At 37.5% G+C, this 144,179-nt stretch overlaps 1 protein-coding gene across 4 annotated transcripts; it reads left to right on the top strand.

Annotated features, from left to right (window-relative positions):
- The first annotated feature begins 30,571 nt into the window (after positions 1-30,571).
- UBE2E3 (ubiquitin conjugating enzyme E2 E3) lies at positions 30,572-131,780 on the top strand. Of its 4 annotated transcripts, XM_060152527.1 has the most exons (7): positions 30,572-30,940; positions 31,981-32,199; positions 33,968-34,018; positions 112,530-112,662; positions 116,560-116,707; positions 130,633-130,668; positions 131,121-131,780. In XM_060152527.1, the coding sequence occupies exons 2-7, from the start codon at positions 32,006-32,008 to the stop codon at positions 131,219-131,221; spliced, it is 663 nt and encodes a 220-aa protein (XP_060008510.1). In that variant the 5' UTR covers positions 30,572-30,940; positions 31,981-32,005; the 3' UTR covers positions 131,222-131,780. The 4 variants fall into 4 exon arrangements, with proteins under 4 accessions (XP_060008510.1, XP_060008507.1, XP_060008509.1 ...); XM_060152524.1 differs by lacking the exons at positions 130,633-130,668; positions 131,121-131,780 and adding an exon at positions 118,349-118,983 and having other exon boundaries at positions 30,577-30,940; XM_060152526.1 differs by lacking the exons at positions 30,572-30,940; positions 130,633-130,668; positions 131,121-131,780 and adding exons at positions 31,152-31,441; positions 118,349-118,983.
- The last annotated feature ends 12,399 nt before the right edge of the window (positions 131,781-144,179 follow it).

The raw sequence follows: 144,179 nt of genomic DNA, 5'->3' as shown, positions 1-144,179 counted from the left end.
ACAATAACTCAATAATAGTGGGGGACTTTAACACCTCATTTACACCAATGGACTGATCAAGCAGACAGAAAATTAATAAGGAAACACAAGCTTTAAATGACAATAGACCAGATAGATTTAATTGATATTTATAGGACATTCCATCCAAAAAGAGCAGATTATACTTTATTCTCAAGTGCATACAGAACATTCTCCAGGATAGATCACATCTTGGGTCACAAATTAAGCCTTGGTAAATTTAAGAAAATTGAAAGCATATCAAGCATCTTTTCTGACCACAACACTATGAGATTAGAAATCAATTACAGGGGAAAAAAAGTAAAAAAAACAAACATATGGAGGCTAAACAATATGTTACTAAATAACCAAGAGATCACTGAAGAAATCAAAGAGGAAATCAAATAATACCTAGAGACAAATGACAATGAAAACACAGCGATCCAAAATATACGGGATGCAGCAGAAACAGTTCTAAGAGGGAAGTTTATAGCAATACGAGCCTACCTCAAGAAACAAGAAACATCTCAAATAAACAATCTACACTTACACCTAAAACAATTAGAGAAAGAAGAACAAAATAAGCCCAAAGTTAGTAGAGGGAAAGAAATCATAAAGATCAGATCAGAAATAAATGGAAAAGAAATGAAGGAAATGATAGCAAAGATCAATAAAACTAAAAGCTGATTCTTTGAGAAGATAAACAAAACTCATAAACCATTACCCAGACTCATCAAGAAAAAAAGGGAGATGATTCAAATCAATAGAATTAGAAATGAAAAAGGAGAAGTAACAACTGACACTGCAGAAATACAAAGGATCATGACAGATTATTACAAGCAACTATATGCCAATAAAATGGACAACCTGGAAGAAATGGACAAATTCTTAGAAATGCACAACCTTCCAAGACTGAACCAGGAAGAAATAGAAAATATGAACAGACCAATCACAAGCACTGAAATTGAAAATGTCATTAAAAATCTTCCAACAAACAAAAACCCAGGACCAGATGGCTTCACAGGCGAATTCTAGCAAACATTTAGAGAAGAGCTAACACCTATCCTTCTCACACTCTTCCAAAATATAGCAGAGGGAGGAACACTCCCAAACTCATTCTACAAGGCCACCATCACCCTGATACCAAAACCAGACAAAGATGTCACAAAGAAAGAAAACTACCGGCCAATATCACTGATGAACATAGATGCAAAAATCCGCAACAAACTACTAGCAAACAGAATCCAACAGCACATTAGAAGGATCATACACCATGATCAAGTGGGGTTTATTCCAGGAATGCAAGGATTCTTCAATATACACAAATCAATCAATGTGATACACCATATTAAAAAAATTGAAGGAGAAACACCATATGATCATCTCAATAGATGCAGAGAAAGCTTTCAACAAAATTCAACACCCATTTATGAAAAGAACCCTGCAGAAAGTAGGCATAGAGGGAACTTTCCTCAACATAACAAAGGCCATATATGACAAACCCACAGCCAATATCGTCCTTAATGGTGAAAAACTGAAATCATTTCCACTAAGATCAGGAACAAGACAAGGTTGCCCACTCTCACCACTATTATTCAGCATAGTTTTGGAAGTTTTAGCCACAGCAGTCAGAGAAGAAAAAGAAATAAAAGGAATCCAAGTCAGAAAAGAAGTAAAGCTGTCACTGTTTGCACATGACATGATACTATACATAGAGAATCCTAAAGATGCTACCAGAAAACTACTAGAGGTAATCAATGAATTAGGTAAAGTAGCAGGATACAAAATTAATGCACAGAAATCTCTAGTATTCCTATACACTAATGATGAATAATCTGAAAGAGAAATTAAGAAAACACTCCCACTTACCATTGCAACAAAAAGAATAAAATACCTAGGAATAAACCTACCTAGGGAGACAAACGACCTGTATGCAGAAAACTATAAGACACTGATGAAAGAAATTAAAGATGATACAAATAGATGGAGAGATATACCATGTTCTTGGATTGGAAGAATCTACATTGTGAAAATGACTGTACTACCCAAAGCAATCTACAGATTCAATGCAATCCCTATCACACTACCTCTGGCATATTTCACAGAACTAGAACAAAAAATTTCACAATTTGTATGGAAATGCAGAAGACCCCATATAGCCAAAGCAATCTTGAGAAAGAAAAACGGAGCTGGAGGAATCGGGCTCCCTGACTTCAGACTATACTACAAAGCTACAGTCATCAAAACAGTATGGTACTGGCACGAAAACAGAAATATAGATCAATGGAACAGGATAGAAAGCCCAGAGATAATCCCACACACATATGGTCATCTTATCTTTGATAAAGGAGTCAAGAATATACAGTGGAGAAAAGACAGTCTCTTCAATAAATGGTGCTGGGAAAACAGTACAGCTACATGTAAAAGTATGACATTAGAACACTCCCTGACACCATACACAAAAATAAACTCAAAATGGATTAAAGACCTAAATGTAAGGCCAGAGAGTATAAAACTCTTAGAGGAAAACATAGGCAGAATACTCTATGACATAAATCACAGCAAGATCCTTTTTGATCCACCTCCTAGAGAAATGGAAATAAAAACAAAAATAAACAAATGGGACCTAATGAAACTTGAAAGCTTTTGCACAGCAAAGGGAACCATAAACAAGACCAAAAGCCAACCCTCAGAATGGGAGAAAATATTTGCAAATGAAGCAACTGACAAAGGATTAATCTCCAAAATTTACAAGCAGCTCATGCAGCTCAATATCAAAGAAACAAACAACCCAATCCAAAAATGGGCAGAAGACCTAAATAGACATTTCTGCAAAGAAGACATACAGATGGGCTTCCCTGGTGGTGCAGTGGTTGGGAGTCCGCCTGCTGATGCAGGGGACGCGGGTTCGTGCCCCGGTCCGGGAGGATCCCACATGCCGGGGAGCGGCTGGGCCCGTGAGCCATGGTCACTGAGCCTGCGCGTCTGGAGCCTGTGCTCCACAACGGGAAAGGCCACAGCAGTGAGAGGCCTGTGTATCGCAAAAAAAAAAAAAAAAAAAAAAAAAGACATACAGGTGTCCAAGAAGCACATGCAAAGCTGCTCAACATCACTCATTATTAGAGAGATGCAAATCAAAACTACAATGAGGTGTCATTTCATACCAGTTAGAATGGGCATCATCAGAAAATCTACAAACAACAAATGCTGGAGAGGGTGTGCCGAAAAGGGTACCTTCTTGCACTGTTGGTGGCAATGGAAATTGATACAGCCACTATGGAGAACAGTATGGAGGTTCCTTAAAAAACTGAAAATAGAATTACCATATGACCCAGCAATCCCACTACTGGGCATATACCCAGAGAAAACCATAATTCAAAAAGACACATGCACCCCAATGTTCATTGCAGCACTGTTTACAATAGCCAGGTCATGGAAGCAACCTAAATGCCCATCGACAGACGAATGGGTAAAGAAGATGTGGTACATATATACAATGGAATATTACTCAGTCATAAAAAGGAATGAAATTGGGTCATTTGTAGGGACGTGGATGGATCTAGAGGCTGTCATACAGAGTGAAGTAAGTCAGAAAGAGAGAAACAAATATCGTATATTAACGCATTTGTGTGGAACCTAGAAAAATGTTACAGATGAACTGGTTTTCTGGGCAGAAATAGACACACAGATGTAGAGAACAAATGTATGGACACCAAGGGTGGAAAGTGGCAGGGGGGTTGGTGGTAGTGGGATGAATTGGGAGATTGTGATTGACATATGTACACTAATATGTATAAAATAGGTAACTAATAAGAACCTGCTATATAAAAAAGTAAATAAAATAAAATTAAAAAAATAATAAAATAGTTATTTTGAAAAATTTAAGCTACACAATAAAGCTATGAAACAAACAAAATAATTTAGATTATACTATGACAACACATGACTCTTGTAAAATTCTAGAAATATTATCTGATTAGAAATATAGGTAGTATCCTCCCCTCCCCATACTTTTTTTTATTGGAGTAAAGTGTTTTTAAGTCTAGTCTAATGCTAATATTATTTCTAGGTGTTAGACTTACCTAGCTCTTTGTGAACTATTTCACTTTGAAATAGGTTATTCCCAGGAACAGCAGTCAAGGCAAGAAGCCTGACCAGAACAGAGTTTCAGTGTCTTCCTTTAAGAGTGTCTTTCTTGGGCTTCCCTGGTGGCGCAGTGGTTGAGAGTCCCCCTGCCGATGCAGAGGACACGGGTTCGTGCCCCGGTCCTGGAGGATCCCACATGCCGCGGAGCGGCTGGGCCCGTGGGCCATGGCCGCTGAGCCTGCGCGTCCGGAGCCTGTGCTCCGCAGCGGGAGAGGCCACAGCAGTGGGAGGCCCGCGTACCGCAAAAAAAAAAAAAAGAGTGTCTTTCTTTGGAACTTCCAGCCATGAGTCCAGGAACTTCTGAATTTACTGCTAGATATGCTCCTTTAAGGCTGGAGCCAAGCAGGAATTTCAGTTCTGCTGTGATATGGGTTGTAATAAGTGATTTGTATAGCACTTTCAAGTTTTTTCAATGTTTTCACATCTGTTATCTCATTCTCTCTTCTGAATCACCCTGTGAAACAGGCAAAATAGGAAGACTGTATCTATCAGACCACTTTCTAATGGTGTGTTAAATGTCTTCTTATACAAGATATTTTGTCATGTAAACAAGCATAAGCTTCAGAGTCATAGTTCCATTTTCCAGCTGCGTAACATTGGGCATAATTATTAGAGAGATGGCAGATGTTTCCATTATTATTTAGTTGTGTTTCATCCTTTGTGAATTGCCTGCTCATCACTTTTGTCCATTTTTTTCTATTGAGTCATTTTCTTGTCGATTGTAGAGAGTTCTAGATAGTATAGATATTAATCATTTTTTAATTAGAGGTGTTACAAATATCTTCTAAATAATGGTGGGTTACCTGTTCAATTTTTATGCTGTCTTTTGATTTAAATTTTTTTTCATTTTAACTCTGAGTTTCTTCAAATAGTTTTAAAGTTTTGCTTTTCGTACTCAGGTCTTTAATTTCCATCCCTCTACCAGCTTGATTTTGTGCATAAATGAGGGGGAATCCAGTTTTTCCCATATGAAATACCAAAGTTGGGAACTGCAACTGTGCAATACAGGAGTCTGTTTGGCTGTTGTCCTTAAGGCCTAGGCCTATGTACTGAATGGGATTTGGATCTATTTATTGAAGTTTGTCTTCTTCCCACTGATGTGAACTGTTGGCTTGTTCACACTTTCCTCTATTTATGTCCTCTATGGCCTATTTGACTATCCCAATGCTGACAGCACATTGTCCTAATGTAACTTTGTCTCTATATTTGGTAGAGCACATTTTTTCAATAGGTTCATCTTCAAAATTGTCTTGGCTATTTCCAGGCCTTTGCTTTTTCATACATATTTTTTCAGCTTTATTAAGGTATAATTGACAGGTAGAAATTGTGTATATTTAAAGTGTACAACTTGATATTTTGATATATTCATACATTATGCAATAATCACCATGATCAAGCTAACTAACATATCCATAACCTCATATAGTTACTTCTTTCTTTCTTTTTCTTTCTCTTGTGGTGAGGATGCTTTAAGATCTACCCTTTTAGCAAATTTCAAGTATACAATACAGTATTGTTAACATAGCCACCATGCTGTACATTAGATCTTCAGAACTTATTTGTCTTGCATAACTGATACTTTGTATCCTTTAAGCAAGATCTCCCCATATCACCCTACTTCCAGGCCCTGGTAACCACCATTCTACTCTCTCCTTCTATGAGTCTGACTATTTTAGATTTCACACGTAGCTGATATCATTCAGTATTTGTCTTTCTGTGTCTGGCTTATTTCACTTAGTGTGATGTCCCCCAAATTCATCCATGTTGTCACAAATGGCAGGATTTCCTTCTTTTTAAGGTTGGATAATATTCCAGTGTATTTGTGCATGTGGGTGAGTGATTTTTTTTTCACATCCTCTTTATTCATTCATCCATCAATGGACATTTAGCTTGTTTCCATATCTTGGCTATTGTGAATAATCCTGCAATGAACATGGGAGTGCACATCTCTTCAAGATCCAGACTTCATTTTCTTTGGCTGTATACCCAGAAGTGGGATTGCTGGATCGTATGGTGGTTCTATTTTTAATTTTTTAGGAATCTCCATACTGTTTTCCATGATGGCTCTACCAATTTATATTCCTACCAACAGCGTACAAGAGTTTTCTTTTGTCTACAGTCTCACCAACGCTTTTGTCTTTTCGATAATAGCCATCCTAACAGGTATGAGGTGATATCTCATTGTGGTTTTGATTTGCATTTCCCTGATGATTAATGATTTTGAGCACCTTTTCATGTACCTGTTGGCCATTTGAATGTCTTCTTTTAAGACATGTCTATTCAGATCCTTGCCCATTATTTTCATATATATTTTACAATTCATATGTTGAAATCCTGCCTCCTAATGTAATGGTATTAGGAGGCAGGGCCTTTGGGAGGTAATTAGGTCATGAAGGTAGAGCCCTCGTGAATGGGATTAGTGCTTTTACAAAAGAGACTCCAAAAGAGCTCCCTTGTTCTTCCCCATGTGAGGACACAGCAAGAAGACAGCCATCTAAGAACCAGAAGGCTGGCTCTCACCAGACACTAAATCTGCTGGCTCCTTGACCTTGGATTTCCCAACCCCCGGAACAGTAAGCAATAGATTTTTGTTATTTTTATTATAGCAGCCAGAACAGACTAAGACAGTGTTTCTTTAGAATTGCTTTTTACTTTTTAAAACGTAGCTGAATTATTTTTCAACAGAAAAACCTACATAGAATCCCAATAAGTAAAACAGATAAAAGTGATAAACCTAGGGTAGATAACCCAGAGCTGAATCTGTTCCATCTGCTCCATCTACCCTCACAGTCCTATTCAAGATACCTGTGAAATCCTATAATACCTGGAACTGAATCTGACCACCGATATAGAGTGTCTCTCCTTTTCCAGGCATACAAGAAGATATTTGTTTTATTTATTATGAAGTGACACAGAGACAAATCCTCCCTGTACCCAAGTACCTTGGTGGTTAGCTGGCCATTGCGTGGGTGGGAGTTACTCAGATACTGTTTACTGAACCTCAGCAGCAACAGCCAGAACAGGACAGCTGTTGTCAAGTCCAGGATTGGGTTTGCCAGCTTGTCTTGTTATTTTTTCTGACAGTACAACTGATCCTCCAGTTGTCTGATAGCATTCAATAGAAGGGGAGGAGAGGTGGTCAGAGCTCTCTTAAATTACATTTTTATATGCCTTAGCACCAGCTGATCTCAGGAATGTGCTGCTAAAAAGGCGGGTGCCTGAGCGTCTGTTGAGAGGTGCTCAGTGGGCTGTCTGCACCAGCAGTCTGAGTGTTGTTTGTGCACCAGGAGTTTCAGAGGATGTTCCAAAATTAATGTGGAATATTCAGTTTATACTTTTCTACCACGGAGAGGACTTTCTGTAGAAGACATTGTAATAAGAAATAAGTTATAATATTAATCAAAACTGCTTAATTGTGTTATGACCCTTTTCTTTGGTAGTCATATACATGGCTTTCTAAGACCTAGACATCTTAGAATATGTCACAACTTTAACGGATAATTTAATAGATTCTTACAAAGAAAATTTTCCTATTTAAATTTAAAAAATATAACAGCTATGCGGTACGTGTATAAACTAAGCATATGTGGCAGGCTGAATAATGGCCCCAAATATATCCAAATTTTAATCCCTAGAACCTGTGAATGTTACTATACGTCAAAAGAGACTTTGAAGATGTGACTAAGGATCTTGAGAATAGAGGATTATTCTGGGTATCTGGGTGGGTCTAAATGTCATCACAAATATCCTTAGAAGGGGGAGGCATGGGGAGACTTGACATAGAAGAGAGAAAGCCATGTGACCTCAGCAGAGAGATTTGGAGATGCACTGCTGCTGGCTCTGATGAAGCAAGAAGGGGCTATGAGATGAGGAGTGCAGCTCTAGAAGCTGGAGAAGGCAAAAAAACAGGTTTTCCCCTGCCCTGGAGCCTCAGGAGGGAGCATAGCCCAGCCAACACCTTGAATTCAGCTCAGTGAAACTGACTTCAGACTTCTGACCTCCAAAACTGTAAGAGAATAAATGTTTATTGTTGTAAGAACCAAGTTTGTGGTAATTATAGCAGCCATAGGAAACTAACATAACATGGTCTGGATATATGGGAAGGGAATTGGAAAAAAAAAAAAAAGAAAAATCACAGTAAAAGTAATCAAGATGTCCTAACTCCAACTGAGAATCTGAACTAAGAATTTATAATCTAAGGATTTTTGTTGTTGTTATGCCAATCTTTCTTTTTAACGGACTCTAAAATCCACAAACAAAAATCAACAAAATGCAGCTCGACTGGTTTTGCATTTTCAAGAGACACTGGGTGCCCTCACACTTCTCCTCGGCCAATTGGCCAAAAAAGTGGCCCACACCGTCCAGAGTACATTGTTGCTGTCAAAATAGAAGCCCAGAGAGAGCCGTGTGGCTGACAGTGTCTTGGTACTCTGGCCGGGTGTCAGGCCTGTGCCTCTGAGGTGGGAGAGCCGAGTTCAGGACATTGCGCCACCAGAGACCTCCCAGCTCCATGTAATATCAAATGGCGAAAGCTCTCCCACAGATCTCCATCTCAATGCCAAGACCCAGCTCCACTCAATGACCAGCAAGCTACAGTGCTGCACACCCTATGCCAAACAACTGGCAAGACAGGAGCACATCGCCACCCATTAGCAGAGAGGCTGCCTAAAATCATAAATAAGGTCACAGACAACCCAAAACACACCACTGGACGCGGTCCTGCCCAGCAGAAAGACAAGATCCAGCCTCATCCACCAGAACACAGGCACCAGTCCCCTCCACCAGGAAGCCTACACAACCCACTGAACCAACCTCAACCACTGGGGGCAGACAGCAAAAACAACGGGAACTACGAACCTGCAGCCTGAAAAAAGGAGACCCCAAACACAGCTGGGTTAAGCAAAATGAGAAGGCAGACAAACACACAGCACATGAAGGAGCAAGGTAAACACCTACCAGACCAAACAAATGAGGAGGAAATACTCAGTCTACTTGAAGAAGAACTCAGAGTAATGGTAGTAAAGATTATCCAAAATCTTGGAAACAGAATGGAGAAAATACAAGAAACATTTAACAAGGACCTAGAAGAACTAAAGAGAAAATAAACAATGATAAACAACACAATAAGTGAAATTAAAAATTCTCTAGAAGGAATCAATAGCAGAATAACTGAGGCAGAAGAACGGATAAGTGACCTGGAAGAAACAAATGGTGGAAATAACTACTGCAGAGCAGAATAAAGAAAAAAGAATGAAAAGAATTGAGGACAGTCTCAGAGACTTCTGGGACAACATTAAATGCACCAACATTCGAATTATAGGGGTCCCAGAAGAAGAAGAGAAAAACAAAGGGACGAGAAAATAGTGAAGAGATTATAGTTGAAAACTTCCCTAATATGGAAAAGGAAATAGTTAATCAAGTCCAGGAAGCACAGAGAGTCCATACAGGATAAATCCAAGGAGAAACACACCAAGACACATATTAATCAAACTATCAAAAATTAAATACAAAGAAAAAATATTAAAAGCAGCAAGGGAAAAACAAGAAATAACATACGAGGGAGTCCCCATAAGGTTAACAGCTGTTTCTTCAGTAGAAACTCTGCAAGCCAGAAGGAAGTGGCAGAACATATTTAAAGTGATGAAAGGGAAAAACCTACAACCAAGATTACTCTACCCAGCAAGGATCTCATTCAGATTTGATGGAGAAATTAAAACCTTTACAGACAAGCAAAAGCTAAGAGAATTCAGCACCACCAGACCAGCTTTACAACAAATGCTAAAGGAACTTCTCTAGGCAGGAAACACAACAGAAGGAAAAGACCTACAATATCAAACCCAAAACAATTAAGAAAATGGTAATAGGAACATACATATCAATAATTACCTTAAATGTAAATAGATTAAATGCTCTCACCAAGAGACATAGAATGGCTGAATGGATACAAAAACAAGACCCATATATATGCTGTCTACAAGAGACCCACTTCAGACCTAGGGACACATACAGACTGAAAGTGAGGGGATGGAAAAAGATATTCCCTGCAAATGGAAATCAAAAGAAAGCTGGAGTAGCAGTTCTCATATCAGACAAAATAGAGTTTAAAATAAAGTCTATTATGAAAGACAAAGAAGGACACTACATAATGATCAAGGGAATCAATCCAAGAAGAAGGTATAACAATTGTAAATATTTATGCAACCAACATAGGAGCACCTCAATACATGAGGCAAATGCTAACAGCCATAAGAGGGGAAATTGACGGTAACACAATCATAGCAGGGGACTCTAACAGCCCACTTTCACCAATGCACAGATCATCCAAAACGAAAATAAATAAGGAAACACAAGCTTTAAATGATACATTAAAGAAGATGAACTTAATTGATATTTATAGGACATTCCATCCAAAAACAACAGAATACACTTTCTTCTCAAGTGCTCATGGAACATTCTCCAGGATAGATCATATCTTGGGTCACAAATCAAGCCTTGGTAAATTTAAGAAAATTGAAATCGTATCAAGTATCTTTTCCAACCACAACGCTATGAGACTAGATATCAATTACAGGAAAAATATGTAAAAAATAAAAATATATGGAGGCTAAACAATACACTACTTAACAACCAAGAGATCACTGAAGAAATCAAAGATAAAATCAACAAATACCTAGAAACAAATGACAATGAAAACACGATGATGCAAAACCTATGGGATACAGCAAAAGCAGTTCTAAGAGGGAAGTTTATAGCAATACTAGCCTACCTCAAGAAACAAGAAACATCTCAAATAAACAACCTAACCTTACACCTAAAGTAATTAGAGAAAGAAGAACAAAAAACTCCAAAGTTAGCAGAAGGAAAGAAATCATAAAGGTCAGATCAGAAATAAATCAAAAAGAAATGAAGGAAACAATAGCAAAGTTCAATAAAACTAAAAGCTGTTTCTTTGAAAAGATAAACAAAATTGATAAACCATTAGCCAGACTAATCAAGAAAAAAGGGGAGAAGACTCAAATCAATAGAAATAGAAATGAAAAAGGAGAAGTAACAACAGACACTGCAGAAATACAAAGGATCATGAGAGATTATTACAAGCAACTGTATGCCAAAAAAATGGACAACCTGGAAGAAATGGACAAATTCTTAGAAATGCACAACGTCCCGAGACTGAACCAGGAAGAAGTAGAAAATATGAACAGACCAATCACAAGCACTGAAATTGAAACTGTCATTAAAAATCTTCCAACAAACAAAAGCCCAGGACCAGATGGCTTCACAGGTGAATTCTAGCAAACATTTAGAGAAGAGCTAACACCTATCCTTCTCAAACTCTTCCAAAATATAGCAGAGGGAGGAACACTCCCAAACTCATTCTACAAGGCCACCATCACCCTGATACCAAAACCAGACAAAGATGTCACAAAGAAAGAAAACTACCAGCCAGTATCACTGATGAACATATATGCAAAAATTCTCAACAAACTACAGGCAGACAGAATCCAACAGCACATTAAAAGGATCATACACTGTGATCAAGTGGGTTTATTCCAGGAATGCAAGCATTCTTCAGTATATGCAAATCAATCAATGTGATACAACATATTAACAAATTGAAGGAAAACAACCGTATGATCATCTCAATAGATGCAGAAAAAGCTTTTGACAAAATTCAACATCCATTTATGATAAAAACCCTCCAGAAAGTAGGCACAGAGGGAACTTACCTCAACATAATAAAGGCCATATATAACAAACCCACAGCCAACATCGTTCTCAATAGTGAACAACTGAAACCATTTTCTCTAAGATCAGGAACAAGACAAGGTTCCCCACTCTCACCACTATTATTCAACATAGTTTTGGAAGTTTTAGCCACAGCAATCAGAGAAGAAAAATAAATAAAAGGAATCCAAATCAGAAAAGAGAAGTAATAAAACAGTCATTGTTTGCACTCTATGACACTATACATAGAGAATCCTAAAGAGTCTACCAGAAAACTACTAGACCTAATCAATGAATTTGGTAAAGTAGGAGCATACAAAATTAATGCACAGAAATCTCTTGCAATCTTATATACTGATGATGAAAAATGTGAAAGAGAAATTAAGGAAACACTCCCATTTACCATTGCAACAAAAAGAATAAAATACCTAGGAGTAAACCTACCTAAGGAGACAAAAGACCTGTATGCAGAAAACTATAAGACATTGATGAAAGAAATTAAAGATGATACAAACAGATGGAGAGATATACCATGTTCTTGGATTAGAAGAATAAACACTGTGAAAATGATTATACTACCCAAAGCAATCTACAGGTTCAATGCAATCCCTATTAAACTACCACTGGCATTTTTCACAGAACTAGAGCAAAAATGTCATGATTTGTATGGAAACACAGAAGACCCTGAATAGCCAAAACAATCTTGAGAAAGAAAAATGGAGCTGGAGGAATCAGGCTCCCAGACTTCGGACTATACTACAAGGCTACAGTAATCAAGACAGTATGGTACTGGTGCAAAAACAGAAATATAGATCAATGGAACAGGATAGAAAGCTCATTGATAAACCCACTCACATATGGTCACCTTATTTTTGATAAAGGAGGCAAGAATATACAATGGAGAAAAGACAGCCTCTTCAATATATGGTGCTGGGAAAACTGGACAGCTACATGTAAAATAATGAAATTAGAACACTCCTTAACACCACACAAAAATAAACTCAAAGTGGATTAAAGACCTAAATGTAAGGCCAGACAGTATAAAACTCTTAGAGGAAAACATAGTCGGAATACTCCATGACATAAATCACTGCAAGATCCTTTTTGACCCATCTCCTAGAGAAATGGAAATAAAAACAAAAATAAACAAGTGGGACCTAATGAAACTTAAAAGCTTTTGCACAGCAAAGGAATCCATAAACAAGATGAAAAGACAGCCCTCAGAATGGGAGAAAATATTTGCAAATGAAGCAACTGACAAAGGACTAATCTCCAAAATTTACAAGCAGCTCATGCAGCTCAGTATCAAAAAAACAAACAACCCAATCCAAAAATGGGCAGAAGACCTAAATAGACATATCTTCAAAAAAGATATACAGATTGCCAACAAACTCATGAAAGGATGCTCAACATCACTAATCATTAGAGAAATGCAAATCAAAACTACAACGAGGTTATCACCTCACACCCGTCAGAATGGCCATCATCAAAAAATCTACAAACAATAAATGCTGGAGAAAGTGTGGAGAAAAGGGAACCCTGTTGCACTGTTGGTGGGAATGTCAATTGATACAGCCACTATGGAGAACAGTATGGAGGTTCCTTAAAAAACTAAAAATAGAACTACCATACGACCCAGCAATCCCACTACTGGGCATATACCCTGAGAAAACCATAATTCAAAAAGAGTCAATGTACCACAATGTTCGTTGCAGCTCTGTTTACAATAGCCAGGACATGGAAGCAACCTAGGTGTCCATCGACAGATAAATGGATAAAGGAGATGTGGTACATATATACAATGGAATATTACTCAGCCATAAAAAGAAATGAAGTTGAGTTATTTCTAGTGAGGTGGATGGACCTAGAGTCTGTCATACAGAGTGAAGTAAGTCAGAAAAGAAAAACAAATACCGTATGCTAACACATATATATGGAATCTAAAGAAAAGAAAAATGCTTATGAAGAAACTAGGGGCATGAGAGGAATAAAGACACAGATGTAGAGAATGGGCTTGAGGACTTGGGGAGGCGGAAGGTTAAGCTGGAACAAAGTTAGAGAGTGGCCTGGACTTATATATACTACCAAAATAGATAGCTAGTGGGAAGCAGCCACATAGTACAGGGAGATCGGCTCAGTGCTTTGTGACCACCTAGAGGGGTGGGATGGAGAAACAAGAGGGAGGAAATATGGGGATATATGTATATGTATAACTGATTCACTTTGTTATACAGCAGAAACTAACACATCATTGTAAAGCAATTATACTCCAATGAAGATGTTAAAAAAATTAAATTAAAAAAATTTTAAAACAACAACAATAAAAAACAAAGTGCATCTCACACAGTAATTCCCAAATGCTTGATCATAGAATAGTACTGGTATGGGATATTTTTACTGGTTTTTGGATGAAGTGAGGAAAATAATGACAATGTAATGAGTTTTTTTCCCAATTAAATTTATTTAAATATTTGCTCTTATATGTTATATTTACATTATTATTCCTTTGTAAGACCATGTTATAATATGCTGGTGTTATGTTATAATTTTAAGAAGTTTAGAATAAGGCAGCAAAATTAAAAGCTGTCAGTTGGCCCTAACATGTTTTAGAACTTCTACTGGTCTATTAAAGTCACCAGTCTAGTAACTATTTACCTAATGCAAGCAATCAATCATAAAAATTCTTTTGTCTGAAAACTGGACTAGTTACTTATTGCTGATGTGACAAATTACTACAAACAGTGTCTTCAACAACAAGAATTTATTATACTGCTCCTGTTGTGTAGGTTAGAAATCTGACCCCGGCCTCACTGGGCTATCATCAAGGTGGTGGGAGGGCCACATTTTCCTCTGGAGGCTCTAGGGGAGAAAGCATCTCCTTGCCTTTTTCTTGGCTTTGCTCCTAGAAGCCTCCAGCACACCTTGGTTTGTAGCTCTTCCCTCCATCTCCAAAGTCACCAACAAGAGAATGACTCCATCTCACACTGCATCATATTACTCCAACCTCTTGCCTCATTACATCTCCTCTTCCTTCTGCCTCCCTCTGTCACTTTTAATCATCCTTGTGATTACATTGGCCCCACCTGGATAATCCAGGCTAATGTCCCTCTTTTAAGATCAGCTGATTAGCTGCCTTACTTCATCTGCAGCCTTAATTTCCCTTTGCCCCCACCCCCCACCCCCCACCCCCCGCCCCGTAACCTTACATATGCACAGGTTCCAGGGATAAATATATGGACATCTCTTTTTGGGGGGGGAGGGCGAATTATTCTGTCTACCACATTAACAAATTTACAACAAATTAACAACTGAGGCAGAAGCATTAACGTGGTTTAATTTTGGTTATTTCCTTAGGATGAGTTATGAGCATTGAAATTGGTGGATATATGTATTGTAAAGGTTTTTCAATCATATTGTCAAATTGCTTTGCAAAAACCATTGCAAACTATTACATCAAATTAAAGATTAGATTCTAAGATGCATTGTCATTTCATGTGCCATTAAGGAAGAAAAATGACTTCCAATTAAACTATGACACTTTTTTTTTATCACTTAGACTTTTTATTTTATAGTTATTTAAAGAATTTTCTTAAACTTACTTGGCCTTAGGTTTTTATCTTGCATCACAACAATATGAAGAACTATGGCCATGTTCGTGCATTCACAGGCAGTGCCAGCTACATCAGAAGTGCTGCCTGGCGGAGAGTGATTTAAGACCTCATTGATTAGATGGTACATTTTGATTTTGGAGATGTTAAAATGTGCACATTAGAATCAGTGAAATGTGATATATAGAGACCCTTAGAATATGATGATTTAACGTTCTTGATTCCCACTCTTCACTAGTACCTGAGACGGTCCGTGACGGGGGGTGATTTCAACTTCGCTGTGACACATATTGCTTGTTTCCCGTCTGGTCACAGAACAGGGTACCTCACTTGGTGAATGAACGTGGTGGGATATGCACTTGCCTCACATGGCCTTGAATACACCTGTGCAGCAACTCACACACGGCTTGCCACTCCATGCCCAAATTTAAGAATATGCAAAAATTTCCTGTAACTCTCATGAATGCCGAGTCTATGGTGGACAGTTATAAAAAACAGCACATATTACCCTGGGGGAAGAAGAGTTTCAAACAATGTGCTTGAATAATTAAAAAATAACTGTCATTTATTTAGAGCTTACTGTGTGTCAGCCATTATACTAAGGGCTGTGTCAACATTTCCTCACTTAATCTCCCATAACTAACAACCTTGCACAGAAGACATAAATATGCCCCTTTTGTAGATGAAAAAAGCGCGTCCTGGACTAGGTAAATAATATGTTCCAGGAAACCTGGCTAGGAGGGGCAGAGCTAGGTTTTGAACCATGGTTTGTTGGAGTCTAATCACAGTACATACTACCTTCTATATTAATTATATCTAAGCAAATAAATCACTGCTTTCAACTTACATTAAAGTTAGGGGGAATTTTTCTGCCTCTACTGTAATTCATCTTTCTTACTGGATGATGCTAATAAGATACCTCAGGAAAGCATACTTTATGAAAATGAATAAATTTCAAGGAGTAACACCACAAAATATAGATTTAGCATTTTTTCCCTAAACTGAGACTGGCTAAAATCTACTTCCCCCCAAGGACATCTCTGCTACCTCCAACTACCATTTGAAAATTATTTATTCTGCGTAGTTTTTTAATTAATAATATATTTTTGCTAAGTATTCAAGTTTACTTCTCTGAAAAAGAACTCCACAAATTAAAAATTATTATATATTGAAATGAGGGGCAACTGATATCACTGGCGTATTTCAATCTTAATAAATAGGTATAGAGCTTCCCTGGTGGTGCAGTGGTTAAGAATCCGTCTGCCAATGCAAGGGACACGGGTTCGAGCCCTGGTCCAGGAAGATCTCACATGCCATGGAGCAACTAAGCTTGTGTGCCACAACTACTGAGCCTGCGTGCCACATCTATTGAAGCCCGCATGCCTAGAGCCCATGCTCCACAACAAGAGAAGCCACCGCAATGACGAGCCAGCGCACCGCAACAACGAGCAGCCCCTGCTCGCCGCAACTAGAGAAAGCCCACGCACAGCAACGAAGACCCAACGCAGCCAAAAATAAAAATAAATCAAATAAATTTTAAAAATAAAAAAATAAAATAGGTATAAACACTTGTATAATCTGGAAATTTACCCTCTCATATAATAGGTGGAACTGAAGTTATGATTTTCAAAGAAATCAGAAAAAAAGATAGCCTAATAATCTCTTTCTACATTATCATTGGTCTACAGTTTGAACAATCATTGACGTTTACTTTTTAACTTAGCAAATAGACGTTCTTTTCTTATTATTTCTCCACCTCGCTGATTCTCAGCATCTCTACTACTAAGTAGTTCTCCACCTTGACCGTACATTGGAATCACTCGGGCCGGGGTGGGGGTGGGGTTAGAAAAGTACTAATGTCTGGGTCTCACCCCCAGAGTTTATTATTTAATTACTTGGCAGTGTAGCCCATGCACCAGGAGTTTTAACCACTCCCCAGTCGTCACCAGGTGATTCTAATATGGAGCCCAAGTTGCGAACCATGAATACCAAGGGTTAGATAATAGAAAACACATCTGTGAGTTTGAGAAAGAACGCTGATTCTAATGGCTTAACAGTGATACTTTTGAATTAGCTACAGATTTCCATGTATATGTCATATCTGTTCCTAACACCACAGCAAATGAAGACATAGTTGTGTTGCTAAATACTCTAGGTATTTCATGGATCAAGAAATATAACCAGATCATTATCTCATTTGTTAACTCTGCTCCTAAGATTATCTTATTTGTTTCTGGAATTCTGTAACAAATTTGTGTTTGGATCATAGCACCAGAAAATCCGATAGTACTACTGTCTTGGGGGAAGGGAGTGGGAGTGTGTAGTAATAAGGTTTAAAATTTATAACTTACCATCTTGAGCAGTAATCCTGGCCAAGTTTCTTAAAAGACAATTTGACACACTAATACAACTTCTGCCAAAAATAATCATTTGCAGAGCCAAAGTAACTTTAGGTACGATAAACTGGGCCCAATGCATGAATCTATGAAACAAAACAATTGTAAGTCTATCCGTACTTTTGATGTTGCTGTTTTCTCTAAAAATACACGTAGAAGAAAGCAAGATTTTGTATAGCAAATGGTAGAGATACAGCTAGGCCCCCAATAATAATAATTTCTATTCATATAGAATTTTATAATTTTTTTAGCTTTTTCACAATAAAGTTCTTTATTTGGTTCCTATGGTGATTTAAAGTCACCTCACTTCTCGGTAATGTTCTTTCTTAAATAAATGTTTTTTTTTCAGCTCAAGTGGTATACTAATAAGGTAATTTAAAAGAAAATTCGTGACTGGTTGATGAGAAGCTATCATGATGCTGTCAACAAAGATAAGGTAAGTCACTATGATGTTTATATCTGGCATTATTGCTGTTTCTAATTAGCATATTTACCTCTGGTTCAGACTCTACATCATTATACATGAATACTGCACTTTACATAGCTCCTTAGTGTTATGTCTTCTAAATAGACAACTGGCAACCGCAACAGCAAACACTCCGTAAGAGGAAAATATGACCTCTTAAGAGGAAAGTGTCATCTACTGGGACTTGATATCAGCGAATGAATATTCATTCAAATTAACATCTGTTAACTTCCATAAGCCACCGTACTAAATCAGTTTTAAAAAGCTATACAGAGATAAATATCATATCACCTTCACTCGTCCCAAATCAATCTCTTTAAAATGGGATCCCTTTTGTTAGGATTTTACATTCCACATCCCACACTAAACCACGTTGTAGCTACTTAGCTTCTGCAATTTAGAGCCTATGCCTATGCTCCTGATGTCAGCCCGATACCCGTTTTTACTTATTCCTTATTTGCAGCACCTACGTCATGTGGTTTATCCAGTTATGTGGTTGTGAATGCTGCAATGTTGATCCTTATTTTCAGGCTTTAACAAACAAGTGCTTGTTCTTGTAGCAAATTGACTATCTGTGCACACACACACATACGCTCATATATGTATAAACATTTGCACTTTTTTACTAATTAGACTAAATTTACTCAGATTAAGTCATTAATCTGTATACTGTACCAGGCTAGGCACAAATTGCCTAGTTATCCTGAGGATTTTCTCTAGACAACTCCTGTAAATGACTATTATTTTTATATTCTCACATAGTTAAATGAACAAATATAATTTCTTAATCTTTTAGTGTTCTTTTCAGAAACCCAGAAATTTCAGCATTCTATAAACTATCCCTTAGCTGACATTAGGCACAAATGAACTCTTGATCCTATCATAAAGTGAAGAGGCTAATCAATGTTAAAATGTTCTTTAGTCTAAACTTGGAGATATTTTTAAAATTTGAAAGAAAATGTTAAATTTCAGCATGAACTGCTTTGTATTTAAGATTGGCCATCTCTTCTACTAATATTGAAGTGATAGAGTACCAAGATTTAGTTTCATAATCTCTCACTTTTTAAGGGTCAGTCCACTTTGGGAGACTTTTTTTTCTATTAAGAATCACTGACCTGCATGTACAGCATTAATAAGGAACAATTTCGAAATAACTTTTGTTGTTTTTTTTAATGGAAGTGCAGAGAAAAGTGGGATGATATATACATTTGATTTAATAAATACAATAATTTAAAATTTAGGTCAAGATTATAACAGGCTAAAAGGGATAGTAAAGGAAAGGGACAAAGGAAGAGAATGGCATTAAAAAAAGAATGAACTAGAGAGAGATTAGCAGAAGAAAAATTGCCCAAACGGACCACAGATCATTTCTGATTTTTATAAGAGCTTCCTTACATGTCTCTTTCTCATTGAACAGTCTCTCTGTCAACCCCAGCAACCAAAGACAGTCCAAAAGTAACCCTGATGGGATGCCTAAAACTTCCTCATTCTTCGCTGGCTGTCAACATCTCCAGCCTGTCCCAAGGGTCCCAATTATTTCCCTTCTGGCTATGGGGCCAGTGATGCTAGTTCCTTCTCTTCCCTCCCATCCCCTCACTCGGAATGCCACTTACTTTCTAGAAGTGGCATAGCATAGCAGTCAAGAGCGTAGGCTTCCCAGCCAGAGTCCACCATTCACTTGTCACGTGACCTTGGGCAAGTTGCTTTATCTCTCTGTGCCTTGGTTTTCTCATCTGTAACATTAATATATAACAGTACCTGCCTTATGGGGGCTATTGAGAGAATTAAATGAGCCAGTGCATATAAAATACAGCATAAAAGACAATTAAGTGTTACAGAAGTGTTTGCTATTATCCAACAAATATTTCTTGAGCTCCAACAACATGCTAGGCACAGGGGATACAGTTGTGATGGCAGGGAGTGAGTGAAAGAGACCAGTATCTGAAGTATCCTAGCTGGAAGGTTGAACTCTGAACTCTGTTCTCCTTAAAAAGAAAAGAAAAGAAAAGAAAAAACTGGATAACTTGCTACGATGCAAAAATAATTCAACTGCTGCTTTTTTAACCATATAATTATCCTAAGATAGAACTTGTTTTCCATCTACTCAACCAGTGCTTACTTCTTCAGAGCCTGCTGTGTGTGTGTGTGTGTGTGTGTGTGTGTGTGTGTATGTGTGTGTTTTGAAAGACGTCATCTACATTCAAAACTATAGTTTTCCCAGTTGTTCAGTAGGTACTCCATGTTTGTTTGTTGAATAAGCATATAAAATCCCTCTTTTACATCCTCTGGCTTCTCCTCTAATGTATTTGAAGGTAGTAAAAGCACAATTCTAAGGGGCTGCTTATTATAAGAAGAGGAGGTGAGTGAAATTCTGCTATTGTTTTTTAGGCAGGAAACTCCTGTTCTTGGATTTTGAAGTCCTCCCGCTTAAACCATCCTGCTAGATTATAAACCCTTTAGAGAAGAGACAGTATCACGTCTTGTTTGACACACATCTTCTAGCGCTGTGCTTTGTCCTTGAAAAGGCATTTGTTATGTTTGTTAAACGAGTAAATAAAGGCTCAGATATGCAAATAATTATATTTCCTAAGTTCAAGTGGGGGTTTTTGTGTGGGTGGCAAAAATGGCCATAGGTAAGTTATGGACTTTTTTTTTCCTAAGAAATTTCTCCAGGGACAAGGAAAAAACTTAAATTTAGAATTAATCTAACCAAGAAGTGGAAATTTCACCTGATGTAAACAACCTTATTAGAAATGACATTATTTTCTTTGGAAAATTTCAAACAACTAGAATTACTGGTATATATATTTTCCACTTAAATTGACAACTGGTTTGGTATATTCATATAGCCAAAATAACTGAGGGTGGGGTGGGGAGGGATAGCTGGTTATGGTAGCCTTTATGTAAGAAGCACATTCAAATTTTTTCAAGCCAAACTGAATTTTAATGGATAATCAACTTGTGTGGTTACATATGGCCTTAAATCATTGTTGGCCAGTACAACCCAGCAATCCCACTACTGGGCATATACCCTGAGAAAACCATAATTCAAAAAGAGTCATGTACCACAATGTTCATTGCAGCTCTATTTACAATAGCCAGGACGTGGAAGCAACCTAAGTGTCCATCGACAGATGAATGGATAAAGAAGATGTGGCACATATATGCAATGGAATATTACTCAGCCATAAAAAAGAAACGAAACTGACTTATTTGTAGTGAGGTGGATGGACCTAGAGTCTGTCATACAGAGTGAAGTAAGTCAGAAAGAGAAAAACAAATACCGTATGCTAACATATATATATGGAATCCAAAAAAAAAAATGGTCTTGAAGAACCTAGGGGCAGGACAGGAATAAAGACGCAGACCTACTAGAGAATGGACTTGAGGACATGGGGAGGAGGAAGGGTAAGCTGGGACAAAGTGAGAGAGTGGCATGGACATATATACACTACCAAATGTAAACCCGATTGCTAGTGGGAAGCAGCCTCATAGCACAGGGAGATCAGCTCGGTGCTCTGTGACCACCTAGAGGAGTGGGATAGGGAGGGTGGGAGGGAGGGAGATGCAAGAAGGAGTGGATATGGGGATATATGTATATGTATGACTGATTCACTTTGTTATAAAGCAGAAACTAACACACCATTGTAAAGCAATTATACTCCAATAAAGATGTTAAAAAAAATCATTGCTGGCATTATCTTGCCATTAAGCAATGCTAGAATTTAAAAAAGCATTACCAGCCATACTAGTTAATTCAGTTTGCTCAACAGCACTTACTTATACAATAGCATAAATCATAGATTCCAGAATCAGAAACAACCTCCAGACTTATTTTGCTGATGAGGAACCTGGCATCTAGAAGGATGAACAATGTAATGGGAACTAGAACCCAAGATGCCAGGTTTCTGGGTCAGTGACCATGATGTTCTGATTAAGAGCTAGAGAAAGTTGGACCAAATATATAACAGTTTTATTTTTCCATTGGTCCTTTTAAATGCCTCTGCCAATGAGTCTGAGATTGATTGAGGTTGATTAATTTTAATCTTAGTCGCCAGCATTTAGCTTTATAGAACACGTAACTCCACCTCTTCTATATAGACACTGTATAAAGCAGATTAGAAAAGGTTTTGCTGCCCTACTGTATTTTTAGAAAAGAACATAAGCCAATATTCATTTTCTGACTATGGTTCTATAAGAAGTTTGGTCATTGTTCTCCTGACACGTATTTCAGAGCTTAGGGTCACATACCAAACACCCTTAATTTATTTGAATGTATGAACCTATTGGCCTTTAATTTCTCTAAATAATTTTGGACTCCCATGTGCTTAGCCTGTGCTACTTTTCATGTCCATAAATATGTCAGACAGTGGGAAAAGATCTTTCTTCTTGTTGTTGCTGTTATTCTATAACAGTCCCTTCAACTGACTTTGAGTGTGAAGGTAATTTGGCCATCCACTCATTCATTCAGGTATTATTTACTAAATATTATATGCCAGGCACTGTATTAGGCACAAAACACTGATATGGTCCCTGCCCTCATTCTAGGAGGGGGATAAAAATATCAAAGAAATAAACACAAAATATTTGTTTACAAACCATGATAAGTATTATACAATATATATAGGATATTATGAGTGATTATTACCAGATTACCAAATTTATAACAGCGTATCGGAGCTCTTTCTCATGCTTATGAACATGGGTGAGAAAAGACTGTTACACTTTTAAGAACTTTCTGATGATATCCTTTTGACATTTCTACAGGAGCTAGTGACTTGGAAAAGTGGTCTATATGCCCTGGTGGATATGACAGCATAGTGAAATGGGGGCCGAATGCAGACTTGAGGAAAGTGATTTGGTATCTCTGAGACTGTTTCCTTGGTTAAAAGTCTAGCACTTCAATATCCTCTTCTTGGATTATAAGTACTGCTACTAAGCAGTCATTCCTTAATATGAGTCCAAGTTTCTCCTTACCCTTACCACACACTGAGTATATAGTCTTACTGAAAACTATCACTTTTTTTTAACCCACTCACATCACTCTGTGATATTTACTTTATCTGAGCTATTTTGGGATGTTATAATTCAGAGAAGTTAAAATCATATGCATTCTGACATTTTACTAGGCACATCTTTGAGATCTTTTATAAATGACAAGCCTGTAGAATCTAGACCTGAATAAAACTAAAATATAACTCAACATATTTAATTAATATCCCCATTTAAAAATATATTGTTTTACTTCTTTGATATAAAGACATTCAAGTAAAATGGAAACTTGTTTATCATTGCAAATTAAACTACTTTCTTTGCAGCCCCAAATTAAAACGTATTGTTTCTTATTGAATCTCTTCCAATTAGATAACCACTTGTGCAATATGGAAAAGATGGCCAGAATCACAAATAAACTGGCCCTTAACCCAAAATGATTGTTTGCATATTTCTTCAAAATCTCTTGTATACATTTTCCAGGCAATCATACTGTGCATACAAGTTTGTTTTCTGAAGCAGAAAGTATACACTTAACCTGATTTTACACATGACATACTGTAAAGCATCTTGGAAAAATTTAAGTGACATAACGTTAAGTAAAAACAACAGTTAAAAAGATGATGCATGACATCTTTGTTAGTTTTATTAAGTAAGTAGGACATGAGCTGATCTCACAGAAAAGGATTTACCATGAGAAGTACAAATGATAGTTATAATACTCACTATTTTATATTCACGTACAGTCCATTGAGTGAATGGACCATGATTTACTAAAGCATAGCCTTTATGTGGGACAGTTTGAGTGGTTTCCATTTTTATATAGTATAAATTACACTGGGGTAAACATTGTCAAGCATATGGCATTTTTTAATATTTTGGATTATTTCCTTAGGATAGATTCCCAGAAGTAGAATTACTAGGTTAAAGGGTATGAACATTTTTATGACTCCCGAAACACATTGCCAAATTGCTTTCCAAAAAAAGGTTATATCAATTTACAATGCCACCAGCAATACAGGAAAGTGCCCTTCTCATAATATTCTCACAAGTATTTGGCATCATACAGCTTTTAGATTTGTAAATTTTGTGGAATATATATATATATATATATCTATCTTAGATTTTTAAGACAACATGTAGTTCAATAATCTTCAATTTCTAATCTGTCCTTTAACTGTCTATGATGATTTGATATTTTTATAAGTCTATTTAGAATTATATGTGATGTATATTAATCTTTTTTCGTAGTACAAACTGCTCTATTTTGATGTTTCAGCTTGGTAACTGCACGTGTATGTGCGTCAGGAAGCATACTGAGGATTCAATTTTTGTACCTGGTCAAATACATATTTTCTTCTGTGATTTTTCTTTTTCTGTTGGTTTTTAGCATAGCTTATCATAACTCATCTCTATCTATAATACGTAATCAAATTATTGTAACTTTCCCAAGGAGCGATTTTTAAAAAACTTAACTCTTGAATTCATCTGTAATTTATGTTGATGTATAAGGTATGGTTCTAAGTTATGTTTTCCATATTGGGAACTAGTTACCTCAATATCATTAATTGAATAAGCCTTCATTTTTCTATGTTTTAGATGAAGTCTCATTTGTTATATATTAAATCACCTAATTCTTATTTACTTCTTCTGTTTCAGTGATCTATCTGTCCTTGAGCCAGAGCTTACTGTTTTATTTAATGAAGAGCCCCTTCACACAGCTTTTTATGGATTTTAAAAATGGTCTTTATTTTTTCTTATATCAACCTTAAAACTTTGACAAATTCTGAAAGTCTACTTGTATTTACATTTCTTTTAATTTATAAAAATAATAATTTAAAAAAGTTAAAACAGTATTTATTTTCACCAAATGTACACCTCTGTATTTATTCACACCATTTTTTCCTCATTATAATAGTAGTAGCCAGCTCATTAAAAAAAATGCTGAATATAGAAAGAATTAAAAAGGTTATTCATAGTTGCTCTAAAGTATAAGCATAGTTAACCTTTTATTTTATTTTATTATTTTTCTTTAAAGTTTTTTTTGATGTGGACCATTTTTACAGTCTTTATTGAATTTGTTACATAATTGCTTCTGTTTTACGTTTTTGGTTTCTTAGCCTTGAGGCATGTGGGATCCTAGCTCCCTGACCAGGGATCTAACCTGCAGCCCCTGCATTGGAAGGTGAAGTCCCAACCACTGGACCGCCAGGGAAGTCCCTACTTAACCTTTTAGAGTATATTCCTTTCAGATATTTTTGTCTTGCTAGCTGTACAGATATAGTGCATATTCATTTGACAGATATTTATTGAGCACTTACTTTGTGCCAGATACCTTCCTAGGCATTGAGTCAAGCTCTGGTTTCACAAAATGGACAAATCCTGCCCTCATTAACATTTTATCATAATCCAATTTTGTATTTTTGCATATTCCTCATATGTATTACTTTAATAACTGCAAATTTTATTGTGTGGGTGAATCAGTTTGTGTAATCATTTTCCTATAGTTGGACACTTCCAATTTTTCAATGCTATTTTTTCCACATTTAGAATACTTTCTTAAGATACATTTCTTGAAATGGAGAAATTTGGTTAAAGGCTATGAACACATTTAAGATTCCTGACACAGACTTACAAACTGCTTTTCAAACAGCTAGTACCAGCTTTCATTGCCACTGGAAATGGACAAAGGGAAATTTTTTTACTAATTTGCCAGCAATGATTATAATCACTAAAAATTGTTTTTGTTATTTTGATATGTATCTCATTTTAATTTGCCTTTTTTTGATACCTAGCAAGGTTGAGGGTTTTGTTTTGTTTTGTTAAAATAAGTTTAAATAAATGTATTTCTTTTAAAATGTATCTATTCAGGGAATTCCTTGGCAGTCCAGTGGTTAGGACTCTTCACTTACACTGCAGGGGGCCCAGGTTCCATCCCTGGTCAGGGAACTAGGATTCTGAAAGCTGCACGGTGTGGCCAAAAAAAAATGTATCTGTTCATGACTTTCGTCTTATTAAGGTGCTTATGTTTTCATTTTATGTGTACAAGCTCTTTATGGAATAAAGACATAAGCCCTTTTTGGTATATACTCTCCCTCAGAGTTATCTCAAAGGAGAAAAGCGGGAAATGATCACTGAGTTTTGTGCCTTGAAGTTCCTGAAGTCAAACAGAGGCTTAATGCACCTTTCCATTTCCACGCCCCAGCCCAGGGTCTGGCACACAGAAGGTTTTGTACACATGACACAATGGAGGAACACTAGATGTCAATCAGTACATTGGACTCTGGAGGTCCAGAGACACTGAGACTAACAATGGCAATCATGGCTTCTTAAACTAAGCCTGGGCCAGGAAATGACTTCCTAATAAACCAAACTCTTTTTTGTTTTTGGAATGGATAGAAAGAGAGTTTTATAGCCAGATGACAAAAGGATACAAGTAACTGGATAGCATCTGAAACAGCCTGAAAAAAAGAAGGGTAAAAGGAAGGGATGTTGAGAAAGGTTATTGTGCGGAAGGAAACAAACAAAAGCACTCTGAAATCAACAAAACAAATTAATAAGTATTCTATATCCATTATGTGTAAGGTATGTTGTTGGCCATGGTGGATGATTTTAAAAGATTTGTGGCCCTACTGTAGCTTATATAATCACTCAATTCAGAAACTTATTAAGCAAATCAGACGTATATTCCTGTAGAATTCTTGGTTACACACACACAAACTCATGTACCTATATAACATTGAGACCCATTGAAAGGCATGGGAGAAAGCAACTCCCAAACCAGGTAAGTCTAAAGGATTCTGGGTCCTGCCTTGTCTGCCCTTGTAATGACCAGTTCCTTTTGGTCACAGCATTTGCGGGGGCAAAGAGAGAAGAGGTCTTTGTGGCAATATCTGCTGCAATTGATTTTTTTATCTTTCCTCTTACTTCTGCCTTTTTCAGAGTTGTGAGTGAGAAGCTGGAAGGACCCCATACCAAGAAGAGAAAAAGAGGAAACCAAGAGGGAACAATCTTCTTGTGGTAGCTGATGTCTACTCTGTGGTACTATTTTGAGGGGTCATATGGGAAAAAATTTTTATTACATACTTTATAGAATAATTTGCACTAGATGAAATATGTATGTGCTCAGGAATGCCTATAATACATGATCCCTGTTTCCAAGGGTAGACACGGCAAAAAAAAAAAAAAAGAGAAAGATAAAACAATTACAAAACAGGTGTCCTGTGAAGAAGAACTTCAAGTTAGATAACAATTCATAACTTACAAGTTGCTTCTGGTCAGGATAGTGATGTCAGATGACCTTGGAGGAGAGCTGTGAGCTGGAAAGAATTTCTTGAACAAACCCCTTTAGTCAAGTGAATAATGGTAGCTGAGTACCTAATACTGTGAGGGCAGGCCACTAATGTCCCTCACCTTATGGAGCCATTCATTTTTTTATGGTGACTTTAACAATTTGGTAAGTACTATTTATTGAACAACTATTATGTCCCAGGTACTTTGCCCAGAGCATTATCTATATTATCACTTATTGATCCCTCCAGGCCCAGTTCATTGCAACTTCTTTTGACCCACACCCCATGGTGCATAACCCCAAGCTGAATTAATAATTCCACTGCTAATTTTTAATTCATAATTAATAACACTCCACTCATTCTGTCCACTCCTTGAATGCAGCACTTCTCATCGTGTAGTCTACATTTCTGGTTGTTCCACTACCCACTGAGCTCAATAAGAGCAGCACCCATATTTCACTCCAATTTCTTAGCATTTGGTAGTTCCTAAGTAATCTGTTGCGTGAATATTGAGTGGAACTCCATGACTTCAAACTCATTGAAGAATCATGAAATTTTTGAGCAAGGATTTACACTTCTGCTACATACGAGAAAGATTTAACTGGAAAGAGTAACTTGCCTGGGCTTCCCTGATGGCGCAGTGGTTAAGAATCCGCCTGCCAATGCGGGAGACACGGGTTCGAGCCCTGGTCTGGGAAGATGCTACATGCCGCGGAGCAACGAAGCCCGTGTGCCACAACTACTGAGCCTGTGCTTTAGAGCCCATAAGCCACAACTACTGAGCCCACACACCACAACTACTGAAGCCTGCGCGCCTAGAGCGCGTGCTCCACAACAAAAGAAGCCACTGCAATGAGAAGCCTGCGCACCACAACGAAGAGTAGCCCCAGTAGCCCCTGCTCGCTGCAACTAGAGAAAGCCAGCGCGCAGCAAGGAAGACCCGAAGCAGCCAATACATACATATGTACACAAATAAATACAATTTATTTTTATTTTTTTAATACAATTTATTTTTTTTAAAAAAAGTAACTTGCCTGAGGTCACATGAATTTGATAGAATAAGATTAGAATCCAGTTCCCTTGCTTTTCAGTCCACTGTTGTTTCTTTTTTCATGGAAAATGCTACCAAACACAACTGAATATCTTTATCTACCAATCTCCTAGCCCCACCCTAATCCTATCAGCAAATTGCCATTGGGCCTTCAGTCTACTTATGTAATATTAAATTTCCTAAAATATCCCACTTTTTTATACATAGCTTTCCTTTCACAACTTCCCATTCCAAATAGAGCAAAATCCAAACTCCAAATTGGTTGGCTTTTGCTGTAGCAGCACAGTGTAAAAGTTGGGGGAAACTTCTGCCTGTATTTTCACTAACAAGCTCTTTCCACAGGTACACTTTGATCCGGCCCAGTGAAACTTCTTGTCAACACACACACCATGCTCTGTCTGAGACTTCCTATTCCTTCTGACTAGAGTGTCCTTCCTCCTAATCGACCTGGTACACTTTAATGACCTGTTCCCCTTCTGGACTGGTTGCTTCTAGCACAGAGTAGAGACCTGGCTTGAGTCACACAGTAATTGAATGAGTGAATTTTGTGTGTCCAGCACCTAGGGCATAGCCCTCTGAAAGGTTCGCTGAATGACTGTTGTCTTTGGAAAATCACAGAAATGTAACTTACTCGTCAGAACTGTAAGCAACAATTTACCAAAACTTTTCTATTTGGAGGAAAAATAAGTAAATATATTGGCTCACTCAGCCTTTTTTTCTCCTTTTTTCTTTCATTCTAGTTCAGATGTTATGACTCTGCTATTGTCACTCCCTCTGTGAACTCCACATTCTCCCAGCACCCCTGCCCCTGACACTTGTGGGAGAGGAATCCCCAAATTCCTTAGGGGCTCCATCACTGGAGCAAGTTCTCAGTAGCAGAAGAAGGTCTGGGCTGCAAACAGGAAGTTTTTGTACTTCTGGCCACTTTGTGCCTGGGGCAAAAACTGCAGAGTCCACCTGGAGATTGCAAGAGAGAGTGACAGAACAAAACTAACCTTCCCTTAACCCCATCTGAAGCTTTTCTGTGTAGACATTCTGACCCAGTATCACTTAGGGCTTCTCTTTCCAGAACTGGCGTCTAGCAGGCACATCAGAAGGGCATCCAGCAAAGCATCAGGTATGAACCCTCCTTACAAGGTCCCTCTTCACTTAAAAAAATCTTGAGTGGGACATCTCAATAATTGTTCTGAATTTTTAAGTTTTCAAAGCATCCGAAGGACCTTCCTCTTTGGAAGGCTGAGGGCCAAGGAGAAGCAGAGGCTAGTCACCTAGTCTCGAAATCCTTTTTTCCTCCTTCAATGCCCAAGACCCCATCTTGCCCCTTTAGCTCACACGGGGGGCAAGAAGCAGCTTTCCTCCGCCTGCGTGCCTGGCTTCGTCAACGACACCCATTAGTCTCCAGTCTTCCAGGGCAGCGGGGGACTCCCGTCCACGCGACCCGGGCCCTTGCCCAGGCGTGGGGGCCCCGTGGACCACGCTGGCCCGTGTGTAGGGAGAGGAGATGCGGCCAGCCCCGGGGATGACCCTGGCCCCAGCCTGCGGGGGCGGGTAGTCCAATGGGCAGCCTCGCTCCGGAGGCGGGCTCAGGCCGGAAGCCACCCCGCGGCACAGCGGCCCCGCGAGACGGCGCCCGTGCCCCTGCCTTCTCCGGTAGCGGCTCCGCGGCCAAGGGCGTCAGGGGCCAGCCCGCCGGGTCCCCGCCGCGCTCTTTGTCCTGGCCGCGCGCGGGCGGACGCGTGCGCCCCCCGGGTGAAGGGAGGCGCGGAGAGAGCGCGCGGGAGCGCGCGGGAACAGCTCGCGCCCGCCGGGCGCCGGCGGCGCGCGCCCCTCCGCCAGGCAAGCAGCGAGCGAGCACGCGCGCCGCCGCCGCGCCCTCCCCTCCCCCCGCGCTCGCCTCGGAACTTGCTGACTGCGCGGCCGGGAGGAGCCGAGCCGGGCGGCGGCAGCGGGAGGCCACAGTGCGCGGGGGTCCCCCGCGTCCCCTACGCCTCGCCGGGAGCTCGCGCCCTCGCCCAGCCGAGCTCCCACCCCCCCCCTTTTTTCCGAAGGCGCTGGGCGGCGCCACCCTCCGGCCGGAGCCCGGCACTGCACAACCCCCTCCGACTTTCAATGTTCCACACTCCCCGGCCAGAGCCTCCTCGGCTTCTTTTTTTCCCTCCCCCCCCTTTCCCCCCCCCAGCTGCCTCCATTTCCTTAAGGAAGGGTTTTTTTCTCTCTCCCTCCCCCACATCGTAGCGGCGCGCGAGCGGGCCGGGCGGGCGGCCGAGGTAAGGCGGCGGGGCCGGGGGGCCGCGTGGGGGGCGGCCGGGGCGGCGGCGGCGGTGGGGGAGGGGGCGGGGGCGGGCAGCTTTGTTCGCGCCGGGAGCCCGCGCCGCCGGTGTCCGCGAGCCGCGGCGGGGCCGGCCGGGCTGCTCGCATCACTTGGCGCCCGGCGCGGTGAGCGCTGCCCGCGGCCCCCGCGCGGCCCTCCCCACAAAGGGCCGCGGAGCTGCGTGGCCGCCGTCGCCGGCCGCGGCTCGCCTCGGCGGGCGCGGAAATTTGTTGCACTTCTTGGGGCTTTGTTTGTTTGTTTGTTTTCCTTCTGAAATTTTTTTTTTCGTTATTTTGGACAAAATGTCGGTCCGTGATGTAAAAATTGAGCGAGGAACCTTGATGGCACGGGGAGCTTTGCAGAAGGTGCAGTTTGAATTCTGCTTTTCCCAGGGTGGCAGCTCGGTCTTGGCCGGATGAATCTTCTCTGCTGGCCGTGAAAACGGCCAGAGCAGCTTGTTAGTTGATTTTTTAAAATTCGTTAAGTGTTGTATTTAAAGGCTTACGGGCTCAGAGGAGGAATCGCCACCTTAAATAAGCATATGGGCTATTAATAGGGTATGTGTTCCTCTCGGAAAGGGAATTTGGTAGCTTTGACCAATGTCAGTGTGTAAATATTTAGACGTTATTAGTGACTTTTTAACATTTTTCAGCGAGATCTGTTATTTACAGTGTGTCATATGTTATTAATGCTCGTTGCCTAAGTTCCCTGGCAAATCTGTTTCTTGCCTTCTGAGAAAGTAGACAATTGATAGATTGTCCAAGGGATGGAAAAAAATGTGAGTGGGTTTTCTAACTTGAGTTCGGTAAAGCCCTGAACGCTGCTGTTGTCAGACACATCACCTCCCCTGTAACCTTCCTGTACGATGAGATGTGTGAACACTTTTGAAGCGTTTTCATTAAAATATGATTTTAGGTGAAGATTAAGAGAAGAAAATGCTGTTGGCTTATTTCTTAGACTTACATTTCCTTTCTTTCCCCCTTTTCTCTTTAAAAGTTTTCCAAGAAATAACTTCACCAAGATGTCCAGTGATCGGCAAAGGTCCGATGATGAGAGCCCCAGCACCAGCAGTGGTAGTTCAGATGCGGACCAGCGAGACCCAGCCGCTCCAGAGCCTGAAGAACAAGAAGAAAGAAAACCTTCTGCCACCCAGCAGAAGAAAAACACCAAACTCTCTAGCAAAACCACTGCTAAGTTATCCACTAGTGCTAAAAGGTAATGTGTAAAAAAAGGATTAAGCACGTTGTCAGGTTGTCTTCCAAATGGCCGGACGCTTTTGCTGGTTTTATATCAGCAATAGTTCGAAAACATTTCCTTTGCGCTCAGTTTTATTTGGACTTGAATGAGTTGTCATTCTTTAGGTGGCATATAATCCACCTCCCTAGAATTAGACTTTTAAGCAAACTCGTTCTGTACTTTGGTGACTTCAGTGAGAGTGTCCTTGAGCAGAGATTGGACTAACATCTGACAGATTGTTTAAGGAGTTGGCAAGGAAAATTTGGTGAACCCAAATTAGCTGGTACATTGAGGATGTTTCCTTTTTATGAGTCATATTCGGCTTCCTTGAAATTGACACTTAGATCAGCAGTGTCTCTTCATGAAACTTAATGATCAGAAATGGTCATGTTTGCTAGAAAATTTGTAAATTCAAGGCCTTGGCTATATTTGAAAGCAGATTTTAAAATTGTGCTCCAAATCTCCTTTCAGTTTTACAAACATTACTTTAAGTCATGCATCCCAGGTATTACTTTTTGTAATTAAGCTATGGTTATATAGCTCTGTGTCCTTGTGAGGGCAAATAAAACTGAAAAGTAGCCATCTACGTTTTAGGTGGCACTTGGTGAGTGACAACTTTGTCATTTTTCCTCTTCACTCTAAAACTTGTGGATATGCTTGTCACGTTAATACTCAACAGCAGGAGAAACATATTTTGTTGGATATAAGTGAAAGATCATTTGTTTCTTGTTGATTTATGTTATCTGTAATGGTGAAAAAAAGACTGTCAATGGGACTCCATCAGTGGTAGTAGTAGTGGAATACCCATGATTTCTAGTAATTATACATCAAATGCTTCTATAGCATTAACCAATATCGACATTTTATTGATTTTTGTTGATCACAACCAAAAGAAAAAAAATATAAAAGCTGATAAAATGTTGGCATTCTGTAGTGATATTCTGTGGATTTTCACCTCTATTACATCAAAGTATTAATAGCGAGAATATTTATGAAATAACAGCAGTCTTTGAGATAATTTAAAATTCTCAATTTGTTGTAATCTTGTTGATGAACATATTAGACACATCTTAAGTTTTGAAAGCATTTTAAATTTGAATAAAATAAGGACTGTGTTTTTTCCTCTTACCTCAGGGATGTCATTATCTCTTCTCCCAAATTTATTTAATTTAAGTGCTGTACTTAAGGTCAAGGAAAACAGATTCAGTTAAATAAGATTGCCAGAATCCTTTGGAAGTTTTTCCCTGGTAAAAATATTTGTAAATTTCAAAGTTTTTTTTTTTTTTTTACAGATAAAATATTGTCAAAATTATTAATGTGCACTTGCAGTAGCTTGTTAACTCTTACCTTGGTAAAAGTGACTTGAAGTCATTGTCAAATATTCTAGTGCTTTCCCTCCTCCCTTCTTGTCTCATTTGCATATAAGCTTGAAAAGAGAATTTCTTTGGTAAAAAGTGTTTTAAAATACATTTTATATCCTTTACTGAGTACTAGTGGAGGGCTAGTTCTCAAATCAGGTGTAAATGTCTTACTTATTTATAGTAGCAAGTGAGAAAAAAAGCTGCAAAGTTTCTGTTAAGGGATTTGGGTTATGCCTCTGAGAACAAAGAGGAAGCAGCCATGTTAGCATTACTGAAGGCGAAGCCAGCCTTGCATTTAACTGCATGGTGGTAGAGGGCAGTGTAATTCCCCGGTTATTCTGTAGACTCTCTCAAATCCTTTTTGTCTGTTCTCATTTCACTAACAGAATTCAGAAGGAGCTAGCTGAAATAACCCTTGATCCTCCTCCTAACTGCAGGTAAGAAACAAATTTTGTTCTAATTTCAAATTGTGGAAAAATATCAAGAGATTCATGTATTGTCCTTGAATATGTGTGCTGCAGAAGAGGCTACATTTGTTTCTTTTCAGCTTTGCAAGTGGATTAAACAAAAATTGTCTTGGGTGAATTAAATTTGGGTGGAAAAAAACCTTTTTAGCGTGTATCATACAATTTGGACTTTAGAATATGATTTTGTGCTTCTTGCTGGGATTAGTATGAATAGTGCTGATTTTTGTTCTGCTGTAATAGTTCTATACTGTGTTTATTCAGAAGTATATTGCAGAAACTTCTAAAATTTTGCTAAGCTTTAAAGTTACTGCTTGTGTGCAATCTGAACTGACCTTCCAAATTTAGAAATTGCTGAATGTGGTGTTACAAAATGTAAATGCAGTAAACAAGAGTATAGTTGTTTCTGTTTGATTTATTCAGTAATTTGCCTTAAGGACAAATTTTTTACGTGCTAAGCTAATGGTTTTAGTTGCTGTTTTCTAGAGAATGCATTGCTGGAATTATTTACATTTTAATTAAATGGCCTGATTACTTGGGAAAATTCTTAGTAATTTTAGTACTTGAAATTCGTGTATAAAAAGCAGTGAATGAGTTGGAATTTGTGGGAAGAAGTCATTTCAGTGAAACTCATGTAGAATAATTTAAGATTGTTGGTTGGTATAGGTGTATTAATAGTAACTGGTTGGTAATTTTTTTCCTGAAAATTTTTTTAAAATTCCTCTTACTTAGTGCTCAGTTTTTCAACAGTGACTTTATGGCTTCCAAAATTCATCAAACTTAGAAAACCAGTCTTTAGATGATTTGCATGGAGATACCTACTCAAGAACAAGAGTGGCTGCTAGAAATAAGGAAGTGTTGTGGTTTGATATGAAAATGTTTTCTTGTTTTACCTATATTTTTGCTACAAGTTGTGTTCACTTGTGATGATCAGACCTATTTCTGAAGTCTACTTGAGGTATAATAGGATATAATCCAACTGCTTCTTATCATGTGTGTTAAGTGGGTCCTCCAATAAGGTGATCTGATCCTTATTTGCTCATACTTGTAATCAGACATTTCAGTTCAAAAAGGAAACATGAATGTAGACTAATTTTAAACATAGTGGTATGTCAGATCTCAAAGTAGCGCTTACGAGCTGCACTGTCCAGTAATGTAGTCACTAACCACTTGTGGTTATTGACCATTTCAGTTGTAGTCCAAAAATGAGATGTTCTGTAAGTGTAGAATACACATCAGATTTTGAAAACTTAGTATGAAGAAAAGAACTTTTGTAAAATATCTTACTGATTTTCTGAAAAATATTTATTGCGTGTTGAAATATTAATATTTTTGATATGTTGGGTTACATAAAATGTTTTAAAATTAATTTATTTGCCATTTTAGTACAGTTAGACAATTTAAAATTACATTTGTGGCTCGCATTATATTTCTGTTGAACAGCACTGCTTTAGAGAATAAATAAATCAAAGTATTTCCTTTCAGGCTTCTAAATGGTGTGTCAAATCTGTAGCCATTTAGGGAGGTCAAGTTAAATTTGCTCTCTGGAAGAATCACTTAACTTGGCAGAGTGTATTCTGGTATTTCTCATTGTAAAAGACGTAAAGATCTATCAGTTCAAAGGTCTTAAATGTTTTAAAATTACATGTACGGTCAAACATTCTTTAAAGGTTTTTGTTGATTTTCTGCAAATGGCACAAACTAGTGTTCTTGTGTAAATCTAGCGAACCCAGTAGAGATGTGTGAGATGCCCTCAGAGGAGTAGCTTAGTGTTGCAGTTGCTGAAGAAATGTGCTCTACATGTTTAGCCCAGGAATGTTTCCACAAGGTCACTGACGATTATTTTAGAGGAAGTAGAGTCTTTCTTGGAGATAGAAAGTTTAACTTGTTATTATTTTTCTCTTTATCTACCAGATTTCCTTTCAGTCCATGAAATAATGCTTTACATTTAGTGATTAGGCTAGTGAAATAGTGAACCTTTGGGCTTGCCCGTGTGCAGTAACTTGGAAACAGCATCTGTGCTTTCCCTTGTCACACTTGTGATCACTGTCAACTATTGCAAATGACATCTTTCAGTTCTCTGCTTCTTGTTATGTATGAGTTTCTTTGAGACTGTGTGAGTGATTAAAGAAAAAAAACAGAAAATATGAGTCTTAGTAGGAGACTGGAGAAGTTTTTTTTATTAGTTTGGGGACAGCCTTCCTTCATATGCTGGACAAGTAAAATACCCACATAGTTTCATGTGTTTTTCTATAAGTCTTCAGATTCTTTTGGGTGGAAGAACATCTAGTCCTTGTTCTTGAGCAGGAATTTGGAATAGTGAGTGTTTAGTGGAGGCATTTTAGGAATTTGACAGCTAATTTAAAATTTGTATTGTATTTTTACCTTGTGTCATACTTGTCGTGTTCTTGTAATTCACAGGTGCATTGGTGAGAATTTTAGCTTTATGATGATCGTACAGTTTAAATTTGTTAATTTTTGTCTTAATTAAAAATGGGACTCTATATTAATAAATTCTAGAGTATGTGAATTAATATTGCCTGAAATCTATGAAACCTAATTCTTTTGACTTTAATGTGTAGTTAATCAGAATTCCATTATGGTTTTGAATATGATTTTTATAAGCTTATCAAAGTACGTGACACATTTAATTCTTCCTCAGGGAAGAAATGTAAAGTATGTCTGTGTACATTCAGGAAAAAGTAGAATGGAATACAAGAAAACTCAACAAAAGCAAACTTACTCAGACTTGATTAAGATTTTTCTTAAATTCCTTCCTATGTTTAATTAATAAAATATTCTTTAGTTATTATATAGCTGTGTCAAATAGGTATACACCCAGGGTGATCATAGAATAGACTTAATTACAGAATTAAGTGTGTGACTTTAAACATGTTTGAATACATTTTGATAGTATTGATATTTCTTCTCCCAATAGTATAAAAGTTTGATAAAATGTTATTTCCAATGATTTGATGGCATTTCAATTTTTAGGTATTGGAGTGCTTTAGGCCAAAGCATTCTAAACATAGGGATATGACATTTAGTGCCTTCAATTCATACTCTTTACTGTATTCCAGATTAGAGTATATAAACAGCTGATACACCAGTGAGAATGAAGGGAAATTGTATGTGCTATTAAGACATTTATGTTCCATCCAAAGAGTGTCCTTGTCCTCTCAGGACTTGACAGGTGGCGGAAGTTTAGAAAGGTGCTGGATTTTGAACTTAGCCTCTAATTCTTTCTGTATCTGAGAAAGTAGAAAAATACTCTCCAAAAATATTCTTTAATATGTTCAGATTGAATCTGTGTTAAAGTAGGTATTCAGGGACATTTGTAAATAGTTTTTGAATGTGGGAAAGACCTTATTGGGAGGGAGGTGTGACGGTATCAAGTTATAGTATTAATATGCGAAACCTGAAAGTAGGTACTAATGCTTGCAAGTTTTGCTCATTTCCTTCTTTCTAAAAAAAAAAATTAAGAGAAGCAGTTAAGTTCTAAACCAGAAGTTGGCAAGCCCTGATTTATTTGTAAGCCTAATTGTCTAACTGGATGAGCTCCATCTCCCTTTGAGGATTACCACCACTTTGCACCATTTCTAGGGAAGATAGAACTTCACTGGACTGGACTGTCTGGGTTCAGATCCCTGCTCTGGCACTTAATAGCTATGTTAACTTAGATAAGGTATGGAATATTTCTGTCTTTCAGTCTCTTATCTGTATAATGAAGATTAAAATGATATCCCTCTTTATAAGTTTGTTGTGAGGATTAGATGAATTAATATGTTTAAAATTTTTTTAACAATGTAAACTTGGTCAATAAAAGTGGCCGTAGCATGTTAAAGAGCTAGTTTATAGCAGTATGCCTTCACTCTTGCTGGCGTTTTCTCCAGTGCATCAGCATCCGACTGTAGGAATAATTTCATCTTAATCAGCTCCGCACCTATTTATTGAGACTATGTCAGGCAGCTGTTTTTTTGATGTTAGTAAAAGCAGTTCCTTGGAACTTGAGTAAAAAGGAAAATAAACCTGAGAACATTGGGTAAAGCTGAACAAATAGTATATCCTCTTTAAAGGAATATGCATAAGGTTAATGATACTTAATTCAGTAGAGAATGCTCTGACTGTCCAATAAATTATAATAAAAAATTTTAAAATAATGGTGATAGGTACGTTTTCCCTTTTAAATGTTCCATTGTAGGAATTTGTAGTTTTACTGTATTGAGAATGAGATTATATCAATGTTTTTGTAAAATTTAGATTCTGAATTGATACAGTTTACTCGTTACCTAAACATAGCATTCTTTCCTTCTCTCTGATCTAGGGAGAGATTTTGGAAGCTTTCTCTAATTGGTGTATGAAGGCAGGTCATGATCAAAATAGTGTGATATCTACATAGCTTTGTTGGTTGCTTATACAATACTTGGTTTTAAACCCTCCCACACATATGGATAGATTGCTTTTTTTTTTTTTACTTATACATTTGATTGTTATTAGCCAACAATATTAGCCAGTTTATATTAGCCAGTGTGTACTATGTGAAGGTACCCTATTTTATAAAACAAAATTGTGCCATTAATCATCTAGTCCTTTTGTTTTCAACTCTTGAAAAAAAATCCTGCAATTGCCTTTTTATAAAAATTAAATCTCAGTTGGACGCTCAATTTGTGAAACAGATAAGTATAGAACTACTCTGACTGAAGGTGTTTTCCATCTCACTCTACTGTGGTCATCTACCAAGGGTAGTTCTTATTTTATTATTAATTAATTACATTTTGGCATCAGCATAGACCTCAAAAATCATGAGGATTTTTCTTGGTACTTGGACATTCCTGATAATTTTAAATGTTTTATTTTTCAATAAGCTAATAGTTGGTTCAGCACAGCTGTAATATCAATACATGAATCCGGTATGTTAATACTATATACTATAATTATTTACTTGTTTGTCTACCTTCTGCAAGAGTTAGTGGTCCTTTGAAAGGAGGATTGTCTTGAACATTTTTCTGTCTTCACACAGTGCTTTTCATGTGAAGATTTATTAAGTTAATAAATAAGTTGAAGTCTGTCAGATTGACAGGAATAGAAATTCCAGGCAAAACAATGAGTTTGGATTGGAGAAAATCTATTATATATCCCATATATTCTTTACTTTTTCATAATTGTAATTTTTAATATGATTATTCAGAGGTATTTTGTTACCATTTTTATTATAAAAGGAAATTGATTCACAGTAAAGCTAATTATTTCCCTCATATATGCCAGTGTAGCAGAAGGACTCAGTTCTGTTGTGACTAAAAATTTTTTCCAAAAGAATGATGTGATTGAAAATAATATTCTTCCCCATCTAAAGGTCACATTTTTATTAGGGATCTGTTAATTTCAGTGCAGATAATGTAATTAGAAAGTGTGTGAAAACTGTGCATTTAAAAAAATTGCATGGTTACTTTGCTGCTGCATGCAAGACTCAAATTGTTTTGTTCCTTTCTATACATAACCAACTGGTACCTTATTCTTCTCTCCTTGAATAAGTTGCTGTAACAGCAGATGGATATGTTTAGTTATAAGAAAGTCAACAAGTCATTGTTCCTTAGAGTGCCGGGCGCTCCGATTGATAACAGAGAACTTGATCTGCCATTCTGGTCTTTCCTACAAAATTAAGATTAAAAACAGAATAAAACCACTGTAGATCTAGAGAAATAGAAAATGTTTTTTTTCCCTTCCCATACTGCTTTTAACAGGAAGTATATTTGGCATTTTAGAATCTAGAAGAATAAACATCTTTAAACTTTTAATATTTCTCTTGCCTCAGTTCTCAACTGGGGGCAGTTTTTGCCTTCTTATTCCCTCACCCCACCCTGGCCTAGGGGGCAATTGGCAATGCCTAGAGACTTTTCACAACTGGGGGAAGAGGGGCTGCTACTGATAATTTAGCAAGTAGAGGTTAGGGATGCTGCTAAATACCTTGTAATGCCTAGGTCAGCTCCCTCCAACAAAGATTTATCTGGGCTATAAAATGTCAGTAGTGCTGAGGTTGAGAAATCCTGCTGTAGATGTTTATTCCAGTGCCTTTAATTTTTACATAGTTTTTTTTTTTTTTTTTTTTTTACTGTTTTCCTATCTTACTAGTGATGCCTACTGAATACATTCTCCTGTACCTTCCTCAGAGTTGGTGTCCCCATCTCCCACTACTCTTGTGCTGTAGTTTATCTTATGTTATCTGATACATGTCTGTTTTTTTTATGTGAACCTGAACCTACAGGAATGGCTACCTTGAGTACCTGCTAAATTATGGTCTATTGAGGCCAGAAATGCTTACAGCAGTATTTTTAATTAACTAGTCTCCTTCTAGTTAATTATACCCTCTCATGATTTAGCTTTAGGCTGGTTGTATCTGTGTGCTACTGGGAATATTGAAGTATCGTCAAGTAGAAATACCATTGGAAAGTCATCAAAATTCAATTGGATTCAGTACGTTGATTGAACTACAAACAGGTTAGAAAGCCATGCTCTTCATTTGATTTTGATTTTGATCATTAAGACAATACAGAGATTATTTACTTCTATTATTGTTATAAGTCCACAGTCCTTTATTTCAAACTCTTGAGGCCAGTAATGTTTGAGAATTTGGAAATTTTAAGATTGTAGAAAGGGAATGTGATACATTTGTTGTGTTTTATGTAACACCGCCAGTGGGATCTGGAGAAGCACTCCATAATCAAACACATTCATATTTCTACAGTCAAATTGTATGAATGTTCATATTAAGGGGATAAATAGACGCTACAGATAGGTTTTGGTTAGTTCATGTTTGGTGTTGCTGCCAAATTATTTTTCTCCAAACTTCCTTTTTTTTAATCTTTGATTTTTAGAGCTTTGGGGATATTCCAGAATTGCGGGTAAACAATTGTGGCTCTATAATACTTCTGTTACAATCACAAGTGACTTCAGCTATTTTACTCATGGTGAAAGGGCGTTTAAAGTCTTTTTCAGCTTTTCTTTCTTTTACCTGTTTCCTGATAGCTGTTTTTAGTTTCTCAGTTGTTATTTTTGTACTGTTGCTTTTTGGTTTTTTTTGTCTAACTTGTGTGCTTAACTAGAAAAAAGTTTAGACTCTTGATTTTAGAATTTTTTCTCCTTAAGATGAAACTATAAGTATCAGTTTATTTTTAAGTTATTCTGTGTACATTGGATTACTTTTCTACTTTGCTATCAGAATTCTCTTTTAACCATTCTGTTCATTCTGGATATACAAAATTACACAGAAAGGAAGATATCCTTTAATACCTAAGCTCAGGACTTGCCATTTTTATGTATGCATTTTGTCTAGCATTTGAGTGCAGTTAGGCTGTAAAAGGAGACGTTGAATTTTGCTAAGCTGTGTTGCGTTAACAAACAAACCTAGAAAGCTTATAACATGAACATATAAACGTTTGTCTCACTTATATGAAGTCCTCTTCGGGTCCAGGGACTCTCCTGGTTAGCTCTTCCACGTGTTGGCTCAGATCTGTGCAGCTTACATCTTGTAGCCCTGCCATTTGGAACATGTGTCCAGGCAAGATAGCTAGAGGGTCATGTGCTGGCTAACTGTTAAGTGCTTTGGTCTGGAAGTAAGGCATGAATTAATCACATGCCTTCACATGAATTAATCACATGCCATGAATTAATCACATGGCCTCGACCAACTGCAAGGTGGCTGGAAAATGTCGGGAAGCATATGGATATTCAGTGAGAAATCGATTTCTCTCCCTATATACAAAGGATATATACTTCCTGAATAAGTGAGCACCCAGCCTGACACTACTGAATTCCATAGTATAGTGCCTATTAATATGCTATTTTATTTAATTCCCAAAACAATCCTTTGAAGTATCATTCTTGTTAAGATTTCAAAAGCTAATCTGAGAGTTGTCACACATGTAGTGCATATACATAACAGCTCCAGGGCAAAAATTTAGGCTTACTTTTTTTTTAAAAAATACATTTATTTATTTATTATTTTTGGCTGTGTTGGGTCTTCATTGCTACTCGCAGTTGAGGGGAGCAGGAGCTGCTCTACGTTGCGGTGCGCGGGCTTCTCATTGTGGCGGCTTCTCTTGTTGCAGAACACGGGTGTGCAGGCTTCAGTAGATGCAGCACATGGGCTCAGTAGTTGTGGCTCATGGGCTCTAGAGTGCGGGCTCTATAGTTCTGGCGCACGGGTTTAGTTGCTCCGCAACAAGTGGGATGTGGGATCCGCAGCATGTGGGATCTTCCTGGACCAGGGCTTGAACCCGTGTCCCCTGCATTGGCAGGCAGATTCTTAACCACTGCTCCACCAGGGAAGCCCTTTAGGCTTACCGTGAAGGTAAACACTTTTGCTTTTGTACACTGCTGCTTGAGAAATTGGGTAAAAGCATTCAGAGTTGTTTAAGGGTTTGTAGGTGCATGTTTAGTATAAGTACATCCCATTTGTTTGCTTATAGTCTCTTGAAGGATCCAAAATACTGTATGGTTTTAGAACCTGGCAAGTGAGGTCCAGATGGTGAGTTGGAGAAAGAAGAGTTGCCTTCTTTGGCTTGAGGGTGCTAGGCTCACCTTGAGTTTTTTTTTTTCTTCTTCTTCTTTTTAAATCATTCAGAAGCATTTTCTTTTCAAGGAGCATTCCCCAAGTTGCCAGCTTTCTTGGTTATTCTCTTGCCTTGTAAGGAAGAAGGTCAGGGATTGAATACGATCGTAATGGAAAAGGCAAATCTTTGTTCTCTGGCTTGTAGTTCCTTGTGTAAGGCTTTTCTTTGGGCAAAGCAATGAGACTTTAAATCTGCCTCTACTTTTTTGTCTGGGGTATTGTGAAGCGGTCTATGTTTATGAATTGCTTTGAAGTTGGAAAAAAAATCTATGGATAAGAATTTCTAGCTTTATGGAGAAAAGTCCTAATCACATAGGATTTTAGGAGTATTTTAATGCTGATTTCTCAGCAACATGTGCACTTGTTATTTTTTAATACTGGTACTAGATCTGACTTTTTATAGAAATTTGGCTTTATATTAGATCCCTCTTAATTTTATCTTGTTTTATATCGTTTCATAGTTTATTTAAACACTATTTTTCCTAAACTTGTGAATTTATACAAAAATATTTCCAGATAATAGTATGGAGATTTGCTTTTTTCCTAGGAGTCTCTCTGGAAGAGGAACTGTTCCATTTAGCAAAACAAACCTAATGTTTTCAGTGTGACCTTCTAGGTTGATATAGTTCATTTTAGATTGATAAAACTAAATGAATTTTATGAATCAAATCTGTATCTTGCATCTTGTCTAAATGCTGTATTAAAATTAAAATTTAAAGCTTTCAGGTTTTTCTTTCTGTTGACATTTCATCAGTTTTATAAGGGTATAAAAGGAAATAGTGTAAGCTTGTTTTTAGCACCTGTTTTTGATGTGATGGTCAGTAAGATGTGATTAACCTTAAGTAATAGCAGGAGGGTCAAATTTCTAGAGTTATTAAATTTTTAAAATCCCAGCCTCCTGTTTGGTCCTTGTTGTAAATAATAATTGTTTTAATTTTATGGTTATTTGCAACAGATAAAACTTTGAAAGGAGTTGCAATATTGCCTTGTTCATTCATTGTCCAAGGTTTAGTCTGTCTGTTTTGGAGGGATTTGGACCAGTTTTGCCATTCTGAAGTTTCTTTGCCGCTTCACTGTCCCAGAGTAAATATACTTTGTCATTCTGTTTAACTTCTAGCTTGTCTGGGGAAAAATAAAGACATCTCTAGTCTGAAATTGCTTTTGGGAGTATAGCTCCACATGTTTTGGTCTGAGTGAAAGGCCTAGGGAAACATGAATTTTGTTACCTTTTTATTTTATTTTCCTTTACTTATAAATCATCATGATGATTCTCCCTTTATATCCATGGGACTCGCTTTTTATAAACACCATTCGTTCCCTTTCTGAGGGTGGTTATTTGTAGTTTGTTTTGCCATTTACCATCTTATAGGTCCTTTACAAATGGATCATTTTTTTACATTAAATTTTAGTAAGTCAAGAATCCATTTATTTAGGGTCCCCAAGAGAATCAATCTCAGAAGATTGTGGCTGCACATTTTTTATGGCTTCCTACTGCTTTCTGTAGTCTCCTCAATTTAAACAGTAGCAACAACAAAATGTAGAGGGCATCATAAAGCCTTGGCTTTATGGTTTTAGTTTTGTTTCACACTTGTTTCTAAGGGTATTGGTAATATTTGTTGGATTTGTAAATACTTGTAGTAAATTTACCTGCTATCACAAAGGGGGGAAATCTGGCATTTGAAGGGTTTAAACACAAACTTAAATGCTTGTGACCCGTGTGGAATTCAGTGATGGTTTTAACTAGTGCACCTTTAGATTTTCTTTATTTTATTTACATCAGTGTCTGTTTAAAATTTTTAAAGACATTTCTGTTATATCCTCCCAGATGCTTAATATCCCCATATCCATTAGAGGACTATGCCAAGTATTCATTTTGTTCTTTTATAAGCCCGAAAATAAACATGTTGCAAATGATCGCTTTTCCCTCCTGCTGAGGTTTCTTAATTTTTTAAAATTAACTTATTATGGAGAACTTGAAACATATACAGAAGTAAACAGACTAGTGTGATAAATACCCTTGTAGCCTTCACCCAGTTTCAATAGTTACCAACATTTGACCAATTTTGTTTCATTTATAACACCAAACCGTTTCACCCTCCCATATTACATTGAAGCAAATCTCAGACATCATTTCATCTGCATTTTTAAAAAACAGCTATTTCAGTGTGCATTTTCAAAAGGTAAGGATTTCTTTTAATTTAACCACAATGTCATTAACACATCTAAAAATATCAAAATTCTTGAATCAGTCATTGTTCAAATTTACAAATGTCTCAGGGATGTCTGCCTTCCTTCTTCGCAACTAATTTGAATCAGTATCCAAATAAAGTAGAGACACTGTGATTGGTCGATGTTTTTTATGTATCTTCCAATCTATAAGTTCTCTCTTTTTTTGTTTTTGTCTTTCTCTTTTTCATTTTTGCAATTTATTTAATGAAATAGGGCTGAGTTTCTAAGTCTGTATTTGCTTATTGCATTCTTAGTCATAGTATAATATCTTTCTTTGTGTTCAGTGTTTCCTGTAAATTTGGGAGTTAGGTCAAGAGGCTTGTTCATATTCAGGATTGATAGCCCCCCTCCTTTTTTTCTTTTGACAAAACTGCTTTATAGGTTGTAGTGAGCTTTTCTATCAGGAAACACTTAAGATCTGATTGTCTTTTTGTGATGCTGGTAGCCATTGGAATACATCTCTTAAGAGAAATTTACCCACATCTTCCATTTGGTTACCAATCCGGTGAGTTACATAGTGAAGGCAGAATAAGTGGTTAATTCTTCCCCTTGTTTATCAGATTTATTTTTTTCTTCCTTTTCAGAATAATGAGTTGGTTTCCTATTATCCTTTTCAGACTTATTGTAAACTTGTATTTGTTGTGTTTCATTCCATTGCAGTACTTCAGTATATTGCTGCTGTAGTCCTTACAGACCTTCTTAATTGTAAATAAACTTCAACTTAAATTGCTTTGCCTTAGGAAACTCTGGATGTGTAAAAGTTGCATGGACATATTTGGTGGTAAAAAAAATGCAAATGCATGTTATTCAACTTAACCAATGCCCTGGGTGTTATTTTTAAAACTGAATACTTACTGAAACTATTGCTTTAAACATAACATATTTTCCTGGCCACGTCTTCATTTGTCAAGGGATAATCAATGTCTTAGCATTAGAATAACCAAAATTCCTTTATTAGAACTCTATGTCTGTTCTTAAGTTCTGAATTAAAATTGATTAAGGTGGAATGCAAAGACCTTTATCAGAATCAAATTATCACAAGAATTAAATTTAAAAATGAACTTTGTTGTTCATTTTTATCTAAATATACAAGAAGAATGCACAAGAAAAGCGACCTTCTTTGTCTGTTTACAGTGTTTCTTACTGGTGTCCACTTTGGCATTTTGGACTGGGTTGTGCTTTGCCTTAGAAGACACTGAGCATCCTTGGACTTCGCTGACATAGTGCTAGAAGGGCCTCTCCCAGTATTGTGGCCACCAGAAACCAGCTCCTCCTCCCATTTCCAAATGTCTAGGGGGGAAGAAGGGTTATCATTTCCAGTTGCAAATTACTGGTCTAGATTCCATATTATAATGATAGCAAATCATAATGCTGTAATAAAAATATTTTTGTATAGCATTGCTTTAAGTAATGTATAATTTGTAATAGACTTATGTAAAATCTATCATGACCAAGTGTGTATGATTTTACTGCATATGAAATTGTCTTCTAGGCAAAAAATAGATATTTTCTTTCTCTAGCATTTTACTTTCTTTACACCTCCCCCAAACTCTGAAATCTTTCATTAAATTTAAGCTTTTTGTATGACCTTAACGTGTACATATACACACTCTCTGGCAAATATGTATCTTTGTATATTCCTTTGATCTTTTTATTGTGAGTGAATTTGATTTTATTTACAGGAAAATCTTTGCTCTTAACAGGATTTTTCTGCTAGCCCATTGCCTGAAACTGAACCTTTCCTTTTCATTTATCTCCAGTCTCTTTCCAATTATTAACCTTATCCTGTTTCTGAGAGTTTTGGTTTTTTTTTTAAGCCCATTTAATTGTCATCTTTTCTCTTCTTATCCACTATCTGGCTGCCTATTTATCTTTTAGTTTACTGAGCCATATATGTAGCCACATCTCCACTTTTCTGTCTTGTATTTCTTTCATCTTTTTCTAATCTGGCTTTTCCTCTTCTGTTTTATTTGAAAAAGCTATTTGGTAATCTAGCTGTCAGTGTTTTCTTCATATGACTTATTTTTAATTTCTTTTTTGTTTTAACTGCCTGCCTTCTTACGTGTTTTTACTTTCACCTTCTTTTTGATGTCCCTGAAATGTCTCTTCTTTCTGCTAATTACTCTTCTTTAAGTATTTAGTACTTCCTCTTATGTGGGGTATTTTTCTTTTTTTTCACTCTTGTATCTTTTATCCCTTCTCATTTCCCCTGGGCACTCATGCCACATTGTGTCACAGCTGCTTTTTGATTATGGAATTCCCTCAGGAATTTTAGTGGGTGTCCGTCAAAATGTTCTGCATTTGGTTCTTAACTTATCTTTATTTTTAATTTCTGTTATGTATAAAAGCTATGCTGTGGCAAAAGTGGTCTGTTTCCCACCCCCTGGGCATAACATGGGTTTCTAGGTTCTGCATCTCTGTTTACCTTCTCTCACTGCATAGAATGGCTTTCATCCACCAAACAGTAGTGCTCCTTTAAGGCCCATTTCAAATCCTACATCTTGTGAAGCCTTTCCTGCATATCTCTCTTTTGAGAGACTTACATATTTATTCTCTGCTACCTAGCGCCTCTTGTCACATGCCCTTTCTTTCTAACTGAACTGGGCACCAGAACTGGGTGTGGATCTTATGTTTCTTTATATTTTCACCTCTTAGTATAATACTCTTGCACTACATTTTAGGATAATGTTAATGAACTCCTAAGTTGAAAGTAGTTCTGAAACTAGCCAAATTCTCAAAGGTGCGGCATACCACAGGAACCCTACTTTGACCATACATCCTGGTTTATATCTTTTGTCTTGGTGTAATTGTTAATAGCATTTCCTTTCACTTTCAGAAATATCCCAGTTAGTATGATAAGTTGTAGGGTTACCTTACCCTAATGCTATATGTGGGCAGTGTTCTGGTTAGGCTTGGTGAAGCAAAACATTCTTGTAATCAAGCATTGTCCAAAGCAGAGATTCTAATTTCATAGTCCAAGGGTGGCCTGAGAATGTGCATTTTGAGAAGCATGTCTTAGGATTCACGTACTAGCTACACTGTAATCAGTTTTTTGAGAAATAGTGCTCTGAGGTTTAGGGTCATTGTTGGGATGAGGAGAGTTGGGAAGGGACAGGGGAGATAATGAAATACCATTTATTCTCTGTGAAGCTAGAGAACAGTTAAGGTTGTGTTTCTTACTTGGTTTTTAATGGCTAGCTGTTTCTTAACGTAAGCACTCTCTATACTTTGATTGCCTGTGTCATAATGCAAAAGATTGGTAAAAGTGGGAGGAGTGTGAGAAACATTAGCGCCATGTGTATATGTATATGTATGTGTGTGTAGCTAATGACTTAATGAGGGCATGAAATTTTAGTGCGAACAGCTGAAAATAAAAGTAAATCAGAACTTAATAAGGTGCAACTTTGGAGGAAGATGGCATTAGCTAAAAGCACCAGAGACATCCCTAAATCTTACTAGATGTTTTTATTTAAAAAAAAAAGAAAATTTAAAACAAACAAACTTCAGCAGCAGTCTCTTAACGATAATCGACAGGATGATTCATTTGAAAACATGGATTAGATCATTTGTAAAATAACTTTTAAAAATTTATGCTTAATACTTTTATTAAATACTTTTCTCTATAGATTTACAATTAAGATGTTTTAAACTTCCAAGTGGTAGCTCTTTCCCATGTTATCTTTTATTCTAGACCATAGGAAAAGATGACAAACTACCTTAAACATGTTTTGAGGCAAATATGACCTAAGTCCCCAAGCATGATACTAGTACTGCCAAAATGACAATGGTCTAATTTCATTGATGAACAAAGAGCATTAAAATTGTAAAAACAGGGGCTTCCCTGGTGGCGCAGTGGTTAAGAATCTGCCTGCCAATGCAGGGGACACGGGTTCGAGCCCTGGTCTGGGAGGATCCCACATGCTGCGGAGCAACTGGGCCCGTGAGCCACAACTACTGAGCCTGCGCGTCTGGAGCCTGTGCTCCGCAACGAGAGGCCGCGACAGTGAGAGGCCCATGCACTGCGATGAAGAGTGGCCCCCGCTTGCCAAAACTAGAGATAGCCCTCGCACAGAAACGAAGACCCAACACAGCAAAAATAAATTAATTAATAAACTCCTACCCCCAACATCTTCTTTAAAAAAAAAATTGTAAAAATAGAATACTCTTCAAACAAAGGGAGTTTGTTGCAAGACTGAAGAATGGCAGTTCCCAGTCCTCTGATATATCACAACAGTAGGCTAAAGAAGAAAAGTTATTGAGCGTTTCAAGAAATACATAATATGATATAACTAAAAAAAAAGAAACAGACTTACAGATACAGAGAACAAATTAGTGGTTATTGGGGGGAGGGGCAGCATAGGGGTGAGGGATTAAGAGGTACAAACTATTATGTATAAAATAAGCTACAAGGATATATTGTGCAACACAGGGAATATAGCCAGTATTTTATAATAACTATACATGGAATATAACCTTTAAAAATTACCAGTCACTATATTGTACACCTGTAATTTATATAATATTGTATATCAACTGTACTTCAATTTTTTTTTGAAAAAGAAACACAATATGAAATAAAAGCATTTGGTACATTTTATCCACTCATAAGTTATGGACATTTTGACTGTTTCCACCTTTGGGCTGTTGTGAATAGTGCTGCTGTGAACTTGTGTGTACAGGCATTTGTTTGAATACCTGTTTTGAGTTCTTTAGGGTACATTCCTAGGAGTGGAATTGTGGTCATATACTTGCCAAACTGTTTTTCACAAAGTCTGTGCTACTTTACTGTCTCACCAATAATGTATGAGGGTTCGAATTTCTCCACGCGCTTGCCATACTTACTTTCTGTTGTTTATTTGTTTGTTTGTTCATTATAGCCATTCTGGTGGGTGTGAAGTGGCATCTCATTGTGGTTTGGATTTGCATTTTCCTAAACGCTCCTGATGTTGAGCGCCATTTGGTATATTTTAACTGACTCTCAAATGTTAAACAGTGAAGTAGAAGAGAATTTTTCCTTAAAATAATAAAATATGCTTCTCTTTAACAAAAAGCCAATATTCTATTTGTTGAAAATACTTGCGAACAGTTCTTTTAAATTTAGGGGTGGGGGGAAACCAAAGGTGCCACCATTATAGTTAGGTAATAACTGTGACTATAAAATTCCCAACTATTGGGAAAGCAGAGACAAGATTCCCCCCCACCACCACCGCCCCGCCCCGCCTGCAAAACAAACAGACGAGCAAAAACTGTCCTTTTGTACATCCAGGAAGTCCAGCTGACCCAGATAAAGGGCTCTGGAGTTAGACAAATACAAGTTCAAGTCCCAGCTCCAACAAATTAACTGTGAGCTTTTGAGCAAGTTATTTAACTCTTCTCTCAGAAATGCGGATAATAATCCTATTTCATCTGTTTTTTTTAGTGAGTTAGATATTACATACCTTGTATATGTTACATGTAATGGTAAATAGCAGTTATATGGAAAAATAAACAGGCATGTTTATGGAAGAACATTTTGAAAAAATGAGGTATTAGAACCAATAATTGTACAAGAAAATAATTCTAGTCCACAAATAGCAGTGATGAGTGGGACAGAATAAGAAAATATTATACAGCATGGTAATTGATTTATTTCTCTGATAAGAGTTAAATTTTTGTGTTCAGCAGCCATCTTTTGCATTTTTCATTATCAGCATTTAGCCCAGTTTCTAGCACGTGGAAGATACATATGTATTTTTTTAAGTTTTGTTGAATACAGGTTCAGATTGACAGAGAGTATATTAAACACCTTAAAAAATCTGTTAAAGTAACTTTCCAAAACATGGAATTAAGAGTACTTATTAAATCAAGTTGAGGTAAATGAATAGTGATTTTAAAAATTGTTAATCGGCCTCCCCTGGTGGCACAGAGGTTAAGAATCCACCTGCCAGTGCAGGGGACATGGGTTCGAGCCCTGGTCCGGGAAGATCCCACATGCCGCAGAGCAACTAAGCCCGTGCACCACAACTACTGAGCCTGTGCTCTAGAGCCCACGTGCCACAACTGCTGAGCCTGCATGCTGCAACTGCTGAAGCCTGCGCGTCTAGAGCCCGTGCTCCGCAACAAGAGAAGCCATCACAGTGAGAAGCCCGTGCACCACAACGAAGAGTAGCTTCCGCTCACCGCAACTAGAGAAAGCCCGTGCGTAGCAACAAAGACCCAATACAGCCAAAAATAAATAAATAAAAAATAAATAAATAAAAATTGTTAATCACAACTTTTACAATATAATCTCCATGTGGATGAAAATCTTAAATATACTGTAAAAAGTCAGATACTTATGTGTAACATTTCAGGAGGTTTGGGGACCACAAATTTTCTTCCAAGCTCTAGTTTTATAAATGGATTATTACATTTACTGTAAATTAGCATGAAGAAACAAATTAAAATTTGTCACTTATTCAGGAAAGATACTTGGGAGAGAAATAACTTTATACCCTTTAGAAAGTTGAGAGCTTGCATGTTGAAAGTAGAATTAAAAGAGCTTCTTAAATAGCTGGTGAAAAGAAAAATAAAATTATGTTTTGCCTTGACTTTCCCCCTTACGAATGTGTGGGGGAACAAGAAGTGGAAATATAACAAAAGAGAAGATTTGGAGAAGGGGTGGGTTAATGGAGCACCAGATCAGTAGGTTTGTTCAAGCACAATGGAAGGAATAGGCGGAAGAGTAGAGAAAAAATAGAGATTAGCCTAATGAAACTCAAAATTGAAGATAAGGATCCTGACATGGAAGGGCAATAGGAAATCTCTGCAGAGTACTGAAAAGAGGAGTTGGGATTTAGAGGCATAACAGATGAGGCTGTAACGTGAGTTGTAGTGGTTAGAGACTTAAGTAACTAATTGACACTGGATGCTCCTAGGGGGAAATGGATCTGGATGCAGTTCATTGTTCAAATCAATTAATATATTATTTTCAAATAAGAATGAGGAAATTTTATAATTTTACCTTTTTAAACCTTTTATAAGACAGTGCTATTCTCACTTTTAAATACTCGGTGACTAAAAAAAGTGACGTTTATATATGTCTTTGTGTTTTAATAATGGAAGTTTACAAGGAAGTTGTACTTTTCTAGCTGTTGCACATTGGGGATTCAAGGACTTGAGTATCACAAGCAACAGGCATTAATTACATTATCACAGAAGCCCAGTTGTCATTAGTAGGAACTACATGTGGCCTTCCACGCCTAGCTGGCAAATAAAATTCTGGGAATTAGGTTGACTTTATGATTGGCCTACTAACCACCTCTTGAAATGGATTTGTTTTAATGGATTTCTGTTTTGATGAAAATGTGTATCAGTTGTTGGCTGCATGACAAAAGCACTAGTACATTAGTAACAGCATAATGTTCAAGTATATAATCTATATTATATATTATATTTATCCTGTATTTGTAGTGTTCACTGGTGTTAACAAGTCCTAAGAGGTTGTATGAAAAGTGCGGAGGTGGGACAGGAAATGTAGATTGTGTAAATTGACAGATGCTTATCTCTTTTTTGTTGTTAAAGACAAACTTAGGAATGATTACAAATGAAGAAAGTCCTCTAAACTAATAGATTTAGATGCTATGACTTAGAACAGTGCTGTCCAATAAAAATATAATGCAAGTCACATACGTAATTTTCAGTTTTCTAGTAACATTAAAAATATAAAAAAATGTGAAATTAATTTTAAAGTTTTTATTAATGCAGATATCCAAAATTATTATTTCGACATGTAAACAATATATACAGAATCTTTGAAATTTGGTCTGTATTTTACGCTTACAACATAATTCATTTCAGACTAGCCACTTTGTAAGTGCTTAATAGCCATAGGTAGCTAGTGGCTACTGTATTGGACAGCATGGATTTGGAATGTTTGCCGTGTCTTTCTGTCATGGGTTAACTTGTCTTTTACTCCCTCTTACCACTTTTTATTGTGCACAGATTTTAAGAACTGGGGCACACCCCAGTTTGTAAAAGTAAGATTAATAACCCTTCATGGCTGGAGGTAATTAGATGTGAAAGGTCTAAAAGAAAGCTCAGCACCCAGTGTAGAAATGCAAGCTGTTTTCCAAGGGATTCTGTTTTGAAATATATTTCTCTGCCCATGATTCTTCATTATTGCTGTCTTAGGGTAGTATGTGCATCCTTTTTACTTGAGAAAGAATCTTTCCTTTTTGTGAATGGAGAGTATGTCTTGAACATCACTTTTGTGACAGGAAGTATATTTGGCTTAATTAGGATTCCTAGATGGAGGAGTTTATTTAGTAAGGAGGTTACATTGGACTTAAATGTATTATTATTGGTTTTCTAAGCTGAAATGTCATTTGTTGTGAGTTTAATTTTTTATATTAACACCTTTTAAGCAAATGTAAGCTTATGTATTTGTAACTCTTTTACCTTGTTACGGATAATCTTGCCATTAGCACTCATGTTTTAGACAGTCTCTAATGAGCAAATATGGTGTTCTCACTCTGGGCATTTTTAGAAGTACTACCTTAATTCAAATTATTTGTGTCTTATTTTCTAAGAACTTAATTCCTGGAGGGATAATATTATCTCAAGATGTAAAGTTGACTTAATCTAATTACAGTTGGACCTTATTTGATGTAAACTTTAAATAAGATAGTTAGTTCTCTGTTTTTCTGGATTGTGATTTTTATTTACTACCCTAATGCCGTAGTCATTTTGCTGTTTTTGAACACTTAATTTGAATATTAAAAACTTCATGAAACAAAATTTGCTTATAGTACACGGTAGAACCAGACTGTTTTCCAAGGCTTCTAATCTTTTATATTTTTATACCATTTTTTCTTATGTGTTGAATTATGACAGGTGTCACTTAATTGCAGGTATGCATGCCCATTTGATGCAATAGCTATTACTTATTGACTGTGCTAGGTACTTTGCTAGGTAATGTACATGTATTTATCTTTTTTCTCAGTTCTCTCAGGGAGATATTATAATCATCTTTTTAAAAGTGAGAAGAGTAAATAAATCTTTGAGAGATTATGTAACTAGTCTAAAAACATGCTAATTAATTGTGGAAGCAAGCTTCAAGCTCAAGTCTGTCTGATCCCAAAAGCCATGCTGTTCATCACAATGCCTTAGATATTCTGACGGCATCAGGTGTGAGTGTGTGTGTGTGTGTGTGTGTGGGCACGTGCCTTAGTGCACGGCTGTGTGTATTTGTGTGTGTGAGAGTGTGTATGTGGGGTGGCCGTGAAGAGATGATCATAATCATTTTAGCACAGTACTCCGTGAATACTTGTCAGTTTATGCTTGTGTTGTGTGCACGTGCTTAGGGCTTGTTTCTTTTTAAAGAGACCTAGGCATTATAGTCTACTATACTTGTAAGAAAGTAATATATATTATGTAGTGACGATCAAGGCTGCTGTTGCTTCTTGGCCTTTTGCCAGATGTAGTTTTGAAGGCTAGTACTGGTATGTGAAATCTTAAGGTATACTATATCTTACAAAGAAAATATTTTGAAAAAAATTTAAATAAAACCCAAGAGTTTATATTTGCATATACTTGCGTACCGGCAGCCTGTAAGCCAAACGTAGCATTGTGTGTTTGTGTGAACTGTTTTAAAAAACTGATTTTGAATGCCTGTATCGAGAGTCACTTGGTTGCAGTAGTAGAAAATTCAAACCAAACTGGTTTGAGAAAAGCATTAATTTGTTGGCATTAACTGAATAATGGCACAACTGAATAAGTTGCCTCACGTAACTGGAAAGTTCAGGGTAGAGTTGGCCTTAGGCATGTCCTCAATGTCTTGACTTACCTCTCCATCTGCCAGGTCTGTTTCCTTTTAGTTGACTCCAATATTGTACAGGCTTTGTCGTTGTGGTTATAGAATAACTGCTAGTACCTCCCAGTTACATCCTTTAGGTTCAGTTGCAGTATGAAATAGTGTGAGATTACTGGCCCCAGTATTTCTGTCAGAAGTCCAGTTGCATCTCCATAACTCTAATTGGGTTCATCATTGAATCAGTCACAATGGGATGAGTGGAGTAAGGGTGAAATGTTATGCACTTATGGTTCATGCCTATCCCTGATATTGGGGTAGGCGTATAGGTTATGAGAAGGGCTGCAACTGTGAAGTGGCAAGTCAGGTGAGTGGGGCAGAGTAGCAAATCCAATGTGCATTTCTTTTGGGGTGGCAGGTATTCTTTATTTCACCATAGTCCGACTCTTTCAAGCGTGCTGGCTTATTTAAGTAATTTACATTACCTGCTTGGTACTTTAGAATACTTGTTTTTTTCGGTACGTGGGCCTCTCACTGTTGTGGCCTCTCCCGTTGCGGAGCACAGGCTCCGGACGCGCAGGCTCAGCGGCCATGGCTCACGGGCCCAGCCGCTCCGCGGCATGTGAGATCTTCCCAGACCGCGGCACGAACCTGTGTCCCCTGCATCGGCAGGCGGACTCTCAACCACTGTGCCACCAGGGAAGCCCGGGTTGGGTTATTTTTTAAATGACTTTACCAAAACAAGTTTATTTCTTGGTTAAACCTCAGCCAGATGTCTTGAACTGCATCTGGCAGTTTTTTAGAAGACCTGTAGCCAAGGTTTCGGCATGTATGTATAGTTACAACTAGACCAGGAGCTACTCATCTAAACACCAGTGGATGGGCTGCTGTAGTTGGAAGGAAGAGGTTCCAAGCCTAGCCCTTCTGTAGGAACAGAATCAGAGGCATTTCTAGAGTCCCTGACTCAGAGCAAGCCAGAACTGGATGGGGTAGAGAGGCACAAGTCTGTGGCACTATTTGGGATTTGTGTCAACAGGTTAAAATTGAGTGGGATCTAGAATTGAGAACAACTAATGTAGAAAAAAACCTCTTCCGACAGGATTCTCTTGCACTGGCACTAGATTCAGAGCCTTAGGGTTTGCTCTCAGGCATGTCTTTGCATGTTTTAAAGACACACCTCTCCACCCATTGTCTATATTTACTCTCTATATTGATGGTGATTTCCGATTTTGTCGACTTCCACTCTTTGCCTTTAATCCTTTTGAGTCTAGGGTGGCGGGATAAAATACAGAACACCTAATTAAATCTGAATTTCAGTTACACAGCAAATAACTTGTTAGTATAAGTATGTCCCAAATACACATGGGATATGCTTATACAATATTTCTTGTTCATATGAAATTCAGTTTTAACTGGGTGTCCTGGGTTTTCTTCAAATAAACTTCTTATTTTGAGATAATTGTAGATTCATACGCAGTTGTGAAAAATAATTCTGAGAGACCACCCTATATTTTTATTTGCTATATTTGGCAATGCTCTCTGGGTCTTTTCATCATAAGGCAACCCAACCTCAAAGCAGTTGTGTTTTGCCAATAATAAATATTAGTTGGAAACCTTTTGGAGACCCTCTAATACTTCAGAGAAGACTGATTTTTGAAAGAGTAATGTTTGAGGTAAGATACTACTAAAAGTACTTCAACATTTTCAAAATTGCAGAATAAAATTACTTGAAAAGCTGTGCAGGATACTGCATTGGAAATGTTAGGAAACAATGAACTAATTTAGCTTGAGACATCTCTGAACAGGTAATATTTTGAGGCAGGTAGTCTCAGATCTCTTTCATCGCCCAGTCCTTTAAAGTTGTTACAACTCCTTTGACCCAGATTTGGCAAGAGGGTTTATAGTTCTGTCTTTTCTAGCAGTTTGTGGTGATTTCAGAACTGTGGAATTATAATTTGCCTACCACACCTTTGAATAAGATGGGAAACAGAAAAGACCGGATGCTTCCAGTTTTCAGAGTTCTTGCGTCAAATTGAATCAGCTAGCTTGTTTCAATTTGTCTTTTTTCCTCATCTTGACAGGATAGCATGGGGAGAAACATGACCAGCTTGTTTCCCACACAGCTACTTAGTCAATCCCAGCTGTTACTCTTCATTGGTAAACAAACCTCATTAGTACTTTTATTTTAGAATAGACTGAACTGGGGGAAAGGAGAGGAAGTAGAACTGTGAAGTAAAACTGTGTACTAAGTAAAACAGTAAAAATTGATCATCTCTCTTTTTCCTTTATGCTTGGAAATAGTTGGGTAAATAGCTCTAGAACATTGTTCTCTAATGAGGAGATGAAAATTGGAGCTGGAATTAATTAGTCCACTGGACCTTCCCTTGGGTCAGCTCTGGTCTCCAGCTTTACCTCCTCTGGAGGGGCAGTGCCTCGATATGCTCTTCGTGTCACCACTCCCTGGGAGGCAAGACAGTGCGTGGAGGCCTTTTCGGCAGTGGTGCTGCTGCAGGGCTCCGATTATAACAGCCTTGTCCAAAGAAATTTCTGCAGTGGTTATAATGTTTGATCTGCCACATGTGGGAACTGAGCACTTAAAAGGTGCAAATGAGGAACTGAATTTGTAATTTAATCTTATTTTATTTTTTATTGAAGTATAGTTGATTTACAATGTTTCAGGTGTACAGCAAAGTGATTCAGTTATTATACCCATTTTTTTCAGATTCTTTTCCATTATAGGTTATTACAAGATATTGAATATAGTTCCCTGTGCTATACAGTAGGGCCTTGTTTATCTTTTTTTATATAAGGTAGTGTGTATCTGTTAAATCCAGATTCCCAATTTGTCCCTCCCTAATTTTACTTATTTTAAATTTCAATAACCATATGTGGCTAGTGGCTGCCATAGTGAATGGAGTCTTAAATCTTTATCCAAGCTTCTTCAGGAATAGACAGGTCAATTTGCGTTTGTTCCCCAAGCATACACTGAAAATAAAACCAAACAAATATAGTATTTTGAATAGTCTATAGCCTGGCTTTTTAAAGTAGGGCTTGACAGGTGTCAAGATCTAATCATTTAAGCTTTGGCCTTAATGATAAAATCACCAGTTGTGACACCACGAGTCTCTACAGTATAGACAAATATGATTGCTCTACCAGTCAGGCAGTTATTTTGTATGAGGGTTTTGTTTTTCTACATGAGACTTGGCTGAATGCTTTGCAAGTAAATAATTCTGATATTTCTTGAACAATCACTATTGCCGGGCATTATTCCAAGTCTCACAGCAGCTTTATGGATGTTATTCTCACTTAAGAAGAGAAAACTGAGGCACAGAGACAGAAAATAATTGCCTAGGATCACACAGTTCGTAAAAGGTGGAACCAAGATTTGAACTCAGGCATACTGGCTCCAGAGTTCATGCTCTTAACTTCTGTACTGCACTGATCTTGTTAAGTTGTTGTTAAAGTGGCCATAGACATTTTGTTTGTATGCCTACAAGCTGAGTACTGGTGGAAAATGTGTTCTTAGTTCCAGTTGAGGTCCAGGGATGTATACTGCAGCCCTGATTGTATAAGGAAAAGTATCCCGGTTCTAAGCCATTAAGGGGAGTGCTGGGGTCAGCTCTGGGTTCTAGCTGAGCGATAGCTTGGGCCTGGCTCATGTGCTGAGGATAGTGGAGTGGGAAGGGAAATCCTCAGTGGCTTTGGGTTGGAAAAAGGGCATACTTAAAGCAGATCAAGAGCACTGGGCATGGCTAAGGCAGGTCAGCTTCTTACAAGCAAACATTAAACAGTTACTGAGAGGTGATAGATTAATCTCTTGAAAGCTAAATTCGAAATAATAATTTGATACATTATGACCATATAGTTTGACAGAGTCATTCAGTCTAACAATACTTGTTCCTCATCAGACCAGGCTATAATTTGTTTCATTTTCCAATGGAAATATAAAATTAGTTGAATAGAATAACACCGGGTCTTGATGCATTAAATACTATGGCAATGCTAAAAATACTATGGCAGTGCTAAAGACAGTTGTTCTAAAACAGCGTATTTTATACTGTTTGTATAAGGTGAAGGAAGTAGTTACTTCTTTTAGCCAACTCTTTTTTTTTTTTTTTTGCCACACCACGCGGCTTCCAAGTGCCTTGTGGGATCTTAGTTCCCCGACCAGGGATTGAACCCGCACCATCAACAATGAAAGCACAGAGTCCTAAGCACTGGACCACCAGGGAATTCCCTTTTAGCCAACTCTTGACATTTTGTCACCTGCCTGCTCCTTTTGAAAGAATGTCCTATCTAATCCTGATTTTCCTCAGTAATTAATGCTAATGTGTTATTTTTCCTAGGCATGTACTATTTTTAATGTTGACAGATTGGGCACATTACAAAATAAGTGACTAAAAAATAAATTATCTTTTCTACCATTTATCTTCAGAGATACTATGAGTTATTAAGTTATCATATGGCTTTAGTCTGTTGTAGTATATACACCTGCCTGAAGTCATGAACAAATATAAATTTCTTCCTTTCAGTATTTCTGTTCTACTGAAGTGTTGATTGTGAACATGTCTTTGGATTCTTGTACTCTAAAGTATGTGCTAGCCCTCATTTATTTAGGAAATGTAAGAAACACTGTTTTAAGGATATGTTGATATCTAGATTTGCAGGGTGGTATTAATAAGGACATTGGCACTTAGCTACTTTATAAATGCTTTTTTTATCATAAAATTACAATTTATGATTTTTTAATAAACTAACTTTTCCAGTTTCTTTAATACATTTTTTATTCTTCATCAATTGTCCTCTTAATGTATTTGTATTTTGATATCGTAAATACTATTTCTGTTCTGTCCTAATCTAGCCAGATATGTGGTTGTAATGGGATTCTAGTTACATCCATTTTTTTACCCTTTCTGGATCATGGAAATGTTTTACCAGAAACAGAGTAAGATGAAAGTCTACCAAAGTATTACTTCTGGTATGGTACTGGTACAACAATTAGAGGATATATATTTGTGGTAGACTGTATTCTTTTGTATTATTGTGTTTCTCTATGTAGTTCTTCTTTCCTTTTTTTAAATAAATTTGTTTATTTAGTTTTGGCTGCATTGGGTCTTCGTTGCTGCGTGTGGGCTTTCTCTAGTTGTGGTGAGCAGGGGGCTACTCTTCATTGTGGTGTGCAGGCTTCTCATTGCGGTGGCTTCTCTTGTTGCAGAGCTCAGGCTCTAGGTGCGCGGGCTTCAGTAGTTGTGGCATGTGGGCTCAGTAGTTGTGGCTTGCGGGCTCTAGAGCACAGGCTCAGTAGTTGTGGTGCACGGGCTTAGTTGCTCCACGGCATGTGGGATCTTCCTGGACCAGGGATCGAACCCGTGTCCCCTACATTGGCAGGCAGATTCTTAACCACTACGCCACCAGGGAAGTCCTATGTAGTTCTTATTTTCAAAGAAATCAGTAGTAGGATCAATTTCCGGTGTCTTAGAGCTGGTTACTAACATGTTATTGTACTGTTTCTTGTTTGTCCTATCCTTTATAACATTGAAGGGTTAGTTTTTGAGGTGGTTGCTTTTAGCTGATTTCTTTTTAAAATAAGAGTAGTGGTTGATATTATTGGTTGTAGAAGAATTCAAAGGAATGTTCATGTATTTCCAGGTGTGCCTGCCTGCCCTAAATCTTTTTGTGTGCTCCTCAGTTATAGTAGGTTCCTGCTATTACTACTAAAAGGGAGATCATGTGCAGGAACTATGCAGGTTTTTACTATTCCTGTCAGATTGAAAATTTTCCTCACTATGGTGTAAAAATTCTGTTAGGATTGGTGTTTAGTTAGATTTTGATAATTGTTTCGTGGTTCCCAAGAATGGATTCAGAAGTTACATGTGAACTTGATTTTCACAGTTAGATATAAAAGGAAAACAGTAGCTAGTAGAATTTTTCTCAATATCATGTTATACTTTTCCTTTTTCTCCGTTTGGATAAATAGTGTTTTCTAGTGGGAGTTAAGAACAGCTGAAACAGCCTGTGACTCTTAAAACCTGTTTAGGGGAAAAGAAACTCTTTCTGATAAAAAGAAGTACGATGTTATAGAGTATTGAATATATGTACCTCCTGCTTGTAGTTTTTGTTATATTCTCTTATTTTTGCATTTTACTCTTACATGGATGTGCTTATTGGCAGTATTCAAATCTGTCTCAGACTTTTATGTGTGCCTTGGGTGCCTCTGCAAAAATGAACCTACTGATTTCTTTATTAGTGAGTGCCCTGTGTTAAAACTTACTACTGAAGACTTATTACTTCAACTGCACATCATAAAACCCAGGGCCTTTGTGGACTTATTTACTGTTAGCCCCTAATGTTGTTAGTAAAATCAAAGAGTGATTTGGTGACTTGGCCATGAGGTATTGACTCATTTTTGATCAGAGCCAGAACAGAAGTCCAGATCGCGCCAGGCTCCAGTCCATTGTTCTTTCTAGTGCTCCTCAAGCAAAATTTTCTTTTAGAAAGATAACCCAGTAGCTGCAAAGGAACCATGATATAGAATCATCATTTCTAATTATATTAGTTGCCAGGTAATGTTCTTCCATTCTTCAGCTTTCATCTTAATGCCAGCTTTGTGTGATCTGTAACAGTTTAATCACTGAGATCCTTTGGCAAGTAGTGTTATAAAAATTGGATCATAACATTATTTATTGTTTTATTTTAGCTTTTGAAGCGAATGAGCCGTGTATCTTCCTTTTAGCTGCTTTTAGGAAGAACAAATGGTAAAGATTGACTTTAACATTTTTTCCAATTATTTAATTGCACATTATGAACAATGGTTTGTATTTATTTGTTCTTAAATTCCCTGAGTGAGGCTTATTAGGCAAAGTGGACTCCATAGAATACATCATGTTTTCCTGTCACTTTAGTGTTTTCAGAATTAAACTTCCATTTTATGTGTAAGGGCAGATCTGTTTTGTTCCACTGTGAGGTAGCGGACTCAGTTATTAGGTGGGAGGGGGAAAATTAATTATTGTCTTCTTTTGAGAGAAAGCAGTGTGATTGGTCACTAGCTACAGATTTGTTTTGTCCCTTGCCAAGAATGATAATTTTTAATAGTATGTGTATTCCTTTGTTGTGTGGCAATCCTTATTAGATTAACAACACCAGTTAGATTGGTTTTTAACAAATCTATTACATATATAGGGTATGCTAGGAATTTTCAAACATGCCAGGCAAATATTTTATTTTGTCTTATTGAGTTGATAGAGAGCCAAGATGTTTGTCAGTTATAGTTATCATTTGAATCAGTGTTCTCTGATGATTAACATTATTTCCTAGGTAGTTTGCTGTATAATTAGGTACTTTACTAGCTTTTTAAAAACAAACAAACATGGTTGGGGTGGGGGGAGGTGTGTGTGTCTGTATACATACACACGCACAAGTGCGTGCACTCTCATGGATTCATGTTTATGTGTGTGTAACTGATTTTAAGTCGTTTATCTACACAACTGCACATCGTCAGGTAAGCGCACAGAGGTTTAACTTTTAACAACGAAGTACTCTCTTTGTTATGCCTGAAGCCAGTTTGGAAGATCTGATTAGTAAAAAAATGCAGTATATTCCATGAACACTAACAATTTGTTGAACACACATACATACCCCTATATCTGTCATTTTATATACATATATATGTAATGAACATCTATGTTTTGAATTAAGGTGTTAAGCCATTTGATGATGTCATACTTTAGACTAAAGTTTTATTATTATCTAATAACACATTTGTAGTCATGAATTTAGAGATATTGGTAAACATTGACATTTCTCACATTGAATGTTTCTGACGTCCCTACTATGTATCAGACATTACTTGGTGTTGAGAATATAATAGTGAACAAGTCAGCCTTTGTCCATATGCTTCTTCCTTTTTTAGTCAGGAAGACATATATATTAATTTTTTTAATTGCAAATATATTAAGTGCAACAAAGGAAAAATACTAACTGTTATGATAGATGCCATAGGGGTTTTGTTAGCTATCTATTGCTGCTTAATAAATTACCCCACAACTCAGTGGTTAAAATAGCAAACATTATTATACTTTCTGTGAGTCAGGAATTTGGAGAGGATTAGCTGAGTGATTCTGGTTAAAGATCTTCCATGAAGTTGCAGTCAGGGTATCAGCAGGCTGAAGTTATCTGCAGGCTTGATTAGATTAGAGGATCCATTTTCAAGATGGCTCACTCATATAGCTGTTGGCAGGAGGCCTTAGTTCTTCACCACATAGGCCTCTCCATAGGCTGCTTAAATTTCCGTATAACGTAGCAGCTAACTGCCTGCAGAGTAAGCGATGGGCGGAGGGTGTTGGAGTGTGGCTTCTCCATGTGGCCTGGGTTTCCTTAAAACATAATGGCTGAGTTTCAAGGGCAAGCATTCTCAGAGAGAGAAAGACAGGGAGAGAGAGAACTAGATAGAAGCTACATTGCCTTTTCTGACCTAGTCTTGGAAGTCATACAGCATTACTTCTGCATTCTGCTCATCAAGGTGGTCTCAAAATCCCACCCAAACTCAAGAAAAGAGGAAGAAACCATACCTCTTAATGGGGAATGGCAAGGTTCTGGAAAAAGCATTTGGACCACAGAATTGATGTGGTCATTTTTGGAAAATACAGTCTGTTGCAGAAGGGAGAGGAAGAGAGGATGCTGAGAGATCAGTGAACTTCCCGTAGTCCAGGAGGGAGATGATGGTGGTGGTGGTGGTGGGAGTGGAAAGAAGAGGATACATGTAAGAGATAGGCCAGAAGGATGGACAGAATCTAGTGGTTGAAAAGATGTGGATGGTAAAGAAGATGGGATGTTAGAGAAGACTCCCATCTTCCAGACGTAAGCAGTCAAGTGGATGTGGTGTCATATCCTGGGATGGGAAATTTTGTATAAAGACCAAAGTGGGGAAGGAGATTTTGTTTTTGTTTTCAATGGTTTTTGTTTTCAGTGGCTATGGTGGGCTGAGTTGGGAATATTCTAAGTTTATTTCTGAACATACTGAGTTTGAGTTAGGGACATTCAATGGGAATGGAATGCTGCTAGTCTAGTTCAGAGGAGCAGTCTGGGCTGGAAATAATTATTTGAGAATTTTAGGTATATAGATTGCAATTGGTATGGATAGGTTCACTTAGGTGAATGTAAACTGAGAAGATTAAAAGGGGGGGAAAGGTTCTGAGGAATGTCATCTTTAAATGATTGATTAGAGGAGACTACATTAGCACATAGGACTGAAAAGGACTGGCCTGAGAGGTAGGAAGAAAACAAGAAGAATATAAGTATGTCAAGGGAACCTAAGGAAGATAGTATTTCAAGAGTGCATAAAAGTCAAGTAAGTTGAAGGTTTAATAATATTTTGTGGATTTGGCCTCTTGGAGGTGACGTTAACAAAATTGTTTTTGTAGAAGAGTGGAAGTGAAGACAAATTGGAGTGGTGTGAAAAGTGACTGGGAAGGGAGGAATGGAGATGCCTGATGAGTCAACTCTTTTAAGAAGTGTGGTTAAGGAGGAGAGGAGGGGGACTGAGGCCAGTAGCTGCAGAGGAAAATGAAGTAAAGAGATTTTTTAAAAATTGTTTTCTTTTTTAAATGGAAAGGGCTTGACACTTGAAATGTTTATTTAATAATTTAGAGAGATTTATAAAAGGTTGGAAGAATCAGGGACTCAGAGAGAAAGAAATTTCTTTGTGTTAGAGGCCTGGAAATGCCAGAACAGTTCAGAGAATAGGTGTGTTTGGGACTAGCAGTTTGGATCCCATCTGAGGACTGTATCACCCTAGTTAACAAGAAGATGAGGGGAGAGGGTAAGCAGCACCTGGGTCTGATTTAAAAGAGAGCTCAAGGGTAGAGGACAGAATTGGACCAGAGATGGAACCTGGATTATAGGAAAGCCTGGAGCTGAGGATGGGACAGGGAAAAAGAGTGTAAAGCCTGAAGGAGGGCCAAAGGGTTTGGGAAATCTGGACGAAGCATAGGACTGGGAGTCCAGATTAAAGCAGGACAGTGGCCAGGACTCTCCAGAGATTACAAAAGTGTGCAGGTAAAGTCTGAGGCCTAAGAGGGGCCACTAGGACAAGGGCAGGGCCAGTGAGGCGAGCTCAGAAATGAAAGTTTAGAGTTGGGTACATCTGAGGTTGGGACCCTGGAGGATGAGTTGGGGGCATAGGGTTGGGGACCAAGTATGAGTCTCTCTTGTACTAAGACAACAGTTTTTCTTCTGAGACAAGACCATAAATTCTGCAGCTTGGGCAGTTTTCTCCAAGGGGAGATAGTTTGTATGTATACTACCATTTTGATAAATGTGACTGATTCTAAATTTGATTAATCTGTCATAGTTCTGGGTTCTTCCCTGATCTAATTTGTGTAGAAGTACTCCTTTCATATGTTGCTTATTTTAAAAGTGGTAAATAAAAGGTTTTAAAAAAATCTCTTGTTTAAATAATACTTAGATCCAGAATGCTCCTTCAGCCTGCCTTATCTTTCAACTCCCAACTAAAAAGAGGGCTTTGATAGCCAGAGAATAGGGGATTTAGGCTGCCTTTCTAAAGAGAGCTATTGACCTGAGGGACTGAGTCCTACTGACGGCAGATTTTCTTGGTTACAGAAATCCCATCCCTCGTGTTGTCAGTCATCATCTTCCAGCTTGCGAGCTTGGTTTACTTTTTTTCTCCATTTCCTTTCAACAGTATCTTTACTTTCTGTTTTCTCTTTCTACCTCAAAGATCACCCTAGTTAATTTTGTTTATAATGAGACTGCCAAAGTGGCTTTACTTTGGTTTCATTCATGCCTGTTGGACTTTCATTTGCTTTGCTTTTGGTACTTGGTTGGCTATCTCTTCTAAAATGAATATTCTTAAATAACTAATAAAAAAGGTTATATTACAGTAGTACTTTATGCCAGTAAAACCTAAAGAACAGTGTTTATATTTAAAGATTCTGTCCCTCTTGGAGGACTATATACTGGTAATGTACATGCATACATAAACACACAAGCACCCATGTTTACACATGTGGTTAATATTTTTACGTATACATATATATGTTTGACCTATAGGAAGACACAGTTTTTGTACTATATATCTATTGGGGTGGTGTGTGTGTGTGTGCATGTGTGTATACCTATATACACATATACATATTTCAGTGTAGATGGTCTATTCATTATTAGCTTTTGTGCCGGAGGACCCAGGGGAGTGTAGGTAGTTAAAAACTGTGTGTCCTTCTTACTTGCTGACAGCTCTGTATTTTGTTTCAATTTCTTATGTTTGTTCTTTTATTAGACCTTTTAATAAGCAGGTTCTGAAGAGCTTGAAGAAGGAAATGATTTTAATTGCAGGAGTTAGGGCTTTTTCATTCTGGTTTTCCCTTCTGCTAAGATTCTTCATCTTTGATTTGATACAATAGTAATATCAATAAATGGACGTAGGGTAGTAGTATGACATATATAATTTTTTTTTCCCCAGTATCTGGAGGATCTAGAAAAGCTCATGCTTTTTGTGTAGGGGAGAATCATTTTCCTGATAATTGATTATCTGGGCTAAGAGCAGGAGAGATCTACGTTCTCAGGACTCAGATTTTTCATTGTAAAATGAGGAAGTTGAAAATACTAAAACTCTGAAGTTTCTTTCCAGCTCTAAAATTTATGAGAATGTGGGTTCGTGAAATTCTTAGTTGACAGACATTAAATCATTGGAGCATGTTCAGATAGTGCTCAAAATTTGCTGCCCATAAATGTCACTCAGAAACATATTAACTTTGCATTAATCTCTTTTTCCTCCCTACATTATATATATACTTTCAAACTTTCAAAATGCACTGTGCATTTTATTTTGTTTTTTATTTTTTTTATTTTGTTTTTTATTTTTTTAAAGGTTTAATTTTATTTAATTTTGGCTGTGTTGGGTCTTCGTTGCTGCATGCAGGCTTTCTCTAGTTGTGGCGAGCGGGGGCTGCTTTTCGTTGAGGTGTGTGGGCTTCTCATTTTGGTGGCCTCTCTTGTTGCAGAGCACGAGCTCTAGGCACTCGGGCTTCAGTAGTTGTGGCACATGGGCTTAGTTGCTCCGCAGCATGTGGGATCTTTCCAGACCAGGGATTGAACCCATGTCTCCTGCATTGGCAGGCAGATTCTTATCTACTGTACCACGAGGGAAGTCCCACAGTGGCCTTTTTAGCTTCTTGTTTCAGTTTGTTACTTTGGAAAGCACAACATGGATTTTATTTTCATTTCACATTTTGAAGGAATAATAGTAACTACAGAACTTTCAGGAGTGGGGGGCTTCATTTGTAATTATATCAACATTTATTTTCATTGGAGGGCACAATGTACAGTGACTTTTTTTTTTTTTTTTTTTTTTACATCTTTATTGGGGTATAATTGCTTTACAATGGTGTGTTAGTTTCTGCTTTATAACAAAGTGAATCAGTCATACATAAACATATGTTCCCATATGTCTTCCCTGTTGCGTCTCCCTCCCTCCCACCCTCCCCATCCCACCCCTCCAGGCTGTCACAAAGCACCGAGCCAATATCCCTGTGCCATGCGGCTGCTTCCCACTAGCTATCTACCTTACTGCGTTTGTTAGTGTGTATATGCCCATGACTCTCTCTCGCCCTGTCACAGCTCACCCTTCCCCCTCCCCATAACCTCAAGTCCGTTCTCTAGTAGGTCTGCGTCTTTATTCCTGCTTTACCCCTAGGTTTTTCATGACATTTTTTTTTCTTAAATTCCATATATATGTGTTAGCATACGGTATTTGTCTCTCTCTTTTTGACTTACTTCACTCTGTATGACAGACTCTAGGTCTATCCACCTCATTACAAATAGCTCAATTTCGTTTCTTTTTGACTTTTTTTTTTTTTTAAGTCTATTTACTGGTAGTTTTTTTCAAAAGGTTGATATATTAGTTTCTTTGGGCTGCTGTAACAAAGTACCACAAACTGTGGTGGCTTTAAACACAAATTTATTATCTAATTGTAGAGACTATTATCTAATTGTAGTATCTATTGTAGAGACTAGAAATTCTTGAAAACAAGATGTAGGCAGGACCATGGTCCCCTCTGAAACCTGTAGGAGAGACTCTCTCCTTGTTTCATCTAGTCTCTTGTGTTTTCAGGCAGTCCTTGGCATTCCTTGGCTTTGTAGATGCATCATTCCAGTTTCTGCTTCCACTATCACATGGCCAGCTTCTCCTTGAGTGTCTCTGTATCTCTTTTCTTAAAATGATAGAAGCCATTTGGATTAAGGGTCCACCTTTCTCCAATATGACTTCACCTTAACTAATTACTTCTGCAATGACTCTGTTTCTAAATATGGTCACATTTTGAAGTACTGTAGGTTAGGACTTCAACATATCTTTTGCCAGGGGTTGGGGGGAAACACAGTTCAACCCTTAATTGTTGATAAGATTATGATCGTAAGTCCTCATGTACTAAAACCAGATTATTGTCCTCTTACTCCTTATTTCATAAATCTTTCAACACTGCCACTACCACCTTTCCGTCTGCTGAGCAAACGTTACTGAATTCTGTTTGTTTCTGTTATCTAAGATCAAATAAAAGCCTTACAGTAGATTCAGAGAAATGTTGAAACCAGTTTTCATATAACGCTAAGAGAAAGAAGGTGAACAGTTAGAAGTAGGTTACATATGTAATGCACAGAAAAAAATATTAGGTAGTCATAGGAAGTAGAAAACTTTAAATTCACCTTAACATATCCAGGAACTCCTTGATGTGAGTATAAAATCCAATGATGTGGTTGTAGCTGACTGGGTAGATTACAATTCTAATTAAATTTTTAGATTCAGAGATTGATAAAAGATGGAAAAGAAAGGGGGAATTTTATCCTTCCTGTTTCATAATGTTTTATTTGGAAATGTCTCAGTATTTTAATGTATAAGCATTTGAAACTAATAAAAGAGTTATTGTATACTTTGTCAATAATTTTATAGACTACTGTGCATAAAAAGCAGTAATTTCAGGAAAGATGGTTTAACAGGTACAAAAATAATGGAGTAGATCATTGCTACAGCAATATACCACTCTGTGGACTTGCATATATAATAATATAGTTGGAATTAAAAAACATGAGATTAGTTGAGATTGTGGTATTTACTGGCAAACAAAATATTAATCCCAGTGGAGTATTGTTCTCCCTCTTGAAATTATGTATTCATTTAAATTACATTTTTCTGTCCTTATTCAGGTTTTAAAAATTAATTATTCACATAATTGCAAACCCCTACCACCCCCTAGTTAACAGTTTTTCTTTTTAGATGTGCTATATCCATTAACAGCTGTGGTCATGGAACCAAGTAAAGTAATTTAGTAGTGGTTTTTTGTTTGTTTTGTTTTAAATTTAGGAGTGTTTTGAAGCGATGGATTTCTTAATATTCTTGTAGACTCTCTGTTTCTGTTAGTTTGTACTTCATCTTTTTCAAGGATCATATGTAGGTTGGAAAATGTTTTTGGATTTTGTTTTTTTAACTTAAATGATTTCTAAGTATACCTGCAGGTTCAGAGTAACGGTCCTGAGAATCCATGACCTAGGTCTTCCTTATAAATGAAACCACTAGTTTTTCTCTTTTGATCAGTTGTTTTGTTAAGGGAAAAAGCTGCCCTGTCTCACTCACAACTTCTGTAAAAATAAAATAATGTGTGTATCATTTTGGAAATTGTAAAACATGTACAGTTGTAAAACACAGTAAGATGTCTTAATAATATTAGAACTTAAGTGGGAATGTGTGATATCCTCTGATTAATGTTTGTTATGGTAAATATACTATAAATCTAGGAATTATGGAGTACTTTTTAAATGAATATTTAATAGTTATCTGATGGTTATGAAATTTAACCTTTTCATTAAGATTGTCTTGAAAATAAGATTAATTTTGCTAGCTCGATCCATTTCAAGAAGACTTATCAGGTGGTAGGAAAAAAATTCAGTCAGTTCTCACTATTTGCAGTGGTTATGTTCTTTAGTGTTGCCACAAAGACTGAATTAGTGAATATTGGACCATTGTGTCTAAAGGAAATACAGGATTAGTTGCCTGCGAGCCTCTGGTTACCTTTTCGTCAACAGATGAAGGCATAACTTTATTTTTTGTTTAAAGATACCTTATCTAATATATACTGTTAATTTATTAACATTGAACCGGTGGCCAACAGCACTATAACTCAGGACTGGAGAGAGCTTATGTAACACATATGTTTTCTTAGGGCACATCAGAGCCTTCTTGCATTTTGGGACAGACGCTAGACAGCACTTCAGCACTATGCTTCAGGGGCCATTCCAAACAGCAAGTCACCCACAAAAAGCACAAAAAATGGGAAAAACGTGGTACTAAATAGACCACGAAAAGAGGACTTGTTTACAGTATGAGAGCTGAAACAAGAAGGCAGAGTTTTTATTATTTATTTATTTATTTATTTACGGCTGTGTTGGGTCTTCGTTGCTGCGCACGGACTTTCTCTAGTTGAGGCGAGCGGGGGCTACTGTTTGTCACGGTGCGCATGTTTCTCTTTGTGGTGGCTTCTCTTGTTGCAGAGCGCGGGCTCTAGGCCTGCGGGCTTCAGTAGTTGTGGCGCACAAGCTTAGTTGTTCCGCAGCGCGTCGGATCTTCCCGGACTAGGGTTTGCATGGGCATGGCGGATTCTTAACCACTGTGCCACCAGGGAAGTCCTGAAGCAAGTTTTGTCTTGTTCTACCTTAGCTGAAACTAAAAATTTTTGCCACTGTACACATGCCTCGTATGACTGCAGAAGCACTGCTAGTATTGATTTGGGGTTTATAAATGTATTTTGAGGAGTAGGTGAATTCAAATATAAAATCCATGAATAAATGAGGATCAACTGCCTACTGAACAGTGAAAGAATGAGTTGGGTTGTTATTAAATTGCTAAAGTTGGATTCAGAGACTTTTCATCTTAATGTCTTAAATTTATGTTTACAGTAAATAAACTCTATCTTTAGATTTATCAAACAATATAACCACAAAAATCTCCATTATCCATGATATTTGTAACAAATAAGTAAATATAATGTAATACCTTGCCCTTTCATTTGATGATAAGAAATCTGCTATTCAAGGAATCACGAAATGCTGTGTGGCGTCAGAAAGATGACAGAGGACTTTGGCCAGTGTGGCCAATGTGCGGCATCCCTTATACTACCTGACTCAGCGGTAGCTAAGCAACTGCACTCTGACAACCTCTGGGTAATTCTGGGTGTAAATCAGGGGCATCCAGTATAGCAAAGGGGTTGAGTATGGACTCTTGTCTATCTTGGTAAGATCAATTACTAGATGTGTGACTTTAGTTCTGTTAAGTTTTTTGTGCCTCAGTTTCTTTTTTACAATGAGGAAAATAATAATACAATCATGATTTTGGTGAGAGAATTAAATTAACTAATACATATAACATACATAAAATAGTCCCCACCACTTAACTTACTGCTCAGAAAATGTTAGCTGTCATCATTATTACTATTGTTACCATCCTTTGTTTAAGCAGACCCATTTTATTCTTCCCTGCCCCTTACTGTCATGAGTGATAGAGCAATTGAAAACCCCGTGCTTTATAGTTTTCATGTTTGTAACGTCTCCCAGCATTCCTGTTTATCATCGATGTAATTAGTCACTCCCCACCCTTTTACTATCGTTGTAAGAAGTCAGGAAGGGGAAGAGAGAAACATGTACGTTCAGTCCTCCATTATGAGCCAAAAGTTGATATGGGGACTTGAGCAGTGAGTCACCAAAGGATTATTTTTTTTAATATTTATTAATATCTTCATCTTTCTTCCCCCAAGAATAGTCTTTTGACTGACTTTTTCTTAGAAAATGGTTGACAGTGTATATAAGATTGACTCTTAAAAGTGCATTATGGATTATGTTAAGACTTGATCAGGGAAAAGTGAGACTCCATCCTACTATCCTACCATTTTGTAGTCATTGAGCATGAATGACTGCATGAAAAATAATCCAGAAAAGTTTTCAAAAAGGAGGGAACATTTAATGAAGTATTTGGGGAACTGAGTTTCAGTCATCATGAAATGAACAAGCAATAACAAGATTAGGTAAAGCTCCAATAAAATAGAATTGTGGAACTATAAATTATGCTTTAATACTTTTCCTCAATTTATTTTCAAACTTCACATTATACCTATATATATGCACACACATTTATGCACACAATATCCTTGTATATAAAATATAGTAAAGATGTAATTGTGATGTGCTGCTGTGTAGATATGAGTCAGTGTTTTTTCCAATTTTTTTCTCAACATTTTGTTAATGAAAATGTTTAAACATGCAGCAAAGCTAAAAAAAATTTTTTTAAACATCTTTATTGGAGTATAATTGCTTTACAATGGTGTGTTAGTTTCTGCTTTAAAACAAAGTGAATCAGCTATATGTATACATATATCCCCATATCCCCTTCTTCTTGGGTCTCCCTCCCACCCGTCCTATCCCACCCCTCTAGGTGGTCACAAAGCATCGAGCTGATCTCCCTGTGCTATGTGGCTGCTTCCTACTGGCTATCCATTTTACATTTGGTAGTATATATATGTCCATGCCACTCTCTCACTTCCTCCCAGTTTACCCTTCCCCTGCCCCGTGTCCTCAAGTCCATTCTCTACATCTGCATCTTTATTCCTGTCCTGCCCCTAGGTTTTTCAGAACCTTTTTGTGTGTGTTTTTAGATTCCATATATATGTGTTAGCATACAGTATTTGTTTTTCTCTTTCTGACTAACTTCACTCTCTATGACAGACTCTAGGTCCATCCACCTCACTACAAATAACTCAATTTCGTTTCTTCTTATGGCTAATATTCCATTGTATATATGTACCACATCTTTATCCATTCACCTGTCGATGGACACTTAGGTTGCTTCCACGTTCTAGCTGTTTTAAATAGAGCTGCAGTGAACATTGTGGTAGATGACTCTTTCTGAATTATGGTTTTCTCAGGGTATATACCCAGTGGTGGGATTGCTGGGTCATATGGTAGTTCTATTTTTAGTTTTTTAAGGAACCTCCATACTGTTCTCCATAGTGGCTGTATCAATTGACATTCCCACCAACAGTGCAACAGGGTTCCTTTTTCACCACACCCTCTCCAGCATTTATTGTTTGTAGATTTTTTGATGATGGCCATTCTGACAGGTGTGAGGTGATACCTCATTGTAGTTTTGATTTGCATTTCTCTAATGATTAGTGATGTTGAGCATCCTTTCATGTGTTTGTTGGCCATCTGTATATCTTCTTTGGAGAAATGTCTGTTTAGGTCTTCTGCCCATTTTTGGATTGGGTTGTTTGTTTTTTTGATACTGAGCTGCATGAGCTGCTTGTATATTTTGGAGATTAATCCCTTGTCCATTGCTTCGTTTGCAAATATTTTCTTCCATTCTGAGGGTTGTCTTTTCATCTTGTTTATGGTTTCCTTTGCTGTGCAAAAGCTTTTAAGTTTCATTAGGTCCCATTTGTTTATTTTTGTTTTTATTTCCATTTCTCTAGGAGGTGTGTCAGAAAGGATCTTGCTGTGATTTATGTCATGGAGTGTTCTGCCTGTGTTTTTCTCTAAGAGTTTTATAGTGTCTGCCTTACATTTAGATCTTTAGTCCATTTTGAGTTAGTTTTTGTGTGTGGTGTTAGGAAGTGTTCTAATTTCATTCTTTTACATGTAGCTGTCCAGTTTTCCCAGCACCACTTATTGAAGAGGCTGTCTTTTCTCCATTGTATATTCTTGCCTCCTTTATCAAAAATAAGGTGACCATATGTGAGTGGGTTTTCTCTGGGCTTTCTACCGTGTTCCATTGCTCTATATTTCTGTTTTTGTGCCAGTACCATACTGTCTTGATTACTGTAGCTTTGTAGTATAGTCTGAAGTCAGGGAGTCTGATTCCTCCAGCCCCATTTTTTTCCCTCAAGACTGCTTTGGCTATTCAGGGTCTGTTGTGTCTCTATACTAATTGTGAAATTTTTTGTTCTAGTTCTGTGAAAAATGCCATTGATAGTTTGATAGGGATTGCATTGAATCTGTAGATTGCTTTGGGTAGTAGAGTCATTTTCACAATGTTGATTTGTCCTATCCAAGAACATGGTATATCTCTCCATCTGTTTGTGTCATCTTTAATCTCTTTCATCAGCGTCTTATAGTTTTCTGCATACAGATCTTTTGTCTCCTTAGTTAGGTTTATTCCTAGGTATTTTATTCTTTTTGTTGCAGTGGTAAATGGGAGTGTTTTCTTAATTTCACTTTCAGATTTTTCATTATTAATGTATAAGAATGCAAGAGATTTGTGTGCATTAATTTTGTATGCTGCTACTTTACCAAATTCATTGATTAGCTCAAGTAGTTTTCTGGTAGCGTCTTTAGGATTCTCTATGTATAGTATCACGTCATCTGCAAACAGTGACAGCTTTACTTCTTTTCCAGTTTGGATTCCTTTTATTTCTTTTTATTCTCTGATTGCTGTGGCTAAAACTTCCAAAACTATGTTGAATAATAGTGGTGACAGTGGGCAACCTTGTCTTGTTCCTGATCTTAGTGGAAATAAATGGTTTCAGTTTTTCACCATTGAGAATGATGTCGGCTGTGGGTTTGTCATATATGGCCTTTATTATGTTCAGGTAAGTTCCTTCTATGCCTACTTTCTGGAGGGTTTTTATCATAAATGGGTGCTGAATTTTGTCGAAAGCTTTTTCTGCATCTATTGGAATCATATGGTTTTTCTCCTTCAATTTGCTAATATGGTGTATCACATTGATTGATTTGCGTATATTGAAGAATCCTTGCATTCCTTGGATAAACCCCACTTGATCATGGTGTATGATCCTTTTAATGTGCTGTTAGATTCTGTTTGCTAGTACTTTGTTGAGGATGTTTACATCTATGTTCATCAGTGATATTGGCCTGTAGTTTTCTTTCTTTGTGACATTGTTGTCTGGTTTTGGTATCAGGGTGATGGTGGCCTCCAGCATGAGTTTGGGAGTGTTCCTCCCTCTGCTTTAATTTGGAAGAGTTTGAGAAGGATAGGTGTTACCCCTTCTCTAAATGTTCGATAGAATTCACCTGTGAAGCCATCTGGTCCTGGGCTTTTGTTTGTTGGGAGATTTTTAATCACAGTCTCAATTTCAGTGCTTGTGATTGGCTGTTTATATTTTCTATTTCTTCCTGGTTCAGTCTCAGAAGGTTGTGCTTTTCTAAGAATTTGTCCATGTCTTCCAGGTTGTCCATTTTAAGGCATATAGTTGCTTGTAGTAGTCTCTTAAGATGCTTTGTATGTTTGCAGTGTCAGTTGTTACTTCTTTTTTATTTCTAATTCTATTGATTTGAGTCTTCTCCCCTTTTTTCTTGATGAGTCTGGCTAATGGTTTATCAATTTTGTTTATCTTCTCAAAGAACCAGCTTTTAGTTTTATTGATGTTTGCTATTGTTTTGTTTGTTTCTATTTCATTTATTTCTGCTCTGATCTTTATGATTTCTTGCCTTCTGCTAACTTAAGGGGTTTTTTGTTCTACTTTCTCTAATTGCTTTAAGTATAAGGTTAGGTTGTTTGTTTGAGATGTTTCTTGTTTCTTGAGGTAGGATTGTATGGCTATAAAGTTCCCTCTTAGAACTGCTGCTTTTGCTGCATCCCATAGGTTTTGGGTCATCGTCTTTTCATTGTCATTTGTTTCTAGGTATTTTCTGATTTCCTGTTTGATTTCTTTAGTGATCTCTTGGTTATTAAGTAGTGTATTGTTTAGCCTCTATGTGTTTGTATTATTTACACATCCTTTCCTGTCATTTGTATCTAGTCTCATAGCGTTGTGGTCGGAAAAGATACTTGATAACGATTTCAATTTTCTTAAATTTACCAAGGCTTGGTTTGTGACCCGAGATATGATCTATCCTGGAGAATGTTCCATGAGCACTTGGGAAGAAAGTGTATTCTGTTGTTTGTGGATGGAATGTCCTATAAATATCCGTTAAGTCCATCTTCTTTAATGTATCATTTAAAGCTTGTGTTTCCTTATGTATTTCCTTTTGGATGATCTGTCCATTGGTGAAAGTGGGGTGTTAAAGTCCCCTACTATGAATGTGTTACTGTTGATTTCCCCTTTTATGGCTGTTAGCATTTGCCTCATGTATTGAGATGCTCCTATGTTGGGAGCATAAATATTTACAGTTGTTATATCTTCTTCTTGGATTGATCCCTTGATCATTATGTAGTGTCCTTCTTTGTCTCTTGTAATAGTCTTTATTTTAAAGTCTGTTTGTTCTGATATGAGAATTGCTACTCCAGCTTTCTTTTGATTTCCATTTACATGGAATATCTTTTTCCATCCCCTCACTTTCAGTCTGTATGTGTCCCTAGATCTGAAGTGGGTCTCTAATAGACAGCATATATATGGGTTTTGTTTTTAATGTCTATTAGCCAGTCTCTGTCTTTTGGTGGCAGCATTTATCCACTTACTGTTAAGGTAATTATCGATATGTATGTTCCTATTACCATTTTCTTAATTGTTTTGGGTTTGTTATTATAGGTCTTTTCCTTCTGTTGTGTTTCCTGCCTAGAGAAGTTCCTTTAGCATTTGTTGTAAAGCTGGTTTGGTGGTGCTGAATTCTCTTAGCTTTTGCTTGTCTGTAAAGGTTTTGATTTCTCCATCAAATCTGAATGAGATCCTTGCTGGGTGGAGTAATCTTGGTTGCAGGTTTTTCCCTTTCATCACTTTAAATATGTCCTGCCACTCCTTTCTGGCTTGCAGAGTTTCTGCTGAAAGATCAGCTTTTAACCTTATGGGGATTTCCTTGTATGTTATTTATTGCTCTTCCCTTGCTGCTTTTAATATTTTTTCTTTGTATTTAATTTTTGATAGTTTGATTAATATGTGTCTTGGTGTGTTTCTCCTTGGATTTATCCTGTATGGGACTCTCTGTACTTCCTGGACTTGATTAACTATTTCCTTTTCCATATTAGGGATGTTTTCAACTATAATTTTCTCAGTCCCTTTCTTTTTCTCTTCTTGTTCTGCAACCCGTTTATTTCGAATGTTGGTGCGTTTACTGTTGTCCCAGAGGTCTCTAAGACTCTCCTCAATTCTTTTCATTCTTTTTTCTTTATTCTGCTCTGTGGTAGTTATTTCCACTATTTTATCTTCCAGGTCACTTACCCTTTCTTTTGCCTCAGTTAATCTGTTATTGATTCCTTCTAGAGAATTTTTAATTTCATTTATTGTGTTGTTCATCATTGTTTGTTTGCTCTTTAGTTCTTCTAGGTCCTTGTGAAACAATTCTTATATTTTCTCCATTCTGTTTCCAAGAGTTTGGATCATCTTTACTGTCATTACTCTGAATTCTTTTTCAGGTAGACTGCCTGTTTCCTCATTTGTTTGGTCTGGTGGGTTTTTACCTTGCTCCTTCATGTGCTGTGTGTTTGTCTGCCTTCTCATTTTTCTTAACTTACTGTGTTTGGGGTCTCCTTTTTGCAGGCTGCAGGTTCGTAGTTCCTGTTGTATTTGGTGTCTGCCCCCAGTGAGTAAAGTTGGTTCAGTGGATTGTGTAGACTTCCTGGTGGAGGAGTCTAGTGCCTGTTTTCTGGTGGATGAGGCTGGATCTTGTCTGTCTGGTGGGGTTTTTTTGGGGTGTCTGTGACCTTATTATGATTTTAGGCAGCCTGTCTGCTAATGGGTTATGTTCCTGTCTTGCTAGTTGTTTGGCATAGAGTGTACAGCACTGTGGCTTGCTGGTCGTTGAGTGGAGCTGGGTCTTAGTGTTGAGATGGAGATCTTTGGGAGAGCTTTTGCCGTTTGATATTTCATGGAGCCGGGAGGTCTCTGGTGGACCAGTGTCCTAAACTCGGGTCTCCCACCTCAGAGGCACAGGCTTGACACCCAGCCGGAGCACCAAGAGCCTTTCAGCCACACAGCTCAGGGGAAAAGGTAGAAAAAAGGGAGGGAGGGAGGGAGGGGTAAAAGAAAATAAAATAAAGTTATTAAAATAAAAAATAATTAAGAGGTAAAAAATTAGAAAGAAGAAAGAACAGAGCAACCAAACCAAAAAACAAATCCACCAATGATAACAAGTGCTAAAGACTATACTAAAAAAAAAAGAAAAAACAATAAAACAGACAGACAGAACCCTAAGATAAATAGTAAAAGTAAAGCTATACAGACAATATCACACAAAGAAGCATACACATACACACTCACAGAAAGAGAAAAAGGAAAAAATATGTATCTATATATTAAAAAAAAGGAAGAGAGCAATCAAATCAGTAAACACATCTACCATTGATAATAAACTCTAAATACTAAACTAAGATAAACATAAAACCAGAAACAAATTAGATGTAGAAAGCAAACCCCAAGTCTACAGTTGCTCCCAAAGTCCACCGCCTCAATTTTGGGATGATTCTTTGTCTATTCAGGTATTCCACAGATGCAGGATACATGAAGTTGATTGTGGAGATTTAATCTGCTGCTCCTGAAACTGCTGGGAGAAATTTCCCTTTCTCTTTGTTTGCACAGCTCCTGGGATTCAGCTTTGGATTTGGCCCCACGTCTGCATGTAGGTTGCCTGAGGGCTTCTGTTCTTTGCCCAGACAGGACAGGGTTAAAGCAGCAGCTCATTAGGGGGCTCTGGCTCACTTGGGCAGGGTATGGAATGTGGGGTGAGCCTGCAGAGGCAGAGGCCAGAGTGAAGTTGCAACAGCCTGAGGCGCACTGTGTATTCTCCCAGGGAAGTTGTCCCTGGGTCACGGGATGCTGGCAGTGGCGGGCTGCACAGGCTTCCGGGAGGGGAGGTGTGGAGAGTGACCTGTGCTTGCACACAGGCTTCTTGGTGGCTGCAGCAGCAGCCTTAGCATTTCATGCCCGTCTCTGGGGTCCTAGCTTATAGCCGCGGCTCACGCCCTTGTCTGGAGCTCATTTAGGCGGTGCTCTGAATCCCCTCTCCTTGCGCACCCCAAACGATGGTCTCTTGCCTCTTAGGCAGTTCTAGAGTTTTTCCCAGACTCCTTCCCGACTAGCTGTGGCACACTAGCCCCCTTCAGGCTGTGTTCCTGCAGCCAACCCTGGTCCTCTCCCTGGGATCTGACCTCTGAAGCCCGAGCCTCAGCTCTCAGCCCCCGCCTGCCCTGGCGGGTGAGCAGACAAGCCTCTCAGGCTGCTGAGTGCTGGTCAGCACCGATCCTCTGTGCGGGAATCTCTCTGCTTTGCCCTCCGCACCACTGTTGCTGCGCTCTCCTCGGTGGCTCTGAAGCTTCCCCCCTCTGCCACCCGCAGTCTCCGCCCCACAAAGGGGCTTCTAGTGTGTGGAAACCTTTCCTCCTGCACAGCTCCCTCCCACTGGTGCAGGTGCCGTCCCTATTCTTTTGTCTCTGTTTTTTCTTTTTTTCTTTTGGCCTACCCAGGTACATGGAGAGTTTCTTGCCTTTTGGGAGTTTGGAGGTCTTCTGCCAGCCTTCAGTAGGTGTTCTGTAGGAGCTGTTCTACATGTAGATATATTTCTGATGTATTTTGGGGGAGGAAGGGTCTCCCCTATTACTCAAAGCTAAAAATTTTAGTGACTACTTGTGTGCCCACCACCTGGCATCTGTCACTGAGAAATTTATTTCTATAAAGGTAATTTTATGTTACAGTTTCATAAACAAAGCTGTACACTTTAAGAAACAAATATGTCTTTCCCCCGAAGTCTTTAATAGAAATTAAATAAAGGATTTTTTTACTTGGAGTAATTTGCTTAAATTGTAGTAATTCAGATGGAGTAGCTTCTAAAGTAGGGCTTTCTGATGTGTGTTACCATACTGTTTCATATCAGCTCCACTAATAAAAGTAGAAAAATAGCAAAATAATTCTCATGATTCCATTGACAGTACAGCCAATTGTAAAACATTGTTAATAATATCAAGTAATTTTTAGGGTCAGCAGTGTTTTGAGGTACAGTTTCGGATTTAGCGTGGGTCTACGCATTTGTCCAGAGATCAGACCACTTTGCTCAATATGCTTGAATTACTAAATGTATTCACTAGCCTAAACACTCTCCTACATAAATCAGAAACCCTGCTCTTAATAGCATATAAGATAGTGCAGTAAGTTTACTTTTTGAAAATGTTTTCATTTTTATTAGTATTTTATTTACAAATAAATATAATTTGCACAGGGTCATTGTGTTGATTTTTGTCACTGAGGATGTTACCTATTTTTTCCTGGTAGTTAATGTTAAAATGTGAATAGCATTGTTGGCCAAGATAACTTCAGTAGTTTCCTTCAGTATTTATTGTGAAAACAGGTATAATTGCTATAATATATGCATTTAAAGATATTCTTTTAGAACAGTTATTTAAGAGGTACCTTTAATCATAGTTGTTAAATACCACTTGTCACTTTTTTTTTGGTTTTAAGTGGCTGTGTTATTGAACTTGTCTCAGAAATGATAGAAATACTGGGTCATTAAATTAATTCTGGATTTGGATCATATTATCGGCTATTAATGATCTTCCAGAGTCACATCTACATCTACATATGTTAGCGGTAAAGACTTAATAAAAGAGAAAAAAAAAGAAAAAGTGTTAAGTTCACATTTTGTCTTCTATAAGAATAATTCTAACGTAAGTGTACAGTCCTTTTTTATTTTTAAAACTCTCTAAGATAATTAAACTTTATATGAAAACAGTTTTCAAGAGAGCAGGAAATGGACTTAAGGAAAGTTGTGCAGTAAACTTGTACTCACATTTTATCTAAAATGTATAAAAATTATTTTTAATGTTCAATAATGTTAACATTTGAATAATACCAGGAAGCAATTTTACTTCATTTAGAGGGTCAACAGAGTAGTTAATAAAGTGATGATAGAACTGAAGAGACTTTTGCTCTAGGACCAAGTGTGTTGGGATAATGAATAAATAGTTTGAATTAAAACAGCAGAAAAAAGTGAAACAGCAAACTCAAATCCTTTGGGAGATTTAGTCATAAATTTTGAAAGTAATGATTTGAGCCTAATACTTTAGACATTTTCATAGAAACAGAAAAACAGGTAAATGTATCAATAGCTTACATATTCTATAGATTGTTTTGGCATTTTCTTGTAATCTGATTTTTTTAATTTAAGAAGACATTGAATAAACCTAGGTAACTCCCTCAGTTAAATTCCCTGAAAAGACACCTGTGGGCTCATAGAGAATTTTTATTTCTCGTGCCTTCTATGTCTTGTTTGTCTGCAGGTAAGAAAGAGGACTCTCTTTGTGGGTATATTTTCTGTCAGGGAGTTATTAGATCTTTAAACCATTTTTTGATAATCCTGGAAGAATGCCCTCCAGAGGCTGAGAAAAAGAGAAAGAGATGGGGGGAAAGCTGCGTTTCAAAGGAATTAAGCAGGATAAATTAGTGTTCTTCAAGTTGCAGCAATGCCATTAATTTTAATTTGGGGTATGAGATTTGTTCGACCATCACTTCAAGTAGATTACATTTCCTTGACTGGGCTGCCTATACTTCTGTTGTGTCAGTCAATATGGTTATGTTTAATTAAATCTGTGGCAATGCCAGTATTGGATCCATTATATATAAATTGTCAGTAATCTTGTATTTATTTGATATTGATTGAAATTCATGTCCAGTTTGAGTCTGTTGACCATGTGACATTTTGTATAATTTCTGTGGTTATTGGAAACATAAAACTGATAACCAGTTACCTACGGAATTGTATTTTAGATGTTTTGATTTGGATTTATCTAATCAGTCAGAAATATCTCTCTATGAAGCTAATTATTTGTTAGTAAAAAGATTTGTGAACCAGCATTGTGCAGCATATCCAAACTTAATTTTATCTATTCTTTCCTAATTTAAACTACATTTATGAATGTTATCAGCATGTTTAGTGAAACTTTATTCAAAATTTATTAGGTAATCTGTACTCCTTTAAAATGTTACCTGCAACTTTTAAAATTAAAGGTCATATATTTTATAACTCATGTTAATTTCAAATTTATAACAAATACACGTGTATGTATATGTATGTGCATGCGTGTACAAATTAAATCTTAGAATATAAGATGGACTGTAACAAAAAGTGTAGGCAAGTTTTATAGTAACAGTATCCTGCTTTTTGCTTTTCTGGCTAAGAAGTTAGTAACTGCATCATGGCCAGCCAAACCTCTTGTTTGAAATGATAGGCATGGTTAACCATGATTTAAAATACCCAATAAATTTGAAAGTAGAACTATTTGACCCATTAAATGAAAAAATCTTAGCAGGAATTCCTAGGTGTAAAGCCATTTAATTCTGAGATTTAACTTAAACAATTCATTTATGGGTAGACTTCTTAAAAGTTTTGTCATTGGAGCATTATGGAGGCTAGACATTTTGGGTTTTTTAAAAATTATTTGAAGGTCTGGGGGGAAAGTGTTATATAATTATGAGATGCAAGAGAATTGTAGCATATTGTGTCTTTTAAAGGCTTTTAGAGTGATAGAAAAGCCCAAATTCTCTCCTAGTATCACTTTTTAAATAAAGTATTGAAGCTGAATGTAGTTCAGCTAGGTTTTGTTTGCTATCTCGCACTCTTAACATTGCTGTAACTACTTTCCTAGTCATTTGATTCTGCAGAAAAGTTATACTCTATTATTTTGTTTGTAAGTATACTATTATTATCTGTACACTACATAATGCATAGAAAAAAATAGATGTAACATGCTATAAAGCATAGTAATAAAATAAACACTGATGACCTCTCACCTACCTAAGGGACTAGAATACATCATTGAACCTATATTGTCCATCCATATCCACTCCTCTGTTTCCCCTCACCCAGATGAGATTTTAAAAATTATTCCCTTGCTACTTTAAAAATATAGGTTCTCTGTATATTCCTAAACAGTGTATCTTTTGCTTATTTTTGAGCACTATATACTTGGTATCATAATGTAATTAGACTCCTACAATCTTCTTTTTCTCTTTTGTTAAAACTGAAAAAAAATTTTAATGAGGTATAATTGAGGTTTAACATTATATTAGTTTTAGGTGTATAACAGTGATTCGATTTATGTATTTATTGGGAAATGATCACTACAATAAGTCTAGTTAACATCTGTAACCACACATACTTAATATTTTTTTCTTCTGATGAGAACTTTTAAGATTTACTGTCTCAGCAACTTTGAAATAGAAAACACAGTATTATTCTCTATAGTCAACAGGCTGTACATTACATCCCCAGGACTTGCTTATTTTATAACTGAACGTTTGAGCCTGTTAACCACCTTCACCCATTTAGCCTGCTCTCCATCCCTCTGCCTCCAGCAACAGCCATCTGGTCTCCGTATCATTTTTTTAAAAATTCCACCTGTAGGTGAGATCATATGGTATGTGTCTTTCTGTCTCACTGATTTCACTTAGCTTAACACTTTCAAGTTCCCTCCATGTAGTCACAGATGACAAGATTTCATTCTTTTTTATGGCTGAGTAATATTCCATTATATATACGCCATGTTTTTTTAATGCATTTATCTATCCATCAGTGGACATTTAGGCTGCTTCCATATCTTGGCTCTTGTAAACAATGCTGCAGTGAACGTGTGGGTGCATATATCTTTTTGAGTTGGTGTTTTCACTTCCTTCAGATATGTACCCAAAAGTAGAAATGCTGGATCATATGGTAGTTCTATTTTTAAATTTTTGAGGAACTTCCATACTGTTTTCCATAGTGGCTGCACCAATTTACTTTGCCATCAGTGGTGTCAAGTCTTCCCTTTTCTTCACATCCGTGCCAACAATTGTTATCTCTTGTCTTTTTGACAGTAGCCATTCTAACAGGTAAGAGGTGATAGCTCATTGTGGTTTTGAATTGCATTTCTCTGATGATTGGTGATGTGGAGCACCTTTTTGTGTACCCTGTTGGCCATGTATGTCTTCTCTGGAAAGATGTTTATTTAGATCTTCTGCCCATTTTAAAGTCAGATTCTGGTATTTTTTTTTGTTTGTTTTGTTATGTTTTTGTTTTGTTTTGTTTGCTTTCATTTTTGTTTTGTTTTGTTGCTATTGAGTCATATTTGTTTTAAAATATATTTTGGATATTAACCTCTTGTCAGATATATGATATGCAAATATTTTCTCCCATTCTGTAGGTTGCCTTTTTTTAAAAAAATAATTTATTTATTTTTGGCTATGTTGGGTTTTTTTGTTGCCTCCCGCGGGCTTTCTGTAGCTCATTGTGCTGGCTTGTCTTTGTTGTGGAGTACAGGCTCCAGGCGTGTGGGTCTCAGCAGTAGTTACAGCCCGCAGGCTCCAGAACGCAGGCCCAGCAGTTGTGGTGCACGGGCCTAGCTGCTCCGCGGCATGTGGGATCTTCCCAGACCAGGGCTTGACCGTGTCCCCTGCATTGGCAGGCGGACTCCCAACCACTGCCGCCACCAGGGAAGTCCCTGCCTTTTCATTTTGTTGATGGTTTCTTTTGCTGTGCAGAACTGCTTTTCAATTTAATGTCGTCCCACTTGTTTACTTTTACTTTTGATGTAGGTCCACATGTTTATTTTTGCTTTTGGTGATCCATGTCAGGCCGCTTACTGCCTGTGTTTTCTTCTAGGCTTTTTATGGTTTGAGGTCTTATGTTTAAGTCTTTAATCCATTTTGAGTTGAGTTTTGTATTTGGTGTAAGATAGTGGTCCAATTTGATTCTTTTGCATGTGACTGCCAGTTTTCCCATCACCATTTTGTAGAGACTGTCCTTTCCCCATGGCTCCCGTGTTGCATATTAATTGACCGTATATGTATAGGTTTATTTCTGGCTCCTTTTTCTGTTCCATTTATTTTGTATGTCTGTTTTTATGCCAGTACTGTACTGGTTTGATGACTATAGTTTAGTAATAAAGTTTGAAATCAGGAAGTGTCATGTCTCCAGCTTTCTTCTTCTTTCTTAAGAGTGTTTTGGCTATTCAGGGTCTTTTTTGGTTACATACAAATTTTAGGATTGTTCTATTTCTGTGAAAAAATGTCACTGGCATTTTGAAAGGGATTTTGTGGAATCTTTAGATTGCTTTTTTACAGTATGGACTTTTAAATAATATTAAATTTTCCAATCCATGAGCACAGAATACCTTTCTATTTATTTGTTTCTTCAGTTGGTTTCATCAGTGTCATTGTACAGGGCTTTCACCTCCTTAGTTAAATTTATTCCTAGGTATTTTATTCTTTTTTTAATAAATTATTTTTATTTTTTTAACACCTTTATTGGAGTATAATTGCTTTACAATGGTATGTTAGTTGCTGCTGTATAACAGAGTGAATCAGCTATATGTATACATATATCGCCATATTCCCTTCCTCTTGCGTCTCCCTCCCACCCTCCCTATCCCACCCCTCTAGGTGGTCACAAAGCACCGAGCTGATCTCCCTGTGCTGTGCAGCTGCTTCCCACTAGCTATCTATTTTACATTTGGTAGTGTATATATGTCCGTGCCACTCTCTCACTTTGTCCCAGCTTAACCTTCCCCCTTCCCATGTCCTCAAGTCCATTCTCTACGTCTGTGTCTTCATTCCTGTCCTGCCCCCTAGGTTCTTCAGAACCTCTTTGTTTTTTTTTTTAGATTCCATATATATGTGTTAGCATATGGTATTTGTTTTCCTCTTTCTGACTTACTTCACTCTGTATGACAGACTCTAGGTCCATCCGCCTCACTACAAATAACTCAATTTCGTTTCTTTTTATGGCTGAGTAATATTCCATGTATATATGTGTCACATCTTTTTTTTTTTTTTGTGTGTGTGTCACATCTTTTTTATCCATTCATCTGTCGATGGACACTTAGGTTGCTTCCATGTCCTGGCTGTTGTAAGTAGCACTGCAATAAACATTGCGGTAACGTGACTCTTTTTGAATTATGGTTTTCTCAAGTTACACGCCCAGTAGTGGTATTGCTGGGTCATATAGTGGTTCTATTTTTAGATTTTTAAGGAACCTTCATACTGTTCTCTCACCAACAGTGCAAGAGGGTTCTCTTTTCTCCACACCCTCTCTAGCATTTATTGTTTGTAGATTTTTTGATAATGGCCATTCTGACTTGTGTGGTGTGATATCTCATTGTGGTTTTGATTTGCATTTCTCTAATGATTAGTGATGTTGAGCATCTTTTCATGTGTTTGTTGACAATCTGTATATCTTCTTTGGAGAAATGTCTATTTAGGTCTTCTGCCCATTTTTGGATTGGGTTGTTTGTTTTTCTGGTGTTGAGCTGCATGAGTTGCTTGTATGTTTGGAGACTAATCCTTTGTCAGTTGCTTCGTTTGCAAATCTTTTCTCCCATTCTGAGGGTTGTCTTTTCGTCTTGTTTATGGTTTCCTTTGCTGTGCAAAAGCTTTAAAGTTTCATTAGGTCCCGTTTGTTTATTTTTGTTTTTACTTCCATTTCTCTAGGAGGCGGGTCAAAAAGGATCTTGCTGTGATTTATATCATAGAGTGTTCTGCCTATGTTTTTCTCTAAGAGTTTTATAGTGTCTGGCCTTACATTTAGGTCTTTAGTCCATTTTGAGTTTATTTTTGTGTTCTAATTTCATTCTTTTACATGTAGCTGTCCAGTTTTCCCAGCACCACTTATTGAAGAGGCTGTCTTTTCTCCATTGTATATTCTTGCCTCCTTTATCAAAGATAAGGTGACCATATGTGCGTGGCTTTATATATGGGTTTTCTATCTTGTTTCTAGGTATTTTATTCTTTTTGATGCAATTTTAAATTGAATTTTTAAAAATTTTCTCCTGCTGATAGTTCATTATTAGTGTATAGAAATGAAACAGATTTCTGTATATTTTTAAATTTTTGTCCAGTTGATTCTCACTTCTCCTTCTAGGAGCCCTGTGATGCTAATATTGGTCCTCTTGACCATCTTCCATAAGTCCCTTATGCTATCCTCACTCTTTTACATTCTTTTTGCTGCTCTGATTGGATGAGTTTTGCTGCCTTTTTTTTTCCACCCCTTTTTTTTTTCCCCCCCTTTTTTTTTTTTTTTTGTGGCCATGCTGTGCAGCATGCGGGATCTTAGTTCCGTGACCAGGGATCAAACCTGCGCCCCCTGCATTGGGAATGCACAGCCTTAACCACGGCACCGCCAGGGAAGTCCCAAGTTTCACTGCCTTCTGTTTGAGTTTACTCATTCTTTTTTTCTCCTCATTTAGTCTGTTGTTGAAACCCCTCTATTCTATTTTTCAGTTCAGTTGTTGTATTCTTCAGCTCTGTGATTTCTGCACGGTATTTTCTAATATTTTCTATCTGTGTTGAAATTCTCACTTTATACATTGTTCTGACCTCAGCGAGAATCTTTTTTTTTTTTTTTTTTTTTTTTTTTAGTGAGAATCTTTATGCCAGCTATTTTGAACTCTTTATCAGGTAAATGACTTATCTCTGTTTCATTAAGGTCTTTTTCTGACATTTTATCTTATTCTTTTGTTTGGAATATATTCCTCTGATTCTTCATTTTCCTTGACTCTGTGTTGGTTTCTATGCATTAGATAATTCAGCCATCTCTTAAAGGAGTAGTGCCCTAGTGTAGTAGATGAACTTTATTGTTTAACTTTGCCCTAGCTCTTAGTTGTCTTTGAAACCTTGAAATAGTACAAGCCAGCCTACTTTGTTCTTAGTTGCTCCCAGTAATTCAGGGTGTGTCAGTGTCCCAAGGGGAAGGCTCTTAATCAGCACCTAGATTCAGGAAATTGGAAGCTAAATTCTCAGGTAGTATCTTTTAAAGTATTCAGATATACCTCTTTCTGGGGAGGACTGGGAGATGAGTGTTTCTGTGTGCTTTCTCTGCCCTGAGCCCTGGGGTGATAGCCAATTAAGAATTGTTTGTTTGCTACCATCTGTTGATCACAAGCCCTGCTGGCCATCAGATCCAGGGTATGAGGGCGGCGCCAGACTTCTGCACAAGTTCCTTGGAGATTGGAGATACCAACAACCTGGAGTCAAGTACGAGAGAGTGAAGATGATACCTGTTGGCTTCCTGTTCTTTGGGGAGAATTTCTGTAGGCCCCTAGATGTGTATTAAATTAGAGGCCTGCCCTCAGGTAGAAGCTTTCAAGATAAGCAGATGACCTCTTTTATGCAAAGATAGGGTATTTCAGTCAGCTGCTCTGTGCTGGGCTCTGTGCGATAGCCTTGGTGAGTCTCTTTGTGCCCTTTAAGACCTGTTTTTCATTTCATTATAGCCTTGTGGGTCTCATGGACATATGTCCCATTGCCTTTCAGAGCTGATATTTTGGGGGCCTTTCTCTTAGGTACAGGCCTTAAATGTTGCCATCTTTGGAAAGTGAAACTCCTTTTTCTCTTAAATTGTGTTTCAAGATTTATTTGAGCCATGGCATGTAGCTGTAGTTCATTAAATTTCACTGTTGCATACTAAATATTTCATTATGTGAAAATACCTTGATATATTCTATAGTAGGGAATATCAAGTGTTCAATGTTTATTTTGTCATGAACACTTTTAATGTGATGATTATTTAACATGTGTTCTGGTATATGTGAGTAAATTCTTTATGTGTATATCTAGGAGTGGAATTAGGGTCACAGGATATGTGCGTGTTCATCCGTGCAAGATAACACTAAATTGGTCATGCACCATTATATAGTCTCATCAGCAGAGTGCAGTAATTCTCTTTGCTATATATGCTTATCAATACTGACACTCTGCAGACTTCTTGATTTTTTTTCCCTAGTCCATGTGTATCATTCTCTTACATGGTTAGAACTTTCTTAGGTCATGGTTAAGAACTCTTCACCTGCTCTAAGGTCTTGAAGATACTATCAATATTTTATTTTTAAAGTCTTGTCCTTCATATTTATTTTAAATCTATTTGGAATTGGTTCTTTGGATAGTGTAAGTTCATGGTCCAGTTGCATTTTTCCCCGTATGGATAACTGTTCTAGTATGATTTATTAAATAGTCTCTCTGTTGACTAGAGTACCATTTCTGTCATTCCATGATTCTGTGCATGGTTCCATGCTGGGCTCTTCTGTTTTATTGATCAGATTTTCTATCTCTGCACAGATACTACATGGTACTGTTTTAATTACTAAAATTCTATTGGGTCTTGATATCTGTTAGGGCAAGAATCCATGCCTCCTTCATCAGGAGCTGCTTGACTGATCCATTTAATTTGAGAATCAGCTTATCAAATTCTTGAAAAATTCTTTTTGTGGTCTTGATTGGAATTTTATTGAACTTGTTTATCAAATTAGAGAAGTGAAATTCTTAAAAATGTTGAATCTCTTTGTCCATGAATATATACATTACCGCATTAATTTAGGACTTCTTTGATTACAGTTATGTTTTATAACTTGTTCTATGTAAGTATTGTACATCTTTTACTAGATTTTTTCCTAAGTATTCAGAATTTTGATGATATGTATTGTAAATTACATCATCTAAAAATTTCAGTTTGTTCCTGTTCTTCTATTTAGAAATCAGGTTGACTTTTTTTTCTGTCCTTGTATTTAGCAACCTTGCCTCAACACTTTTATCAAATCTAATAATTTACTTAAACATTTTTTGTGCTTTCTATGTAGACAATTTTATTATCTCCAAATGACAGTTTTCTTTCTTCTTTTTTAATCCCTTTTCCATTTAGTTCTTTATCTTACTGTAATATCCACTAGGTCATAAGTGGGTTTCCTGTCTTGTTTGAGATTTTAAACAGAGTGGTACAAATTTTTGTCTTTAAAAATGATGTTTGATGTGTATATTTGAAAGATTACTGTTTATCAGTTAATGAAGTCCTTTTTTCTATTTTTCTAAGACGGTATTTTTGTTGTTTGTGTTGTTGTTATGGAAACTCTTCACTGGGTATTAAAATTTTCATCAAATGCTTATCTGCTATTGAAAGAAACAGTGTTGTTTTCTCTAGTCTATTAATATGAGAAATTGCATTTGTATAATTTTTCTAATGTCAAACTAACTTTGCATTCCCAATTTGGTCATGATGTATCATCCTTTTTAATATAAACACTTTTGGATGTGGTTTATTATTAAGAGTTTTTCGTCTATGTTCGTTAGTGTGATTAGCTTTTAACTCTTTTTTTAAAATTCTGCTTTATTAGCCTGTTTTTAATATCAAGGTTATATTGGTCTCAGAGAAGAAATTTTTTGGTTCTTCAAAGAGTTTTAAGATTGGAATGATCTTCTACTTAAAATCTACTTAAAATTTAATAGAACTCTTCTGTAAAACAATATTTGGACCTGGTAATTTTATATTTGGAGTGGCTTGGCATAAAGAAAAGGTAGAGATTATCTACTAGTCCACTTCTTAATTGATTATAGCAGTATTCTCATAGTCTGTTTCTCTTGGTAAGTTATATTAATATTTTTCTAGGAGTAGGACCATTTGTCTAAGATTTTTTTCTTGTCTGTTGTTTGTGCCTTTTTTCAGTCAGTCTTGTCACAGGTTTGTATATTTCATTAGTCTTGGCCAAAATAAATAAAAAACTTTTAATCTTTGTTGATTCTCTATTTTGTGTTTGTATTCTATTTCACTAATTTATACTTTTAACTTTGTAATCCTTTCTTATTTATTGTAGCTTATTCTGTTGTTCTCTTTGTAGTTTTTTTTAGTTTGAGTATTTAGCTCACTAATCATCAACTTTTCTTCTGTAATGTAAGCCTGTGAACTGTAAATTTACCTCTAAGTACTGTTTTGGTGGTTCCTCTGATACTGTGGTTCTAAAAATTGTTGAGATATGCTTTTGGGCCTAATACATTGTTAGGTTTTGTAAGTATTTTCAGTATGTTTCAAAAAATGTGTCTTCTCTGATTGTTAGGTTTAGGGTTCTGTTTGTCTCCATTATATAAAGCTCAGTAACTGTGTGTTCAGATATTTTATATCTTCTTTTTTTTTCCTACTTATCAAAAACAAGCATGAAAATGTGTGCATTTGTTTAATCTCTCCCATAGCAGTGTATCTTGAGGCTATTTTATTAGCTAAAGCAAGTTTGAAATCATATGCCTCAGTAAATTGAAATGTTTATCTTTTTTTTTTTTTTTGGCTTTCCCACATGGCTTGCGGATCTTAGTTCCCCAACCAGGGATTGAACCCGGGCCATGGCAGTGAAAGCACCGAGTACCAACCTCTGGACAGCCAGGGAATTCCCTGAAACATTTATCTTTATAGCTTTTGGGTTTTGTCTTTTAAAAATACCTTATTACTCTTTGTGTGTATGTGTGTGGGGGACAGAGAGAATTCACTTTGACAGTCTTTGAAAAGTGATCCATTTATATTTATTGGACTGGGGCTTGTTTCTACTATCTACTTAGTACTTCCTATTTTTCTGTCTTTTCCTGTCCCTGTCTCACTATTACCTTCTTGCACTTCTTCTTCCTCCCTTTTTAAATTTATTGTAGGTTTTTTACATGTTTATTAGTTTCTTTTTATTTTTTTCATTTTTTTTCCTCTTTATTTTTAGAAGATACACACTTTTTGTTTTCTTATGGTTCCCTTGAAATTTTACCATGCCTACTTAAAGAAGTTCTAAGTACTTAAAGAAGTTCTAAGTTAATATCTTAACAGCCTCTCATGTAACACAAAGACTTTGGAACATTTTAACTCCAATTAGCTCCTTTCCTGATTTGAAATGGTTCCAGACTAACAATTTTTTAAATGCCATTGTTTCTGTCTAACTCAGAGTTTGCCAGGCTCACAAATGCCACTTTGGAAATTCCATATAACCTGTGTTTATCATCCAAGAGTTATTTTCTGCAATGGGAAACCTACATCAGGGAAGGACTCCAATAGCAAAACCTGGAAACCAAAACCTACTGATAATCACTCTTCTGAGGTTTTTCTTCTGTGAAGAAGCAGAATCTTCTAGTGCTACTTTAAGCAGATTCTGTGTTCAGTTTTCCTTGGGAGACATCTCTGAACTTTCATATTGAAGTAATATCTTATGAAAGCTAAAGTGAACCTCATTATTTCAAAGGGAAAGAAAAATAGAACACAGCCCTACTTATTCATCTGGTAGTAATTGTATGAAATAACACATTCAACATTAATTTTTAATTGGTGACATTTATTTCTCTGTAGAGTCAGCTTCTACTGATAAAAATGTATATTATTCTTTCATATATATAGACTACAGAAAAATCATTTAACTAACTTATTCAAATAACCCCTATCAAAGGGAACCTCTGTAACATAGATAGTATGGATAGGATAATGAAGTTTCAAAAAATATTACAGTGACTCATTCACTGTTTTTGCATATGTTCTTTGCATCTTAGAACTTTCTCATTTGTGTGCATTTCTTCATAGTTAACTCTCTCAATCTTTTTACCAGGTATTTCTTTTTTTTTCTGAATAAGAAAAATTGACAGTCTCTGAATGTAAAAGAGAAAATTTTAAGTGTATCACCATAATTTGGACATGCAAGGGAAATGAGATTGAAAATATATAATTTTCAAGTGTGTTTCCTTATTCCCAACTATGATTCAGAATCACTGAAATTTATGGGCAAATGTTTCTTGTAATTTTAGGATTATCTAACACTATCTGAAATTTCTTGGAGCTAACATGATGTAATATTATTTTATGCCCTACTCAAATTTTAGTATGTTTTTGAATTGTATTTCATTTCTATTTATATTGAAGTTTCAAAGCAGGTACTGAGGAGGACAAAATATGAAGGACAGGTGAAATGGTTTTAGTAATAGAAAACACAACTTTATCATTGTCATGGAAATTTTTCTAAAGTTAAAGGATATATAATAATATCTTCAGGGAGGAATTGGTTTGAGACTTGTAATTTATGAAAGGTAGAGAAAGGGGTAGGGTAAGATACTAGTATTTTATATAATTCCAGGTAAATAAATTCTATGTAGGTAAATGACAAAATTCTGGCTTAGTATTCATAACCTTTAATTTTTGTGTATATATAGCAAAAGAACTATTTTGTTGCAGTATTTGTGTGCACCCTCTTTAAGGGACAAAACCATTTTCAGCAATGAAAATTTAATACTCCAAGTGAAAAATTTCTAAGGTACCTGCTGTTCGATGATTTGTATGATGCAAGGATATATATGAAAGTATATATATGGAGATAGACAGACATAGATATATAAGGTATATAAGGATGGATATATAATGATATATATAAAATATCCTTATAAGAATATTTGTATGTATTTGTTATACACACACTCATAAAATATTCCTTTTCCTGGGGTATTCTTTTTGCTGCCACAATTACTAGTTGTAAGAACAACTAGTCCTTACAACTAGTAATTTTTCTTTTTTTATGTGCAAGAATTTGCATCATTCTATTGATTTTTAAATATGTTCCTAAAGAGTATGAGTTCACTTTAAAATAATTATTATTGTTAATACAAGTTTTACTTTATATGTTCCCAGGGTTCTTGGCAATGGCAGTATGGGGACAAGAGGAGGGTCACATAATGGGCAATATATGCTTATAACGAATTTTTTTAATCCTTCAGTAGTCAGCTGTCTTTGGATTCAAGATTTATTTTATGTGATATTGAACTCTAGAGGTATATATTAAAGTAAGTATATACACACACACTTAAGTAAGTGTGTATGTATATCCACATACACACACTTGAAGTACGTATTTATACTTATCTATATATGTAACTCTCCGGTGTGGTAGGTAATATCAATACAGTACATTTTTTAAACAGCAGAGACATAATCCTCATTTTCTTGAGTAGTATCATTGAAATACCAAATTTTTAATTGAAATGAACAGGATGGAAATACTGGCTGGATACAACTGGTACCACCTTGGACATTATAATTTTTGGAAATGAAGAACAAAGTTGGAGGACTCGGACTACTTGATTCCAAGACATACTGTATAAAGCTATAGTAATCAAGATAGTGTGGTATTGGCATAAGGATAGACATATAGATCAGTGGAAAAGACTTGAGAGCCCCAAAATAGATCAACACAAAAATGGTCAGTTGATTTTTGACAAATGTGCCAAGGCAATTCAGTAGGGAAAGGATTTCAACAGGTGGTGCTAGAATAACTGCATATCCACGTGCAAAACAGTGAGCCTTGACCTTTGCCTTGCGTCATGTATAAAAATTAACTCAAAATGGGTCATGTCTTAAGGTAGAGGCTAATGTAATAAAACGTCAAGAACATAACATATGAGACAGTTTTTATGACCTTGGATTAAGCAAAGTTTTCTTAGGCCTCAAACAGCATGAAATAAAAGAACAAAAACGGGTAAATTGGACTTCATCAAAATAGAAAACTATTGAGAAAATGAAAAGTCAAGCCACAAACAGGGAGAAAGTATTTGCAAAACCTGTGTCTGATAAAAGACTTGTATCCAGAACCTATAAAGAACTCTTATATCTTAAGTATAAGAAAAACAAACCAGTTCAGAATGGGCAAAAGATTGAATGTACATGCCACCTACAAAACTGTATAAATTCCAGTGATGCGTAACATTATTAGTCATGAAGGAAATGTATTTAAAATCACAGTGAGGTACAACTACACACAGACTAGAATGGTTAAAATTAAAAAAAAAATCATACTAAGTGTTGGGGAGGATGTGGAGTGGTTGGAGCTGTCATACGTTTGCGGTTGAAAAGGCAAAATGGTGTATCCACTTTGACTAATAGTTTGGCAATTTGTTGTTATAAATGTACACTTACCGTATGACTCATTGTTCAGTTTGAATTGTGCCCGCGCCCCCCATCCCCCGCCAAAGGTATGTTTAAGTCCTAACCCTCAGTACCTCAGAATGTGACCTCATTTAGAAATAGGGTCATTGTAGCTTAATATAAGGTCTTACTTGAGTAGGGATTTCTTAATCCAGTATGACCTGTGTTCTCCCAAGAAGAGGAGAGAGACAAGGAGGATACAGAGGGGAGAGATGGACTGCTGAGGATTACAGGCACTAACATCAACTAAGAAAAAGACATGGAGCAGGTTCTTTCCTAGAAGCTTCAAGAGAACATGGCCCTACCAATACACTGATTTCATACTTCTAGCCTCCAGAACTGGAAGAGAATAAATTTCTGTTGTTTAAGCCACTCAGTTTGTGATTCTTTGTTATGGCAGCTCTAGGAAACGAATACACCCACCAATACCACTTACAGGCATTTACTTAAGGGAAATGAAAACATGTTTTTACAGAGATGTACTTTGAATATTTACAGCAGTTGTAGTCCTAATAGCCAAAAGCTGAAAATAATCCAGTGTCTACAGACTGGATGAGTGAATAAAAATTGTGATATATCTGTGTAGTAGAATGAACTACTGATACATGCCACCACATGAATGAGTCTAAAGGGATTAGGCTAAATGAATGAACCCAGTCTCAAAGTTCTCCTTACTCTATACTTCTACTGATATGACATTCTAGAAGAGGAAAAACTGTGATGGCAGAAAGCAGATCAGTAGTTCTTAGGGGATAGGGGTGGGGAGAGGAGATTAACTGCAAGGGACATGAGGAAACTCTTGGGGTAGTGGAAATGTTCTGTATGATGATTGTGGCGATGTTACAGAACTATATATACTTGTTGCAGCTTAACCAGTTGTCCGCTTCAAAATGGTGAATTTTATTATAAATTATAACTCAACAAAGCTGATTAAAACATGTAAAAAGGAATATAATAAGTGGTCCCATTGAGTTTATAATGAATATGCTTTTAGGTTGAACGAAAAAACATTTAAAGATTGTACGAGTCGTACTTTTGGCCACCATAAAATTTGTGGTAATGGTGTCAATTGTAGAATCAAAAAATGCTGTATCTCGATAACTTAGGAGTGAAGAATCGTGTACTCTAGAAAAGGATTCTGGTGATGGTGAGGACACTGATGTCAAGGAGCTGAATAAAATTTTAATGAAACATGAGTAGAGAAAAGCATTATTTGCAAGTTAATTTCTTATTTTATTGGGTGATTTTAAATATCTCAAAACTAGTGAATATTTTAAATGGCTGACTGTTTGCTTGACATTCCTAAAAATTGATGTAATTAGATTGGAGGGAAAAAACTTTTTTTTCTCTTTGTACTGGGAAAATGGCGGATTGCCTTATATTCAGGCATGCATAGAGCCTTCTGTTCTACACAGTTAAGCAGAGTTCATACATCCTCCATCGTCCTTCCATGGGACATTGAACTGTCTATAGTTCTGCACATGTTACACTGTGTTGCAACCATTCTGTAAATTTAGTTATGTGGCATTTTATTTATCTTTTTTATCCATACCACGGTCTACAGTGCCTGATTTCTGATGTACATAAAATAAAAAATTGGTGGATAGGACAAAAAATATTTTTATAAAGAATCAATCTTGTGCCATGATGCCTTTTATCATGCTTGACATTTACTCAACAAGCATTTTATTAAATGTTATGTGGAAAGCATTATACTAGCTGCTTTGGGACGTATAAAAATGCTATAACATCTAAACTTCTAAGGTTAGAAGAAATTGTAATCTCTATTTAGTGTAAAGTATAATATAAAGGATGAGGGTGAGTAATCACTAGAGGTTTCAGGTGTATCATAAGTTAAAATATTGGAAAAGCTGTTTAGCCTGATGACAAAGGAAATCACTTTTCAGCAACTATAATATTCAAAGTAATCATAGTTTAAATGTCATTTAACAAAACAGTTTCTGGGATTTTTATAAAAGTATTCTCCTTACTATCGTATTGTTAGGTTGATCAAAAGAGTTGGACTGTGCAGTAAATGAAATAGTCTTTACCTTGGAAGAACGGGAGACTTGAATTTTCATGAGTAGGCTCTTAGTGTTTCCTCTGATGCTTCAGCACATTTCCTTTTCTCTAAAGAAGTACAGTGAAGAGTAGTGCTTCAAAGATTCACTGACATTTTTTTTTTCCTTTTTAAAGTAGATTTTAGAGTGTTTAATAGCACTTGAGACAAAGCCCTTTACCTCTCCTCATAGGGGCACTGAACAGTAATGCAAGCTTAGTATGAAATATATTTTATGTACTAATGGCTAAAATGGATGTCAGGGTTTTCTGTGAGTGCCGTGAAACAAAAGGATTCTTAATACTGCAAATTGTGATAAGGTTTTGTCAGATAGAACTGTATTCATTCCATGGCTGGTGCTTTCACTCGGTGGATTGAATGACAACCAAGACTTGGACACGAGGCAACGTAGTCTAGAAGAGCATTGGAGTGTGAAGCAGAAGACTTCCTCTCTCACCTGGGCAGACCTTAGCACTATTGACTTAGTACTGTAATGGTGCCTATGCCTTAGGCAATAGAAAGCAATTGGAAATGAGAAAATATTTGTGAAACCTTCTGTTAATATCTGTCAAAACTAAGAAATTAATACTGGTAAATTACTACTAACTGAACTGCAGGCTTTATTCAGATTTTATTGTTTTTTTCACTAATATTCTCTTTTTGGTTCCAGGATCCATTCCAGGATACCACATTGCATTTAGTTGTCATGTCTCTTTGGTCTAACACATCAGTTTTCAAGAACATTTTAAGTTTTCCAGATGTTTGAAAATTAATGTTTGACTTGTCTTGGGAAACAGAATATGTACTGAGCATCACTCAGTCTTGTCCTGTTAACTCAAGGCTGTTATTGTGTAACATGTTACTATTCGGTGCCTTCAGGGGTTGTTTACATGTTTCATGTTTTCTGCCTTGACCTCAAGCTGCTGTGCTCTTCTTCTGGTTGCCCCTCCATCTGTGTAACCTAACTAAAAAACCAAACAGCAGTGTGTATTAAATTAGTTCAGAAGGAGGGAGAAGTCACTTTAGTATTAGGGAGGGCTTTCTATTTATTAATTAATTCCAATAAAGTATATTGAAAGAGACAGGGATGATCATGGAGGTGGGAGAAATGGCATGATCAAAAACATGAGGAATTTTCCCAAGGATTCCAGAGGATTCCTAAGCCTTCCCAATACAGTTAGTTTGCTACTTCCATTCTTGTGTCATAAGAACGATTGCTTAAAAGGGCTTGTTGAATGATTGGATATGGGGCCTGGAGAAGAAGGAAGCTTAAAACTCAAGTCTGTATAACTTGAACAATAAGTGAAAGTGTATTTTTTAATAACATTTATTTTCTGATTATAAAAGTATAATTATTATAGAATATTTGATAAGAATCAAAAGCAAAAAATATACATAATAAAAATCAACTATGATTTCAGTATAGACATAACCACTGTTAATGTTTCCATCTATCCTCTTTAAAGTATGATATATATACGTATTTTTTACACTTTGATTACTACTAATACAGTGTTGTGACCTTTTTGCACATTAATCTGGTATCAGCATTTTCCAGTGTCAGTAAATCTTCAGAATCTTGATTTTTAGTGACTACATTCTAGTTCATTGAAAACCACGTCATTTAACTATTACCATTTTGTTGGACATTTGAGTCTCATTGTTAATTTACTTTGAGCCTCCTTGTACAAAAATCTTTATCCACATCTCTGTTCATTCTCTTAGGACAGCTTCTTGGAAGTGGGATTACTTGATCAAATGGCTCTTGAGACATGTAGCTAACCTTTAAAAAGTTATACTCCTCTCTCCTCCCATCAGTAATGTGTGAGCATGACTGTTCCTCCCACACTTTTGCTATCAAGTACTGTAATTTTGGTCTTTAGAAGGGCCAGGTTTTATTTTGAAGATTATTTTGACCTTGTTGAGTTTGAGGTGACAGTTGGACAGATAAGTATAACATTCAGTAAGTAGTGCTTGAAGAAGCAGAGTGATAAATGCAAAATATGCATACCACAATTAAAGATTTAGAAACCATCTATATGTAGTTCATGTGAAATAAGTTATCTCTAAGCAATAAATATATATAGTGTGTGTAATGATATCTGTGGTATATATAACAAAAAGTAGGGTAGTTAAAGACTGATGAACTTTAGGGCAAACCCAGATAGTAAGAGATGGAAGTGGGGAAAAAAAGGATCTTTCAAGGTGATAGAGAATGCAGGGTTAACATCAGTAGGAGGTTGTGTTTTCTGTAAGGTCTTACCCTAAGGAGTATTTTAGCTTACAGTGCAGCAACTGCTTTTGTAATTTCACATTTCTAACCTGGTTTCAATATTCCAGTGTTACGCCAATAGAACTGTTTTATGCCACATAGATTAATATATTTTTGATCTTCTTCGTGAACCTTATTTCTGTTTTATATTCTTTTAGATGGTATTACTAAAGACCCCAAATGGTAGTTGCAGGTCTGAAACTGTTCAGGTTTGTTTTAAAAGTATTTTATAGCACGGTGGTCATAATAATATCTAGTGATGTTACTGATTAATGTTCTAGACTTAATGATACATGTTAAATGCAAAATATACTATTTTAAATAGTATTTTGCCCATCTCTAATTGCTCTACTCGGTATTTATGATTTTAAGTCTGCTTCTGTTTATAATCAGAGAGGGAGGGAAAAGGCAAGAAAGCAGAGAACAGCAAGAACAAGGATCTTAAACTATCATAAAACATTTTACTTTTTAGAGACAAATGTATAGGCAAAATTATTTGTGCCTTGTATGAGTAAGAATATTTTTGAGACATTTTCTCATTTGACCAATTTTTTTTTTCAAGTTGTTGTATTCTGCTGCTTATCATTGTAGCTTTTTGAGGTGGTGATAGGGAAGTTGTCCAGGGAGGCTGGCATGCCCCTGGCTGAGCCCAACCAGAGTAGCATTACCTTCATAAATTCACTATAATCCAAAGATGATAATGAATTCTGGCAAGAAGTTATCGTAGCCTGTTAACATCTGTCTGTACAATAAGAGTAACAGTTACACAGCCTAGATAATTATGTCATATCTGAGAATTAGAATACTTTCTTGTGTTTCTATTCTGTCATTTCCCATTCTTCTGCATGTCAGATCTCCTGCTCCCCCAAGTTGTTTTGAATCTTGGCTGCACTTTATATCACCTGATGAGTTTTTAAATCTCTGTAAGCTCAGATCACACAGCACACTCCCACACTGATTAAATCAGAATCTCTCAGGGCTACAGCCTAGGAATCAGTAATTTTTAGAGCTCCATGGGTGATTCCACTTGGAAGCCAAAGTTGCAACCCATGGTTTCAGCTGTAGTAATACCATCAGTGAACTTAGTTATCTTTTTTTTTTTTTAATATTTATTTATTTGACTGTGCCGGGTCTTTAGTTGCGGCATACGGGATCTTTAGTTGCGGCAACTTAGTAGTTCTTAAGAGGGTTGCTTATTAAAATCACCTGGGAGTTTTTCTCCACACTGTTCCTTCCCTCCCTCTCCCCCTATTACTGGAGTGAACCAGTGTCAACTGACAGGAGTATAACCCACTCCTTAGATGTGTTAGGACAAAAAAAACAAAGGATCGGTTTGTTAAGTACTCTTTTTCCTATACCCTTTTTGGGAGATATTCCGCTTATGTAAGTAACTTTGCATTTATCCAGTATTATTTCATGTTAATAATTTTGTGGTGTTTGTTTAGTATTTGTATAATCTCTGTGAGGGCAGAGGTCATGTCTATTCTGTTCATCACTATTTTCAGTACCTAACAGTGCCCAGCATATAGTGGTTACTCAGTAAATGTTACAAAAATGAATCATTAGCCCTGAGTTTTGGGAGTATGTCACTTACAGTTTTATATCTATATGTACTATCTGTATTATAAAGCTTTATAATTACATTATCTGCTAAGGAAAAAGATCTTCCATAAAACAGAACATAAACAGGAAATAGATTTATTTAATTTTGAAAGGTTTTTGCGGGTCAGGGATTCAGTGTGGATTATTAAGTTTTGAACAAAGATGCGGCACACAACACAATTCATACTTGGCTCTCAAATCAAACTTCAAAACAAAACATATAGAAAAACTAAAAAAAACAACAGGTACTTTTAGAGTTTGTGCTTAGTTTAAGCTTCATGATAAACTTGGTACATTTATCAGCTTGTTAGTTGTATTTTACCCAGTCATACTCTGTCTTAAAGTAGAAGGTGGTAAATTAAAATGACATGATCCTGTCAAATATGGTTGACTTGTGAGACAGATTTACAATGCATTGGCAAAATGGCTTAAATTTTGGATGAGCTCTAGACTTTATAATGTGCAAAGAATGGGGGAAAGGGTGCTACCTAAGATATCTAAAAGCTGTTATTAAATCTTTGTTATTCCAGAATTAGGAAATCTCTAGTGCCAGAGTGCTAGCATTGAGGATAACATAGCATATCATACAAATTCACTCTGCCTATTTAAAAACCTTTATGGTTTAGATTTTCTCCTGTGGCCTTACTGCTTTACTCACTGGGCTTTCTGTTGTTTTTTTCCAACCCCTCCCCTTACTTTTTAAATTAAGAAACAAGTAAAAAAAATACTTTTTTTTTTTTTTATACATAGTGAACAATTCAGAATAGAATAGAAGAGAGTATACAGTGAAAAGTAGGTTTTCTTTCTACTGTAGAGAACTATTCTTAGAGGAAACCACTATTACCATTTTCTTGTGTATCTTTCCAGAAAGAGTCTGTTTATATTGCCAGCATACACATGCAGATAGCTTTTCATATCCACTGTTCTGTACCTTCCTTTTTCTTTGTTTCTTCTTTTTTGTTCCCCCACCAACCCCATTTAACATATGTCTTAGAGATCTTTCCAAATTACTTTTTTATTTTCCTCACAGGGAGCTGGTATGATCCCCATGTCCTTACCAGATGAAGTCTTCCTTAGTCTATAACATCCTTTTCAAACCCAGCTTTCCCCCATATCTCTTCATGTAATTAATGTCTCCTCTGCTTTGCTCCCATTTATTTTTTTTTGTCCCTCTATTACACACCTGTCACAGGTCTGCCATATATTATCATGACTTATGTGTGGTTCTCTCATCCCAGGTGTCATCTCCTCATCTCACTCTGTATTCTTTCCACAGTCTGGCTCATCCCATCTGCAGGACTTTAGTTACCACCTGTGTACCAAGGCCTCCCAAATTTATATTTACAGCCCACCTCCCCCCACCACACACACACGTCATTGACATATTTATTTCTTGTGTATCTCAAAGGCAGCTTAATCCTAGTGTGTCCAAAACCAGCTCCTTTTTCATTGTCTGTATCTTAGTAAAAGGTATCTGTATCTATCTCAGTTGTACAGTCTGGAAAACTATGAACTATTCTTGATATTTCCTTCTCCCTCACCTCCCATATTCCAAAAACATAAGTTTGGTTGATTTTTTACTTGCTAAATCCCTCTCAAATCCATCCTCTTCCCTTTATCTCTGATATTACCATAGTCCAGTCTGCCATAATCTTTACCTGAATTATCACAGTAGTCCACTGACATAGCCTCTCTGGTCCTCTTCCAGACCATTTTCCACACAGCAATATAAGGAATGTTTTCAAAATGTAAATATTAGTGTGACCCCCTTCCCTGCTTAAGATATTTTGATGTCTCCCTGTTGCTTTTAGGATAAAGACAAGATGTTTATTTAATATAGACTAACAGGGTCCTGCACGGATATTTGTTACTAATTCCCTCTTCAGTTCATCTCTTACCGCACCCCACCCCCCAGTTCTCTTTGAGTCTCTACCACACTAGACTTAGCTTCCAGGCGCTGCCATTCACCTTGCTCCTTACTGCCTCAGGGCATTTACATACGCTGGCTGTTCAGTCTTCCCCAGCTCTTCCCTTTTACCTTCTCCTAGTTAACTCCCACTTGAGTTTCAAATATCATCTCAAACATTGGTGAACTCTGTGAATCCTCCCTGAACTTCCTGACTAGGTCACATCTTCCTGTCACTCAGCAAAGTACGTATACCTCTCCTCTGTAGCACATTTTCTGCTGCATTTGTGTGTGTGCTAGCATTTGACTAATCACTATCTACCCAGGTAGGCAGTAAGCTCCCTGAAGGCAGTGGCCTTTATATCTTTAGTTTCCTGCACAGGTGCTCAGCACAAAATAGTAGACACTCATATCTTTAATGAATAAATGAATGAATTTGTTTCTGTTTTCTCCATTGACTCGTCTTGTGGAAAGTATGCAAAATTTTGCAAAGGCTCAAGTACATATTTCAGGTTCAAAGTGAATCCATTTGCTCAACAAGGCACAGTATGGCTTAATAAGCAACATGTACCACAGACTTCCTAAGGCCTTAAGTGTACCAGAAAGAGGTCACTCTGAGGGCGGGGAATGGGAAGATAATTGTGAACTGCTAGCAGATTTCTAGGTCTATTTTGTAGTTAGTGGAATTATTTGCCTGTATTGTTTCCTAAGCCATTTCCCCTCTCCCATTGTCTTATATTTCCCTAATAAATGGTGATCTCCTAATTACTTTCAACCTAGAGAAATAAAACTTTTCCCAAAGCAGTCAGGAATAGACCTGTTCACTTATAAAACAATTGAAGTTTGGAAAGACAGAATAAAGATATGGTTAAGATTGTATTCTCTCTAGATAGGCTGACTGTGTCTGCCTACCTATTAGCCATGAGAATTTAGGGGAAGCTATTTAACTGCTGTGAGCCTTGGTTTTCTCATCTGGGAAGCTGGGATAGTTACAGTATCTATCTCATAGTATTACTGTGAGGATTAAATGAGATATACAGCATTTAATGTAGTGACTCCTGGCAACATACAAATGCTCCGTCAGTGCACATGGTTGCTGCTGTTGCTGCAGCTGCTGTTCTTGTTGGGACACATTTTCCCAGTACAAAGGTGGTTTAGTCTAGTTCACACATACCTTCTCCCCCCACTCCACCTTCCTGTGTCACAGGGAAGGTAGGACGCTATAGGCTTCAGCCAAGAGACAGTAGAAGGCACTAGGAGGAGAAAGGGTGGTGGGTGTTTGCATTAGCGATTTGGAGGGGAGGATAGGTACTCCTGATGTCTCCATTAGTAAAAGAAAAGTCTGGATCTTCACATACATGGTACCTCACTTAAAGTTATGGGGGAAATGGTTTAAATTGACTTGTGAGCCAGCATTGAAACCACCATTTATATTACTGTGGTTAAAATGTGATCCAGAGCTCCAAATTACCTGATTTTAAAACACATTATTGTGTTTCAAACTCTTTCTATAAACCAGCACTTAAAGAAACAGTACTTTTTGCTTTAATATGGAAACATTTACTTGTTCTAAACTTCATTTGTATTTTTTTAAATTAATAAACGTTATTTATAGAGCAGTTTTAGCTTCACAGCAAAATTGAGCAGAAAGTACAGAGTACCCATGTACCTGCTGTCCCACATGCAGAGCCTCCTCTCTACCAACATCTCACACCACACCAGTACATCTGCTACCATTGATGAACCTGCATTTGACACGCTGTTATCACTCAGTGTCTTTAGTTTACATTAGGGTTCACTCTTGCTATTCTACGTCCTGTGGGTTTGCATGAATGTATAATGACATGTATCCACCATGGTAGTATCATACAGAATAGTTACACTGTCCTAGAGATCCTGTATGTTCTGCCTGTTCATCCCATCCTCCCCATTAAACCCTAGCCACCATTCATCTTTCTACAATCTCTGTAGTTTTGACTTCCAAGAATGTCATATAGTTGGAATCATACAGTATGTATGATTCAGATTGGCTTCTAGTAATATGCATTTACGTTTCCTCCATGTCTTTTAATGCCTTGGTAGCTTATTTATTTGGAGGGCTGAATAATGTTCCACCATCTGAATGTACCACTTTATCCATTCGCTTACTGAAGGAGATCTTGTTTGCTTCAAAGTTTGGACCATTATGGATAAAGCTACTATAAGCATTCGTGTGTACGTTTTTGTATAGACATAAGTTTTCAATTCATTAAGTACCTAGGTGCACAGTTGCTGGATTGTATGGTAGGAGTATGTTTAGTTTTGTAAGAAGCCGTCAAACTATCTTCCAGAGCAGCTCTGCCATTTTGCATTCCCACCAACAATGAATGAGAGTTTTGTTGCTCCACATTCTCACCAGTATTTGGTGTTGTCAGTGTTTTGGATTTTGGCCATTCATATAGGTGTGTAGTGACATCTTGCTCTTTTAATTTGGAGTTCCCTAATGATGTTTTAGTCCATTTGGACTGCTCTCACAAGAATACTATGGACTGAGTGACTGGTAAACAACAGAAATGTATTTCTCGCAGTTCTGGAAGCTGGGAAGTTCCAGATTTGATGCCTGATGAGGATCTGCTTCATGGCTTGTGGATGGCTGTCTTCTCACTGTGTCGTTCCATAGCAGGAGGAGCAAGGCAACTCTGGGGGTCTCTTTTATAAGGGCACTCACTAATGCCGTTCCTGGGAGCTGCATTCTCAGGACCTAATTCCCTCGCATAGCCACCGCCCACACACACACACACACCACCACGTCGGCCGTTGGAATTTCAACATGAACTTTGGGGGTGGATGGGAGACAACTCACAAACACTCAGTCCACACCAAAATGTGCTGTTGGACAGCTTTTAATATGTTCTTTTGCCATCTGTGTATCTTCTTTGGTGCAGTATCTTTGTTCATGTCTTTTGTCCATTTTTTAATTAGGTCATTCATTTTTTCTTTGCGTTCTAAGGGTTCTTTGTGTATCTTGGATAACAGTCCTAATCAGATGTGTTGTTTGCAGATATTTTCTCCTAGTCTGTGACTTGTCTTCTCATTCTATTGGCGTTGTCTTTTGCAGAGCAGAATATTTTAATTTTAGTGAAGTCCAGCTTATCGATTATTTCTTTCCTGTATTGTGTTTTTGGTACTGTATCTGAAAGGCGTCACCATACCCAAGGGCAACTAAGTTTTCTCCTGTATTATCTTCTAGGAGTTTTGTAGTTTTACATTTTGTATTAGGCCTGTGATCCATCTTCAGTTTCTGTTCGTGAAGGGTGTAACGTCTGTGTCTAAATTTCATTTTTTTAACATATGGGTGTCCAGTTGTTGTAGCACCATTTTTTGAAAAGACTGTCTTTGCTCCATTGTATTGCCTTTGCTCCTTTGTCAAAGATCACTTGACTTTATTTATGTGGGTCTGTTTCTGGCCTCTCTGTTTTGTCCCATTGATCTATTCGTCTATTCTTTTGCCAGTACCACACTGTCTTGATTACTGTTGCTGTATAGTAAGTCTTGAAGTTGGATACTGGCAGTCCTCTGACTTTGTTCTCCTTCAATATTGAGTTGGCTAGCCTGGATCTTTTTCTCTCCATATAAACTTTCTAATCAGTTTGTTGATATTCACAAAATAATTGGCTGGGATTTTGATGCGTTTGCATTGAATCTATAGATGGGAAGAACTGACATCTTGACAGTATTGAGTTTTCTTACCCATGAACATATAGTATTCTTTGATTTTATTTGTATTTTAACAGATTCTATATTAATATATAGTATTTTAAAATTTAGTCATGGTGGATAAGGTCTGTTGAAGTTATACCAATATGGCATCTTAGTTCAAGCTCTCTCATTTCTGTAGCCATAAAATTAAACCCACGCTTAAATAAGAACTTTGTATTAGTACTTTTTTTTAAATGCACACTAGACACACGGGTATATTTATTTTAACAATTTAATGGTTTAGGACGGAACACTCACCAGTACACCACTTTTCATAGTTATGTCCGTCTTAAGTCAGACATATGTTATATTCTTTTCTCCTTGAATTTAATTCAGCTCTTCTTAAGATTGCCATAGGGATAAAAACCATACAGATTTTAGTGTAAATCTTTGCATTTGGCTTAGTATGTATGAGATTTAAAAATTGTATAAAAAAGCATTGTGTTAAGAAAAGGATATTTGTAAAAGGGAATCTGTTATTAAATAAGCATTTGAGAGTTCTTGTGGGGAATCACTCCAGTGCTGTAAAAGGCTAGTGTTTATGACCCTTGCAGTAACAGTAATTGCTGAACGAATATTCAAGTGATGAGAAAATGGATTTTGCTAAGATCAGTCCTCTTGCTGCTAATGTTTAAAATATTGTTACTCATTAACAATAAGAGCAGCTAGTAACAGAAAATTCCCAGGTGCAAGTTTGTCACTCCATCTAAACTTTCTGCCTGCCTTTTACTTTCGTTTGTTTTGTGCAGAAGATATAATAGCTTATGGGAAACATGGTATTTAAAGGGAGGAAAGTAATGTTTGCAGGGGAAAAACAGTAAAATAAAATACTACTTTTTCTTAGTGGTATTTAAACAAAAATTTACGTCCTCAATTCTGAAATTTAACAATTGATCTTTCTATTTGGCATTAGCAAAATATTGAGGTTGCAGTAAACAAAGTCCCTGTTAACTTTGTCTCTGCTTTTTTCTAATTTGACTCAGAACTGGAATGAATGTTACTTCTGCTGTATCAGTGAAGTAAATTACCAAGTAAATGAACCCTTTCTTATGAAATTAGTACATGTTTACCCCACTAGCTGAAAGTAGAGTGTCCCTATAAAACCTTTTGTAAGCCTAAATGATGTAAAGGAAGAAGCAGTTACCTTAGGACACATCTTGCTAATGGCTGCACAAAATAAATCGAGATAAAGCACAGATGCTTACACACACAGTTCAAAGCTATGGAGGCTTGATGCTGAGATGCTGAGTGTAGTTCCAGGGGAAGGAGCTTGGTGGTGCCGCTCTCCCTGTCTCTAAAATGTTCACTGCAGAACAGACTGAACGCTGTTTTTGCTTTTCACCTGTTTTTGTAAAAGCGAAAATCTTCTTTGGATCTCTTTTGGTTGGTGAAAACAGGTACTAATGTAAGTCTTTCGTAAGAGCAAAGAGCATAAAGGGAATTTTTTAAAAGCAGGGGATACCCATTTAAGGAAAAGTTCCCTTTCTGCTTCCCCCTTTCCTCTGCCATTAAACATGCTCTATGACAGGGGTCCCCAACCCCCGGGATCTAATGCCTGATGAACTGAGGTGGAACTAATGTAATAATAATAGACGTAAAGTGCACAATAAATGTAATGTGCTTGAATCATCCTGAAACCATCCCCCCTACCCCCGGTCCTTGGAAAAATCGTCTTCCACGCAAACGGTCCCTGGTGCCAAAAAGGTTGGGGCCCACTGCTCCATGAGATCTCTCTTTCCTCTCCCCTTGGGCAGATCCCACAACTCTTTAGTCACTTTGACTTATTAAAATACATCTGATTTTCAGAGCATAAAAAGCCCATTTCACCGTAAGTTGAAGAGCCTGGTCCACATCTTGCAGCCTCATGGAGCTTCCATTTCTAGTGGGAGACGGACAATAATAAGTAAGATAAATAGATAAAATATATGTTAGCGAGTGATAGATGCTATGGAGAAAAAATAGAAAGGCGGGTGAAATGTGTGGAGACTGTGACATTTTAGATAGAGTGGCCAAGAAAGGCCTCACTGAGAAGGTGGCTTTTGAGCCAAGAAAGACCTGTAGAAGGTGGTGGCGCAAACCATGTGGGTACCTTGAGGAAGAGCATTCCAGGCAGAGACACTGGTGCGGAGACCCTGAGGTGGAAATGTACATTTTAGTTGGAGGAACAGGTTGCTGTAGCCAGTTGAGCGAGGAAAGGAGGAGCAGATAAGAAGGATGGAGGTGGTGATGGGCCTTATAGGTCAGAAGACTTTGACTTTAACACAGAATAAGGAGGTAAGCCGTTGGAGGGTTTTGACCAGAGTCCCGTGATCTGATTTACTCATCGCTCTGCCTGGTTGTCATTGAGAATAGAATACTGTGGTGGGGCTTAGGGTCTCAAGTGGAAGCAAGGAGGCTACTGTAATTAACCAGACAGAGAATGCTGGTGTTTTCAATTATGGTTGAGGTGGTAGGAGTAGGGAGAAGTAGTAGAATTTGAGGTATGTTTTGAAGATAAAACCAGTGGAATTTACAGGAGGTGGGATAGAAAGAGTGTTGTCAAGGGTGAGGTCTAGGTGTTTGCCCTGAGGAACTAAAATAATAAAGAGTTGCCATTAGCTGAATTAGGGAAGCTTGTAAGAGGAATTGTAATATCTGGGATTCAGTTTGGGGCATGTTAAACTTTTCAAAATTACTGGATACAAAATATTAGATTTCAAACTAAAGAGTGTTTAGTAGGCATTTAGATGTATAGCTCTGGAATTTAGTATAGAAATGGAGGCTAGAGATACAGGTTTGTAGGTTCAGAGCTTACTGATGCTATTGGAAGCCGTAAAACTGCAGGAGATCAACAAAAGAGTAGATGTAGTTAGAAAGGAGAAGAGGTTTAAGGACTGAGCTCTGGAGGATTGGCAATATTTAGAGGTTAGGGAGATAAGGAACAGCAATAGTGATTGAGAAGGAGAAGCCAAGAAAGTTAGGAGGAAAACCAGTAAGTATGTTATTCTAGCAACAAAGCAGAGAAAGTATATCAAGGAGGAAGAAGTGACCAACTGTGTCAAATGTTGCTGGGCCAGTCAAATAAGATGAAGATTGAGAAATGAGCGTCGAGTCTAGTGATGAGGTCACTGGTGACCTTGGATGAGAGCTGTTTCAGTGGAGTGGCGGCGGGAGTTAAGAGCCTGTTGGAGGTAATTGAAATGAGAGCTGGAAGGGGTAAAGGAATCGTGGTTAGTTTTTAAATAAAGATTGGGGAAGTGGAGCTTGTAGCATTCTTGTGGGCATGATTTACCAGAGAGGGAAAAATAGATGATCCAGGATGGAGTGTAGAATTGCTGGAGTGTTGTCCTTTTGGAAAAGAAAAAGAGAGAAGATTGAGAACTAGTGAAAAGGTGTGGCTAGCACCTATCTTGAGCTTGTCAGCATTTAGCACCCATTTTCTACTCAGCTGTGAAGCCTCAGTGGCAGGTCAATTACTAGCCTATAAAATGTTACGTTTGAATTAGGGTGGAGTCAGTCGTGCCTCCAGCACCCCTACACACCCCCTCCTTACTGCCCCCAGCCCCCCATCTTGATTTGTGAGAAGGAAAATGGGGGCTCTTATTCCAGACAAGGCAGCCAGCAAGAGCTGGATTTTTAGCCCTAACTCACCTTAGGCTAGGTTCCTCAGAACACAGCCATAAGCTGCAACCCTACTAGGTCTACTCCAAAACAGTAGGGAAAGTCACATTTCGTATCCTGCTGCAATAACCATATCCTTAGTGTCTTGTAGCAGAATAGCATAACTGAGAAGACAGCAAATTTAAGAACCAAGAACTTGGTGTGGGAATTCCAGCTTTTCTACCAACTGGCAGAGCAGAGTTAAAATGGATCGCTTACTTTCTGTGAATTGGTTTCTTCAAGTGTAAAAGGAGGGGTTTGGCTTCAACCAGATCCTTTTCATGCTGAAATTCCGTGATTCATTAAAATATAGTAATCCCCAGCCATCTGAAGCATAACATAGTCTTCTGCCAAGAACCAAAGAATATCACCGAGGAAATTTGGTTTCTTTGGAGAATTGCTCTCCTTGGGTTCCTACCCAAGTAAGTGTTTGCAAAACTTGACTGGAGATTAAATTACACATAGTAGCACTGAAATTATAAGAGGAAATACAAATATAGCAAGACTATTGAAGTCAATAGAGATTTATTCAGACTTTGTCCAAATTCTCTGAGTATTTTGTAGCTGTGGGACATACAGAAAGTTATTTAACTCTCAACTTTAGTTTCCTCATCTAAAAATAGGAATGTAATAATAGTACCTACTTCATAGATTTGTAAGGAGAATTAAATGAGATATACACTGCGGTGCTTTGACAAATGCTTGGCTTATTATGGAGTAAACCTTAGCTGCTGCTGTTATCATCGTCATCATCTTTATTATCATCAGTGTGTGACATGTGTAGTTTAAAACATTTTAGTATAGCAGCTGTACTATAAAAGTCTCATACTATAATTTAGTTTTATAACGATTACTTTGAGTCATCAAGGGAAAAATTAACTTAGAAAAGGAAATGCCATTGAATCAGTTTAAACTTCTTTTTTTAAACAAAATTCATACTTCATTTTGTATGCTTTTAGTTACAGTGAAAATTCCCTTGAGGAATATACCTGATTCTCAGATGATGACAGAACAATGAGCCATTACTGTAATTAGTTCCAGTTGCTGTGTATACTTAAAACTTAGAAAATAGTATTTTTCAAAAGTGTATTTTCCCTAAATAGGCCATAAAAGTAAGATTTTATAGTTCATATATATCTGCCTTAAAAATAGGTTTTTGAAACATCCTGTAAACATTTTGATTATACCGTCAAGTTTTCTCCACCCTTTCTGTATGAACTGTTGTCAGAGTGATTATTGATAGCATCGCCTACTTGATGTTTACAGTCTGCAGTGTATGTTTTACAGAATTAATAAGCTATAGTTAAATCATTTAATGTATACCTGAATGTCCTATTGTCATTAGTGTGGTTGCTTTATCAATGCTGGTTTGCACTTATTTTAAATCAAACATGCAGATCATTTATAAACTGATGGTCATTTTAAAAGAAGAAAAGCTTTATACATAACTTAGTGCAGAAAGTCAAGTTAGTCTATAGTGTAAAGGTTAGAGAAAAATGGAAGTCTGTAAGGTAAATTTGAAAAGGGTTTAAGGGGTATTGGATGTGTCTTCCTAACAAATAACTGTGAGTTTAGACTTTATTTGAATTATCTTTCATTGTAGTTTATAAATGAAATGATGGTGTTGAACACAATGTAATGTACTTGGGGTTTAGTAGCACCTAGCACTCAGACAGACCTTGAACAACATTCCCACTAAAAGGAACCAGGACTCCTAGAAGAAATGGCAGATTCCAAGGATGGGGGCCTGGAACATATCGTTAGGCCAGAAAGTAAGGAAGTGTTCAAAAAAATGATGGTGGCCTATCACAAGGATACAGGGTCATTTTGAAGGTGTTCCCAGTGGCCAAATCTGGAGTGATTTGAGTGTCAAAATAATTAAATTCAGTAAGAATTCTAAATCATTAGGAAAAAAGATAGGAATCCATGAGACCTCACCAATAATACACATACATATTCATAGAATCAGGAGAAGAGAGGGCTCAGGGGCCAGCTGGTAAATGTGGAGGAAATGCTGACGTTGGAAAATTATGATTTTATCACTATCATAGTAAGGTTTAGTTTAGCCAAGAATCACAAGTCGATGTTAAATCTAGGGGAGAAATTCTGATGAAGAATGTGGGTATTTGCAAAGGTTGCTTATTGGTTGCAGTAGGAAAATTGGACAGCACTTGATCTGGATAGTGAAAATTAACATCACCAGTGTGCCTCTGGATGTGACACCCTGAGGAGAACATGGCATCACTTACATTCTCTTCTAGCCAGGACTGAACTATCTGCATCTAATCATAAGGAAACATCAGACGAGTTCCAAATGATGAGCATTCTATTAAAAGAAAACCTGTATTCTTCAAAAATATTAATATTATAGAAGGCAAAGGAAGGCTAAAAGGCTCTATATTAAAGGAGACTAAAGGCACAGGATATATAGATGGTGGATCCCAAGACTGGGATCTTGTATCTGGAGGAAAATTAAGATTCTTTTCTAAGGCGTAATTGGTTCAGTTGACAACATTATTTTGCAGATTGTAGGTATTGTATAGATTTTACTTTTACTGAAATTGTAGCTATATTGCAGTTATATTAGAAAATGCACACTGAAATATTTATGGGGAAAGGGCCATGATACATTCAACTTACTCTCAAATGGTTCAGAAAAAAAGAACTTTGTGTGTGTGTGTTGTGTATGTGTGTGTGGTTTTTTTTTTTAGGAGGAGGAGATGGAGAGAGAGAGAGAGGGAGTTGATAAAGCAAATGAGCAAAATGGAATTCTGGATAAAGTTATACAGGTGTTCTTTGTTTTTGTGATTTTTCTGTAAGTTAGAAATATTTCCAAATATGTTTATACACACATGCATGCACAAGTTGGTTGAGACTTATTTCTTTTATACTTACCTCTTATTGTTCTAGGTTGCTAATTTACCTTTGATACTTAATTGGTTTAAGATGTTAAGTTCATTGATCACAGATATACACATTGATTTTTAATTTCTTTTAAATAGTGCTGGGCCTAAAGGAGATAACATTTATGAATGGAGATCGACTATACTTGGTCCACCAGGTTCTGTATATGAAGGTGGTGTGTTTTTTCTGGATATCACATTTTCATCTGATTATCCATTTAAGCCACCAAAGGTAAGAACCTAGAATTGCATTCTTTAATACTTATCCTTTTCCACAGTCAGTTTATTCTAGGGGATGGATGCAGTTATTTTTATTTAATTGTTTTTCATGGATTATACAGAAACTCTCATGTAACCAAGGATTTTAAAACTAGAAGTAATTGATTTGTGTCTTTTACAAATAACTTTGTAATCAGCAGAGAGTTTGTTAATTGTAAATAAAAGTATGCTACTTTGCCCATCAGTAAGCACATAAATTTTAGATTTATGATATGAGAAAAAGTATCTTATGAACCTTGCTTAAGAAACCTGTTGGGATAAAAAGTAAATTTGTCTGACAGCTTCCGGAAAGAAGAGTTAAGTAACTTGAATCTTGTGTTAAATACCCTATCTTTATAGATGAGCAAAGACTAGAAACCTATAGCAAAGAAGAGAGAACTAGTACTATTTAATAGACTTATTTTGTGCCCTCTGTAAGTATGATGCATTAATGGGGGTGAGGGCGGCTGGGTGACATAGGCCTCCTGTTGTCTCTGAATGTGAATTAGGTGGATAACAGCGAGAAGGGTTGAGTTGTGTCTTGTGATCACTGGCAATTATTTTTCAAGTCTTAAACATAACAGTTACTTGAATAGCTTCCTCCTCTGACTTCTCCCAATAAAATAGTCAAGCCAGCAGTTTTTACCATCAGTATTAAGCCTGAGCATAATTATGCTGTAGTTAGAAAGACTTCTGACATGTCAGGGAGAAGTGTTATCAAGCCCTTAACTGTCAACCTAGTTCCTTATGTTCCCTTCACTATTTAAAATATATGTAGTGATTTAATGCCTGCCTCACGTACACGTGTGTTGTTATGTGTGTGTGTGTAAAAATAAAAGATTTTTTTTTTAAAGAAGGCAGATCGGTTCTCCCTTATCTAACAAGGTAACAACAGTTCCACCTAGTGGTATTTACCTCAAATTGCAGATACCAAGTTTCCCTATCACCTAGAGGTATTGGCTCTCAACTACAGCTGTCAGTTTTTGAGTGCTTTACTTTGTGGTGCCATCAGAACCTAAGATCTTTAAATGATTGTCTTATTTAATGTTCTCGGGTATGTCGAGTATCTCTTGCTAGATCAATCAAAGAAAGGGACAAAACCCTCATGTTAACAATACTGCAGATTGTATTCACATTCAAAATGACACATGTTAAAAGCCAATATCTCATTAACTATTCAGTTTGCCTTCAGTGCTTAAGTTTTCTGTATTACAGCAAACAAAACCGTAGCAAAATAGCACATGACTGTATTTATAGTGAGGCTTATTCCTACTTCCATCATTTTTCATATTGGAAATTGGTTTTAACGTGGTAGCAAAATTAGAAAAAAGTTTGCAAGATTTAGTTTTTATGAAATTTTTACACATGAGGGAAACTTTGTTAAAGGAAGAGACATTTTTCTTAGAATCTTTTAATGGAAAATAGAGATTGACTAGCATACTTATGTATATGATTTGTCATAATTATTTTGGTTAATATGGCTATTAATTTAGCATGTTAATTTTTTTGTTAAGGTCTCAATATTTTTATTTTCTAACACTTTAATGTTGATTCCTTCCTCTTCCCTAAGATATCTTATGCAGTATTATGAAGCATTCTTCAGATCTATAGTTGGACAAGTGAAAAAGAAATAAGACTTCTGCTGTTATCTTGGTTTAGGTATAATTATTTCTCTACAGTTCTGCTTATTTTTGAAGTTCAGATAAGGTGTTGAACTTCTTGAAGAATAATAGAAATTTAATTCTCTTCTGTTCATTGATTGTTAGAAGCTGAAAGGAATCAGAGTATTAATTGTGTTTGTAAGCCATGCGTATCTATTGAGTAGTCAGCTGTCAATGATATGAACATACATTATTCCCATATTCTGGAGCAGGGCTGCCTAATAGAAATATAATGCAAGCTACATGTGTAATTTTTTATAGAAACAGTGAAATTAATTTTAATAATATTTTACTTAATCCAGTGTATCCAAAAATATCGTCGTTTCAACATGTAATCAATAGAAGCATCATTAACGCCATATTTTACATTCTGTTTGATATTGTCTTTGAAATCTGATATGTATTTTACACTTTTAGCCCATCTTAATTCTTATAACCACACTTTAAGAGCTCTGTGTAACTAGTATGTACTGTGTTAGAACAGTTCTCGAGTTATATACAGTAGTCCCTCCTTATCCTCAGGAGGTATGTTCCAGGACCCTCAGTGGATTCTTGAAACCACAGATAGTACTGAACCCTATATGATGCTATTTTTCCGATGCATAAATGCCTATGATAAAGTTTAATTTATAAATTAGGCACAGTAAGAAATTAACAATAACTAATAATAAAGTTAGAGCGGTTATAACAATATACTGTAATAAAAGTTATGTGATTGTGGTCTCTCTCTGTCTCAAAATATCTTGTACAAACTTAATGCCTCTTCCATCGTAACTAAGCACTTATGCCTGTAGCGTTTTCAGCTTGAGGTACAACAGCAAAACTAGCACAAGTGTTTTTATCCTTTTACAATTTCATGGATAGAAGACTCATTCTTACCATAGATCTTAGCAACCTTAGTGTAGAATTTTTTTTCCTTCCTTTATTAAGGCAAAAACTTTCACCTTTTCACTTAAAGCAAGAATTTTAGAGCTTCTCTTTGGCAGATCTCAGTTGCCAGCATCACTACTCTTGAGCTTTGGGGCCATTATCAAATAAAGTAGGGTGACTTGAACACAAGCCCTGCGATACTGCAGCAGTTGAACTGATAGCCAAGATGCTACTTAGTAGACTGACTGGGCAGGATTATGCTGGACACCCAGGCAGGGTAGATCAGGACAGTGCAAGGTTTCATCATGCTACTCAAAATAGCACAAAGTTTAAAACTTATGAATTGTTTATTTCTGGAATTTTCCATTTAATATTTTTGGACCCCAGTTGACCTCAGGGATCCAAAACTGAAACCATGGAAAGCAAAAATGTGGATAAAATGAGTACTACTGTGGTCTCTTTCTCCTCCTTCCCCACTACACCAGTGGTTTCTTTCTTGTTTTTAATTATGCGTCCTTATCAGAAATACACTTTTGAGTGCTTTAAACATTTTCTTCCCAGACTCCACTTGGGAGATCACAGTACATTGCTAGTTCCAAGGGATCAGGAACTGTCTTTTTTCTTTGCAAATCCAAATTAAGAATTAACCACCCAATTTGTGTTTGTGTTTATTTGAAACTGTTGTTTGTTTCTATGGTTTATTCTCTTTTATCACATATCTCAAGGATATAATAGTTTCCTTTATTCAGTAGCTTAAGACCTTACTTGTTTCATTTTACTGTCTCAGTCTAACAAGACAGTGAGCCATTTGTGGAAATGAAAGTCTGAGAAATAGAAAGGCTGGTGATTTCACCAACCTTCTCCAGTATTTTCTGACACATGGCAAGAGATTAGCTAAGTTGGTGACCTTTTTCTACTAAGAAACTAACGTAACTTTAGTTTTATGTTTAAAAAAATTCTTCACTAGTTTCTCTTACCTTTGGCACCAAAACGTTTCTGTTCTCCCTCACTTCCTGTCTTTAAATAGTGGTGTATGAGTGCATGCCCACACATACATTCATAGAATTACCGTATCATTTGTTTAAACAGTTCAGCGACTCATTTGGTTTAAAAGCAATATCGTTCCAGCAATACTGGGTAAAAACAATTTCTTTGAACTGAATTAAATAAAACCATTTAATTTTGCTATTACTTAAACCTAGTGTTTGTTAGCTCTTCGATGAAATTATATGCTGTTTGCTATGATCTGTGATATGTTCCACTTAATTTTTGCTAGTGAGAGTTTTAGTTGGTAATAAAGCTTTTTATTTTCTTTCTGTCTTTAATGTCACTGCCCTTAGGTTACTTTCCGCACCAGAATCTATCACTGCAACATCAATAGTCAGGGAGTCATCTGCCTGGACATCCTTAAAGACAACTGGAGTCCTGCTTTGACTATTTCAAAGGTTTTGCTGTCAATTTGTTCTCTTTTGACAGACTGCAACCCTGGTAAGCAGATTTTTATTAACACATACAGTGAGGCTACAAAAACTGCATTTTTTTCAGTTTAAAGTGAATTTGAGAAGTAAATGCTGTTGGTAGAAAGATCAGCATAAAACACTTTTTGAGGAAATTATCAATGCCATTTCAATTAGAATAGACCAGAAGTTTCACAATAACTTCCTTTAATTTGTTAATGGCATACTACCCTATAATTATTTTCTGCCTGTCATTGGTGACTCTCTGTTTTCTAAATTAATGGAGTTGTACAAACCACTTTTGACGCGAGTAAAGTAATGTTTCTTACACCACTGCCACCTTCTCTTGCTCCTTCCATGCTGCCATGTGCTTTAACGCAGCCTCTCAGTAATGAAGGGCTTCTTGTTCTCCCTTCCTTTTCGGATTATGGTTGGTTGTATTAGATGTGGTAATCGTCGATATTAAAATGACAGCCGATGAGAGAGTTAGACTAGATTATGATTATAAGAACTCAGAGGTAAAGTCATTAGTGCATAATCTGTAAGAAATGCCTAACAGCCACACATGATCTTTAATGTGGGTAGCTGACTTGAAAAAATAATGTTTAGACCTGGGACTTCGCATATGCTCTCTTACTAAGTGGTCATTTTTTTAAAGAAGTTGGCTTATTTTTCCTAAATATTTAATCAATCACCAAAGGTTATTACTGTTATATTAGGCCTAGCAGTTATACATATACCCAAAATACAGATTGATAGATAGATAGGTAGGTAGATAGGTAGATAGATAGAATGATATATAGAAGGATATTCATTGTGGCATCTTTTATTAAAGCAAAAGATTGTAAATAACCTACATATCCATTAATAGAGGATGTAGCTTAATGAGGTAGCTCTATGTGAATGGATAGAGAAAACTCTCTAAGATATATTAAGTAAAAAAGCAAGGCACTGAAAAAAAAACACACGTGCGTAACAATATTCTAAATGCTTATAAATGTGTATAATGTCTCTGGGTAGAAATGCTGTGAGCAGGTATAAATTATTTTCCAGGAAGAGAAACTTCTGAGTAGTTGGAGTCAGGAGGGAAGAGAGCTTTACGTTTTACTGGCTGTTGTTTGGTGTACTTCAAATGTTGTACATAGTACATAGTACACCTTTTTTGAAAAATAAATTCAAAATAAAATTTACATCTCAGATTCAATTTCTCACTCAGTACTATTTAAAGCAAAATGGCAAGTAAGCTTTCAAATGGAGGTAAGGGTAATGATTTAAGTCGTGTTATTGTACAGAATGAAGGAAATATTTCATTCTGAATCTGAGTTTGGAAAAATTAATTTTTAAATATCCGTAGAAAAACAAATACAATCATCTAGCACACTTTTATTGTTCAATAAAATGCTGAGTGAAAAATAATTTTTGTATATTAAAGGCATACACATCTTTAAAAATCAGATTTATTAACTCAACATTTATTTTTTAAAGAGGCTTTTCTAATTTGAATATTAAAATATAAAGATGATTATGTTACTTTAAACATTTTTCTTCTGAGAAATTAGCCATTATATATCAAGTTGCTGCTGAAAAATCAGCATTTCAGTTCAGTAGACTATTAGAACTGAACCTTTAAGACACCATATAATATCTTTTAATGTTCTTTCCACTTTTCCAGCGGATCCTCTGGTTGGAAGCATAGCCACTCAGTATTTGACCAACAGAGCAGAACATGACAGGATAGCCAGACAGTGGACCAAGCGATATGCAACATAATTCACATAATTTGTATGCAGTGTGAAGGAGCAGAAGGCATCTTCTCACTGTGCTGCAAATCTTTATAGCCTTTACAATACGGACTTCTGTGTATATGTTATACTGATTCTACTCTCTGCTTTTATCCTTTGGAGACTGGGAGACTCCCCAAAAAGGTAAATGCTATCAAGAGTAGAACTTTGTAGCTGTAGATTAGTTACGTTTAAAACGCCTACTTGCAAGTCTTGCTTCTTTGGGATATCAAAGTGTATTTTGTGATGTACTAAGGATACTGGTCCTGAAGTCTACCAAATATTATAGTGCATTTTAGCCTAATTCATTATCTGTATGAAGTTATAATAGTAGCCGTAGATGACTAGGAATTACGTCATTTGTATTAAACCCAGATCTATCTCCGAGTATGTGGTTCATGCTGTTGTGAAAAATGTTTTACCTTTTACCTTTGTCAGTTTGTATCGAGAGGATTTCCTTTTACCCTTTGTAGCTCAGAGAGCACCTGATGTATCATCTCAAACACAATAAACATGCTCCTGAAGGCATAGTTTCCTGTCGTAATATTTTAAGTCAGTCTTGTTAGAAGGTGTGTCTGAGATGATTGTTGATGAGATAAAAATGTGAATATGAAGATTAACTACAGAGGACTAGTATAAATAAATCATTTATTAAATTGAAAACATTTGAAATCGTATAAATGTGTAGAGTTTTTTTCCTTTAAGTTCTAATGAGAGAATACATGAGTTTAAATATACAAAACTGCGTTTTTTAACCATTGGTCTCAAAAAAACATAAAGCTCTACTTTGATAATATGATATTTGAGCCAAAAATAACATGAAATCCTGGCTTACAAGATTTTGTTTCCAGAATGATGACTTCTGTCCACCATTGGGCAGCATTGTCAAATAACGTTAATCTGGTAGCCCTTCTGTGTCTTTCATGCATTTTTGACTTCTAATCCTGTTCTTGAATTTTCATGGTGTTTTTGGTGGGCGTTACCATTCTTATTATGCACTTGTCCAACAGATATAAGCAGAGACAGAGATGAACATAGAAACCCTTGTCTGCCCTGAAGGTAGACTAGAACTCTGGATTACTGTGCAGTTGTGGCATTATTTCTCAGTTGAAAGAATAGGGAATTTTAAGGGTTTAATAGGTTATATGAATTCCTTCTTTCTAGTTATAATTATTAAATATTAGATTTCTTATAGGAGTTAGTTTATTTTTCAATATTCAGATTGGTCAACAGAGTATAAATGGTTTTTTCTATGACTGGGATAGTTATTGAGGTAATTCTCTGGTCATGTAACCAAGGTTGTGGAATATGGGCAAATGTCTTCTCCAGTCCTAAATATGGAAATAAAATACCACCCTAAAATTTATAGGCTGGAATTATTAGCATAAAAATACATTGCTCCAGGATAATAAAGTAAAACATTTCTAGTTGTATATACCCTCACAAAGAATAATGGATTCCTACTTGAGTATTCGTCAGTAGAAGTCTTAAATCAGGGTAAAAATAAACACTTCTATATCTGTCTTTCACTTAACGCACACCCGCCTCTCCGCCCCCCCCCGCCAAAAAAAACCCAAAAAGAATCTCTTCACGTTACAGAGGTACACCAAACAGGGTTAGGCTTATGAAAACCTCTGAGCCTTTACAATTTTGAGTTCAAGTTAATGTGATAAGAATGGGCATCTTTTATGTAAGCTATAAGGATTTCTATGTAGATGAGCTGTAGAAAGTAGTTTTTACCCACTTCCAATATTGTACATTCTGCATCCTAGGTTAATAAACTTCTCTCTTAGTCCTAGAAAAGCATTCATCATACTGAATATCAGGATATTTGGAGATGCTATCCTTTGACTTCCTTCACTTGCTATCAGCCTAATTACTACCACCAAACTGTTTACTAGGCTGTGTCCCATACTCACCTGGGACAGAGTGGAGAGAACTGGTGACATAAAAATATTTGTGGCTCTTCCACAAACTACCTTTGTGGCCTTAAATAAGACACTTTCATCTCTTATGTAAAACGCAAAGAAGTTAATTTCGTTATTTCCCTGTTCTCTACTAGCCCTTAGTCCTCAAACTCAGTCATTCTAAATCTTACAAAATTTGTTATGCTTGTTCCACTTTCTCTTGCCGGGATCAGGCCACAGTTTCAAATGGACTGAGTAATAAGTCATCATTTTGGTTCCTACTATTAAGTTCTCTTAAAATTCTGAATTTTAAAAATCTTTTCTCTTTTTGATCAACTTCCCAGTTACATAGATGTCCATCCATGTGTACTACAAATAGGTTTTTTTTCCCCCCATGGAACTTTGTTCTAGATGTAAATTGTGATATTTTAAAACGTAGACTTTTTCTTATTCATTAAGAGCAAATTTTACAAGTCCAAATGTAATGTTGTAAGTACTCAAGAATGGCCATAGCACCATGTACCCTGTTGAGCCTGGAGTGTTCTAATTATGATCGTGTGCCCTCAGAGGGGCCATGCAGTGCACAAAGCACTACATGCCAGGCTCCACTTAGTTACTGAGGTGCCTCATCTTGTTTAATATCCCTCAGAAAGCTTCAGGAGAGAGACACTCTGATGATCCTCAGTTGACAGAATAGAACTGATTCACGGACAGGTTAAATAGCTGGATGCAGATTACACAACCAGTATGATGCGGAAGTACAGCCCCCATTCTTTACCACTAGGCTAAGAGTTTTTGTTTATAGCATTACAGTTAGTATTTAATATATATATGTTTATATGTAAAAGCGGGTATACATAAATTAGAAACCTTCTGAAAGGTAATCTATAAGATAAAGTACAATTTTGCATTTTAGTCAATCCTTATTTTAATCTTCTATTTTAGTCTCAAATGGAACCTTACAAAATAAGCCTTTACTAATTGATTCCAATGAATACGAGGTATGTTTATTTATCTTCTGTCTCAGACATTGGTCATAATACTTTTAATATCACTGGCTTCCCTTTTTTAATTTGGAAAATGAGATAAACGATGTTATTTTAAATTTATTTAACCGTGCATCACATGACCACATCAGAAGATATATATTCATAAATTTATCAATCATTTAATGATGACCTTTTTCAAAATAAGATACATTAGTTATCTAGACATTGCCTTTTTTTTTTTTTTCCTAAACTAGGATATCCTAACGTGTCACAGGGATAAAATTCGTAGGTTTGATTTGGCCCGTGTGTATGTTAAGTCTTTCTAATAAGGACGTGGAGGTGCTGTGTACGTGGAGTCAGTCCTCTACTTGCCCATGTGTGTTCTTACAGCAATACAAGAATGACTGCATTGTAAAACTCAAGTCAGTTTCAGTCCTGTGGCATCACATAGTAACCTGTGTCCTAGTCATGTTAATGCAGTACATTTGCACGTCTTCAGCTGACATACTGTGGTCTTTGGACAGAATCATGGCATGATTTGAAGCATTAATAATTTTCATAAAACCATTGCAAATGATTTGAAGGAGTTGAGCTAATGATTCTACAATAATTATCCACTTATATTTCAGTTAGTGTTTCTTACATTAGATGAATAGAATATGTAAATAAATCCCTTGTTTCATGTTTCAAGTAATAAGTTTTTTCAAGTAATACCGAAATAATAAAAAATAATTCATAATTACATTTTAGTAGATAGGCATTATTTGAAATAACAATTATTTGTAACTAGTTTGTTAACCTTTTTTTTGGTAAAGTTCTTCAGTGATTTAAGTGAACCGCTCCAGTGCGTAATGGGATGTTTCTACACAGTGGAATGATAGTCCTTTCAAAGTGGTTATGAATTGAATTTCTAGGACTGGTGTGGATAAGTGGTGTTAAAACCTTGTCAGACAGAATCAACCTAGATATTACCAATGAGTGCATTTAGAGAACTATAAATTGACTTTAAATCTTTTGTATCTGTAGGTTACCTTGCTGAAATCCAGTGAGAATAAAGCCAATTATGCAGGTCTTTTTAACACAGAACATTAAAAGCAGTTTTTCCCCAAAATCTTCCAATTCCTAAAGTTTATCTCAAGTCCAGCTCTTTTAATGAAACCTTTCCATTTTACTATCATGTACCTTCAGTCTGTCAGTCTCTCTGTTTCTCTTGAGACACCATCTGTACAAACATCGGAAATAATAGAAGCAATTCAAGCATGTACATATTTCCAAGTGTGATCAAACAAGCCAGGTGCCCTTCTGGGCAAGAATTCTTTTTTCTTTCCTTTTTTCTTTTGGATGGAAGGGGTGGAGGGGGGAGGGTGGTTATACTATATACCACCTTAACTGACCTCCATGGTGAGTTTATTCTACAAATTTTAAGAGTTTGCTAATTGAAGGTCATTTCAGGCACTGTGATGCATGCAGAGATGAATACATTCTTAAATAGTTTTTTTCCTGTCCAAATAGATTTTTCCCTCTTGTTAGCAGAGGAGAATACATCTTTGCTAATGTGTATCCATTTTCTACTGAATGAGAAATCAAACAGATGTCCCTGCTGATTTAGCTATGAAAATATTAGTATAATAATTAGGTAAGTTTTATCTAATCTATATGATGTTAAACATTCTTAATACTATTTGATGCTTTGAAAATAATTACTGTCTTTCAAACTACTCTGAATATCCAATATCTCTAGCGTGCATTTTGATACTTTATTATATTCAGTTTAACACTTTATGCATACTTCTGGATAGTGAGCTTTTGGAGGATAATATCTATAGCCCTTGTCTCTGTATCTTAGCCCTTGTCTCTGTATCTAACGTATATAACATGATATACGTTTGCTGAAAGAATGAATATTATATCATGGGTGTAATCTCCATAAGGTTATCCAGGGACTATGTAAAGCATATAAGTCATGTCTTCTTTAATCCCCCATCATACTGATTCAGTGCTTTATGCTTGGTAGGTGATATTGCTGTAAACTTGAAATGTGAGAAGTAGCAATGGGTTATTTTCATAACCTACTTAATGCCTACTTGTATTAAATGGAGAATGAATTAATCTTGTAATTTTAAAAGTCCTTAAATATACCAAAATGCTTTCTGTCCTACAAAATGTACATCATTTCCCATTATCATTACTGTCTTAATTGATATATTTCTCCTATTCCTTTTTACTGGTAAAAAGGAAGAAGACAATGGAATATATGTGTCTGCTTACAGTATTCTTTTAGGGGTATCTAATAGGAAAAATGAAAAGTGGTAGCTTTTGAAAAAATTGCTTTTAAGAGAACTATTTTAGGGAAGAGGAACAAGTATATTGTACTGTATAGTAGTACAAAGGGGGGGGCAGTCCTGGAGTGTTGAAAGTTAGTCATTGAAATATTATCCAGATCTCTTCATTTGGTTTTTCTTTCCCACTTCTATCTTCTGTGAGAAAGGGAGATAGAATAGGACAAAGAACCAAACAGGTCACTTTTTTTCTTTATTGCCCCATGTTATTCCTGAGCCGATAGGTGTAATTGAAAGGTGACAGGGCAAAAGCTCCCTAATTCCAGAAGTGTAATTCCGCCTTCTCATTGTAACGTGAGTATTTCGTAAGTTGGCTAAGCAAATTCAGGTATGTTGGCTGCTTACTGCTCCAGGCCCATCTCACACTGAGAGGGGAGAGAGATAAACCCATGGAGAACAGGTTACTGAGCGTTGTTGGTCACCAAGAGAGGTCCTGATACTCCGGGGCAAGTGTGTAAGGAACGTTAAAGATTCTCTAGGACTGAGACCGGAGTGCTTTATGACAGGTCTTCATATGAGCATGTCATTCCTTCATCTCCCTAGTGATGAAGAAGAGTAATTATAAGAAACACAAGGTGAGGGAGTAAAGCTGTATTGCAGGGATATTGCTGGCACCCCTTGCCTGATTCCTTTATCGTTTTTTAGGAGCACATTAGCCCTCTGCTGAACTCTTTCCCTGGCCACACAATTCCCAAATAGTAAAGGTCATTTTAAGTATTCATGTGGGACAGTTTTTTCTTCTGTAATTTTTTTTTAACATCTTTATTGGGGTATAATTGCTTTACAAGGGTGTGTTAGTTTCTGCTTTATAACAAAGTGAATCAGTTATACATATACATATGTTCCCATATCTCTTCCCTCTTGCGTCTCCCTCCCTCCCACCCTCCCTATCCCACCCCTCCAGGCGGTCACAAAGCACCCAGCCGATATCCCTGTGCCATGCGGCTGCTTCCCACTAGCTATCTACCTTACGTTTGTTAGTGTGTATATGTCTATGACTCTCTCTCGCCCTGTCACAGCTCACCCTTCCCCCTCCCCATATCCTCAAGTCCGTTCTCCAGTAGGTCTGTGTCTTTATTCCTGTCTTACCCCTTGTAATTTTTTTAATGACACATTTTATTTGTATTGTCACCTCCCTTGATCACGAGCCCCTAGAAATCAGGGATCCAATTCATTTCACTAACATTGGTTTAGATACTTAGGATTAGCAGTGAACAAACCACACAAAAATCCCTATCCTTAGGGCGTTTACTTTCCAGTTCAAGGCGACAGACAAAGTTTAAAAAGGGGGGAAAAGTGTATATGTATGACGGTAAGTGCTATGTTAAAAACAAAACGGGGAAGAGAAATAGGGAGTGTGCTGAGAGGGAGAAAGGGGAGGTTGCAGTGCAGTTGTGAAAGGGTAATCAGAGAAGACCTCACCAAAAAGATGAGTCAAGAGCTGAAGATGGTGAGGGATAAGCCACTCAGGGTGAAGAGAATTGCAGGCAAAGGAAATAGCAAATGAAAAGACCTGGGGGCAGGGGCATGCTCAATGTTTGCCGAAACCAGCAAGGGCCCGGAGAAGGTGGGGCAGAGAAAGCAGCAACTAGAACAGCAAGAGGCAAAGTCAAGAAGATGACAGCTGAACAGGTCACGTAGGGCCGCGTAGTGTGTGGAGTGCCTTGTGAGGAGTTTGGGTAGTACTCTAAGTAAGATGGAAGCCACCGGAGGGTTTTTTAGCCAAAGAATGATAGGTTTATGACCTGTTTGAGAATTTCTGATTACCCTTAGGAAAAAGACTTGGGGGGGAGGGGAGAGGGAGCCAGGCTAGAGATACTGATGACTCCAACCTGGATGGCATTAGTGTAGATGGTAAGAAACCATCAGATTCTGGTTCAAGGTAGCCAATAAGATTTGCTCATAGATCTAACTATGTGGTGTAAGAAGGAGTCAAAGTTTGGCACCTGAGCAAACTAGAAGCCTGGAGTTGTAGTTAATTAAGGTGAGGGACCTGGGGGCGGCGGGTGGTGGGGGGGTGGCGTTCAGCAGGACTGGAGACAGATGAAGAGCCTCGCTTTTGACAGGTTAAGTTGGAAGTGCCTGTTAAGCATCCAGATGGAGGCGTCAGAGCAGTGGACATCCGGACCTGGAATTCAGGAGTGAGTTCTGGGCCAGGCACAACATTTGGGATTCATGAGTGGATAGGTGATATTTACAGCTGTGGGACTGGATGAGATCATCAAGGAAATGAGTGCTGCTAGAGAAGAAAGAAGTCTGGGCACTCCAACATTAAGAAGCTGAGGACAGACACGAGGAATCAGCAAAGGAACCCAGGAAGGAGCAATCAGGAAGTAAAAAGGAGAAGCCTTGGAGAGCGTGGGGACCTGAAAACGAGGTGAAAAGTTTCACGGAGGTGGAAATGATCTACAGCTTCAGATGCGACTGATGAGCCACCTAAGGTGCAGATGTGGACCGGAATGGCCATTTTATTTAGCAACTGACTGATGGCAAGCATCGTTTTGTTGGAGTGGCGAGATCAAAAGCTCTGTTGGAGTAGGTGCCAAAGGTAATAGAAACTGCAGACTTCTGACAGTTTTGCAATAGAGAAATAGTAGTTTTCTTTTTTTAAGATGGGGGAGAATTATACCGTATGTTGTTGGGAAAAATAAACAGAGAGGGAGAAACAGATGAGTAGGGCAGAGAAGCAATGTCCTCGAGAAAATCATTTGTGCTTTACTGGGGGTGTTTCCAAAACTCCCTGCACTTCCCTTGGACATTTCTTTCTCTTCCTGAATAGACTAGGAGCTCTTGGGAAGCACAGTATCCCCACTTAAAGCAGTACTGACCTTCACGAAACTTGAGCTCTACTAGTTAGGCAGGAGAAGATGGGATGTAGCACACAAGTGAAGTGATTGTCCTTTTCTGGGAATGCAACATCTCATCCCATCCCTAGTTAACAGAACAAGCAGAGGGCAAGGGGCTAGGTCCAGGCTGGAGGGTAGATGTGGTAGTGGGAAGCTTTCTTGTGGCTTCTACTCCTCCACGAAGTAGGAAGTGGTTATTGGCCGAAAGGGAGGATGGGGGGACCAGACCTCATGTGTCTGTGTGACTCCTCTGTGCCCAGGAGAGTGGTCATTTATTGTCGAGAGAATAAATGAATGGTTAAGTGAATTGTTTAGCTAGATGGGCCTTTGATTTTATAGTTACATGTTAATCATGAACAAGTAATTAAAATTCCCCTAGTGTCTGGAATGGCTGTTCTTCAGCAAGTATGGTTAGCAAATATTAGCTGACTTGAATCTTGAGCACCTTAATATTTTCTTTCCTTGAAGTGATTTTCCTCGTCATTGAGGAATCTACCTTGACACCAAACTTAACTAGATTTAAATTTTTAAATCAACAGATTTAAGTATTTATAACTAATGCTGCTTTACATGCTGGAAGTGGGAGAAACTTATATTTCCCAAAGAGCTCATCAAAGTCTAGCCAGGAAAAGAGATGGCCTAGGTGAGCACAGAGAGCTCTCAGGAAAATGGCTTATCAAAAATCCTTTCTTGCCCATTCAGATGATTCTAGAAAATAGAGCAGTGTTTACCCCAGGTCTACTTTGTAACGTAGTAGTGAGAGAAGGATGCAGAGATGCCAACTCCTATTACCCTGACTTCTACCCCTGGTTCCATGGGAAGACACTTCCAGTTCCAGGCCTTCTGTCCCTTGACCTTACTCAGGAAGTAGGGAATTTGAAGGGCAAGTTTCATTTCCAGAGAACCCATGGGGCAGTGAGCTAAGGACCAGGACTCATACCTTCTATTGTGTTTCTCTTTCCCTGCTCCTGTCCTGACTTCCTGCTTCCAAGGTTCATACGTAAGAAATGGGGCACTTCGTAGCTTATTTTCTGTGAAAACCTGGTCAGTGACAGACCCGAATCGTCACAGTTGGCTCAACCACTTAATTTTGCCTAGAGAGCCAGGAATTAAGAAATACTTAGTCAGCTTTTTTCCTGATTGAGTCTTGCTGAACAGTACTTTTGCTGTGTGATTATTGCACATTTATACCCAACTAATTATCTGAACTTAAATAGGGTATGACTCTTCTTTCTTAACCTAAATTAATCATAATAATATTCTTTAGACTATCTCTCACACTTATACAGGCTAACAGTTGCTGGCTTTTCACCTTATTTCTGAAGGATAGCATGTTTGGATTCTGTTCTCAGATTTTTCAGTCCTAGGTCTAATTCAGGCCCTTATCTGCAGGAGTCTTTTAAGTCACCCTCTTGTCTATACAAAGGACTCCAATCTTTTCTTCATGCTGAGGTCACATTAATCTTCCCAGAGTAAGCACACTCCTTGCTCACAGACTTCAGTGGCTGCCCACTGTTTTCAGAGTCCAGTCCAAACTCCTTAGAAGCCCAGCTTTCTGTCATGACATCAGTACGCCCCCATATGATGAAGCAGCATCTATTTCAGTAGTAGGTTCAGATGCACTGGTTTTCAGTAAAATACCAGAGTCATTCTGGCCAATGGCAGCCGTTCTATCTATCACTTAAAAATATTTTCTCAGAGAAGTAGCAATAGTGACTCATTGAGAAAACTTCCTTAATCTTCTGACTCTTCTTCAAGGCCTTCCTGCTCATAGGACTGACTACAACTCTTTGATGTTCTGACACTTTTATAATTTCTTTTACTACTAGCAGTTCAAAGTATTGATGCATATAACCTTGTTGCTGGCTGTGTTAAGTTTCAAGCATCAGAAAATAGATTGCTTAAGATACTTTGCTTGGCACACCAGTATTTTATATCTGAATTGATATACTTGTTACACTTCAAGACAGATGGTGCATTGCTTCTGTGCCTAATAGCATTTGGCAGTGCTGAAATTTAGCCTTCTGTTCAATCCAGAATAATTCAGTGATGAGTGGGCAACTTTGTGCTTTTTTTTTTTTTTTTGCTGGATTTGAATATTTGGAAGTGTTTTAGCTTACTTACTAACTATACGTAAGCGCCTTCATAAAATGACATTCCAAGTGTAGGCAAGTACATAATCAGTGGATGAGCACTGTGTATCAGTTTGGCGTATGGTACCACTTGTTTTTATTTTCATGATAGTGATATGTTTCTAGAAAGATTAACGAGTATTCGGCCACATTTAAACATGGGCACAAAACTTTCCAGGTTTAAAGTTAACTGTTAGGGTAAGGAGAGTTGACATCAAAGGGGAGGGTTTGCAAATGTTGAAGTGAGTCTAAAGGAGCAGAGGTTTTTAGGTCTCACGTTGATTGTCTCTCCTCAGTTTCATTTGATTCCCCTGGTTAATACCTCTCCTCAGGCACCTTGCTAAGACAGCCATTTCGTTATTTAAGGCCTGGCTGGAAGATTGCAATAAATAGCATCTCTAAAGCCCTGTATTTTGTTACTTAAATTAGAAATCGTTTTGTATTCTTCCTTATTTGCAGCTTGTTAGAGCTTTCCTAGTGATTTGCTGGAAATGTATTTTCTCTCCGTGTATTTTCAAAGTAGGATTTATGTAATTCTGTGGTTATCATTAGGGGAAGACTGGGTGTTAGGATGCCAAAAGCCCACAACCTGAGAACACTCCAGTGGGGACATCTGAAGAGAAACAGCAAAAGCACCGTCCTTCTGCACTTGGTTGTGGGTTCTGTTTGTTGACGGAGGATGTTGATAGTTGATTTAGGACAGGGCACTGTGATGTGGAGAAAACGCCCATCCCATTTAAGCTTTGGGAAAAGGTTTACTCCTTTGAGCTGGGGTTAAAGATACTGTATTGCCTGCTCTCCTAATTCTGGAAGGATAAAGAGATCAATAAAAAGTTTCCTCGGATTCTGTAAGTCAGACCTGTTTCTATTTTTTCTACATTTCCAGAGAAGCCAAGATCACAAAGACTGGGGCATTCTGTATTACTATTGATTCTGTAATGTTACTGTAAATTCTTTTTCTGACAGTGATATATTGTGCACAGGTACTCTGACCACTTCTCTAGATTCATTTCATATAACACACCCATGGACTGAACTTCAGAGTCACCGCTTCTTTAGCATCTACAACTTGTCTGGAAGTTGTCTGGAACATGTCTGGAAGACTCAGTTCCTGTCTACTGTGTAGTGGCATACCTGGGACAACGGAACTAGAAGAGTGACTTAGGAGGACACATTTACACCCAAAGGACTCACGGCTTCTCTGAAAATCACTGCAATCTGCTTATTTAACACAGTAGGGATAGTAACCTTAGCTCTTAAGTCCGGGTCCTGCCCAGGAATCTTTAAAATCATCATTTCCAAAATAAAACGTTACCTTCAAATAAAGTATTTATTACACATATATGAAAACTAATTACCAAGAGTTGCCACCTGACATATTTTGACACTTAGTCTTGAAAGGAATGAATAGAGAGATCACAACTTTTAAATTTTAGTTGTATTAGCGCTTAGAGTAATTAAAGGTCATTGATGTATCCACAATAGTTACTTCATGAGTAAAACACTGCAATAGTAGTTATTTCAGTTCTAACTCCTGGGTCTTCAGATTCTGAACTCTAGGGTCAAAATAGTTTAATTAAACACCAGCCTGTGGTAGAGTAACTGAGCTTTCAAATTTTTTATGTACTGTCTTATTCTGTCAGTGGATTTTTTTTTTTAACTTCTCTGGGCCTGACTTTCCTCAATTATATAACTGAACAAAAAACAATGAACAACACTGCAGAAATGCTGGGGAAAATGATGGGAGAATTTTGTTTAGTAGTAAAACACTGAGCAGTGTAAAGTGTCTGGAGAGACTTTAAGCAGTAAAACAATACAATTGCAAATTGTATGGATAATTATATTTTTGAGTACAGCATGAAGCTTCACTGTTAGAACGTTGTTTTTGCTTGTGCTAATAGGTTGTGTCGCATCTTTTTTTGTTGTTTTTTGTTTGTTTGTTTTTGTCTCTGGGCTCTGAAGATTGGAGTTTACTCTTAATTGCCAAGAAGGACATAAGTGAGTATATTTCTTTTTTTTAAATTTAACAGACCAATAATGGATACATATCTATTTCAGAGTGTTTGATTATAATTAAGCAATGTAGATGCTGTAAGATTCTTCTAGATTTTACACTTGAGAGCTGGTCTGGTCTAATCATTTCTAGATGATTCTTCTGATTCCCAGACAAAAATGAAAGACTGAAGGAATTAAAGAATTTAGGCTCATTCTGGGTGTGGTGGGAACAAACTCATGCACGTTCTTCTCTAGAGAAAAATCACACTTTCCTAATCCTTGAGGTTTCTTTTAATCCCATGTTTCCTCCAGACCAACAGTAAGATGTTTTCACTTTCTTTCTTTTTTTTCTTCTTTCTTTTTCTTTTTTTTTCCTCCAGAAGAGGTGTGGTGGAAGGGTCTGCCAGAACCAGAGGCTAAGCACACAGCAGTATAAAACAAATTCTTTATTCCAGCTTCCAGAATTCATCCTCTTCAAACTTTCCTGTTCACTGGGATAACGAAGCCATTTAACAGTGGTGTCAAGAAGCCTCATCCAGTGGTTGAAGCTTGGTAGAAAACAAGGAAGCAGGCAGGTGTGGATCCAGTAGACCAGCTGCACTCTGACCTTCCCACTTTCACTAAAGGGAGTGGGGAAGTGGGGAGGCAGAATTTAAATTAAATCGGTACTGAAGCAGATCTGATGTGACTGTGACAATCTTCCAGTGAATATTTGTTTATCTTAATTTAAATAGTCACGTGTTAAAAATGTGAGTGTCAGATTTACTTCCCCCCAAGGCCACTCAGCTATGCTTCTCGTAGTCTTTGGAAGGGATGAAGAGGAAACACAGAGCCACACTTTAATGATGGTGCTAGACGTTTGTGAAAGCTAAGTGTAATCGTAGAAACATTTTATTTTATATTTTTATTCCAGAGTAAATGCAGTGTACTACGGGAGCAGGTTTAGATAAATGTTTCGTGATATGCCAAAAAGGTTACACATACATTTGCTTAAAGAAACTCTCCCTCTGGATTTAATAAAATTCTAGCCACAAAGAGGTACAAAATTTAACTCACGGGATGTAATGAAAAACCTAGAAAACTTACTTCCCACACATTTTCCTTCCCTTCCCTCCCTTCCCCTGCCTTGTCTTCTCCCCCATCACCCCCCCCTCCAGCTTTGCTCGCCGTGGTTGTAGGAAAAGAAGAGCAGCTGAGCACATAGTTACGTTGTTCCTTTAAACTCTGAATCAGAGGGAGGTTTTCTGGCATCTCCCAAAGCTACAGTGCTGAGGAACTTGTTGCTACCCACCGCACATCATCCCACAACTTCTGATTAAATGTCTTGAGAATTGGCCGGTATTTTTAACTGAACACGGGAAAACTTAAATATACAGGAAGTGTACCTTTGTTTTTTAATTCATTTGTATATTTTCTTGATGCTTCGCATAAAGACCAAAAGGTGCTTTGGCTTCTCTTTGCCCCCACCAGAACTGTGGAGTTATTGTGGGGTGTATGGTATTCCATAGCACACCATAGATCTCCACTAGATGTCAGTGTGTCACCAAATGAAACCAGTTCAGCGCGCTCTCCAGACCTGTTCTTGAAACATTGAAAATGGGAACTCATCTGTTACTTTTTAACCAGAATGATACAGAGAACTTTTAGTATACAGGTTAATAATAAGTTATATTTGTCAATCAATCCTAATAAAAATGAAATCTTTAAAAAATGTTGTACCTTTCATCTGAGGATTTTAAAATGCTTTACTTATATTCTAGTTTTTGCAATGATATCCCCAAAGAGATAGAATGCAAGTATTCATTTTACATTTTACAGTAAAGTACCTGAAGTGCAAGGGGACAAAATGATTGGCTCAAGATCACACAGACGACATCTGCTAAACCCAGGCTGGTATTTCTGCCATCACAGAACCTACTCTACCTAAATAGTGCTGCTTGCTCCTTTGGCATGGAAAGTGTACTTGGGTGCAGATGCCCTTTATTTCTCATGTGTATTAACCACTTTGCCTAAAAAACAAGCTCAAGAAAAGTGGAATGATAATTAAGAATGATTGAAGATTATTGATTCAATTAGTATGGAGATAATTAAGATGTAATTTTAAGGTTTTATAAAGATTGCACAAAGAAAATGTGCTAAACGATGTAGATAACTTTAAAAATTTATAGCAGTGTTTTACCTATGCTATTTTACAGATGGTGAACTCAGACCAGTGTTAGCCTTGTCATAGTTCATATGCTCCAGTGCAGAAGGAAAGGAACGCAGTTGTAGTTTGGTCTGGAAGGTTGAAGCTCTTGGGTATTTTGGGATTGATGGACATATTGCATTTTGTAGGTTTTACACTGTATAATTTTCTTAAAAGAGGAGTATACATACAGTCCTGTATATGAGGATTTAAATAGTGATTTTATCAAAATTGTGTAAATACACAAGTTACAACTATGTAGAAATCATGTTTGTTTATAGATCTAATTCTGTCTGTTACGTTTTTTACTCAGCAGTGTTTTTAAAATATTTTTTTTAATTGAAGCATAGTTGACTTACAATATCATGTAAGTTTCAGCTATACAGCACAGTGATTCAGTTATACATATTCTCTTTTTCCGATTCTTTTCCCTTATAGGTTATTACATAAGTTCCCTTTGCTATACAGTAGGTGCTTGTTTGATATCTATTTTATACACAGTAGTGTGTATATGTTAATCCCAGCCTCCTAATTTATCCCTCTCCCCATCCCCCTTTTCCCTTTGGTAACCAAAAGTTTGTTTTCTATGTCTGTGAGTCTCTTTCTATTTTGGAAATAAGTTCATTTCAGCAGTGTGTTTATAGGATTGTTTATGTGTACAACTAATTTGTTGCTTCTAACTGATGAGTGATATTTTATAATGTGTGTGCATCTTTTTTTTTTTTTTTTTTTTGCGGTACGCGGGCCTCTCACTGTTGTGGCCTCTCCCGTTGCCGAGCACAGGCTCCGGACGCGCAGGCTCACGGGCCCAGGCGCTCCACGGCATGTGGGATCCTCCCGGACCGGGGCACGAACCCGTGTCTCCTGCATCGGCAGGCGGACTCTCAGTCACTGCGCCACCAGGGAAAAAAAAAAAAAGATAACACATTAGGGTGATGAGATTAGGGGTGAATTTAATCTTCCCCTCTCTATGTGGTAACATTGTTTTTATAATATAAAGGGGAAAATGGTTTTTATTGTCTTGTAAAAATTTGCCACAATCTCCACTTTAGAAAGGCTTGTTTCCTGTCAATGAGGTACCTTGTAAACAACTGAAATTCAAAAGATTTGGTTTGGTTTATTTACTTCAGTTGTTCTAGTTTACTCACAGAAACCAAGGTTAAACTGGCAGAAGTACATATTTTCAAACCTTACTGGGAATTTTGAGCGAAAATAAATGATTGCCCCAATCCCAGCAGGCTGTTTGCTGGCAATGTTCAGTGCATTGTCGATGTTCATACTGATGAAGAAATGTTTAATAAATGTAGCTGTCTTCAATTTGTGTTTTCCTTTGAAACGGTGCAGGGTTAAAAGAGTCGCCAGTAAAGTTCAAGAGATTTTCAAAATTAAAAATTAGAATAGCTGTTGATTTTGCATGCTTGGACCTATGTTTTGGTTGAGAACTTGTATTTCTCAAATCATGCATGGATCAAATTGAGGTATAAAATAACATTTCACATATGTGAAAGAAAACTTGTACTTTTATGATATGTCTCATTTCAGTAATAACAGTGTAGCCACCCCTTAATTGTGTATAAAAGCTTCATAGGCAATAATAAAACTTATACAACTGATCAGTGATTATCCGTTGGAGAAGTCAGGCATGTGTATCGGAATTGCCTAGAAAACCTTTTTAAACCCATGTTTCCCTGCCACCATCCCCATCCTGTGATCGCAGATTTCCAGATTTGGCGCTGGGGTGGGTGGGTGGAGAACGCAAGAGTGTGCGGTTCCAGGACTTTACAAGGTGCTGCAAAGTACTGGTGCCGATGGGGCCTTCAAAGTCACTCCCACCCCAGGCGTGCCCTCAGTTTGAGTTAATTCCTGGGCTCCTGGAGCCGCTAAAATGCCTTGAATACTGGACTCACAGTTGGCTAGAGTTATTCAGTAGTTGTAACAAACTTAGGGGATAGCTGAATGGAGTTGATAGGCTCCCATTTGGAGGTGAATTCTTTGTTCAATCAGTTCCTGTTAAATAGGAAGGTAAGGAATCCAGGGGGAAGACCAGGACCAGCTCAGCCTCCCTCATGCCTGATTTGTGGCATATCAAATACTCCAGCTCCCACAGAACCTTTATTTTCTCTACCAGTTTCTCACTGTGCTTAGAATCCCACCATTAGATTCATTCTTGGGCTTAAAATATAGGCATCTCCAGAAATCTTAACTTTTTAACGCTGACATTACAGGAATCAGTAACACATTGAGTTTTATTAGTTTTATCAGGAACTCTACACTAAAGCTCATTAGCTCAGAAAAATCACTTCTCACCCCTGACACCTGGCTGAAGCAAATTGTTGGGTAAATGGGGATTTTGATAAGGGAAAGAGGGAAAAGAAGCCTAGAGCATTCTAGCTACTACTTGAGAAGACAGGCAGAAGGGGGCAGGGGCTGATTGCCCAAGGGAGTACCCTCCGGGGCGCACAGAGGAAATCAATTAACTAAAATGCAGGCTCTGATTGGAGTTGTGGGCAGGAGAGTCTGCATTGCAAGCTCCTAAGTGAGGCCCCTGCTGCTCGTGTGGAGGAGCTTCATCTCCTTCACCTATTGTCTCTAGCAAGTCCTACACCCAGCACGCAGGGGCCCAGAAGTTCTTGTTATTGCACTTCAGTGAGACTGAGAATCACCTGGAGAGCTTGTTAAAGCAAAGTCCTGGGCCCTTCGTCAGAGATTCTGATTCAGTTGGTGAGGGCCGCGAGTTTGCCTTTCCAGTTGCTGATGCCTGGGACTGAGTAACAATGCTTTAGACAGCACATCTCCGAGCCGCGTCTGCAACCCTGGCAGAGCACCCGATACCCCAACATATGCCGAAGTTCTAAGTCGTGGGCGCTTCCTGACGTGCTGCAAAGGTGAGCCCAGCATCCTCATATTTGCCAAAACGTATCATCTAGGAGATCTCCCATTCAGGCTCTCGTGATGTTGTGTTTCTTGTCTTTGCAAACTTAGTCACACGCAGGTGGATCAAGATTTTGTATTATGTCTTGCATACTAATGTATCAGGAGGATAAACAATAAAATTCAGTAGGCATGGGACTTCAAAATCATTTGGATCAGTTTCCTGGCCTTGGTGGGTTGAATTGGTTGAAATCCACAACCTGCTTATGGATGCACAGCAGGAGTTAGGAATGATACTGTTTGTTTTGTTTGTTTGTTTTGCGGTACGCGGGCCTCTCACCGTTGTGGCCTCTCCCGTTGCGGAGCACAGGCTCTGGACGCGCAGGCTCCGCTGCCATGGCTCACGGGCCCAGCCGCTCTGCGGCATGTGGGATCTTCTCGGACCGGAGCACGAACCCACGTCCCCTGCATCGTCAGGCGGACTCTTAACCACTGCGCCACCAGGGAGGCCCTGATACTGTTTTAAATATGGCAGACATTTCCCGGCAAAATCTCTTAAAAACTGATAGAAATATTTTAAGAACTTGGAAATTCTTAGGGGTTTTTCTTGGTTTGTTTTTTGTTTTTGGAATTTAAGAATTCAACACATTGAAAATGAAAAAAACATCCGCAGAGTACTGGAAAAAATTTCTTCACGTTCTTGTCTCCTTAGAATGATGCTGCTTATATTCTGGTTAAGCTGAAGGATAAAGATGGGGCTAAGTATAAAAGTATTTTAAGTTAACTTGAAAGAAATTTTAGTCTTAACTATTACTGAAACAGCTTAAAATACAGAACAGATTATTGTTTGCAACTAGCAGTTCCCTTTCCATTTTAATCAGTTCCTTCGGTATCTTTGAGTGTTATCTTTATTATGAGAAAATATGGTTACAGTTCCTCGACCTTCATATAGCAGTATTTAATAATTATAAGGGTTATCAAAATTTGTCTCAAAGATTATGCTAAATATTATTTTAAAATATATTTTAAAAATACATTAAATATAGCGTTTTCTTTCATTTTTAAATCAGCTTTACTTTTATTAATATGTAGCTCTCCTCTTTGAGCTATAGAGTGTTGTGATTTGTAAAATTTCTCTCAGCGGGCATGCATTTAAGAACATTAGCTTACCTCGTTGGAGATTTGTGAGAACTGATCAATAATAAAGTACCCCATGCCACAGCTGGGTATTACAATTGGAGATAGCTAAGAAACCTTGGTTTCATAACAACATAAGAACATGGACTCAATGAAACGACAAGAATAAGATTTGTCAAATGTTGCTTCTTAGAGTCTGGTCTACTTAGCAGTGCTAATCTCAGTAAATCTATCAAGAGCTCATTTCTTTTCCTTCCATATTTACAGAAACCTCTATGTCATCTATAATGGATGGATTTCTTAGGTAGCTTTCAGTGTTAGTAGTTCAGTTACATTACCAACTGTTCTATCACTATAAAAGATTTTCAAATGGGAAAACTTCAATATCCCACCAACACAGGCCACTTTCCTTTGTTATATGCTCTCCATAAGCAGGCTTTTTTCTTAGCAGAAATCGCTTTAGTCTGTAACTAAGGTATTTTCTTATTTGTGTGTCTATTTGACTATACATCGTCCTCACCTGGGCTTCTGAGCGCATGTGCACAAGGACCATGCCTTACGCTTCATTGCAAGCCCCGGGCCCAGCATATGGTAGCAGCTCAAACTACTTTTGATTAGCAGTTATCTGCTACGAAATGTTTTTCATAGTTGAGAGGTTAGTTTTCTACTACTGTGTTAGGGACTTGAAGCTTACATTGTGTTCCTTCTCCTGGTAAAGGTGAACCACCATCCCACCCCCTGCCCACAACCCCTCCACTGGAGCCCATCATCAAAGGAGTTAGCTAGCCAGGCACACTCTTTCTAATGCTTCTGAAATTGTTTTGAGTTGTCTCTTACCATTCTCAACCCAACCCAGCCTGAGCATTCTCTCCTAGTTCTGGCAGGGAGACGTGTGCTCATCAACCAGGCTGGGTCCTACCTACCTATGTTCCAGATCCTCTTTGCCCCACCAAGCACTTCTCCCACTCCCTGGCACAATTTCCTGTGAGAGAGGGCAAGGGGGATTTTGACTAGGAAAATGTACATTCCTATCTTAAAATGTGACATGAAGGAAATATACAGAAGCAAATGTTTTGCATCAAGTTTATTTCTACGTTTAGCATTATTGCTACTTGGGGGAGGGGGTTGTAGATATAAAACGTTTTACAAGTTTTATGAGTTTAAAATAAAAAAACCTTGGGCCATCTGTACCATTTCAATTTCTGTTTTTAATAGGAAAACTTTGGCTTTTCCCCACCCTGGTTTTCATCAAGATAGTACCTCCCTTTCCTCTTTTCTTATGGTATATGTTTTTACAGTATAATCTTGTTATCTGGATTAATTAAATCTTTAGTTTTGTTACGGAACCAAACTTTGGTCCACTCGCCTGCGTGCAGTAAAACCAATATACTGAAACCAGGTTGTGGTGAAGCAAAGTGTAGCATTTACTGCAGGGCGCCAAGCAAGGAGTCCAGGACAGCTAGTGCTCAAAACCCCCGAACTCCCTGAAGGGTTTCAGCAAAGCATTTTTAAAGACAGGGTGACAGAGGGACATCTCAGGGTATGTGATCAGCTTCTGGGCAATTCTCTGATCAGTTGATAGTGAGGTAACAGGGCCGTGTTACAGGGATTAAAATTATCAATCCTTAGGCTCTAGTAGTCTGGAGGGCTACATGGTGTGGGTTTTAGCATCTGTAAAACAACTCAGGAAATGTGTATCAGATACTATTATCTAGGTACTTCAGAGAGAAGCTAAAGCAGAGGATATTGGGGAGAGGTCTGTCCCTGGAAGGCCCCATAGTGTCCTACTCAGTTACAGTTTTATGCTCAGTAGAGAGGAAGTATGATTTGATCATTACCTTAAAGCTTTTAACAAGGGTTTGTTTTTCCAGTTTATGAGAAGCAGACAAAATTTGATTAGTTAAATTTGTCAATATCACACAGTAAGATGGTGCATATAGTGTGGCAGTTAACCACATGGTCTCTTTACCCCATGTTAGCTGTTTAACCTTGGGTAAATTACTTAACCTCTCTGTGGTTTAAATTTTTCATCTGTAAGATGTACATCACAATAGTATGTATTTTTTAGGGTTGCTATAATGAGATACAGGTTGTCAGTGCTGCTGAAAACTCAGCCTCTGTGCACCAGTGCCGAATCGAATCTCAGAGACAGATTTTTTGGTGAAGCAGAAAAGAATCGCTTTATTGCTTTGCCAGGCAAAGGGGGACACAGCGAGCTCCTTCCATTGAAAACTGTGTGTCCCAACCCAGGGGAATTTGGTAAGGAGTTTTATAGCAATGGTTCAATGGTGGGGTTGCTGATAGGATTAGGGTATGGGCAGGGCCTGCACTCCTTTCATCTGGTCTCAGGCAATCTCTCCATGAGCTTCTCTGGTTTCTTTAATCTGGCCTCAGGTGGTCTTCTCTGGAATGAAGAATGCTAACTCCATTTGTTGGGGGTTTCACGATCATAAAGAGGTCAAAGATATTGTTATGTGTCTCCCTTGAGGTGGAACCAGGACCCTGCCCCAAGGCTGCACTATTGTTTCTTGACTGCCCCTCCCTTGTCTCTGCATCCCCTCCCTTCCCTGATCAGCAACTGTTTGAATCTGCCCTTTGGGACTCAGGGAAGGTCATGAAGGCTAGAGTCTGTTCCCTACAAACAAGGAACAGGGTACAAAAAGGCTTTCATGCCCAGGAATCCCACAGGGTCCCGCTTGGTTTCATCAGGAGTGTAGTGTAACTCTACACGAGCCTGGCACAGTTAGGTGCTCCATCAGTGTCAGTTACTGTGTTTTTCGAATGTACAATAGCAAACAGCTCCTCATAACCTTTATTTTCAGAAAAGGAACCCTATTTCCTAGACAATCTGACTAGTTCTTTTTCTAGCTCTAATTGCATGATTAACTGCACCTACTCCAGCCTCTCATAGGGGGCTTATTTCTTTACTTAGCATCAGCATTTCTGACCATAGATGAACTTAAAGAAGATGGAACGATAAACCCGTAGGCAACTTGTGTTGTGGAAGTCTTCCTTGTCATGATGTTGCAAAAGGATCCACGCCTCCACCCAAATCCCAGAACACTTTCTTGTAGTAACTTCATGAGGCTGTCTTGTATTTGGCAAATGTCTGAATAAATCTCTTAACCATCGTCAGGTCCTAAATGTGTTTAACCCAGTTGAGGACAGATTTCCTGACTAGGTACAATGGACCAGTCCCTGGGGTCCGTGCCTGCTGCCTTTCTTTTCCTGCCAGTTCTAAGTGTGCCACGACCAGGTATATAATTGTGCTCTAAATAATTGGCATTCAGACCTTTAGAACTTGGCTCTAGGCATTGGCGGCAACAAGAATAAGGCGATGAAATTCTTTTTCCTTTCAGTCATCACTTTCTATTTTGTATAATTGTACTCTTTAATATCTAGGCCCATCATTTATCACAGATATATCGATTTCTGAGAATCACTTATTTTACAGTGCCTTCACTTTATCTGACCTAAGATACCTGTGAAATGGGTGATTCCCTTTCCTCAGGGGTAAGCCCCGGGGGTAAGCTGGCAGTGGGCATTGTTTTGCACTGGCCTTAGGAGCCTCGAGAGAGGGCAGGGATAGGTATGGACTGTATGCTTTAAGGATAGTATCCATCTTCAGGACTCCACCTAGAGCTTGTGTTAGAAGGTCACTCTAACTCCTAGAGCCTGGGTCCAGCTGAAGAAGGAGCTGAGCCATAGGGCGCAATGCAGGTGTGCAGTGTTGTGGTTTTGACAGCACTGTGTGGCATCCAGCTGCCTTGTCACCCGCAGGAAGCCTGTGCAGCACTGAATGATCAAAGGCTTTGTGACATTCTAAAAGCAAGAGACATCACCCTCTCTCCTACAGAGGAATAGAAGGGGAAGAACAATCTAGATAAAGGAGGCGTCAAGTATAAAGGCCTGATGGAGCGGATGGTGTGGGTGAGGTTTCTAGGGGCAGAGTTGATCGACTTGCTGACTAATTGGATAAAAAAACTGGAAGAAGTGGGTGAATGTTTTAAAATGACCCTGAACCTTCTAGTTTGGATGACTTGCTATATAGTCATGCAGTCAGTCAAGAAAGGAAATGTATTACTAAAGAAGGGAGTAAGAGTAAGAGAGGGTGAGAACTCACTACAGCTATGCCTTGTCATCTCCATACGGGATTTCGTTGATTCCTTTTTTAAAAACCTCAATATAGGAGATTTTATTGAGACTAAGTACTTGCCCAAGGTTGCAAAGCTAAAGTGGCAGAACCAAGATTCAAACTCAGGACCCTGCAACTACAAAGCCAATGACCTTTCGTTACACCAAAGAGAATAGACCATAAGGCACACTATCTTAGGATGCTTCTTATGCTGCTAGCACTGTGCCCCAATTCTAAAGATGATCCTATGTATTGAAATGCCCCCCAAATTAATCATTATTGTGAGGACTGAATGTCAGCAACGACCTGCCCAGTCAGACTTTCTCAGTTTACATCAAATGCTATTTATTTAATTAAAGAGAGAGTTATCCACACAGTTGAACCACCAAAAATGCAGCACTGAAGTGTTTTGCTGTTTTGATAATTACAAGTTTGCACGGGAGCCTTGACACTGAGCATCAAACGTTCTGTACCAAATCGACTGCCAGTTCTATGACCTTGTTATAGCGAACCTCCCTTACTGGAAATCTTCATAATTAGAGCCCATCCTTCCCTAGCGCAGCATGCTGTTGCAGATGCGATTCACGACCTCAGAGCCCAGATTGGCTCAGGTCCTGAGCAATATTGGCGGGAGACCCATCAACATTATTTCCATTTCTCACTATTGAGAACATAGGCCCCATGTTGTCCAAGATCCAAAGCAGTGTTTCTTAAAGTGTGGTTCCACAGCTCCGCGTTTGGGCTGAAGCTAATATACAAGTGCTTGGGCCCCACTCCAGATGTATTCACAGAAATTATTGCAGAGTGATCCAAGAGTCTGCATTTTAATAAACGTCCAATATGATTTTCACGTATGCTGTTTGAAACAGCTGGTCAAGATGTGTGTAGACAGACCACTGTTACAATTGTGTTGGTGACGGCAGAGGGATTCCTCCCAGGGGAACAGGCAAGAACAGAGTCCTTAGAAATGTTTTTTCTACAACCATCTATTGGTCCTTTGCCTTCTATAAGTGATGCTGAAAACTCAGCCTCTGTGTACCAGTGCTGAATCGAATATCAGACAGATTTGGGTTTTTTTAAAATTTAATTATTTTATACAGCAGGTTCTTAGTAGTTATCTATTTTATACATATTACGTATTAGTGTATATATGTCAATCCCAATCTCCCAGTTCATCACACCACCACCACCACCCGCCACCGCTTTTCCCCCTTGGTGTCCATATGTTCTCTACATCTGTGAGAGACAGAGTTTTGGGTGAAGTAGAAAAGAATTGCTTTATTGGTTTGCCAGGCATTAGGGGGACACAGCAGGCTTGTGCCCTGAAAAGCTGTGTGTCCCAACCCAGGAGGATTTGGTGAGGAGTTTTACAGCAATGGTTCAAGGGCGGGGTTGTCGATAAGGATCAAGGTGTGTGCAGAGCCTGCAGTCCTTTAATCTGACCTCAGGTGGTCTCCTGATGAGCTTCTGGATGTTGTCAAACTGTGATCTTCTCTGGAATGAAGAATGCTAACATCTTCCATTTGTTGGGGGGTTTAGTTCTGTAGAAGATTGTTATGTGTATCCCTCGAGGCAGAACCGGGACCCTCCCCCAAGGCTGCACAATTGTTTCTTGACCGCTTCTCCCTCCTCTCTGCATCCTCTCCCTTCCCTGATTACCAAATGTTTGAAAGGCTTCCATGCCTAGGAGCCCCACAGGGTCCTGCTCGGTTTCATAAGAGCACAAAGGAAGTCATTTTTACTTACCTGTGATATTGCTACAGTCAAGATACACAGATGATAGCAATGGCTTTCTAAAAAGTTGCCTCTCCTTTTGCTGGTTAAAAGTATATGTGCTTTGTTAAGAGAGATATTTCATATGCTACGAAACACTAGTGTTTGATTTTCATGGCGTCCTTTTTGAATTTCTGTAATTGTCTGCAATTTTTGTTGGAGTTGGCCAAGAATATTTTTCTCCCAAGTAACGCACTAGTAAACTGCTGTGCAGGGGTACCACAAAACAATGCTCAGTGAAACTGGAAGCAAAACTGTGTCCCATAGGGAGCACAGCATATCATCATCACTGATTTTTTTTAACAGTATGATATGAAACCAAAAGTGACCAAGAAAAAGCAGAGTGTTTCTGTGCACAGCTTTTTGGCTCCAAAATGCCATTATTTTTATATTGATAGAGCGATCGATCAAATAATTTGATGGATGCACGCGTCCATGTTGTTAAGTGTGAGAGATATTGATTGAAGACCCTCAGCCAGAAATATGTTGTGCCCAGAAAACTACACTTAGGACTAAAAGGGAGGTGCTTGTTGAGAGGTACCTCGACAAGCATTTGATAAATAAGCACACTAGATCCGTTCTGCTCACTGGTGGAGCCCGCGTCCTACCCTCCCCAAATGCCATGTTTTGTAGCTTGTGATGATGATGAAGATTAATTTGGGAGTTTCAGCCAAAGCATTGTGACACAGAATTAGTATAAAATCTCAAAGAAATGATAATTAACCAGATTTTGTTATCATAAATGATTCTGCTTAAAACATAGAGCTGAAAATTTGAGAGACTCAGACAACTTCCTTGTCATCTGTCTCTACAACATTAAACAATGACACGCTCTGATGTTCCTGGTTACTTTTACTGAGTTTACTGGCCCCTTCCCTGAACTGGTCTAGAGACTAAGGTATAGAAATATGAAAAGATAGGGATTAATCATGACATTAATGACACATACCTATATCCTAATGTTGGGGGCCATTAATGTTGGGGGCAGTGGTGGAGAGGAGACTGAATCTGGGATGGACTAATCAGGAAGACTTCCTGGAAGAAGGGCTATTGAGCTGAACTTTGATAGGAATTAAATAGGGAGCAGAAGGTGGCAGAAGAGTGTGGAAATACCTCTGATGATAATGAAAAAAGTATGTTTGGTAGATGGTTTGCTGAGAAATAGGTGTAGGAGAATACTTGCTTTGAAAAGGAGTGAAAAATAAGGTTGAAAGAGTGAATTCACTGAAAACAGTTTCCTTGAGGATGATGGGGCACATGCAAAATCTCTGCCCTGGGGTCTTCAAAATATATGCTCCTGAGAGCAAAAGTACCAACATACAGATGAAAGCCCCTCTTAGCAATCACCTCACACAAAAGTCCAATGGGGAGACAATGGAGATACAAATTTGCATCACTGCAAAGCAAATACCT

The sequence above is a fragment of the Lagenorhynchus albirostris genome, chromosome 6 (assembly GCF_949774975.1).
Source record: "Lagenorhynchus albirostris chromosome 6, mLagAlb1.1, whole genome shotgun sequence".
Classification (NCBI taxonomy): domain Eukaryota; kingdom Metazoa; phylum Chordata; class Mammalia; order Artiodactyla; family Delphinidae; genus Lagenorhynchus; species Lagenorhynchus albirostris.
The sequence above is the reverse complement of the archived record's forward strand: the minus strand, read 5'-3'. Positions and strand labels throughout refer to the sequence as shown.

Bases quoted from the DNA above. Each gene is read 5' to 3' on its own strand.
- UBE2E3 (XM_060152527.1), top strand. From the start codon at position 32,006: ATGTCCAGTGATCGGCAAAGGTCCGATGATGAGAGCCCCAGCACCAGC. The intron at 32,200-33,967 runs GTAATGTGTAAA...TTTCACTAACAG, and splicing joins TTATCCACTAGTGCTAAAAG to AATTCAGAAGGAGCTAGCTG. The intron at 116,708-130,632 runs GTAAGCAGATTT...TGGGCTCTGAAG, and splicing joins TTTGACAGACTGCAACCCTG to ATTGGAGTTTACTCTTAATT.